Genomic DNA, 141994 nt, shown 5'->3' on the forward strand with positions numbered 1-141994 from the left:
GATTACAGTTCACTTGTGGTTCTCATTAAGTAGTCAGATATGTTAGTGGATATAATTTCAGTACAAACAAACATTTCTGAAAAAATCTAACTGCAGACTCAATGTTCTCTTTGAAAGTGAATGGACGTTTAAGATTTGATTAATAGATCTCAAAAGCCTGATGGAAAATCAGATTTCACCAGAGGAAAGAATAAAAGATTCTGATGAAGTTTTCATAGCATTTAGGGCTTCAAAGAAAGCAGTATCCTTGCATTTCATCGTTACAGGGTGGAATACATACACGCACACATGTAAACAGTCACAGACATTGCATTAACATTAAAGCATTCCTCATGTTTTCATCCTTTTTAGAGGAAAAACCCACAGACACACAAACGCCTAAAGGAACATGTGCGCATGCAGCACACGCAGTCAACACACGCACACACATTATAGCTGAGGTATAGTGTGACAACAGCAGCTCAATTTCTTGGAACCAGACTTCCCATGTTGTCTTGAACTTGTAAAGTTTCAATACAAAACACATACATACACGTATACATACGCACGCGTACACTCATACTCTTTCACAGGCTTGTAAATGTCCCGCTCTGTCTTTCTTCATGCTGGAGTGCAGCATCTACGTATAAGCTTCTCTCCTGAACAGGAGGGAGTCAGCATAGTCAGTTTTAGAGGATATTTAAGTGACTGCGTGGAGGTGGATATTATAGTATATATGGATGAGTTTGCAGCACTGGCCCAATCAGAGAGCAGCATGACCACCTCGGTCCAATCAAGCGTCTCTGTGGCAAAATGGGTGGAGTTGCCCCGAGTTTCAGGGAATCTGTTTGGAGCTTTGAGTCTGATGGACAGCAGTCTCAGAAGTGGCTGGACGTGTAATAATGCAAGGAGGTAAAAATCCAGTGCAGGAAAACGTGGCAAAGTCTTTGACTGACGTTACTCTTGACGTTATTCATTGATGTGTGGGAATTTGACTTCTCCTTTGGTGACATTTTTTTCCTGTCCTTCTGTCAGCGTTCCCCTTCTTTCAGGGGGATTGCATGCGAGTGCGTGTGACAGCATTACTTGTGCATATGTAACGCCTCCTGAAACTTGGTGCTGGTGTAGCGGATGTGGAAGCCTTTCTTGCTGATGGTGTCGTCACTGTGGAAACGAATCAATACAGCGTCGCCAGCTGAATATAGCTCCTCACGAGGCTGGAGCAAGAGAGAGAGAAAAGGTTTTACCATGCACAACAGCAGCAAAGACACATAAATGCAAAAGATAGTAAGTCTCAGGTTATTATTGTCATTTTGTTGCAATTCTTTAAAAATGCAACCACACAGTTACATAATGATTTACTTCATATTCGGTCTGTGTTTTGTACCGACAGGTACAGGCAAGTTTTCATTGGATGTGAAGTCAAGAAATTTTTCTTTACACAAAACAAGATACAACAATAACTTTTCTTCAAATGCTAATAAAATACCTTCTCTTCTAAATAAACATGTGCTTGTTAGGAGCAGAAGTGTAGAGATGTACTTTGAACACTCTGAAAACAGGACAAGCAACTACAGCAATACTGATTGAAAGTTTAACAGACGCACTTTTAACAGAATTTCTCTTTTGGTTTCATTGAGCTACAAGCAAGAACTAATTTATATATAGAAAGAAAATAGAAAATAATAAATGCTTTTGAGTACAAACTATGAGGACAATAACTTTTATTCAATGTAACAAAGAACAGATTTTCAGTGACACTACTGGTTGTTTACTGGATCACTATCATTGGTCTAAATCATTTTGTGAGAAGCACACAGTTACTTAATGTTCTTTAAGTAATGATAAAAAACACAATATGCTCAGGAAAACATGCTGTGGCATCATTTTTTATAATAACGATAACAAATAACATTGTACTGACTACTGTCAATAATGTACTCTGGCACACACACACATTCGCATGCATACTCTCACACCCACAATGCTTCAGCTCTTACCCCCGAGCCGCAGAAGCGTCCAAGTCTGTGGGCTGAAGTGTCATGGCCATCATAGAGCTCGATGTAGTCGTAGCCACAGTCGGCCTCTTCCTCTACTTCAAAGGTGGTGAAGGTCAGCTCGATGCTGTAACCAGCCTCCGCCGTGATCAGCCACTCGCAGTCCGTGTGTCCTGGGTAGTTATTGTCCCCAAACTGGGCATGAGAGTACAGGTTCTTTTGCCTGGCCTCTGCTTTCAGCCTCCCTCCACACTCTACACAGACAGAGTTTTATATTAGAACTTGTTTAAATATTTAAGCAGTTGCAGATAAACAGGTCAACTACTAATTGTCTTTCGTTATTAATGTACATTGCTGTGAAAAAGTATTTGCCCCTCACCTGATTTCTTCTATTTTTGCTAATTTTTTCACATTTAAATGTTTTAGATCATCCAAATAATTTTAATACAAGATAAAGTCAACACAAGTAAACACAAATAGCAGCTTTTAAATGATCATTCCATTTATTGAAGATAAAGATTTTTTCAAAACTTATATTACCCATGTGAAAGAGTAATTGCCCCCTAAACCTAACTTGTTGTGCCACTCTTGGCAGTAACAACTGCACATTGCAACATTTGCAATAACTTGTGATGAGTCTTTTATCGCTATGAAGGACTTTGGCTCCAAACCCTTAATTTTGTTTCTTTTGAGCCATTCAGAGGGGGACTTTCTTGTGTGCTTTAAATCATTGTCCTGCTGCATAACCCAACTGCACTTGAGCTGAAAGTCACAAACTGTCATCCAGGTTTTGCTGAAGCAAAGCAGCCGCAGACCATCACACTACCACCGCCATGTTTGACTGTTGATATGATGTTCTTCTGGTGGAATACGGTGTTAACTGTATGCCAGATGTAACAGGACCCATGCTTTCCAAAAAGCTGAACCTTTGACTCATCAGCCCACAGAATATTATTCCGAACGTTATGGGGGTCATCTAGATGCTTTTTTGGCAAATGCAACACAAGCTTTTGTGTTATTTTTGGTCAGCAGTGGTTTGCACCTTGCAGCTCTCCCATTTTTGCCCAGTGTCTTTCTTGTTGTAGAATCGTGTACAATGACCTTAACTGAGGCAAGTGAGGCCTGCAGTTCTTTAGATGTTCATCTGGGTTCTATTGTGACCTCCTGGATGAGTTGTCGATGCACTCGCGGTGAAATTTTGTTAGGTCAGCCACTCCTGGGAAGGTTCAGCACTGTTCCAAGTTGTTTCTATTTGTGGATAATAACTCTCGCTGTGGTTCGCTGGAGCCCCAGAGCCTTAGCAGTCTCTTTAGAAAGTGGCATCATATGCTGCTTTTTGAGACCTTCTAGCATGCCTCACATTGCCAGACAGGTTCTTTTTAAGTGATGTTTAGATTCAGCAGGTTTGGCAGTAATCATGCCTGGGTGTGGCAGTGAAATTGAACTCAACAGTCAATTGAATTTGGTTAACTGGTTGATTTAGTAGCTAAGGCGGCAATGTTTTCACATAGGGACAGATAGGGCTAAATAGCATTTTTCCCTCAATGAATGAAATCATCTTTTAAAAACAGCATTTTGTGTTTACTTTATTTGTCTAATATTAAAAGTAGTTTCATGATGTGAAACGTTCAAGTGTGACAAAAATGCAAAAAATAGAGAAAATTGGGAAGGGGCAAATACTTTTTCACAGCACTGTATGTAGTGACCATTATTTCCTTTAATCTGTAGGTGATTAAGACCACTCTTGGATGCTTTGCCCAGTTCTTTTACATTCATTATGTTTACTGAACCATTTTTTGTTTATTCATATCTCGTGGTTCAAAAGTAGCTTTACAACTAGTACACAGCTTCACTGTCATGCACTATTTAGCCACTAGAAGGCACTGTTACACAAGTCTGTTTTAGGCACTTTAAGGGCCAGTTAGGAACTACGGAGGACTAGGTAGTTTTTGGTCCTGGGAAAAGCTTTCAAATTACAATACACTTTACAATATTTACAGTAAACTTAGAGGTAACCATTTGCTCTGAGACTTTCAATTCACTTAGAAATATAAGTTTTCCTAAATGTATACCAAAACCCACAGACAGACTGACATACATATGCATACACACACACACCCATAGACTGACCTGTGGAGTGTGTAGCCTGGAAGCCCTTGCGCTGCACTGAGGCATCAGAGATAAAGCGAAGGTACATCTTGTTGCCAGTGGAGACGAGGGGTTCCGGGATCTTGCTGCCACAAAGGCGGCTCAGAATGGCCGCTTTATCTGAGTCACCGTCAAAGGCCTCCAGGTGATCATACGCACACTCCTGATGCTGCTCGATCTCGAATTCACTAAATGTCTGCAGAGAAAAAGAGGAATGGAAGCAGAAAGAAAGTCAGTGAACCAACTGAATTTTGCAACTGTTAAGGCTATCAGAATGGGTGCTAAACTGGGTGTCCAAATGCTGTTTTTAGAGTTTTTTCTCAATTCCTTCAGGGAGAGATGCATTTTGTCCTGTGAAAGTACAGATAACGGGCTAACTTGCAAGCACCAATGTGTTGATGTGGGCTGTTTCTTTCTGTCATGAAACTACTGCGTGAGTTTGTAAAAAACAGAAAACAGTTTTTTACACTGCCTAATGAGCTGCTTGCTCTATTGTTTTGTATATTTATCAGTTTTAATCTATCATCTTTGTTGGTGATGTAGCCTATATAGTAATGATGGAGACACGTTTTGGAAGGTTGTTTATGGACTAATAACTAATATTATAATGTTAAATAATGATTATTGAGAGTGTTTATGGCGTAATATCTCCTATTATAGTGTATAGGAATGATTATTGAAGTTGTTGCAGGATTTATCTCTCTTATTATAGTGTGTTGGATTCTTAAGGTTGTTAATGGACAAATATCTGCTATTGGTCTAATATCTCCTATTATAGTGTATAGAAGTGGTTATTTTTAGTGTATAGGAGTGTTTACTGAGATTGTGGACTACAAGTCCTTATAGTGTAAAGGAGTGTATAGGAGGGTTTACTGAGGATGTTTCTGGACTACTATCTCCTATTATAGTGTACATGAGTGTTTTTGAGTTGTTTATGGACTAAAATCTCCTGTTATAGTTAGTATTAGACTGTTTATTACAGTTGTTTACAGACTACTGTTATCTTCTATTAGAGTGTTTTGGGACGTTTGTTGTGTGATGTATCTCATTAGCAGAGGTTGTGCTGAATCTACTGTTGCCTGGAACAAGAACTGAGAGAAAACATGGATGAAATACACTGAAGGATGATAATGAAGACACACCTTCTGAACTGTTTACTTTTCTTCAACTCTTCAAGCAGTCCATCATTACCATGTTTCTGTTTGTCTCTCAGTTTAGTTCTGCTTGTGTGGCATAAAATGATGTTCCTCCATAGTCACTTGCTTTGAGCGCTTTATTTCTGTTCATGAATATTGAACGTACAAAGACGTTTTCCTAAATGTCTTATTCACATGCCTCAATAAATGTTTTCAGCTTGTCTGTTTAGCTACAAATTAAACACAAATGCAAAGCAGCTGCAAGGGGCCATGTGTTCCCCCTTAGAGACAATGTTGTAATTGGCCAAAAACTTCTAAGGCTTGAAAATGGTCATTATTCATCATTATCAAAGCAGATGTTGGGTGAATATTGGTTGTGGATCAACTGTAACATACACAGGAAACTCGGGTGCCTTTATAAGCTCAAGGAGTCTGTAAATCTGAATCCATTTTTAAACGTTTTAACCCATTTAACTACAAGGAATTGTGGGCAGTTCCAGGGTTCCATACCTCACTCTCGTAACTACATATCGCTGTTGTCAGAAGAAAACCTCGTATCTCCAAAATGGTAACTTTTCAGGAGAAAGAAAAAAACGTACTTTACTTTTAATGTAAGTCAATGGAACCAGACTTTTTCCAAGTCATTTTGGTCCAATCATCATGAAATTTACACACAGTGTAAAGGACAACAGGCATTTTCAAATTATGTCAAAAACTGAAAAACAACAAAAATGGAGATACAAGGTTTTCTTCTGTGATATGCTTCCTGAGTAATTCATGATCGTTTCTGAATAATAAGATTAATAACAGAATCATAAGCCAGGAGAGTAATAGGTTAAAGAAAGGCTACAAGGCTAATGTAGCTAATAAGTAATGGTCACTTACACCTCACTGATCAGCATAGTGCAAACTGCATGTCTAAATCATCACACACTGGCCTCAAACTGCATTGAGCTGTTAAATAGTCTCAAGTAGACTTGCTGATGTGGTTTCTGACACTGTATGGCAGACCGTTATCTATAAAAACGGACAAAACAAAACATCACATCGCTAAAAACAGTGGTATCAGCGACCTAGAAGTCTGAATCTTGTCTGCACTTTCCATTTTTTAAAGATGGTTTTCATGTGGCTCTCTGGCCTCATCTCTTAGCTTTCTCTGCCGTGTGTGCCTCTCTCACACTACTGAGCCATTAAAAGTCACTTAACACCCACACCCAGGCCTCTCAGCAGCTGTCCTGTCAGTGCGAGGTCAGCCATGCCCCTACTGTGATCCCCTGTCCCACAGGAAGTGACTAGAGCTCCTGTTCCCTTTTGATCAGGGGCAGATGGACCCAGGAGCTGTCCGCTAACATGCCATCTCTGACCCCTCTGGCCAGGAGGGACTTCCTGCATTGAACTCAGTATGACACAGTATAGAGTAAAATCATAAAATATGTCAGGGGGATTTTCTGGAAGCAGCTGTTTGTGGGAGTGGGTGATTTATGAGGTTAATACGTTCACTGCAGTGTTTATTTATTCATTTGAGTAGCAAGAGACAGGGGTGTTTTAGCTATGATCAGATGTGTTTGTATATGTAAATATACATAATAGGGGTGCAGGAAAAAAATCGATTCTTAGATGCATTGCGATGCGGACATGAACGATTCTGAATCGATTCACAAATGTCAAAAATCGATTTTCTAAATATTTAATTTGTAACGTAATGTTGACGGAACGCAAAAGGCGAAACTTGGAAGTGCGGAAGTGCAGCGCCCGGACAGTCTGTGGCGGCACATAACAAAAACACTACTGGATGAGTGAGAAATCCGACCGGCTCCCTCTGCATTAAAGCCAGGTTAGGTCAGGAGTCACAACTCAAATGTTAAGAAGAGCCATTTTGACCTTTCAACAAAAATCAAACCACCTTGGGAGCCACAACATTTAATGTCCAGTATGTCTCAGTGTGTGATAATGTCCTAGTATAGACTAAACAATATAAACGAAAACGCAGATTTACTTTGCTGTGCTTTAAGCTTCGCCTACAGCCGCTTTCCTCCCATCTCCGCCAGAAAACTTTCCTTTAGAAGTAGATCAGTTAAATGTCTCTCAACGTTCGACTGTTTTACGACGCTGAAGTCACTTCTTATTCTCTAGCTTCTTGTTCGAATATACCCGTTCCATCTTAAATTCTAACTGAGGCGCCGAATGTAAATACGGCACCATTTAAGGTGGAACGGGAGAATTCGAAAGAGAAGCGACTTCAGCTTCGCCGCTTTTTAGTGTGTGACAGTCTCTTGTTGCAGATTTAACTGCGCTGCTTATAAATGTGAATAACGCATCGTTGCTATGAGACCTGCAGTCTGCACGCTGCTTCTCAGTCGTTGCGAAACAGGGCTTTCGCGCTATGTTTCACACGACCCGTCTCGAAGACATTTTACTGCCACAGCGACCCCCCCGTCTCCAAAACGAGACCAAAACCAAAGTGATAAAATCACTAAAGAAAACAGGTAGAACAGCTGTAACATGTGCTGCGTGGTCATCCATCACCACTGGATCTTATTTCACCGTAACTGCGCATTTTATCACAGATGAGTAGCAGCAGCTTCTTGTGCTCCAAACAAGAGCAGTGAATGAGAGTCTTCTAGTTCACTTGCTACATCACTTCCATTTGTTTTATTAAAAAAGATATTGGAAGTAAATTCATTATTGATCATTACAAATACTTTGCTTTAAAAGTACCAAGTCACTTTAAATAACAACACTGAGTTACTTAGTCACTTTAAAATGTATGTTGTCTCTATATTCTGTGTATATTTTGTGTATATTTAATATATTTCAGTTGGTTTTTCTTGTATTTTTATTTTTACTTATTTACTTTCTGTAGAGTGATTAGCTGAGCCTCACCACAAGCATTTCAATGCATAAATGTCCTGACATGTTGTGCAAATGACAAATAAACTTGAAACTTGAACTTGAAACTTGAGCTCACACAGTGAGAAAATATAAATGCTATATAGAAAAAAAGATGCATCGAGATACATCGATAATCGTTTTATAATCGCATCGCAGCCCTCTGAACCGTAATTGAATCGTGAGGTGGCTAGAGATTCCCACCCCTAATACATAACATATACAGAAGTCACATAAATAAAAAGTCATAACTGAGTGGGCAAATTTGTCAGAAAAATTGACATATTAGCGACAAAAAGAAGGAAAACACATTTTTAACTTATATAACAAATTAACACATAACAAATTAACATAACAGTATATTACTCTAAGTCATTTTGGACTGTTTCTGTTGGTCCATCCGTCATGAAATTTTAACACAATGTAAACTGCACTGTAAATACTCAACTTATGTTAAAAATTGAGATACGGGGTGTTCAAAACTGAAACTATTCATTCTATAACTATATTTTCAGAGCTCATGAAGAGATGGTAAAACTCTTGCATGAGTGCAAACAGTTTCAGGAATTTGTCCAACCAAAGAAAGTCAGAAAAGTGCAGAGAGAAGACAGCAATTGATTCTATTTTTGGTCTACTTGGACGTCTTTTGTCCGTTTCACATTCATACTTCAAATGAACCGCACCTGAGTGGTCCTCTTTAGTAAGTCTTGGCCTACTTGTTTGGTGCACACTAGAGTTCGAATAGCAGCATTCTCACCAGAGCAATCGCACCAGTGTTTGTTTTTTTTTTAAATAAAGACCTGTCAATTTCCCTTAACGTGAAAAAAAATCCATAGTATTACATTGCCTTTTATGGGTTAAATATGAAAAAGATGAAAAAGTTAAGTCAGAGTGTGCATGTGTATGTGAGACAGGAGATTATACGTGTGTATACGTGAGAGAAAACCAGAACGAGTGTGCGCGCTGTCCTGTCGAGAGCATTTGCCTGCAAACGTGAGCACGCTCTGATAGGATTATGAGTGTGTGATGGCGTTGCTGATCTCGTGTGCGCAACACGCTTCCCTGTCTCTCTGTCCTTAACTCTCCAGGATAGTGAGGAACCTCAACTTTAATCCAGTTCTGTCTGCATTTAGCAGCATACCAGCATACTGCTATTCAATAAAAACGTGACAAACACGTCTAGCACAGGAGCTCTACCATGACAAAGTAGTTGTAAATCTATAACAGTGTAAAGACGTACACTGCATAGCTAAAAACACAGTAGTGACTGTCATCTCAAAGCCTTTATACATTTTAATAAATAAAAGTATACCAGACAGTGTTAGAGTATACGACTATACCATATATGTGTTTAAGATTACTTAACAACTTAAACTTGAATTGGTAGGGTATAAACTTTTTTTGCGAGCTAAAGCCTCATAGCTCCAGTGCAAGGCTAAAAAAAGAACCATAACAAATCAAGTTTTGCTGACTGACTACATTTGGGGTAAGCAGACATCCATAGTGTTCTACTGTTTGACACTGTCTGATGTATTGAGATTTTGATATATTGATTGACATAAGCATTCAAACATGTTATAAGCAGGTTATGCATGTGTGAATAATAGTTTTAATAGAGGCCTCCACATAAATGTGTGACTGTGTATTGTAGAGGCTTTTATTACTGTATTCACTCACAATTTTGACCCGGTGACCCGGCGTAGCGGTGATGTCCCACGTGCATTCCTTCCTGCTGGGGTATTTATCGGGCCAGTTGGGGCTGCTGATGGTGCCGCTGGGGCTGTGGATTGTGTGCTCACACTCAGCTTCAGGCCATGAACCAAACAGAAGGGCAGAGAGAAGGGAAGAAGGGATGATCGACAAATAGAGAAAGAAGGGAGCAAGAGGAGGAGAAGGGAAAGAGAAAGACAAAGACATGGGGGACATAAAGTAATGAAATTAAAAATTCAACTGTAAATGAGTTAAAAGCTAACATAAGTTCAATACAATAAGAGTTAGAATGAGCTTTAGTATGAGTAGAAATTTCATCTGATCTAAACGAACACTGAAAGGCTAGTGAAACTGCACAAGGCTCACAGTGACTGGTTTCACACTGCTCGTGTTAACTGAACCTTTAAAAATCTAAATTTATTGTGATTTTACTATGCATTTGATTTACATTGCATAAATAATTTAAATATAATTATTGGAGATTAATCATTGGTTGATGGATAACTCTAGAAGGCTGAAAATGCTGAATCACATATTCAATTCTGTAACAAATCTGTCCTGAAATAGCACACGCTCATATTGTGTGATGTGATGTTGTCAGCTGTTTAGTTCTTTCTGTGGGGGAGCAGAGTGATCGAGTAGAGTACAATAGCCTGCTTATAGATGTTTTAGGGCTTCAATTACAAGTACCTAATTTCAAAGCTTTTTAAAGCTTTTTTAAGTAGTTTTTAAAGAAAAAAAATCTGACTCGTATTAGTATTGGTTTGACACTGAAGGTTTTCATGTCACTTGTTTCAATAAGCTATGAGTAGGAAATAACAGCATGCATTAGGACTGCTAAGGGTTAACTGAACTTCTGTCATCCTGCATGGTAATAAGGGAAATGTAATCTAAACCTCAGAAAACTCTGTGAATGTTGTCATGCACTGACATGGCGAGCCCTGGCCTGTCATAACCAGCCTCAGACTGTATCAAACCTTAAAGGGGAGTTCCACTGATTTTTGAAAATTTTGTAATTAAATCAATAAGATGTAAACAAAGTCATTCAGAGTTGTTTGATGTGATGTTGCTCCATTCTGGAGAAACCTACTGAGAAATGTTCACAGTGGTGGTGATGGAGGAACCAGACATCTGAAGAGTTTCATGCCACTAAAAGCTACATCGCAGAAAGTTATTACACAACAAATGAATATGCTGCCTGATGATGATGTGTCATACATTGTTTTGTGAACTTTAAGAAGATTTTGGCCTATAATGTAAGGCAAAGTTATACCCGAAGAGATTTATTTTTTCATATTTAATCATTACATATATAAACTGGAAGACGTATAGGTTCAGTGATTTAGATAGTAAATAAAATGGTTATATTTGTGTTGTGGAAATCTTGACCACCGGTTCCCCTCACCACCACTGTGAAGAAATCAGAGTCAGTAAGTTTCTCTACCATGCATTTCACATCAAACCACTCTGAATGACTTTGTTTGCATCTCAACCACTGAATTATGCAGATATTTTAAAGATCAGTGGAATTAAACCCTGTGTCTTCACTGACTAGAGCTGAAATTTGCTCTTCTACTGGAGTGATCATGGTAAGAATGTACTCGGAAACTTTGGCTCAGAACCAGACTCTGTTCCAGTCTCAGGCTGCTTAGCCTTTCCTCAGGTTCCCTGAGCCAATACGGTCACCTGAGATGCACCTTTAAGAGACCAGCGTACTTCCCTTCAGAGCTTCCCTTTAAAAACACTTTAACCCTTAGAAGCCGTAATAATTGTCAGGACAGTATAATTCTATTAATACCACGTTTGTATTTTCAAATAGAAGAAAAACATGACTTAGATTTTTGCCATGTTTTTGCTATTTGTTGATATTAAAAGACTCAAACCTGTTTGCAACAAACTGTAAACGTATTTCAACCCCTTAAATGGCCAGGACCCACCGGCAGGCCCAAAGTTTTTTACACACTTCTATAACCTGAGAATAGCTCAGCAGTTTGCACTGAAGTCCCTGTAGTTACTGTAGTATGTAATAAGCATTGGATTTTAAGGGGTTAAGACAGATTCTGTTCATTCTCAACTCCAAGAGAAAAGAGTTTCTCCCTCAGGGAAAAACTGAGTCAAGCTGATGAGAAGCTCTCGGCCATATGTCTTAAAACAAAAATAGGCTGAGATCTCCACATTAAAAGAAGGCCACCCCACCCTCTAGTTTAAAAAGATATTAGTCACTAGTCAAGTCATACCTTTATGTGTGTGTGTGTGTCTGTTTGATTCATTACACTCAAGGCTACCCTGACAAGGAACCTGCTGTGACGCAAAGGAACTGGGCCAGACAAACATTTTCACTAAAACCCTGCAGACAGAAAAGAGAGAGCGTGTGTGTGTATTTATGTAAAATTTGGGCGATACAGTCTTTCACTGTTAACCTTGTCTTACCTAACATCTCATCAACAATATGTTTGGAGTAGGGATGCATGGAAACTTTGGCCACCAAATTATTGGCAAATGAATGAATAAATAAGTCTACAACTAAGTGTCAAAGCCAAATACTGAAAAAATTATTGTTCAGGATTGGGCTTTGACACTAATGAAAATGAGAAATAGTGACTAAAAACGCTGTGCGTTTGCTTTTCTGCGTCAGATAGTGCAGATGTATTTAAACAGTTTGAGCGGCAGCAGATAAACACTACAAATGTCGGCCGGGTGGAACTATTTAACAGTTTCTAGCAAGGACATTAAGCAAGATATTTGTCATCAGTGTTCATAGAAGTATCGAAAGCATGCACACTACGGACTTGAAAAAACATGACATCTGGTAACATGACATCTGGCGCAATACACAGAATACAGCAAAACAAGCAGCAACAGAAACGTCCCAGCGAGCATGCTGACAAAATCTGTTTACAATTATTTTCGAAATGATGAAAAATTCACAAGCGACATTATAACCAAAAATAAATAATGGAATCCATTGCCTTGGATGACCAACCATTCTCTGATCGTGAGGACACTGGATTACATACAGTGCAGTCATTTCAGAAACTTTGTTAACTGTATTAAATAATTTTCAGCCCAGTTTTGTCCTGTTGGTTTTTTTTTCTTCATTGCATTGAAAATTCTTAACAGTTTTCAGTCAAGAATTTGAATCCTGCTTTATTTTGCATTGTGATAGTTTGAGCACACGTTCAGAACGCAATTCAGATTACTACAGAAATGCTTTTTATTGATTCGTTTCATCAGAGTAACAATAAAAGCTAAAATAAAAGTAAAAATAAAATTTTCTGAATGGATCACAGATGACACACTTATTTCAGCTGGGTTAAAGGAAAACAGTGAAGTCAGGAAGAGTCATTTTTTGTCTCTGTATTATAGAGCTAAATGCTGTATCAACAGCTCCAATACTAATCTCTGTTTCTGCATTATAACGTTCTGCACCACACACACCCAGCGCACACACACACATAGAGAAAGACAAATGCGTAAATCTGGTTAAGCCTATTCTTCTCTCCCAAATTTAGGTCAGTGTCCATTAGAGCACAAAGGTATTTCCACCCTGAGGTCAGGACACTCAGGAAATCTATTACAGAGTCACTGCCTATGGCTCACACACTCTCACCACATTGAACGCTGAGGCTGGGGGCACCACTGCTTTGAGTGTGTGCCATGAAGGAAGTAATGCATTGAATTTACTCGATTCAAAGCTGTACATCGTTTTCACGAGGGCTGCAACAGATATTCAAGAATACATTTATAGCTCAATAAATTTGACGATTAAACTAACCCACACATCTGTGGAGAAACAAATGTTTGTTTATCAGTCTTAATGGTAGCTTGTAACAGCATGCAGTTGCCAGTCCTGCACACCAGACTCATTTGAGATTGTGATATGGCATGGTTTGCGAGACGTTTATTATTTGAGGCAACAGTACAGGTCTCAACTCCAGGTGCAGTCCAAATAAGTTTCCTACAGCTCTAGATCACTAGCTAGTCTGTTCACAGTTGCATTTAAGATGCAGGTGAGAAACACTGCTGAAAATTGACATGGCTGAGTTTAGTGTATGCGTTGGTATAAAGTAGTTTTGAGCTTAAAAACCTTGATCAGCCCACTAAAGTAAAATATGACTTGAGCATTTCTGATCCCTTTAGACCCGTTTTTCTTAATCCTGCTCCTGGAGACCCACAGCACTGCACGGTTTAGAGTGTTCCTGGCTCAGCTCACCTGATCCAGCTCTTGAAGAGCTCAATAATCAGTTGGTGAGCTGCATTTGTGTATTGAGTCAAGGAATACTTGAAACTATGCAGTACTGTGGGTCACCAGGAGTAGGATTAAGAAAGTCTGTTATAGAATATTTGAATATTCAAGATAATATTAAATAAATAAACAATAATATTGAATTTTTTTTTGCATTAAATGCAAAACATGATTACTACTACTATATTGACATTTAATCAAACATAATATTATATGACAGATATTATTTCTTGTGATAATTATTTGCAAAAATATTTAGACTGAACACGTGACTGCTCTGGCAAAATGCAAGCCCGACATAACCAACACAGTTAGCTGGTTATGTTTATATTTTCATTGCAAGTCAACATAAACCCTCTTTTTGATTGTATCCATCACTGATAAAAAGCTTCAAACAGATTTTTCCAGATAGTTTTGGTTGATTATACAGTCAGGAGAAGTTCAATACCTTCAGTATTGTGTTTTATATTTGCTTGCATTTAAACAAGTTGAACTTGTTGAAACAAGGGAGTTAAATCTTGTTGTGGGATGTGGAAGCTTTTGTGTTCAGTTGTGTGGGTTGCAAAAGGTTGGGAAGCCCTGCAACAGAATATTCAAAAAGTCAGCACATATAGATCAACTCAGTTACTGCTAAAAGTAAGTAAACTCAAAGACAAAATGCTGATTAATATTTATTCATGTGGAAATGATGTACAGATATAAATCAAATTAAGTGCATTACATACCCCTCAGAGTAAGAAGGGGTAGAATACACACAAGTCAAAAGTGCATCTACATGACGGTGAATATAGGGTGTGATCATGTGATCATGAATAAGCGATGCTCTGTGTATCAGCCCATAGGCATCTGTGTTGCTCCAGAAAGCCTCTCTCTCTCTCTGTTCTACATTTCACTTGGCTTTTCTTCTCTAAATAATCCACTTAAATCAGGCTTCCAACTAAAACCCTCATTAGAGAATATTTCTTATTTTAGACCAGGTCCGGTACGCACAATAGTGGGCTGTAGTTATAATATGCACATTTCCTTTGTTAATGGTAAATACAGTTTACTGAATAATGTGGTGTTTTGTGTTTAGCCGGGCCAAAATGATTAATGAGTGTTTAATTAGCATTACCGTACTAAAATGAGAGTTTGTCCAAGGGTGGTTTCTGACTTTGAAAGCGTACTGGTAATTTGTGAAAGAAACATTGTTTATTCACTCAAACTTTGTTCCAAAGTACACAGTGTGGACCTCAGGTGTTTGCCCTGTACCAGTCAAAAGTTTGAACAAATGTATGATTCTCAATGAATCTGAATTAATTTCCCTGATCTCCTTATTTATCTTTTTCCGGTAAAATATATTTTTTTTCTGGAAAATATGTTGTTTTTTTCCTAATAAAAAGTTATCGCCCAGTTATCGCTCAAATCTGTACATTATTATTCTTTTTTTAAAAACTTTGATTACTCAATTAACCATCAAAATATTCATTAGATTACATAATTACTCAATAATCAATAGTGACAGCCCTTATTCATAATACTTTTCCTGTTTTAAAATAATAATAAAGACGTCAAAATTATAAAGTAACACATATGATGTTGCTACACATAAATACAGGCCTTTTACAAAGCTATTTATGGCCTGTTTACACTCTGCATAAACATGCGTTTGCGGGGATCAGATCATGTTCACATTCTACCGCATGAAAAGCCAGGTGTAAACACATCTAGGAAACACTGCGAGCGGACTGCAATCGGATCACTCAAACCACGTTTGAAGGTGGTCAGAGATGGATCTCGGCCACATTTAACAAAAGTGTAAACGAATGCGTTTTTGATATCTGTATACAGTAACGTGAGCGGAAACGTGTCTGCTGAGTGCTGAGTTGCTAAACAAGGCAACAAAAGATGGAGGATACGCAAGGCTTAAGTTAAACCCAAACAAAGAGACTTCATGCACTCCAGGCCAAGCTTATCCACTCTTACAGTAAGAGGGAAAAGAGTAAACAAAAGTAAAACAAAAACGGTGCACATGTTGATGAGCTTTTCATGCAGGAAAGTAAAATCGGATCTCATGTGGTCAAACTGGGGACACACTTTAGTGAAAAGTGTACATGGAATCTGGCCAAAGTTTATACAGATACGATTCGGACAAGAAACATATGTTGATGCAAGGTGTAAACAGGCTCTTAGATCCACCTCACCTCAGAACACATCTGACTGGCTTAACAAAGACAGACAATGAACTAGTGAACTTTTAACAAGGCACACATGAGTAATTAGGATAACAGGTTAGGTTAACTGAAGGGCAGCATCTGTAATGCTTAATGACCCTTTCATGACATCTGACATAAAGCTGCATGAACTTTTATAAAGAATTAGTCCAACAAGTGTCAGTTGTCATAGAGGCTGCTTTGATCCATTTTGTTGTGATTTCAGCTAGGCCAACAATGCTTTGGATGAGCCTTTATAAATGTCTGCATTATGTCAGTTGTCATGAAAGGCTTATGTTGATGTCAGGTAATCCTGTGAATGCTGCCCTACATAAAGTGTTACAGTAAAGTGACAAGTGGTTTATCCCTCACAGGGATCAAACTGGCAGTCTCCTTGTTAAGGACCCAGAACGCTATGGGTTAAGCCACTGGCCAAGCACAAGAAGGTGGGCTCAAGTGCAGAGCAGCAGAGACTCAGAAAAGAACGTATATGCAAAGAAAATCAATAATAAGCCCTCAGGGAGAACAGAAGGCTTCAAACAAATAACTAGAAAATAAAATGAAAAGCTCAAGAATGTTATTAGTCAAAGGCAGACTCGAACCTCCGACTTGAAAGGCTGGAGCACGCCACTGAAGCGGATAACAATGACAATGAATTCAAGATGCCTCAAAATAAAAATAAAAAATTCCTTTCTTTATTTATTTTGGTTTGTTTGCCTCATTCCCCCTTTTCCTTTTGATGTCTGGGAGTAAGAAAACGCAAAAGCTTTTTTTTTTTTTAATACTTACGCTGAAGTACTTACTCGGTAAAGCCAAAGGATCACAAAACCCAAGACTCAAGAGAGGGGACCAATACCAGTACCAGCTTAGTGAGATGTGCATGTGGCAATGTGAACTCAAGACTGAGCTGAGAGCTGACTGTGAGCTCTCCTTAAATAAGGGGTTCAACAGTTGACACCGATCTGCCCTAATCAGGTTCTCTGTGACCCCCTCGTGGCTGGAGGTGGAGTGGCAGGAGGCAAGGATGTTATAGTTACTGGATAATGTAATTACTGTGTGGGTTGTGGTTTTCTTTTGTAATCACTAAATTTCATTGAAGTTCTAAATGAAAACGTTTTGTAGGGTGAGCATTTCAAAAATAGTTTTTAAACTTTATCTTGGTTTTAGAAACAAATTCACATATAGGCATCAACTTCACTATTTAAATTTGCCTTTGAAACAATTTTAACGATTATTGTTCCCCCAATACCACATCTGTGTTTGTAAGGATATTTTATGATTTGAATTTGACGAAACGCTATTGTTGTGTTTAGTCTTGCTTTGCAGAAAGAAAAAAACATCCTTTACATTTTTGCCATGTTTGTCATTTGTTGGCATTGAAACAGCCAGAAAAAAAGTCATAAGCGCAGACTCAAACCTCTCGATATAGAATGTAAATCAAAGATTAATGTAATTTATTATGTAATTAACTACAGCATTAATTATGCAATTTCTTAATTACATTTGAATAGTACAGTAAAACAAAGTAGTAACTATCAACTTTTAAGGGTTAAACCATTTAAGCAGAAGCCGTTAGATCAAGATATCCTTAAGAAATTGATAAATATACTATCAGTTGTGTGTGTGCAAACTTTTGAATGGTGTTTCAGTTTAGCAGACTAAAAAATTGCATTGTAGTCCATGTTGTTACTGAATAATAAGGCTTATTTCATGTAATAAGCATAAGATTTAAAATAGTTAACAGTAAATTTCATACAGTTATTATTCGGGTAACTTACTATCTCATGTTCAATTAAACTTTAAATTTTAAAACAGCACAGTTTGCTTAATCTTTTGTAATTATAAATGTTTTTGCAATGTATTTAGATGTGCAAAACCCACTCACACACACTCACACACACACACACACACACACACACACACACACACACACCAAGAAAAACAGAAGCAGTATAGGGTCTTTGAAGATTCATGAAAGCCCAGATGTTTAAAATCAAAGTGGGTTAACTGCCCTTGAAGAGACACTGAGGTTTTCATGTGTGTATGTCTATATATGTGTATGCAATGTGCATATGTATGGTTGTGTGTGTATGTGAGTGTGTGTGTGTGTGTGTGTGTGTGTGTGTGTGTGTGTGTGTGTGTGTGTATTCCAGGATGTAGCTGGTTTAACTTCTCGACCCTGACTCTCTGACTCTGGAGTTGAAAGCATAATATCTCTGTCCTCCTCTCCCAGGTCTGTCTGTTTTCTTTTATAAAGATACACACACACACGCTCCACATGGGAGAGAAGCTGCTTTAAATTTTCCAAACCACACTGCCACGTTAAAGACATGCATGGCAGCAAAGCTCTCACAGCATCATGAAAGGCAGCACTGCACCATCCTGCACACACATGACCTAAACACTTCAACATGCTGGAGAAAGGCCACAAAGCCTGCACTGCTGCTGCAGAATACCTTTTAATGACAACTGAAAAAACAGCATGGTGCCTAGTAGCCATGATTTGAAGCACATATTTTGTCTGTACCTTTGTGTTAGAAACCACATAATGTAGTCTTCTAATCTAATCAAGTCTTTTTGAGGTTACTGAACAACTCAACTTACGATATACATCAGCTTCCATTACTTGTTTGCTACACCGGCCTTAGAGTTCCAGTGCAAAGCTAAAAAAAGAATCTTTGACCCTGTCTAACCGAGCATCTGGCCAGCGATCCATTCTGAGAATTTAGTGATGGTCACTTAAACTCTTATAAATCTGCCACCAGAGGAATTCCAGCATGTACACGTCCACGCTTGTGAGAATGAATTGTTTCGGCATGTCGAGTTGGAGCTTTCTGTGTGCTGCTGAGTTTCTATCACTGTACAAAAGCTGGACGAGGCTTCCTTTTTTGTTTGTCAGTTTGATCTTATCAGCTCAGCAAGAGCTTATTATTGGTATGTTTCAACAGTGTAATTATAAAACATGACTGATGTTTGACTTCTATTCCTATTTATGGTTTCGTCTACAAATGGTAGTTTGTGACACAAACTAAATACAAATCGTGCAAATCATGAAAACAGAGAAGAGCAGATTAAACGGTAGAAATAGTTACAGTTCGTTTGCCTGAAAAGGTTAAACAAATTTGTCTTGCCTGATTACAATTGAATAATAAATCTTACAATTGAGGTAAGATTTAAATATTTAAATATGAGTTTTTGGCCAATCTCTCAGTTTTCTGGTCGTTCTATGACTTTGAAGGCCAATCACATCAAAGTCTTACAGCAACTTGAGGCCTTTGAGCCTTTTAATTGTGAAAAGCTGAGCTGATGTAAAGAAGGTGGTATAACAACTACGTCACCACATGGTAAGAGAAAACTGTAACAGTTAAACTGTTGTGTGTGTGTACCTTCTTTGCAGTCATGTTTGTTCTCATGCAGAACAAAGCCGTTGCGGCACTGACACACGTAGCTGCCGATGGTGTTGATGCACTCATGCTGGCATCCTCCGTTATCCTTAGAACACTCGTCCTTATCTGACACACAACAGAGAAAAAACACCACGGTCAGTCAGAGAGAGAGAGAGAAAGAGAGAGGGAGAGAGAGAAAGAGAGAGAGAGAGAGGGAGACACGTCTGAGATGACACAACCAAAAGTGGCATCTCTCAGTCAGATAGATTACTGTAAAAAACGTATTCAGTAACTGCTGTTTTAAGAATAAAGTAAACCCCAGTGTGAATATTAGTGCAGTTACTCCAAAGTCTTCTATGCTAAGCAGCTTTTTTACACTTCTTTTATTCAATTCTTGAACACAAGAATTTCATTTTGACAAAGCAAACGCAGAAAAGAAGTGTGTTTGTTATGTAAGTGATAAAAAGTCAATCCGTTTGACCTGTAACAAAATGGAAGTGAAGAAAATTGTGAGACAGTTCATCCCTCTTTGAAAGCAAGAGGACAGAACAAGAGTGCATTCCCTTATTCTAGAAGAAAGAGACATGAAAGAAAAAACAAAGTACACACCAAAAGTAATACCAGAAGGTTAATGGAAGAATGGATACATGTAATGTATGTGTAATGTATGTGGCTCTGTATACGTACTAAATGGGAATTCTGCTGAACTTTTGAAATTTCTGCTTAATTCAGTATAAAGATATAAACAGAGTCACTCAGTGTGGTTTGATATGAAATGGTTCCCTGTAGAGAATATTACCCATTCTTATTCGTTTACAGTGGAGGTTATAGTACGATAGTCACGATATAGATATAACACAACTATAGACACTTTATTTGATAACCAAAATAACCAGTGAACCCACACATGCCTCTGATTTTATATATGCAGTGTTGATGATGGAAGAATAGTGGTAAATGTGAAAAAATTTTTTTTAAAAAAGGCCAAAACCGTATCTCAAAACTATCGTTGAGCAACATCTTGGACATCAGGCAACATGTTTGTGTTAAAAAAGAGATGTAGCTTTTAGAGGCATTAAACTCTTTGGACATCTGGTTTCTATCACCACCACTGTGACCAGTTGTGACTCAGTAAGTTTCTGTAAAACGGAGCATTTCACATTCACACTCTGAATGACTTTGTTGACATCTTAACCATTAAATTATGCAGAACATTTTAAAAATGGATGGGAAGGTGCTGTCAATTCATTTCAGACATTCTCCAATACAGGTGATAGAAAAAGAGCAGCTAATCTGCCAAATAGAATCACACATTTAAACTAGATCTAGACTTGCTCTTCATTTGCTTTGCCCTGTTAATACTGTATTACCACCACAATCTGCAGTTATCAAATGACTTTTATCAGTAAACTGCTTTGATCAGGAGCTTGTAGCTTGTATTGTATTTCCCTTCAGACACAAGCCTTACTTTTTGGTCCTTGTATTTTACCATGACTAATTCAGCATTATCAAGCTATTCTGAATGCTCTGCTGGCTTCAAACTTCTGACCGCACACACACACTCACACACACACACACACACACACAGGGATTAGGAGTGTGTGGGAGGCCTGCGGGGACCTCCCCAAACCTGCTGGCACAGGGCCAACAGAGATCTAACGTGGGAGCCTCCTGACAATGACTGAGCTGCTTTTCACATTCACTCAGCTCATCCATTCAACGGGATTCTCTCTCTCTCCCACTCTCTCTCACTCTCTTTCTCTCCCTCTCTCTCCATCTTTCACATATTTTATGCCTTTGTCTCGGTAACCCCCTTCCGACTGTCTCTTTCTTTCTTTCACTCTCTAAACTGGTCCTCTGTACACCTTCATTCAGGTTTGTCTCCATCATTTTCCAGATCTTTGAATCCTTCCAGTGGCTTGTTGCAATGAAGATTTCCAATTTTTTTGTGCTGTGTGATTAAATATATCCATACATCCAAATAAATACTTCATTCAACAATCAAACTTAAACCTAAAGCTCAAAACTTATGTCACACTGGCCAAACCAAAGGCCTGTTTTCTGTTTTATACATCATTAGCCAATCTAAATCACACTACTTTTAATGTTATTTCCTTAAAAAGGAAAAAGCACATCTTAGGAGAGCCCATGATTGCCATTAGTGCTCTGGAGTCTGTTCATTCAGCAACTACATTAATAATGTTGGTTGTTTTTGAGTCATTATGAAAGATTGGCAAAATACGCTTGGTTTATGTAAATGATTCATAGTAAAGGTTCTAATGGAATTAAATATGTTTAAGAAAATTAAAAGAAAAAAACATAATCATCGACTCACACATACTGGCTGTTAGTGAGAAGAAAGCTGTGGGATGAAAGTCAAGATTCCAAAGACCACCCATTAGTCAGGAAAATAAATCCACTAGAAAAAACAATGTTTTGAGTGTTATGGGCCAACCTCAAACGAATCAATCTTTCGATTGAATCTGTCATTAGATCAACAAATGCCAAAAACACCACACATTTGTTGCCATAGAGATAGTGTCCCATTTCCAGCACTGACTATGGAAAGCCCAGAGTACACAAGGGCCAAACCGTGGCTCAGAACCAGTCAGGGAAGAGGCCATACCTGTGACCTGCCCTGAGGCGGCCTGTCGGCCAATCAAACGGACAAATGGAGGTGGAGCTACATCCTGGCAGGACAAAAAAATAAAAAGTCGCTCCATGCAGGAGGCGGGCTTATCTGTAAAAGAGAACGCCCCCCAATATCACACACTTTACATCAGTAAGCCTCAGAAGTCGCATAAGTCTGCAGAAAAACACAGCCATATTGTAATTTCATATGAATTACATCTCACTCAAAAGTGTAGATCCTAAACTTTCAATCAATACCACCTGTCAATACATAGAAAAATCTAATGTAAATGTGATTCATTATGTACTAATGTAATAAATTACTGGGCAAAGTCAGAGACCTGCCTTCATTTATTTAATTTCCAGTCAAAATGCCCATTATGTACACCTTTTTGAGGAGATATTTATTAGGAGATTAAATATAAGATAATCCACTTATATAAGGAAAATAAGTGAAAAAACAGGAGTCCAAAAAATTATTAAAAGATACATATAAAATGGAGCTCCTAACAACTGTGCAAGACCTGTTAGACCACAAAACTTTCAGATAGACAGTACTTAAAGCTCTTGCTTAAGATCTAAAACAATCCACAGGTGTTTCTGTCCATCCTTCCCCTAAAAGAAAACAATTCAATGCTATGAGCCTTAATATCACTGAATGGGTTTGGATTACTTGGTTTATGTTACCTCATAAACTTTGGTGGTATGAAAAAATATCTTTAATTTCTTTGAAAACTGAAAGTACGTCTCCCAAAAAAGAACGAAAGCAAATTAGGGCAAGCACTAAATAATGAAAAAATTATGTTTTGTTATGTTTTCTGTTTCCTCTGATACTGGAAAATGAATAACCTGGAACTAATGGCCATTTGGACTGGAAATTAAACAAATCATGTACTGTAATTATGTGCGTATTTAAATAATTATGCAAATATATACCAAAAATAATGCAATAATAACTCTGGACTTCTAGGGGCTCTTACTGAAAACAGCTTAACATCTTAAGTGCACAAACAAAGCACTATTCACTCTTTCACATGTCCATCTAAAATAGACAGGTAATGACTTATAACTAACATAAACGACTCGCAAACTTGACAGACACCCAATTTTTCAAAATATCTGAAGACAACCGGGGTGTGAGAATGTGTAAATCCAAACCCTGTTCAATAAAAATCTCTCCAGTACTGCAAGCTTCTCAGGACACAGCTCTGTGAGAAAGGACAGGGTTAGCAAAACAGCACAACTGGCGAAAATATTTGAAAAACCTTTTGAAATCCACACCAAAAAACATTTATGAAACCAATCTTGGGCAGAAATGAAAAAACACAAGATCAAAAGACTTCGGAGGTTCTATCAGGTCCCTAGTCTCCTGCTGGAAATAAAAAACCTTCTCTCATAGGCCAGGTCCTCGCCAGGGCCGGTTTGTTTTCTGCAGCTATGCTGTTTCTCAATTAGTGGTAAGAGAGGGTGTGAACCTTCACGGTGTCATGGTTTGGTCAGTTATGGATTTGTGGACACAGTTGGTCTTACCGGAAAAGAAGTGAGCTTTGAAGCCTTTCTTGGAGACGGTGTTGTCTGACTTGAACTCGATGCGCATGTTGTTGTACTGGGAAGTGATGACCTCAGGCACCTCCGTGCCACAATATTTCCCATGAAGCTTAGAGTCCGACGACAAGCCGCTCCGCACTTCCACGAAGTCGTACTTACACACCTTTAGAGACAGAACACAAACAAACAGGCTATGGAGTATAACAAACATAGTCTCATTATGTATACTGCATAATTTGTCAAAGTTTGGAATCACTGTTTTCAATACTTTAAAAGCAATTTGCTGCATAATATATACATATATATGCACATATAATTAAAATAAATTTATAAAATAGTTTATAAGGATGCGGGTACTCTTCACAGACTTCAAATAATTTATAGGAAGCTGTGAAAAATTATACAAAATAGACTATAACCGTAAAAGACCACATGATTACAAGTTTATGACAACACGTGAAAAGACAGCTAATAAATTGTAATCGGACCACTGGGGAAAAAACATCAATTGTGACTGTGCGATTTAAAAACACCCATGTTCCCACATGATTAGATGTGACTGAATAGTTGAGAAATTCCCACACGGAGATTTATACTTGATTAAAAAAGTGTCCGCCCTTAGAGATCCAAATGTAGGCAGGAATGTACACACTCACACACTTTCTAGGCAAAGATTCAAGTCATTTGACTTAATTCACTGAATTTATTATTATTTTTTAATTGTTCACTGATTAGTGTTTCACGACTGTGGAACAGCACAGAAACCACAGCAGCATCAGTGACTAAACTAGAAGGGGAAAGTCCGTGAATAATGCTTCAAGAGTTAAAGCAGCTGCACAACACTGTTGACTGTTTTGGATAACTTAAAATTGGGTTTATACAGTAATTCCAGGTAGTTGCTATGGTCTTGCTACAGTGTTGCTTTGATGATATACCAGCTTGGTGGTTGTTAGGTGGTTACTAATGGTTGCTAGGAAGTTGCTATGGTATCCCCGATGTCTGCTAAGGTGTTGCTAGGCCATGCTATGATATCCCAGATGGCTGCTAAGGTGTTGCTAGGCCATGCCATGATATCCCAGATGACTGCTAAGGTGTTGCTAGGTGACTGCTAGTTTCGTGGTTCCAGCTCAAAACCCGACCCTTAAAAATGGTACAAAAAAGCATGGAATATTAAAACTATGAACAGCTTTGTCAAGCCAAATTAAGAAACAGTTCTGCAAGCTCATGAATATGCTAGATATGAAAATTGTAACAACATCACCACTAATTAGGCTACATATAAACCTCTTGGCTTGAAGTCAGCTTAATTTAAACAAATGAATTGCCCTAGATGTGAATTCCTTCAACTCTCAACAAGATAGTAATGTTGCCCTAGTATTATAGGTCATTTTGAAGGAATCTTTAAAAAAGTTGACTCAGTTTAGTTTATTTACCCAAAAGATTTTCATATACAACAAACACACAACCTACCCAACATTCCGATTCAATCCACAGTCAAGAGATACATTATATTTGCATATTTTCAGTTCACCTTGAAAACGAGACACACAAATCTAAGAAATGTAAAACTTGTACTTAGTAACTTATACTTGTGCATAACCACACTGTCCCCACCTCGTTCCCCTCCAGCTCGAAGGCTTCAAACTGCATGGATATGCGGTACTGTGTGGGGGCAACCACCTGCCACACACAGTTCTTATTGGGAGGGTATTCTTTAGGCCAGCCTGGGGTAGTAATCGTCCCATTCAGCTTAGACAGTAAACCTCCACATGCAGCTGAGAGAAAGAAAGACAGAGAAATCATGGCATCTATCCTGCGTTACTAACATGTTCATTTAGTTAAATCTTAAGCCTCTCCACATTAAAACCGAGTTTAAAACTTCAATGGTTTCATAGTTATTCCAGTGGCACTACAGTGACTCAGACTGTAAAGTACTTATTAAAGATCCACAAAAACGTATGTGTGTGTGGTTGTGTGTGTATATACAGTGGCACCAAAAGGTTTTTGGAGACTTTATCCATTTAACCATTGGTAAACTTCAATGAAGTTCTTTAGATTACCTCATAAAATGTTTAACAACATAATATTTGTTTCAGATCAAAAATACTTTTAGCACAAACTGATGATAGACTCTTTAACTGCACTAAGGCTACTGTAAAGCACCCAGGGGCAAATGTGAAAGTCCAGGGCTGTTTTTCTTACAGTGGTGCCAGTGAACTTGGGTTCGTTGATGGGATTAGGAACTCAGAAGTGTACAGAGATATTTTGGATGCAAACCTGCATTGTTCCAAAAAATTTCCAAAATGACAGTTTTGGAATGGTCTGTTTATAAACTAAATGCCACTTGGTTTGACATTTTTTTTCCTAACACAATGAACTTAATAAATAAATTAATAAATAAATAAATAGATTTCTTATGTATGGCACAAATGTCCAATTACTTTTTGAGGTGGCTGTATCTGGAGAGTGGTAACAGTGTGTGAGGCACAGGGCTGTGTACAGCCACTTTCAAACATGAATTTAATGGTAATAAAACAGGTAGGGGTTAAGTGTAAATGCAAGCCGGAGTCAGAATCCCTTTATGCATGAAACCCAGTAAAATTCCTGTGGAATTAATTTCAGCTTCTGTGCAAAAGTTACGCAGCATAGCCTGTTTTTACAGCCGGGTTTTCGGTTTTTACAAGAGAAAAAAATCATGGGAGTGTGTAGGGGATTCAGAAATGAAAGAGCTGTTGTCAGTTCCTGATGAGAATATCATGTCCTTTTTACCAGGATTTTTGTGGCAAATGTGAACGCATTTAAGGTGTAAAGGCTGCATGTGTGAAAGAGTGTGTATATGTGTGTGTTTGGTTGTGAGTAGTTTTGGTGTGTGTGTGGTTCTGTGTGACTGTGAGTACTTTAGTGTGCACAATGTTTGTTCCTGTTGTTTTCCTGTTGACTGCGGATGTTTTCTTTGACCGTTTAGGTTGGTTGAAGCTTCCGCTGAGTGTGTTTGGACCAGACAGGCGGAAACACCTGCTCACACACACACACACACACACACAGAGTTTCTTATACCTTCACAACTTTTTTTGTCCGGGGCCAGTTCATATCCAGGATCACATGCGCACTTGAAGCTTCCCAATGTGTTCACACACCTCTGCTCACAGCCTCCATTATCTGGCTTCACACACTCATCCTCCTCTGAAAACACACAAGCACACACACACACAGCCATGGGTTAAGAAGAACACACTCTGCACAATAAACCTTATTAACTCTTTTAACATTTAACACTGGCCCACAGTTAAATTCCTCTCTCTCATAATTACACATTTTTCATAGTTTCATAGTAGTTGCTAAACAATTTAAAACAAATTAAAATAAAGGTCCTCTTAAAATAAAAGTGGCAAAATGTTTATGTTTTTGTGCCAATGCCAATTCTTTGGAAAACGATTTTTGTAAATGAGATGTATGAGTTTAAATAACCTTTTTAAAGTTTAAATATTCTCCACATAGCGTAAAGCAGTGGTTTTTCCTAACACTAATGCACCAGATTTGGACTTCTGGACAAGGACTTCTGAAGAAGATCATTATCTAGAGCAGGTGTGTCAGATTGTAGTTGACAGTATACTCCACAGGAAAGTAGACGTCCAGGACCAAGGCTGGTGTGAAGGTTTGATAGGAAGAACCCTTAAATTGGTATTGACACTCATTCTCATATCTCTTTTTCAAACATGATTCTTTATAGAACAAAAAGTGGGTGATCCCTCTGGGACACCTTTTTTCAAAAGTCTAGTTACTAAATAAGCCCTAGGATCAATAACGAAGACGTATAACCTGAAACATGATGTACTGAATTTCCTTGATTCAAATGTTTATATCATTCCCACATGAATTTTGTCTTTCAGTTTACTCATGTTTTGCAGTTACTGTGCTCATATTTCATTGATGTGGAAATAATGTACACATTTGAGCCAAGTAAATTGAAAGCATCACTTTTTTCACTGTAGAAGAAACAATAAGCACAAAGGAATTTGCTGAAAAGGCAAAAAAACAAGGAGAAATAAGAATAATAAACATAGTTAAACCACTTTAATCAGCATGACAAATTGAATTGCTTTTAAGAGTGAAATTGCATCCAGAGAAAAACCACAACACTCAAGTTCTCACGGAACTGATTTGCTGAACTTGAATTTGAAGATGTGTGTGTGTGTGCATACCTTTAAAGAAGTTGGCAGCGAAGCCGGCTTTATTGACAGTTCCATCTGAGACGAATTTCATCCAAAGTGTGTTGGAAGTGGAGCGAATGTCCTCAGGTTTGTCATAGCCGCAGAATCGACCAATCAGAGGGCTGCTCTCAGATAGGCCATCACGCACCTCCAGGTAGTCGTAAGCACAGCTGTCATGCCTCTCGATCTGCACATACGCGCGCACACACACACACACACACACACACACACACAGACAAAGAACAAGAAAAATCCACATTAATGTCAAGTTTAGTCACTTATTATAATTTTAAATTTCTATACAGTAACTAGATTACATTATAAACAAGACAAGGCTCTTTTGATGTTTTATTCAACATTTCACGTATTTTGGAAACAACAATAAGTTATGAAATGACACTGTAAGTATCCATAATAGAAAATACATTTGTTTTAAATAAGAGGCATTCAGGGTGATAATTTCATTAATTTTATATATTACAGCTGTTATAGAGCTTTCTGTCATTTTAAAATCATCTGCTCTGTTCATCATTCTGAACAAATGTTTTTTACAACATCAGAACCAGATTTTTTACAACATCACTGAATGTGTTTGATTACTTGGATCGTGAGAAACAGAAAATACAGCCAACTTTTAGAACTGAACTTTGAATGCGTGGAAAAATGTCTCTGCAGATTTCTTTGAAAAACTGAAAGCATCTCACCCGAAAAGAATGGGAGCTGTAATAAAGACAGAATGCACACGCTAAATACTGATAATCTCTTGTTAAGGCTTTTGTTTTTCACTTCTAATATTGAAAAGTTAACTTTTATTTAGTGACCATTTTAGTTGGAAGTTAAGTAAATGAGAAGGTGGTCTCTTGGAGGTGAATACTAACTGTATAGTACATGAAAACCACACAAAATCTTCCGTAATATAAGCTTAATATGTAAATACGCACACACACACACACACAGACACACACACACACAGACACACACACACACACACGCACACACACACACACACACATATATATACACCCTCAATCAGCACCCACAGAATGCATGCGCAAAAAAACAAACACATCATGTGTTCTTTGCATTATCGTGCCAATAGCACCTTAGGTGTTAGAGCCTAAGAAACATTCCAATGAAAACAGGATCTCGCATACCAGACGCGCAAGTCTACTGGTATGCCAAGGTCTCTGGGTTAGCACTGTGTCTTCCTCTTGAATTGTGTGTGTGTGTAGGAGAGTGAGTAAATGAGAGTACGAGTGTGTGTGCAGGTAAATGGAGAGAGTGAGTTTTACATCCTGTGTTTGTTTGTCTCTCTCTCTCTCTCTCTCTCACACACACACACATACTCTTCAACAGTCCTGATTGAAAGGGGAACCTTTTCCTCTTTACTTTCAAAGCAAGTCTGTGACCTTTCCATGCACTACAACCTACAAACATGAGAGAGCAAAACCTATACAATGCATACACTCCACTACACGCACCCATATATTCACACCACCGTAACTGGATGATATGGATGAAATACTATTGTGTTTATATTGATACAGACTGTATTTGCCATAGAACATTTGCAGATACATACTAAAAACACTGTTGTCGAATCTATTCTGTGATTTTGCTTAAAGATTGGCCTGCATTATTTTATTTACTTTATTTTGGGGGAGGGCGGCACGGTGGCGCAGTGGGTAGCACTGTCGCCTCACAGCAAGAACGGCCTGGGTTCGATTCCCGGCCGGGCGACCGGAGTCATTTCTGTGTGGAGCCTGTTCTCCCCGTGTCTGCGTGGGTTTCCTCCGGGTACTCCGGTTTCCTCCCACAGTCCAAAAACATGCAGTCAGGCTTATTGGACATGCTAAATTGCCCCTAGGTGTGAATGTGTCTGTCTGGCTGCCCTGCGATGGACTGGCGACCTGTCCAGGGTGTATCCTGCCTTCCGCCCAATGACAGCTGGGATAGGCTCCAGCACCCCACCACGACCCAGAAGGATAAGCGGTTTAGATGATGATGTATGTATGTATTTTGGGGGATTTTGACCAATTTTTTCCCCCAATTTCATTTCTGCCAGTTCCTTCGGTGCTAACAGACATATTTGCCTACTGCAGAACCTCATATATCCAAAATGGTAACTTTACAGGAGAAGAAAAAACATTGTTAATTTTTAATGAAAGTCAAAGCAAAAAGTTGTTTTTTCAAATGAAATTTTTGACAATTTTAATTTTTGTACATTCATCACAAATTTTCACACATTGCAAAGGGTTTAAAAACGATGAAAAAAGTTTTTTCAACTGAATATCTACTAAATTTACCTCATTTTTCAACCCTAACCTTAAGCCAAAACCTAAACCTGACCCTGGACCTAATCCTAACCCTAACTTTAACCTTAAACCAAAACCTAGCCCTCCAGTGCTCCAATGCTGATGAGAATCAGGAGTTTCATCTATTTAGTGTTGCTAATTTGAACATCTATAAATGATCTGTTGGGCGCTATCCACATAAAGTGTGACTCCACCGCTAATCAAGTCTCCCCGATATCACACAATGCTACCAAGATAGGAGAGTGAAGGCTAGCGTGTCCTAAGAGACACATGAAACAACACCACATCTTTTCAAACTGCCGCTAATGCACCATCATTGGACGGCTCAAAGTGCTTGGACAAGAATACTAACTGCTAATTCTGTTATGTCAGCTAACAGTTGCTTAGGGAGTTTGTACCTCGAAGGCCTGAAAGCTGAGGCCCACGTTGTAGCCCTCAGACACAGTGATCCTCCACACGCACTCCTTCGACGGCCTGTAGTCGTCAGGGTAGTTCGGAGACTGAATCTGGCCCGAATCCTTAGTGATGTCACCTCCACAAATTGCTATGGGAGAGAAACAGTACAGACTGTTTTAGTTTGTGGTACTTAATGCTTAGTTAATGTTGTAACTTTTGAGTTTTTGAGTAATTTGAGTTTCCTAGTGAGCACAAATAAATTAAGCTAAATCAACTAAATCGTGTTAAATCGGGTACCTTCTGAGCCACACCTAGTCAGACTATAGCATTCTGGGTCATTAACACAGCTGAATTAGTTCATCAGCATGTTAGCAAGGCCTCCATGAGCTGAATTCAGAAGAGAGAAAATGCTAATCTCTGTGGAGCTGTGACGCAAAAGGAACACCCTGGAGGAAGTTTGACACCCTTGAGCTAGAATAACTGAAATGACCAAAAGCAATCAGGTACTTTAGAAACTGTTACCTTCAACAATAACGAAGAAGTTGTAATTTTATATCATATAATCACTTGTAGTTTAGTGAACAAGCAGAGAAATTCTATTTAAAGTGCGGAAACTAAACTTTGATTCAATAGAGGTACCTTATTATGGTTTTTAAATTTGATGTTGTATGTGTAGTCTTGTTTCGCAGAAAACTCTTTACATGAACCCTAACCAAGTGAGCACCACCCTCCAATCCAGTCTTAAAATTTGGTAATAGCCCCGTAAACTTGTTGAATTCTGTTTAAGAGTTATAGTGCGTTCAAGCTGATGTTAGCACGGTGAAATATATCAGTGTACAGGATCTTTAGAGCTTTCTGTGTGCTACCATTTCCTATGACTGTATAAAATAAGCACAAGGTTTCCTTTATTTTTGGAAGCACTGTGAGGGTTTGAGCTCATTCAGAGCACAAAGTAATGATAAAACACTACTAATGTACAGCGTATGTTGCTATTTATGTGTTTTCTTGCTCAAAAGATCACTTTTTATATATATATTTGTTATAATAAATGCAATAAAAAGTTATTAAGGCAAAAGAGGAGACTACATGGCAGGAATTTTGTGTCGGCCTTAACACAAAAATCCGTCGTACTGCCACATTTTATATGTTGTTGACACTGAAACACAGAAAAATGTTTGAATGTAACAGAATTCAAACTGAATGCAGTAGCAATTCATGGCTTACCTGATTAATTCTGTAATTATTTAATTGCATTTAGGTTAAAGACTTCTGATTGTTACTATGTTCAGTCTTTCCCAGTCAGCACAAATAAGGAAAGCTAGAGCAGCTCAAGTGACCCAAGGAAATAAACTCGAATTCTCCCATTTTCCAGCGCAGCTTTGTGAAATACAGTCACATTACAAGACCAAATCCCACCTTCATAAACGGCAGCGAAGCCCTTTCCCACCCAGTTACTGCTGCTGCGGAACTCAATCCACATCCGACTCTCAGTGGAGATCAGCATTTCTGGAACCTTATCACCACAAAAACGGCCTGCACGCACACACACACATACACACACACAAATAAACATTCAGAGAAGAAAGAACATATCAGAAATAATAACATCTAAAGAACATTAACAATAACTCTTATTAAGTTCAGTTTATTCTAAGCATTTGTGTGTACCTAGCAAAGGAGCTTTCCTCCAGTATCCATCCCGCACCTCGATGTAGTCGTACCAGCACAGGCTGCTCTTGTACAGGTCCATCGTGGTGAAGTTGAGCACTATCTGAATATGGAGAAATGTGGGAAATACAAGAGTTATAAAGCATGTAAACACTTGCTTAAAAGTACTTAGAAGTCAGTGTTATCACCAGCGATAACAAAAGCTTGTTGTAGTTTTATATTGTTTCTAACTTGTATCTCATAAAAGAAGTGGAGATTCTCTGACCTTAATTCTGTTGAAAGTGCAGATTTTAAACTTTCAATCAGTTTGTGTTAGTATTTCACAAACTTTTTGATACAGAACATAATTTGAATTTAATTAAATGTAATAAATTATGTAAATATGTAATGAATTATGTGATTATATAGCCGAAACAAAGCGAAACTAGATCTAGACTACACACAAAACCAAACATCAGACAGACACGAGTGTTACCTTCTCCCCAGGTGTGACGGAGATCCTCCAGACGCAGTGTGTGTATGAAGGGTATCCGTTTGGGTAACCAGGAGATGAAAAGTTCCCCATTGAGTCCTGCAATGTCTCACCACATGCTGGGGAAACAGAGAAAAGACACATGATTAGACTCACAAGGTGGAACGATGTACACTAGCCGACAGATTTGGGGCGCAACTGATTTTAGCCTCAATTCAGTCTGTGCTGATTGGATTCAGTCTGCAGATTTTGTGTCAATAGTTGGGACAGAAGACAGAGTGGTTTTGAGAAGCACAGTCTCAGATTTTTTGACTTCAGACCAGTCAAAGTATATCAGACTCTGGCTTTAATCTTATAGTACATACTAGTCAACGACTGAATGGATTCCTCCAACAGCCAATGAAAACCGCCAAAAAATAAAACCAGCAAGTAAGTCAAGAACAGAGATTCAATGTCTAGAGGAGCTTTTTCATTACTTGGGCTTACCGCAGTGGTACAGTTTAGTGCCTCTAAAAACTCATCTCACTCGTGTTTTGTGTCTTCTTTACTTTTTTAGCGCAAATGGTGGTGACATTAACAGCAGCAGCATGTTTGTTTTACCATCTGCATCTTCTAGTAAGGGGAGAACATGTGTTTCTGTATTCAGCCAGTTCGATTCAGTTGAGCAACAACTTAAAAGTTGTGTAGTGCATGATTCACAGTTTTCCCACCATCAATTGGAAAGCAAGATTCCCAGTCTTTTTATAATGCTATAAAGCTCATGTAGTGTATAAAAAGTTTGTTTGTAAGACAAATATACAGTCATATGCAAAGTCAAATTGGATGTTTGGTTGAAGTTCATATTCTCTCCAGAGTATGCAAATATGGCATTTCTGCAAAATTTTAGTCTCTGTGTTCATTTATTTTCACTTTGAAAATCAATAAGAAAAAAAAAAAGTAATTTGATCAGGGGTGCCAAAACTTTTGAACACAACTGTAAATAGTGAGGTTAATGTTATTCTAAGACATGGGAAATCAAAAACAATAAAAAACGTAGGTGTATCCAAACCTTTGACTGGTACTGTATCACGTTAATCATTATCACAATACTTTCTGCAAAACAGCTGATATTGTTAGATTCCATTCAGAATTTCAAGCAAATGAAATCCCACAGATCACAAAGGCTTCTGCTCACTATGTGACTGAATGCTGTGTGTTCAGTTCCCTTTTGTCAGTGCACACAATCACGAGAGCGAGAAACAAAGGACTACAGTGTAATGAGACTTTAAAATCCACTCATCTCTGGGCAGGGAATCAGATAGGTCTCTAAGACAAGCCAACTTTGCTGCTAACGCCGGCCTATAAAACCCCTCCTTTCCCTCCGAGTTAATTGGACAGTCGGTACATATGGAAGCGCTTTTAGTGTCTGTTTCACGAGAAACAAAGGAGCAGTCACGGCGAGCGGTTCCGCCGCAAAACCTGATAAGATGCTACTGGTTGTTTGGTAGGAAGGATGAGTGAACTGCTGTGTTTACACTGAAGATAAACAATCTTAAATGAATAGTTTGGAAAAAAAATGCTAACTTACATAATTCTCCTCTTACCGCAAATGTAGTTTATCAGCCAGAAGGTGTGTGATGTCTTTAGTTTTGCACTGGAGCTACGAGGCTAATGTAATCTAACATGCCAAACTGTTCAGTAATCTCATAAACTTGCTTGTGTGGTTTCTGAGACTGTGACACACTGTTATCTAAAACACTGCACAGCTAAAAACAGCAGTAGAGGTTTGTCTCTACTTTTGTCCATTTTTATAGAGAAGTCATACAGTGTCAGAAACCACTTAGGCAAGTACATCTGAGGCAAGAGTGTGATGATGATGCAGTTTACATGATGCTTCTTGGCATGATATGAGCTTCCATTACATCAGCCTTGTAGCTCCAGCACAAAACTAAAGAAGCAAACTTCAGACACCAAATGTGTTGGCTGGTCTGAGGTAAGGGAAACCGTGTACATTTGATTTTTGTTGACCAAACAGCTGCTTTAATTAAATTTGAGGTTAGGTTTTGAACTGGACTGTACAGAGCACTGAGTTCTGTAAGGGTACGAGGAGTGCCAACTAGACATTCAGCTGTCATTGCACTAATCAGCAGCTTCTGATAGAGAGAGAGAGATTAGAGTCATTTGCTTTGTAAGTGAACTAGGCCATGCGTCATGCATTTAGTCTCTCTGTCTCTCGCTCTCTCTCTCTCTCTCTTTCTCTCTCTCACTCTCTCTCTCTCTCTCTCTCTCTCTCTCTCTCTCTCTCCCTCTACACAAACAAATACACAAAACCCTTTGTAGAGTAATGACTGTCACCTCAGACAATACAGTACTCATGAATGGACATGGACCGTGAACAAACACAAAACACACACACAAACACACTGTAGAAAAGTTAGGAGAGCATGTGTGTAATCTCAGAAAGTACCTTAAATAACCTGTAATATGTCCCATATTAAATGTATGTATATGTAAGGGCCGATATGTAATAATAACACACCATGTAAGTATGTATATATTATAATTGTAATTGCATGCCCCATATGTCACAGTGAAAATGCTTCTGCTTTGCATTCTCTTGTAATTTAATGCAGTTTTTAGTTACAAGTGATATTATTAGTACATTACGTTAACTGGCAAGACTCTGATCACTAAAACTGACAAAGATCAAATCTACCTGAGAGTCTTCTGAACACGAGCTTCAATGGAAGGAGTAAGACAAAAAAATCTGACCTTTCTGTACAAAGGCCTCAACATGGCTAGTGTCACAAATTTGCCTAAATTTGAATAGTAACTTACAAATAGTGCAGTATATTGTATATTCCCTCTTCCTTCTATTTATAGATAGATACTTACATAGATAATTACCTCTAAGTAATACTAACTGAAATCGAAGGTTGCCAGTTTCTTTGTTTTTGTTTTTTTTTGTCTTGAAAATGTACAAAAACAAATGCGCACAAATTGCAGTTTCATTTTTTTATCTGGAGACCTTTTTTCCTATAAAATGAGCCAAACTTTCCATCACTCACACCTTCAATCATCTGTCCTCCCAATCTTTTTTCCTCTCTCATTCACTCAGCACACTCTCTGTTTTAAAGGCGTCTTTGGCAGAAAAGAGAAACACACACCTCATCACACACCTCATTACACATCTACCGCCCCCCCTCAGCACACCCACACACACTGATATTACCTGGGCATCTGTAGAGCTTTTTGGCCTGAGAAATGTCCCCTTTACTGAGCCTTGTTCTCTGGCCAATAGCAGGCCGTACACCGTTCTCATCACGAGAGGGGAGGATAGTGTCCAAAAACATTCCCCTAACAGAGAGAGAGAGAGAGAGAGAGAGAGAGAGAGACAGAGAGAGAGAGAGAGAGAGTTTTTGCTGTGTTTACAGTAAGAATGCTGACAGTGAATTTCTCTCACTGTATGTGCGTCTCACCTGGAGAAGGTATTTCTGGCGTAATGCATGATGCTGTCAAAGTCATACGGCTCTCCAAGAGAGTTCACCTCTCCGGGCTCCATCTTGAGGAAGTTATACTCCTGACCTAAAAATGAGCACACACCATACTCAAGTCCTTTTATTCTGAGAGCCAATCACAACGTGAGGCTAGATATTGGCACTATGATCACATTTTTAAAATTAACTTTCGCTCACCATCTCGTATTACCATAGCAACACAATTTATGAATATTGACAGCAATCAGACTCCTGATTTAGACTGTTTTTGTACCATAAAATCAACTTTTTTTTATAACACGTTTTTCAATTACTTTTGATTATTTGTATGTATTTTGGTTGGAAAACTTGTCTGGTTCAAACAAAATAGAATTGTATAAAATTAATTGTGCTCACATCGATTTGCCAGACTTCTAAGCCCCTCAGTCTGTTACAGCTAACCCCACCTATGGGGTACGTTCTAGCGTTTGCACTCTCATGGCTTTCGGCTGAATTGTTCCTAAACTGTAGGTGCTGGAAACAGTTCACATTTTCATTTATAACAGAAATGTGTTGGTTGCTTGTATTAAAAAATAATTACAAATAGTTTCAAAATGATTTAGTAAAAACCAAAATGTGTTAGGTTGTGCCCCACTCTGAATTTTTCAGAACCTACTATGAAGCTAAAATGTAAGTTATGTGGTTGTATGAGTGAGGAACTGAAGTTATGATCTGCTGACAGGTTAAAGTGTAATGGGTTATAAAGTGCTTGGCTGGTTATAAGCAGGTCACTGTTGTGAATCAAGTCTTCACTGCTAAATTGTGAATGATAGTGCAACTGGCTGGACTTGTGGGTAATGTAGTACCTGGCTGGATGTTTTCTCTGTTGATGGTCACATGATCGTCCCGGTCGGGCCGTGTGTGCTCGTGCCAGAATCCAATCACATGACCCAGCTCGTGAACCACTATGCCAAACTTGTCACAGTTTTTACCGATGGAGATTGCCTGAGGCCCGTTCCCACGGCGACCCACATAGGAACAGCACCTGCGAGAGAGTTGAGAGTTGATTATAAGCTTTGAATAATTAAAGGTTAAAGTCAATCTTTAAATCCTTCTTACATGAACTTTTGTTGAACCACCAGCTCAGTGTCTTAATAACACTCTTTATCATTCAGCACAAGATGATATTCTAAAGCGTTTTCCGCACTGTCATTCAATGATGAACATAAACACTTTAAATATCACTGCCATCTTTGCAAGGATAATAAAATACAGTTTATACATTTAGACACACTGAATAAAGAGCCATCAGGTGATCTGAGGAGATTGCTGAGGTGTTCTAGATCACCAAAGAGAATGAAGGTGATTTATAAATTAATACAGACAAAAAGGGAAACGGGTAATCTGCAGTGATGAGGTGGTTTGTAGGGTGTTGTATTTTTATCTAATGTGACATTTTAAGGGTGGTTATGTGAGGTGATTTGTAGGGTGTTGTGTGGTAATATGGGTTGATATATAGTGATGTAGTGTAGTGTTTGGTGTGAAGGGGTAATTTGTAGGGTGCTGTACAGTGATATGCTGTGAATATATTTGGGGTGAGAGGGTGACTTGTAGGGTGTTATAGGGATATCTGGGCTGATAATCATCATAACAAAACAGGTCATTTTTAGTGATATAGGGTGATATAGGGTGATTTTTGGAGTGAGTAGTGTGTTGGCATATCTGGGCTGATGGGGTAGTTTATGTGATGCTGTAGGGTTATTTGGAGTGATTTTTAAGGGTAATATAAGGTTTATCTGGGCTGATGAGGTGATTTGTAGGCCAGTTTGGGGTAATCCAGGCTGGTTTGAAGGGTGTTACAGGGTAATCTGGAGTGATGTTGTATAGGGTGATCTGCTAGAAAGGATGTTATAGGGAAATTTGAGGTGATGGGGTAATTTGTAGCTATGTGGTTTGATTTTTAATCTTGGGTCATTTCAGGTGATGGGGTTCGTAGGGTGTTATAGGCATAACTGGCCTGATTTGGAGTGATTTTCTAGGGTGATGTGAGGTAATACAGGTGATTTGTTAGGTGATGTGGGATAATATAAGGTGATTTGTAGGGTGTTGTATGATTTTATGGGGTGATTTGTATGCCGATTTGGGGTAATCTAGGGTGGTATGTGGTTTGTTGTAAGGTAATCTATGGTGGTTTTTGGGGTATTGTAGGGTAATCTAGGGTGGTTTGTGGGGTGTTGTAAAGTAATCTAGGGTGGTTTGTGGGGTATTGTAAAGTAATCTAGGGTGGTTTGTGGGGTATTGTAGGGTAATCTAGGGTGGTTTGTGGTTTGTTGTAGGTAATCTATGGCGGTTTGTAGGGTGTTGTAAGGTAATCTAGGGTGGTTTGTGATTTGTTGTAGGGTAATCTATGGTGGTTTTTAGGGTATTGTAGGGTAATCTAGGGTGAAGGGTGGATTTTAGGGTGGTTTAAGATTACACAGGGTGATGTGTAGGGTGCTGCAGGGTTAGATGGTGTGATGGGGTGATTTGCAGGGTGATGTGGGGTGATCTGTGATTGCTCCTAGAAAGCCCATGAGGTGAATAGCAGCTTCACAGCGTGTGACAAGATTTAGGCTACTTATATCTGACCCCATGCCAACACAACAAATCACGAGAGAGAAAGAAAGAGAGAATTTCAGGATTTCTGTTTCAAGTATAGCTGAGTTAAGAAGATCAGACCACCTCTATTCAATAACACACACACACACACACACACACACACACACACTCAGAGGGTTTGACTTCATTGTGCTCGACAGTTGGCACAGTTACTGTCATTGCTCATGCGCTGCTTCTAAACACAGTGCTTTAGGACACCCCAAGTCAGACTGTATTACGCACAAACACCCTATATTACAGGGTGTGAACGCAACCAAGAACGTAGGTTTGCGTGTTGGCATAAATATGTGTGTACAAACACGCAGCTAATCAGTTCATAACTGTGTATTAAGTAGGTTAGAATATCTGGCACCTCACTGGTAATTTGGCCGTCTTGCCCTGTGTTGTAATTAGAGTTTGGTGGTACAAGCCTGCAAAGCTGATTATTATAATCAGCAATGTTACCGTGACTGGGCCAGAGAAGAACACACTCATAGTACACAGTGGTGCTTAGTTTTTCTTGCCCACACAGCACTGCTGAATACATAATCCAGAAAGAATGCGTGCTTTCTTTCTGAATTATTTGTATAATATTCTAAGCTCATTTCACTTGGTTACTTGGTTAGACTTTTTATTTAAAATCCTCTTTGAAATTTCTGTGCCAAAACATTTGATGTAATTACAAAAGTATGTTGTAATATTACATTAATTCATTCTCAAGTGGAGAAATTCAATGGAAAACTTCATCACATTTGTGTTTGTGCTTCATTACATTTTATGTTTTTGTGTTTTTGACATAAAAACAAATGGAAAACGTTTAAGTCAAAGGCAATGAATTACATATCTTAGTAATTAATTCTGTGTAAATATATAACTAAATAATTATGTAATGTAAATCAAAAGGTAGCAAAACAATAATATCAGCGTAATCAAGTACAAATATAAAGTTAGTTAGTGCTCAAAACAGTCACTCAAATGCACCATATATGTGTTCAACCTGTGATCTTTCTGCAGATCACTGCACATCTGACCATCTAACAACACCGGCTCACTGTTAGGTTTCTAGCACCGTGCATGGTTGTCTGGTGTCTACATTCCGCCATATTCTCCTCTGCTCATTCTGACTGCTCTCAGTGACCATAATCCCTGCCAGCAGGTAAGGTGACCCTCCTTCTAGCCATGGAGGCTGCAGGAGGGGCAGAGTTTGGACAGGGCTGGATGTGCCAACTGGCTAGAAATGTGAGTGCGTGTGTGCTTGTTTTGTACATTCAAAAATGTTCTGACTTTGTAGAAAAAGTTAAAAACACGGCAAGACCAACACACTGGCCCTGACTGTGTAAAGTGCATTTTACAAGAGCTACACTTTTCTCTTTTTTTAAAACTGAAAAAGCTAAAACATTTCTTTTTGGTTACTGAGATCAACATTAGGATTATATTCGGATTATATATTATATTAGGATTATATATGTGTATGTGTATGGGACATATTAGTAGCAGCAGCAGTTCCACTCTTAAGCTCAGCTGCTTGCGTGCTGTTGATATGAGTTTGTGACTGTAGCCCACTCATTTAAAAAACAGCTTTTATAAAAAATCATTTACAAGGAAAACACAGCCCTGATGCCAGTAATACCAGTAATATCAGTAACGTTAGCACCAGAGGCACGCAGACTGCGTAATTGATAAAAATCTTATCGATAAAAATCGATAAGTGTGTTCACCTTTTTTATGTAAACCCTGTGTTCACTTGATTTTATGTTCAGGTTCGTGCTAAATTATTGAAAATAATAAATACATTCTGATGAAGCTTGTTTTGTTCACTCATATAGCTTTAACAAAATGCACTGCTGTTTAAATCAAAACAGTCTTTCTTTAGGGCCAAATTTGAGAAAATAAGACAAATGCAATTAATCACAATTAACTACAGAATATATCCTTTTATAACATGTGGGACATGTGTGTGACCCCACAGCCTGACAATGTATAAAAACAAACCTGTGAGTGTGTGTGAGAGAGAGAGAGAAAGATTAGATCATTCTAACTTGTGCTGCGTCACATTGTATGCTGTATACTGAGTTCTTAAGTAGTCAGAAAAACAAACAAACAAATATATCAACACACACGTGCAAGAGTCACTAACCCAGATGAAGGTCAAGATAGTCGAGTCAGAGTTCGAGGGATTCGGTGCAACATTGTTGTCTGTACTTAAGCATGTCTCAGACACACAAACACACACACACACACACGGCCGTAATCTCTACCTCAGTCAGGATGTTATTTATATCTTGGATTAGGACACCTTAATCCCTTATTTCATGGCCAGTGGTAGCAGAGCACACACATATAAACACATTTACTCTCTCACACCGAGCAGTAAGCTATTAAACCGGTAAACATAAACAAAGCTAAACACAAAAAGACTTATCACAGCCATCAAGAACTACATACTGAGTATCAGATACTTACACACACACTGACACCTGAACGTACGCATACATAGGTACCACTCAGAACATGTAAAAAGACACAAACTAGCTATATTGGTGCAAACTGTGATTAATATTAAGGTGAGGGGCAACAGTAGGTGTGAGAAAATAATGACGGTCAACGACTTCATTCAAACATACACGTGGTTTAGGCCTCATGTGCCGTGCACCCATGTGCGTGTCGGCAGGTTTACGTTTGATTGACGCCTGGCGATTACAATAGTTATGGCCATGCTACCTATGGATAAGGTTATGTAACGTTATCACTCCATCTCTCCGCCTTACACTCTGCCTCTGGAGCACTGATGGTCTGTTTTATTAACCCTTACATTTTCTGAAAAAGGGTACTGTACAGAGGTCTAACTGTGTACCTGAAATATGTTTTCCCAGGGGAAAGGTGGATATTTGAACCTTTTTATACCCTAAAATAGAAAAATTGAAAAATAAAATAAAAAGCCTGAAGTCAAGACGAGGTAACTTAAAAATAGCCTAAAGGTACTGTTGCTCTGCTGTGCTTTAAACACAATACAATATTACACAATTGCATAATTATGTAATGAAACAGATTTTTACTCAGCGTAAATTCTGTATTGGCAGCTCCTAAAAATGACAATAACATGGCAAAAAGTATTTTTCTTTTCTCAAAAGAAGAGCCTACACACAATAGTAGTGTTTTTTAAATTACAGTTACTATATAGAGAGGGAGAGTGCAAGAGCACAAGAACGGGAGATAGAGAGAGAACTTGGGAAAGAGAGAGCTAGAGAGATTGCTGAAGAGAAAATGCACGAGAGCACGAAAATTTCATTCATTGGAAAACAAACCCAACTCGTTGTGCATGAAAAATCGGCCATAAGACCAACTGATTATCACCCCGATCGGCCTTGGGTCAGATAAGAGTCCTTAAAATGTTTAATTTAATAATGGCATTATTGGGAAAATATCTCTGTTTTCACTCATCTTTTCTCATTTTTTATGATTTCCCTTACATGTCAATGATCAGTGCTGCATTCCTGTAAGAATTGTTGATGTCTTGATCTGCATATTAAGTAAATAAATGTTTTGGATACCCCAAAACCTTACTACAGTGAACTGGGCTGAGCCCTGGATCTTTACACGCCCAGTCAATGCTCCTTATGCTCTTGTTATCACTCATGACATGATATGAGGTAGAAGAAAACATGTAAGAGTACCTAATCATATAAATATGGTAAGATACATCTACACCAGACTACATGTATTTGGCATAAAGAACAGATACGCGAGAAAAATGATTGCAAAAGTTTTGCTTTTACCTCTCTTATCTCATTATCTCTCTCTCTTTTTCTCTCTCTCTCTCCCCTCATTACCATGTCAGCTTGTTAGGATGCCATTCCACAGAACAATGGCCAGCCTGTGCACCATGGTAACGAGGCAGGAAGGAAAGCTAAGCTGACTGTAGTAAAGTCAGCACACACACACTTTTGTTTTAAAAACACACACATCACAGGATGTACACATAACAATGAGAGGTGAATGAGTAGGAGAGTAAATGTGTGTATGTGTGTGTTTGTGGGTGGGTTCAGACCTCTAGGACTGTTTTCAAAGAGAACCTCAATGGAGTTCCTAACTAGTGGTGTACTGCAGGGGTGAGCATTAAGCCCCCTACAATTGTCTGCAGTCGTCTCACATCCATATAAAAAGCGGTTACCAACACTGACCAACTAATCAAATCACATCAACAAGTAGCACAGAACTGTGTAATTAATATCAGTCCTAATTATTTGTAAGACTAACTTCAATTCCTCACTTTTTACAGCAGTTTCTGAACAATATGTCTTAATAACTGAATATTGGGCCTAGGGTTCAAGGGGTTGAGTAAGTGAAGACATCAGTATCCCCAAAGGAATGTGTTCCAGTTAGATGTTGCAAATGTACTCTGCTTATCTGTTTACAAAGTATTATAATGCTTTATAAAGTGGCGTTAGTTCTAATGAACCAGCTTCCATGCACAGAAACACACAAATGTGGTCTCACCCGCAGGGTCGGTAGGTGAAGACGATGTAGCTCTCTTCATCAGTTTTCTCGATGAAGGTCACACATGTCTGTTTCTCCCAGTGTCTCATAGCCTGCTTAAACATCGCCCTCTGACTGCCTGAGGAACATGCACATACAAAGATATACAGCATTAAACTTGAACAGAGTATTATAGACAGGCAAACAGTGTTACACAAACATAACACATATACATTGTCTTGCCCTTAATCCCTTTTCACAGCACCCATAAAATGCTATTTCTGCTTGTTATGGAGGTCCCTGCAGAGTTGAACTATGCATTTCCTTCTTCATTAACGATGATGGAATACATGTAGATGAAAATCTGTGATTTAGGAAACTGGAAGCGAACTGGATTTTCATCTTTGTAGTTGAGCAAGCAAGTCAGTGTTGATATAAGTGTTTTTGTTAAATGCTGTTTTTGTTGGCCATTTGTTGATCATTTTTTATCAAGAAAGCTGCAGTTGTGCCGTCAGTTTCATCTTGGTACGGACCTGTGGGGAGATGTGAATTGTTTTTACAGCAGGGGGTTCTTAGTCCCCTCTTTTACTACTCATTGCTTGCTAGCAGCTCAACAGAGCTTGAACAAACAGGTAGAATGCCTTTACATGCAAAAAGATATGGCAAGCGGTGCAATTAGGTATGCTACTTTCTATTTCGGAAAAATAAACGTACCATGTAGCGTTTCACTGCACCATTGAGGAGCTTTGGTTTCGCACACAATTTGGATGTCCATAATGTAGTTTGACAGTTTTGGAGATGCAGTACTACACGTGATGAAGCAGAAGACGAGCTAATCCTTCAGACGTTTGATAAAATGTTCTAGTTGCTGGAACAGAGCCGAACCATCATCTTAGTTGTCAAAGAGACATAAAAAGAGACCACAGTATTTGGTCGAGTGAGTGAATATCACCTTCAAAAGTTGAACAGGGGGCGAATAAAATAGTGTCATATTTTCAGACAAATTTTGTTTAGGGTCTTCAGTTATACAAGGGTTTGAAACTATTTATTGAATAAATAACTCAATAAACTGCATGAATAAGTTGAGCTCAGTATGTAAAGGTGGTTTAAAGTCACAAATGATGGTAAGAATGGAATATTTTATTATATTATACTATATTATCTTCAGTGGCTTTTCTCTTTGAAACAAACAGACAAATTCTTTTGGGCAGACTGTAAACTTTCAATCAGCACCACACTTGTGTTTGTATTTAGAAAAGAAGATATTTTATTATGATTTGAATTTGATGAACAGTTATTGTTGTGTGCACAGTTCTGTTTTGCGGAAAGAAAAAAAACATCCTTTACATTTTTGTCCATGTGTTTGTCATTGTTTGACAACCAAACAAAAGGAAAAATGTAAGCAATGCAAAGGCACAAACTAACACATACACGTACAGAGAGCACTCACCAGTGAAGTTGCCTCCTATAACGTAGGGGATGACTCCCCCAGGCCAGATTCGTTCTGCTCTGGAAGTAGCAGCCCGTGGGACTCGAGATTTACTCCCTCTAGCCCCTCTCCCTCTAACCCCAGTGCCCCCACTCCGTGGGCCAGCCTGCAAACTCTCCTCCTTACTGGAGTTCTTAGACCACGAATCTACAGAGAGAGCGAGAATGGAGTATATATAAAACAAAGAGGACAGAACACGTATACACGTTAGCAGACACCTTGAGCTCTCTTGAAATTTTCACTGTAATGTTTGATATTTTGTTGTTTACTAATACGTCAGATATATTTAGCTTCAACACTCAGCTTCACTTTAAAGGTTATCAAAGTGTCTTTCTTGGTATGAAGATCAGGTTTTTATCTAAATAATGATTTGGCAGTTCTCCTTTGCAAACTATTGTTAAAAGCACTTATGAAAACTCTTTTGACCCAAAGCTGAAAGATTTGAGTGTTGATGAATGTTGACATCATAACAAGGGGATAAAATGGATAAGCTTTGGCTTCATTCCCAAGCATTTTTGTCAGCAGTAGCTTTGTAGCCTTTGCAAATAAAATTATAAGAGCTAAACAGCTTCAGATTTAATACAAAAAAATCTCATTTATTATTTGTTAAACATTTTGAAAAGCTGGCTGTCCCCAAACTTTTGACAGTGTACCACATTGTAGCCAGGGGACATGGAGGCCTAGGCCACCACACTTTAAAGCAACCCCCACCCCCCCACCCCCCAAAAAGAGAATCTGGCTTCACCACTGGTACCAACATATTACAGCCCTTTCTACAGAAAACGCCAGACTGACCGTATCATTAGCAGCCATGCTTACCAAAGCTCTTTCTGTGTGTTATGAATGGCATCTCACCTAAATGCCAAGTCTAGTTACGAGCTTTAAAGGATCAGCAGATATTAAAGTCAAACACCCCTCACCGCACTGCAAGCGTGCTGCAAATATGCAGAAGAATTAACTCAGTAAAGGTCAAAAACACAGAGGAACCGGCAGGCACATGCCCACAGATGGAAAAGTGAACTTACCAAGCCCCAATCGCTGTATTCTGTCTAGCAGGAGGTATAATGAGCTTCGCTTTCTAGTGGCGTCATGCTCTCCTAATCCACCTGACAGAAAGAAAGAAAGAAAGAAAGAAAGAAAGAAAGAAAGAAAGAAAGAGCATGTCATTTCAAATGTAATGAGAACACTTTAGATGGCCCATATCCATTTTTGTTTTTTCCCTTGAAGTCCACTTGTGTGGATTTCTGTACCAAAAACAGTCATATTTTATTTTTGCATTACCATTTGTTTACCACCTCTTTATTTCTCAGAATTAGACTGTTTTTGTTGCTGTGCATTTAAAAGTGATATATTTAAATGAGCTTAGTTCTGATTGGCTCATTCAAAAAGCACCCCAAGCTGAAAAAACTAACTAGAATTCAAAATGGGCTGTTTGGGCAGCATGGCTGTCATTTATGGACCGTATGGACTGGACAGTGAACAGTACGTTTAAAAACTGATAATCTTTACAACAAACTCCTTTATTTCAAAGAAGCGAGAGAGATTTGGTTTTCTGTGATTTGAGCTGCTTAAAGGACTGAAACTAATATTATGATGAGTGTGCTACGACACCAGCTCTGTAATGTTGCCCTCCACAGTATAATAATGTATTACATAATACAATAGTAATTATATAATATAATAATGATTATCATTATAGCATTATGTAATGGTGTGTATTATAGAGTTTTATGAATGGTGCTCTCAGCAACCACAAACAGAAAGGTGTGACATTCCTCCATGTGTGTGTGGGCTCGGTGCCACCTCTTTCATCCTTCCATCCTTACTTCTTCCTCTCTGGTCATTCATCATTTAACCATCGCTCTGCTTCTCTTATATATGGCCTGTGATCAGTATCCACTGCCTCTGCCTCTCGCTATGTTTCTCTTCTCCTCCCTTTATTCTCTCTTAAATACACCGTTTCTCTCTCTCTCACACTCTCTGCCTCTCTGATTTTCTCATACATGTTCTCTCTCTTTCTCTCTGGAATGTCGAAGTGGACAGGAAAGTCAGGAACAAACAAAACGGCCAAGTCGAAGGCTCAGGAAGGGATACACACACACAAAACTCAGTGTGAGAACTCAAGGGCCTGACTGATATATATCATTTGTCCAAGCATTCGTCGGCTAATACTAATGTTCCACTGGTTTATCAGTACTGAAGGAAATCCCACTGATGAAGAACCAAAAATGTCTCTTTAATTGTCATAAAATAAACTGTTAAGTATATCAAACAGTGCGCGTTAAATGTGCTTGTTTTCAGACTTCAACACTGTAACATTATTTATCTCTTTTAAGCCTGTTTTAGTCTTTACATGGTGAAGCTGCAAATAGATATAAGTTGCACAAAACATAATTTCCATGTAATTTGACTGTTACATGAAGCCTTTTTAAAATAATTGGATTGCAGCACATTCAGTCACATTATTTCTCTTTGTAGCAAAGCTGTTTTTTAGCAAAAGTCATATACAAAGCAGTCAAATTCCATGATTTTCTAAGTATAAATAAGTTAACATGTCCTCCACAGCAGGTGTCTGGAATAGCACAGTTTAGTGATTTCCCAGCTCAAGCACACCAGCTAAAATAGCATAGCTGATGAGTTGAATCCGGTGTGCTTGATCAGTCTGTTGAAATGTTATCACCTGTTTCTGATTAGCTGTTTTAACTGTTTAACTTGAACTTGTAAGAAGTCTTACAGTTAATTTGCACTTTTGTTGGAAATTATCTTGTTTTTATGTACATTATTTAAAACTCTGAGTTTATTTGAGTTCAAAGTTGAACATGAATTGAAAATCATCTATGTAAAACACATTTTCCTTCTGTACTTCAACATATATGGAATGTAAACGAGGCTCTCTGAGCTAGAGCCGAGTGTTTTCTCTCAGTGATAGGTGCTGGTGGGAGGGGATGGTGAAACATTATATTACAGGTTAATATTATTTTTCCAAATGCTTTGGTGCACGGTGATGTAATCAAAGAAGACGTTTTAGAGGCACTGCATCTCTTAATGGACGACACAGACAAAAGAAGACTTTTGTCTTTTAAATCGTATTGTATGATGAATTTTGCTTAATATATGCAGAGACTTTAACTAACCTGGGTAACAAAGAGGAATTTGACAAATGAAAACTGACATTTATATTTGACAATTTACAGTTTTACATAAGGTGCTTCTTTGCTAAAACTAGACTTTTTTTTCGTGAGTCTGGTCCTGATGAACTATGCATGTCCCATATGTGAATTATCTATTTCTTATCAACATTATTTGCATATGTCCTGTCACACTCTCAAACAGTGGCTTATGGTCTTGCACAGCTTTACTAGTTTCGCATTTCTGAATAAACTGCAGTCCATCAGGAAGCTTCTGGCGGCAAAACTGCAGCATTCCAGAGAAACGTGTGAGCAGGTTAAAGGGAAGAATCAGATGAAGAGTAAATCACAGCCTCCTCCTCCTCCTCCTCCTCATGTAGAGTGCATTCCTCATCTCCCTCAGCCTCAACTCCAGCCTCAGTCCTGCTCTCTATTTTAGACTGACTGCCTTTAGCCTGACAGTAGATTATGACCTGGGCTTAACGCAGGAATGTGCATATGGGCTGGGCTCACAGCACGAACAGCACAAACTGTTTCTCTCTCAGTGACATGTACACCAGGAATGTAGAATGATATCGGAATCATATCAGCATCAGCAGGTAACTGCCTCAAAAAGCATCAGAGCATCATACATATGTTCAGATTAGATTTCAAAGCATTAGATTTGATTAGATTATACATTTAGGAATGTTCAGGTGACTCTGGGCCGCAGTACTAAAACGTCAGTGTTTTATTGAATTGACTGCATTTTACAACCCAGCGGGTCCCAAGTGTATCAGCAACGGCACTGGTATCAGCCAGAGATGGGAACTCGAGTCAATGACTAGGACTCAAGTTGCACTCACGACTGGACTCAGACCTATAACTAACTTGTAATTCGATTCAGACTCGCCCTTAACTGACTCATAACTCATTTCAAACACAATCTTAACTGACTTGTAACTCGATTCAGACTCTCCCTTAACTGACTCTTAACTCAACTCAGACTCGCCCTTAACTGACTCGTAACTTGACTCAGACACAACCTTAACTAACTTGTAACTTGATTCAGACTCGCCCTTAACTGACTCGTAACTCGACTCAGACTCTCTTTTAACTGACTTGTTACTCAATTCAGACTCGCCCTTAACTGACTCTTAACTCAACTCAGACTCACCCTCAATTGACTTATAACTCGACTCCAGTTGCACTTTCCCTTAACCGACTCACAATTTGACTTGGACTCTTGACTCGAACTCGCCTTTAACTGACTCATAACTCGTCTTAGATTGGCCCTTAACTGACTCGTGACTCAACTTGGACCTGCCTTCAAATACCTCAAGACTCAACTCAGGCATACCATAACTTCGTAACATCACGACTTTGACATAAATGACTCTCGATCTTGATTTGTTCTTAGATGGCTTGTGACTTGACTCGACAAACTGAATAAATTTAGACCACTGAGCTTCATGTGGTAAATGAATAAAAACTTCCATTTCCAGTGTATGGATTTGTGTTGCTTTTCCTACAGTGATTATTGCAGCGCTGATTCCATTCCTTTTTCATGCTGCTTCTGTGTTTCTTCACAAATAAAATGAAAAATGATTCCACCTTTTGGAATTTAAATAATTTGTGCTGCAGGATTTTGATTTGTGCTTGCAACACCTGCAACTTTATCACCAGCACTACCTGCTCAAACATTTTAAACACACCAAAGCCCAGCTAAAATATACAAGTAAAGAGACACACAAACGCATCCACACAAACTATCTCTCGCTCTCTCGTAGATATGCACACACACACACACACACGCACACATACACACACACTTTGGCACTCTTCAGTGGAGTTATGAGAAAGAGGTTCAACAGTGAGGGAGGATGTTTTCCTAGACAACGTCCGTCTGACTCCACTTAACACACACACACACACACACACACACACACACACACGCGCACACACACACACACACACACACACACTCACACAAGCTCACACATACACACAGTCATGTTTCCTCTCTTCCCACCACACTCAACCCTGCGAAACACGTGGCTGGTTTGCTGATGCTGCTGCAGAGGTGAGACAGCGGCATTTATCAAGTCTAATCGCCCAAAGCCTTAAACTCCCTCGATATCAACTCCCGACCTGTAATCAACTAAATATCATCTACCACATTACTCAAGCCCTCTAATCCCTTTATATCACCACATCTGCCTCACGACTCAATATACTGTACACACTAAACCTCGCTCATCAATCAAATCCACAAAGGCCTGAAGATCCCCGGCTCAGAGGTTCTGAGGAAACTCTTAGGAGACTCACAAATACACAAACACACCCACCGTATGCAGCATTACTCAAACTTTCCCAATAAGAGAACCAGTACTCATTACAACTCTTTGGTTAAGTAGACGGATACAGACTGTAACCGTTTATACACCACAGTCCAAACGTGTGGAATCACTATCTATCTATCTATCTATCTATCTATCTATCTATCTATCTATCTATCTAGCTCTCTATCTAGCTCTCTATCTATCCGTCTATCTATCCGTGTCTGTATAGTTATATTTCTATCTATCTATCTATCTATCTATCTATCTATCTATCTAGCTCTCTATCTAGCTCTCTATAAGAGTTAGACTGTTTAGTAAGTAATTAATACATCTTACACTGACAGGGGTGATTCTGCAATTATTCTGACTGTAAAAAACTGTAAAACTGTGAAAATATAACTGAGTAAATGATCAGTTATGCTTAACGTCACTGTTGCCTCGTTTCATCCTCCTGCATGATGAAGGCTGAGTCGGCCGTCTTACCTGACGTGTGTCCTTGCCTCATGTGTGTTTGTTGCGCGAGGTCTATCGTCCTGTCGACCTGAAACATCTTCAGATCCTCCTCGTCCAAGGCAATATCTCCCCAAAAGACCGCTGGAGAGAAAGAAAGAGAGAGAGGAGGGGTATATCATTAGAACAGGATACATGAAAACACTCTTTAGTGTATGAGCACACGCACACAGCCATATACACCAACTCACACACTCTCACACTATCTGGCATAGACATAAGATGCTGATTTAAGTGTTGGCAGATAATACCTACCCAAACACTGTCCAGAGACAGCTCAGTGTTGTTATTGGTTGATGCTAATTTGAGGTTTTGATTTAATTGACATGACTAAGCCACAAATTACAATAACAAGAGACAGCTTGAGCTATCCAAACTAACTCTTACCTCCACACACTCCCACACACACACACACAGCTCCCCTGAGACAGTGTACACAGCCTTCAGGTGCTGATTTAAAATGTGCAAGCTGGTCACTGCTGACATCACTTCTAAGCCAAGGACGAAATCATAATTAGCTTTAGCACTGAAACTATTCATAGAGGTATAAAAAAGTGGGCATTGTACGTGTGTATGTATATGTGTGTGTGTGTGTGTGTGTGTGTGTGTGTGTGTATGATTTTGTCCTATCCAAGGACACACAAAGACTCTTGCAGTTGAAACACTGGTTTTCATTTTCTACTCTAAAATAATTCCACACTGCAGATGCTTAGGGCGCTTGTTAACTTCTAAAAATACGCATCACTGCTGTATTTTGTGGATAATGTTCGTTTATGTCCTCTCTACAAAACCGGTGTTCATAGAGAGCAATGGGGTAAAATAAATTCAACAAAGTGGCTTAATATAGCCAACATCAATCCATAAAACACACTTAGGTCAGCCTGGATATGACTGGGACATGCCTATATTGGACCACTCGTGTGCACTAACCTTCTTTTTTTATGATGTGCTGTTGGGAGTGAGCTTTGCACAAACGTCGACACTATGTTATGATTAATTCCACCTTACTAGAGAAAAAATTCCATTGATATCAGCTGTTATTGTTTTTAAAACAAAGTTGTTACAACTGGATATACAGCATCTTGGAATGAAACTCTTTAATGACAGATTGTAGTCCTTCTGTTTCTCTGCATAGTTAGCCCCCCATTTACCCCATTCATCAATGATCTGGATGCCCATACAGGGTTGAACTTAAAATTCTGAGTTAAAAATGACATAATTGTACTTCTAATAAGTATTCATTCCAAAAACTAAAGCAATTTGTGGTTTCAACTGTGAAAAAAAAACTGGATCAGCATGTAAAGGGTTTGAATATCAATGTTCACTGAAAGGAACCCAAACCAGCAGGAGCTCATGAAGACATGTACGGCTGCAGACACAAACGTCAAAACTGGAGGCGAACTAATTTATTACCAAAAGGTCAGGTTTGATGTCTTTGTTGTGATGTTTTTTGTATTAGCGCAGCCTTTCATCCTAGCACATGTAACAATACTGTCGCAATTTACAGCCTTGACCACCACAGGACCACCACCCCTGAGCAGGACCACTCTCAGCACAGCAGTGACACCAACATATGAACATGACAAAATACGTCTAAATCTAAAAACCTAATAATTGGTGACCATTCATTCGTATATGTGTCTGCAATTTTGTCCTACCCAAGGACGAAGACTCCAGTTAAAGGTTAAAACGTTCTGGACATTGTGTATGAGGCCAACATCCCATGAACTTCCTATTTCACTCTTCCCAACCCCAGCCCTGTTCTGACTTTGACCTTCCTAGAATTCCGACTTCATCCTAACTCCCTTCCCACAAGACTCCCGCTATGGTACGCCCCATAGACTTCACCCAGCTTATTCCCAGCCACGCCCATTATATCATCATGTGTTCTTAATTTAGCCTGTCGCCAAGGAGATCATAGAGATGGCTATGATAGAGAACATAATGAAACTCCACAGTGTATGTGTATGTGCACGGATAACGTTTGGCAGGTATACGGCTCTTTAACCTTGATACAGAACAATAAACAATGCAGGCTACACTCAAGTCCATCTCAATTGTCTTAAGTATAAATGAAACTGTGTGTATGTGCATGGGTGTGTATCCATTCTTCATTCTCTCTGCTCACACAATACCCTGGCCCAGTCTCGAACAGCGCTCCCTATTAGATGGGTATCAGTGTTCTTCGTCTCTGGGGAGTCTTTCTGTTCTCATTAGACACTGATCAAGACACAAAGGCCATGGTAATACCCTCCATTAAGAGCTAATTATAGCTGTAATCACTCTCCGTCATACATCCTCTTCAGCTGCCATCTGTGAGAGCGCTCGCTAGCAGCAATTATGATGATTTAAGCCTTCGCGGTTATAAAAACTCTAGTTGGCAAAATTTGTATTTTGGCTTTGAGATCATGCATTTTGGCAGCTATAGACAAATTAAAAGGCTTTTGCCAATCGTGGTCTCTAAAATAATTTCCATAATTGAGCTAGGGCTTTGGCCTGTTGCGTAACCGCTGTATCATCCTAACATCACATGCTGTACTGGAGTGCCTCTGAAATCAGTAATCCTCACCGGGCTAAAATGACAGTAAGGCTGACCTATCGACGTGAAAGGTCCGGGAGAAAGATCTATAGATGAATAAAGAATGCATGAATCCATACGCCTATATAAAGAGATTCAGCGGAAGCGCTGAAGCAGCGCTAGTGAAATGCTGAGGTAACGTTTCGCCGTGGCTGGAAGAACACCGCAATCACACGACTATAAACAAACCAGTATCGATTTTAGTTTCATATAATCGAGCTATGAAAGTCACACCTGCATAAATTACACCTGCAAGTAATACACAGAGGAGCGATTTCCCATATCTTCACTGTCCGAAAAAAAAGTAGCTTAGTTTTATATATTTTTTTATTGGATATCGCAACATCATCACATCCAAAAAAGTAGTTCCTACAGCTTAGAGCAAAGCAGCCATTGTTGTTGCTTTGCAGCAGGTGTTCAGGGGATGAAACAGGTATGGTACACTATCAGATATAACAACACAGGTAGAGAACTTTTCGACAATCAGAGCTGGGCTTCCCGAAACCATCTTAACCCCTTAAAATCTCAGGCTTATTACATACTAAGACTTATTATTCAGTAACTTCAGGGACTTCGGTGTAAACTGGCTGAGCTATTCTTAGCCTATGAAAGTGTTTAATAAAATTTTGGGTCTGCCAGTTGGCCCTGGCTATTTAAGGGGTTAAAGATGATTTTTAAGCGGAAGAGCAAGCATCACACTGAACTCTCTCTGAGTTGTAATGATCTAAAAACTAAGATGCTTTTGGGAAGCTGGACCCTGAATGTTGAAACTGTTGGTATGTCATTTATTATGTTTTGGGTCACTCAGAAAATCTGACACTTGTGTAAATTAGTCAGACACTTGTGTAGGATCTAACTAAATTACAATTACACCCTAAAGTTCCTTCTATTATTTTCAGTGATTAAAAATCATTCTGAATTAGATTCCGAGTCCACCTACAATGACTTTCAATGACGACACGTCTACTTTGCCTCTGCAAAAACAATTTTCGCATTTGCATCAGTGTGACTTTGAATGACAACACACCTAGTTTGCCTGTGCAAGAACGATTTTCACATTTGCATCAGCATGTGCTCGGGGCGTGAGCTTAACATCCTGACCACAGCTGACCAAACGTGGCCAAAAAGTCAAAGCAATGATGTAATGAGAAATTTCCTCAGAACTCTCCTTCAGCCCTGAGTCCACACAAACAATGAGAAAGCATTTGTTATTCTAAAGTTGTTTGTATAAGAAGATCATGCACATATGCATACAAGAAACTCAACAGCAAAGCCCAATTTTTAACACCTACTTATTGATATTAGTTGAGGTTATAATAATAATAATAATAATAATAATAACATTATTATTATTATTAACATTTTTAGTGATTACTTTCTACTACTTACTACTTTCTATACTTTAAATGAAACTGTCAGTTTCTTTGGGCAGCTTCTGTTTATGTTCTTTATGAAAATAAGTGAACCCATCCTCTACAGGGAGAACAAACTTCTGCACATTTTCATACACAATTCCAGTTTATTTGCTGAATTTATCCCCTTAAAATCCCAGGCTGACTACGTACTAAAAAAATTATTATTCAATAACTACAGGGACTTGGCTGAGCTACTGGCTGAGCTATTCTTCGGTTTATAGAAGTGTGTAATAAAACTTTGGGCTTTAACTATTTAAGGGCTTAACATACTGGGACATAAGTGCTCAAACGTTTGTATACGACTGTATATACTGAATGTATTTGCTACATATACAGAACTAATATACACACTGAACTTCTTCAAATACATACTAAAAGTTTTCAGTATATATTGTTTTTAGTGTAATTGAAGATTTAATGCTTTAAATTGATCTCTGACCATTTTCAAATCCACTCTGACATAAAATATCTGACTCACATATTAAACTCAGTTACAGTTCATTAACAAGCCCGGTACAATGTAGCAGCCAAACTAAATCTTCAACAAAATATCATAATAGCCAGGAAAAGTAAAAACACCAATTATAAATACTGCTTTTACTCTTAATTCAGCAATGAAAATCTCAGACCACTGTGAGCTGGTGGGATTGGAGGAAAAAAAAACCCTTTCAGACTTTGTAATCTGCGCTAGAATAAAAATTGTTTGGGATTATAATCTCAGTCTCCAGGTTGGTGCATGACAGAGGGAGATGTGTTTTAATCTGAGCACCGCAATATCCGCAGACCAGATCCTGTATTAAAAACAGAGATTACTCTCCAGGTCTAACTGTCTGCTTCCAAATGAGTCCCGGAAGCCCCCAGAATCCTTCTCACAGAGACCGTTTTAGGAAATAGACATTTGATTTGATTTAATTTATGACAATTTTACATGACATTGCGTAACATTATAAATTGCTAAAATTATTTGGGATGATGTTACAGACTCATTTCCATTTAGTCCTCGGGTTTTTGTTCACAATGATAAGGTTCACGTGAAGGGGTAAATATGAAAACGAGGGGTTCATTTCAGGTTTTAACCTATGCGTGCATGTGTGCGCGTGTGTGTGTTATTTAGGGTCAGACAGCTGGTTTAATCCACGAGGGCTTCTTTAATCATATGTTTATCTGTCTCCAAATACAGAGGGGGTAATGCTACTGGTCGAAAGAAAATTACACACCTCGTCCTTCACACAGAGCCACACACAACAAACAAATCACAATATAACCCTTAGAATTCGTAGTTATCATCACCAATAACAAAAAGGAAAGTATATGAATTTTTTCTCACTCGTAGCTCATTGAAACAAGCAGAGAAACTGTGTGGGAAGCACAAGCAGGAGATGTTTGTTTTTTAGACGACAGCAGTGGCTTTTAGAGGGTAAAAGCTGAAAACGTGTTTTATTCTTTAAAAGGCCAGGGACATCAGTAGGTTTTCATGTCAAATGAGTAACGGAGGCTGCCTCTACATGACGTCTTTCCCCTTCAGTGGACGATGTGCCAACAAGTTAGTTTGTAAGAGAAATATGTCTTTACTGTTTTTAGACTGAGCTGACATCAGCTACAGCTAACCTAGCGAGAAAACCACTATGGCCACACTATCTCTGCCTTCTCATTCACGTCCTGACCACTGCATTCACTTTAACAAGCTTGTGTTTTGGAGTAGTAGAGTAGAAAGTTTTCAAAAGTGATCTATGATGTGTTTTGTCATGAAACCCTCCATAAATGCAAAACTTTATACACTTTGGTCATGTTTTACATGTTTTATTGATGTTCAGAAATTTTCCACAAATTTTCAGTGAATTATTTTTATTTATTTGCTGGGTTTAACATGCAGGAAAAAATTAAACATACAATATAAAATGTGCATAAAGTTTTACACAGGCCACATGTTATGTTTTACTGCTTTCTTCAATATGTTAAATTCAGCAAATAAACAGTAATTGTGCTTTAAAATGTGCAAATGTGTAAAAAGTTCCCTGTAGTGGATGAAACTTATTCAGGCCGATGAAGAGAAGCAGGAGCTTCAATTTCAACTCAGGATTCACTGCCTGCTGTTTTGACTGTTTAGACATTCACACCTCTCCTCCCTTTAATGATGTCAGATTAAAACCATGTGTGACTGACCAGGGTGACGCATGCCTGAAACACACGCAGACACACTCACAACACACGTCAAAGTCTCATAAATGAGTATCGAGGGAAAAGGAGGAATAATTGTGCGCTTCTGTTAGTCAGAAAAACGCGTAACTAAAGATCTAAGAAACATGAGCAATGGATGTGACGCAAAGCACTCTGGGTAGGAGCCAAGCACAGTTCCTTAGAGGTCTGTCACAGGAAGGACCAGAGAAAGACGCATAAACACACACACACACACACACACACACACACACACACACACAAAGATGAAATACATCAACACACAAAACACATATGAATCCAATCAAAATGTTTGTCAGACTTTGTCAGGACAAAAGCTATAGCACACTAATGCACTTAGTCTTCACTATCAGTACGCTAACAGTCTCTCTCTCTCTCTCTCTCTCTCTCTCCTCTTTATCTCGGTCACCATATCCTCACTAACTCTCTGTTTATGTGTTCGTGTGAGGGTGTTGTGTTGAGTTGTTGTCGGTGCTGCATCAAAGCTTGGAAACCCTTTAACACGTCGGGGTGTTCAAAGCTGTAATTGCTTAATTAGTGAAATGCATTCTGGGAGGAAGCGTGCATGGAGAGCTGACTCATGCCTTTCCGCTCCAAAACAAACAGTCGGCGAGCGGAGTGAAGCGCTGAGTCGGGAATATTTGGGAATTTTTCGGAAGCTGGCTGTCAGGCCGGAGTGCTCCTGGAAAATCCTGTTTAAACTCCACTGTCCAGCTTCCCCTTCTGCCCTGACCATGACCGCACACACATTAATGCGAGCAGACTTACAGAGATAGTTCAGACAAAAACCTACACAGCACATCAAATAGACCAGAGAATGTGGCTTCTGAGTACGACATCTAATGTTTTAGCTTGATGTCAACCCAACATTGTTTTTTTGACAGATATGTGTTGATTTCCAACCAAACTTCGACGTCTGTCCAATGTTGATGTCAAGCCAACAATGGGTTTTGACAAAAAACTCCAACGTTAGATGCTCTCTATTGTTACTGTCTGAACGAAAAACGAGGTTTCGTCTAAACAGCACGGCTATAAAAACGAACAAATTACATAATGTAGTAATACAGTAAGTCTGAAATATAGTAAGTCTGAAAGTTATACTGTCCATTTAAATAGATAACAAGTCATACAGTGTCAGAAACCATATAAGCGAGTCTATTTGAGATTACTTAAGATTTGAGATGAGATGATTGATGATTTAGACAATCTGCACAGTGCTAATCAGAGGGTATAAGCTGTCATGACATGTTGGCTACATTAACCTCGTAGCTCCAGCAAAAAAGCAAACTTCAGACTCCAAACAGGATGTGGCTGATGGACTATTTTTCGAGTGCATTTGCTTTTCTGTTGCTTTAAAGTGCATTTTATGCTTAAAGGTGGGTTTACAGGAGAGTGAAAAAACTTAACTTTTAATGGAAATTAATGTAGAAATGATTGATTCTAAATAATTTTGGCTTATTTCTGTTGGTCCATTTATCATGAAATTTTGACACGGTGTGAAGGAAAGCTTTCAAACTAAAATGACAAAAATAGAGGTACAACCCAGCAGGCACCAGACGTCAATTTGAGACAGACAGACATTGAATTTTAGTTGAAAATGACAATTGGGCTGACATTAAAACCCAACATTAGCTTAATATCAAACTCCAACATTGGAATTTCGGTTGGAAATCAAAGTCATATAATCGGATGTCTGTCAAAATACAACGTTGGGTGGACATCAAACTCCAACGTTAGATGGTAGGAGTTGGCAGCCATAGCTGCGGAACTTGATTAGCATTCGGGTGCCTTGCTCAATGGCATGTCAGCCGCAGACAGGAGGAGTCAGGGTTAAAACTGTCAACGCTATGATTAACAGACAACTCACTCTACCCATTTTCATTTTGACTTAAAATTCAACTTCTGTCCAATGTTTTGAGTCCAACGTCTTTCTGACATCAAACTGATGTATGTGTGCACATATGTGCACACACACATATCAGCGCTGTTGCCGTCACTATCTCCAAAATGGTATCTTTACCGAAGGGAATAGCATTCTTAACTTTTAATGAACGTTAACGTAACAGGATTTCTTTGTAAGTCAATTTGAACCATTTCTGTTGGTCCATTCATCATGCAATTGTAACACAATGTAAAGGCTGACTGATGTTTACAGGAGGTGCAGGTGGGGAAACCCAATATTATCACATTTTACCTCCCACTCCCAAAACTCCCATCCATCATCGAGCAAAAACACGGCTAGTTCAGCGACCAACAGCATTGTAAAATGCCATTATCTGCTGAAAGGAGCATGTCAATCAGTAGAAATAGTCAGGACAGCCCTAAAGTGTTAAACAGCAGAACTATTGCCGGTAAACATCTGAAAGTCCATGACTTAAATATTTGCTTGTGCTACAGTTACCTGCCACAAAATATGTTGCTGAGTTGCTGAAGTTAACAAACAGGCACCTTTATGTTAAAGAGCAGACACACAGGACTGCAAGACCGCATTCGGCTTTCTCTTTCACTCCGCATGTGTGTTCTGCTGTGTGTACAGTTTTATTATGAAAACAGTCTTTTGTAAGGGGCATGAATGAGCGAGTACGACAGAGAGAGAGAGAGCGAGAGAGAGAGACTCTTCTCCAGCTAAGTGGCAGGATGCAGCCTACCAGGAAGAGATAAGTGCCTGAATGAAGTGGACTCACACACGAGTCCCTCTCTCTCTCTCTCTCTCTCTCACACACACACACACAGAGGGAAATCAGTGTACAAAGAGATGGAAATGTGTTTAGTGCACTCTAATGGCATGAGATAAGCACCAAGCCAAATATTCACACTCAGTTTTCCCAAGAACAACAGAGGCAAAGACTACCAACCGTTCAGGGGTCACTTCCACCTCGCTCACACAGAGAGATGGTACGACACATGCACATACTGTATGCACACACAAGGTCACATGCTTGCACTCAAGGAAATGTCCAAGAAGCAGAAGCTGGACGGACCAAATAAGAATGCTCTAGTATCTCATTTAATCTTAAATGATCTAAATCTAACGACTTAATCTTATACTAGCATTTTCTTACATCAGATTCAGTCACTTTCATTGAAATCAGTTGTAAATGTTCCTGTCAAAATTCTGGAAAAACTTTCCTTATTTTAACCGTCTTTCACATTTTAACATAAAACTGAAGACATCAAAACTAGAGATGGCACAATAATACTCTTCTTTTATGATGCCAGTACCAACGTGCAAATCTGAGTATCGATCAACACTAGTATTAAAACCCTGGCCAACACCATTCTCATATTTCTTCCTTACAACTGCTTTGAATAAGCTAATAGGAAGCCCCAATTACTGCCACCTGTGGTGTTCCACAGGGGTCCGTACTTGGACCACTTTTATTTAATATTTATATGCTCACTCTTGGTGACACTGCTGATGATTCCAGAGATGTTATAAAGGAGAAGAGTGGTCAATGGTTGAAATATCAATGGGAAAGCTTGTAACGCTCAACATAGCATACGTCTGCAGAGAAAGTTCTGCCCTTCAAGAAAAAGAGAACTCAGCTTGCCGGTTACGCCGCAAGTGGAGAAAAAAAACCCTGGTTGTGGAGATTTGCACAAGGGCAGCAGTCAGAACAACCTGAAAAAACACATAATTTTGTATGTTACTGAGCCAAACGCCACAAACTGTTTATGAGGTTTCTGTCAGATTTTAACAGTGGTTTCAAATATGTTTTTGAAATGGTTTTTATTGTTTTCTTCTCTCCCCTTTCAAATAGAGAGGAGTCTGGTCTTGTATGGCTGGAAATAACTGCCCAGCAGCGTTACAAGGATGGTTGCCGAGTGAACAGATCTACCTGTAAGGACTTTGATAACACTTAAATTTACATCTTTACAATCTGCTTTGAACTTAACCTGCCTAATCTGCTTTAGACTTAACAATTGTTTACAGGATATTAAATCATGGATGCATATAAGTTTCTTTAAACTTAACTCTGAAAAAACTGAAAAATCTTTTATCAACTCAGCTCACTGTGTTACCCTGTCTGTTGACAATGCTAGGCTTACTCCATCTGTACTCTATATCCCATATGTGACTCATATGTTAATATAATTGGACAGGCTGCATTCTTTCATTTAGGAACAAGGCCATAATTTGTCATATCTTATATATGTAGATGCTGTAACTACGTTAATGAGAAACTGTGCACATTTGACTTTTCACCAAAAGTGTCAGTTCTACAGAGTCTTGAAGACCTAGTGAAACCTCCATGTCAGCAAATTACAGGGAAAAGCCTCTGCTGTCAACGAACCACAAAAGTAAACCCATGGAGTTCGCTGATGAGGTCATGTGATTCAGCACTAGCTTTAATCTGCGCTCTTGTTTTGTCTGCTTTACAGTTCACTTCCACTTCACTGTTTTTTTCCCGCATGACAGTGTTGTTTTGTTTTTCCATACAAACACTTCAGTGTAAACACACACATACACACTAGACCTGTGCCTCATGATGGTTAACCACATTACCACGGTAACAGCCTTTTGTGACAATAAAAACTAATTTACCACAAAACTGTCATACATTTCTTGATTTATTTCATGCAAATCACAGTAAGTTCTAAGACCACAGTGTCAAGTTTCAGACATCAGACAAAACAGCTTCGAGTCGCAGGATAGTCGCTGTCAGGTTTCAGCTCTTGTATAATTTGACAACAGGCAAAACGGCACAGACAAAAGGCATTAAGCTAAGCGGCTACAGCCTCAGGTGGTAAAGTTTGTGTGGCCTTCACAATTCTGTTCTACATTACTAGATTAATTACAATTTCATGGCCAAAAAAATACCAGTATTTGAGACATGCAGATCAACTCTGCTTTAATAAGCTTCCACCGCCACACTTTGATCATGTGATACATCTCTCCTCTGAGCAGAGCTTGTAAACAATCATAACATGCAGAGCCACAGCACGGCAGAAGGAGGAGCAGGCAAAGAACTTTTTGTCCTAAGACCAGACTTAAAACTCATGAAAAATGCTCTGACTTAGGAATACATTTGTGTTTGCATCACAAACTGCATGTGTATGAAGTAAAAGTCATAAAAGAAGACTTTTACTTTGTTTAAAAACCTGGTTTTCTTTAAAAAAGGAGTTCATCAGAATACTAATGGGCTAACAGGTACTATTCAGAGTTAGGCTTTAAGTTGAAACATTTGCTGAATGATTCACTGTAAATTTGGAACATATACAGAGTTAAAAAAACAGTTGCAAGTGTTGTTTGTCCAAAATCCACACTAATTACTGTAGTAATGAACCCAGCGTGGAATAAAAGTCTCCATCATCTTTAGCTTGAAATCTCTGGCTAGAAGAAATGAATGTTCTTGTGGGTGTTTTTGATAAACAGGAGCTACTAATAAAGTAACAGTTTCCACATCAAGCACAGTTATGCCCAGTACTGCTATATTTTATGTTGGAGTAGCTCTTGGTAAAGGTTTCAACTCTCCTATTGGTTAGGACTTCAGGAGCTGAAGAGAAGGCCTAATGCATTAGATTAGGCCCCAGCATAATTATGAAGCGACAGAGGAATCAACCAATAACATTTTGATTTACAATAGGTGGAAGTAATTCAATCTCGGCTGAGTCTTGAACTGGCACAATTTGAAGGCTGAGCTCTAACAGTCATGGTTTGCCACTGCATTAATGTGCACACACATTAAGGTGGGTGCGTCCACTAAAAAGCATTCCTACACAGGTGTAATAAACACATGCTTTAAAAGATGCAGAGTGGAGGAGATATATACAAGATAGTTTACAGATAAACAAATTAAGTCGTTACAGATAAGGAGTCAGACTGACACTGAGTCCTCCCACACGAATTGGCATGTTTCCGTGTGTGTGAGAGTGTAATAACAGTACTGACATGAGACCTACTCTTAGAGCATCTCCCTCTCATTAGTGCAGTAAAATACCCTACCATTAAGGCAGACACGCACCTCTAAAGCACATCCTAGAGTAAACGTATATAAACTAGGGTGCTGTAATCATGTGAAATCTGCTTTCTGACTACACACAGCCTAAGACGAGACTGAGAACAAGATGAGAAGATGTTTGCAGAAAGTTGATAAGTGGGGAATGAGATGGAACAGAGTACAGAGATGTGGAGGTAGAGAAGGATACAGGCAAGATGGAGAAATAAATGAACGTCCAGATAGAGAAAAAGACAGACAAACAGGCCAGGGATGACTTCACCTCTTAACATCTTTAGTTGCTTTCCTAAGGGATGTAAATCTCTGACCATAGAAATGAGAGACCATATCTTTCCAGTTCTTGCATCAACTAGTTATCAGGCTCCAAAGGTTCCTTTCTTTGTTTTTAAGATTTACTGTGGCCTGCACCCCAATATATCACTGATTGTCTTAAGCACTATTCTACTAGGAGAACATTCAGATAAATTGCTTCTGTCTATTTAAGTGAAAAGGGAGACCATGGCTTTGTCCCAAACCATGCACTTCTACGCTTGCCTACTACATTAATCAATGCACTTCTAATGGTGGTGCACTACTTTTTACACACTATTTAGTGCTGTAGCATGAGATTTGGGACGCAGCCCAAGTGTTTTTTTGTGGCTGCTCCTAAATTGTGCAATAATCTCCTGCTTTTAATTAGGTTTTCTCCCAATATCGACATTTTTAAATCCTACTTAAAGGCCCATTTGTCCTTTAGGATGTACAGCTTTGTTGTAGATTTATGGTTGTGTTTTCCTTGTGGTTCCTTTCTGTTGTTCTGTTTACTATTTGTTTTTATTCTTACAATTCTATTTTATTTTACCACTGCTGATATATTCTCTCACACTATTGTCCTATTCTTTACATTTATTGTTTAGTAATTTTATTTTATTGTATTGTATCAGACTTGACTTCAGAACAATTTAATTCAGGTGTGATTCATTAAGAAACATCATGAAATCTTGAACTCTGCCAAGATTCATTTCAATTACAAATCTTTGGGAAACAAATCAGTGCAGCATAAGATCTTAAATTCCACCATGAGTCAGTTCAGTTGCGAATCTTCAGGAAATGATTCAGTGCATCATGAAATCTCAGATTTTACTGTGATGCAATTCAGTGATGAATCTTTGAGAAACGATTCAGCAAATCATGAAATCTCAAATTTCTCCAGAATTTAGTTCATTTACAAAGAACACAATTCAATGCATTACAAAATCTCAAATTTCATCATGATTTGATTCAATTACAAATCTTCAGAAAATAATTCAGTGTATCACTAACTCTTACATTTTACCACGATTCAATTCATCTTGATTATCCTGGTACGATTGTTTTTCTACCAGTTATTGTTAAAAAAAATCATTGAATCACAATGGTGCCTGGATTATAATCAAATATAGTCAACATAGTCTAAAACTTCTGCATTCAGTACCTTCAGATTGATACAACACAGTATGAAGTACATTTCCAGCCCTATTCTTTAGGACACATCTTAGTGTAAATTTGTATAGCCTGGAGAGCTGTAATCACACACTCACACACTCACACACACACGCACACCCATTAAGCCCTACCTCAGGTGTGTTTGCGTTCCTTTACTCTCAGCTTTGACTCAAACAAGGGGGCGTGGGCATATTCGCATAATCTGAAAGGATTGGTTATTCCGTAGCACCAGGGTCGTTATGGTTACAATGTCTTAAGATAACTGTGACAGATAATGCACCTTAATGACTGTATAATGACACAAGCCCATTACTGGCCTATTGAAACTAATGTGGCTTTTTAAGTAAGCGCTTTCTGTAGATACAAACAGACGCCCCAGACAAAGCATTCTCCTTATTTATGGGCCTGGAATGGACCATTAAGCCATTGTACACACTGAGGCCTGTGTGTAAGCCTACACTTCAAGTCCTTTATCACAGCCACATAACTTACATTTGTCTCATGGTAGTTACTGAATAATTCAGAGTAGTCACCGAGCAGTAAGTCTTAAGACATATAACTGAATTTTAAGCCTAAAGTATGAACAGTGAATGCAACACTGGGGTCAGAGAAATCAGTGAAGAAAGTGCTAGAGAGACAGTGCTGAAACGCTCACTCAGCCAGGAGAGTGGCTAGTGTTAGCATTAGCAAGAAGCAGATCGAAGGGGTTCGATGGCTTGGCTGTTTTTAGGTTGTCAGCATTTAGCCCGGGCTGATTTGCAGAAGGTGGAAAAAAATCTAACTGTGTGGCATTTCAGAGACTACATAATTCCCCATAAATGTGGACGTGTATAGTGGCTAATATTTTACTTCTTTGTTATGCCGCGAAGCTAAGAGTCTAATGTAGATAAAAAGTAATAGAAGCTAATACGCCATAAATTAGCATCGTGTAAACTGCATCAAGTTATTCAGTAATTTCATAGCTCTTCGTAGCTCCAGCTGAAAATACAGAGCTCACCTCTGGTCTCAGTTGGACAAGACGTTATCAAAACAGTTTGTTCGCAGAACTTTCTGATGATAACGTAAAAAGAGCAGAAACAAAGTGGAATCTGAGAAAGCAGGTGTGAAAGATGAATATGGGTTTGATTCCTATTCAAAATACCAAAACCGTTCTTTCTCACACAAGGTCTAATTTTTCTTTCAGTTAGTCTAATAAACTTTGAAGGGACAACTTGAAGATGGTACTTTTATACTTAATGTGACTAAGAAACACAGAAATGGAAGATGGAAATGTTTAGCCATGTTTAGGAATTACAGTACTATATAAATGTCTTAAGCAGCCATGAAAACTGTTTAAACCTTGTTTATCTTTGATAGTGAGTGTGATCCTATGAGTAAAAACACATCATTACAATAGATACAAATAAACATAAATACAGTAAAAACTAACAAGAATTTCTTGTTTCAATAAAGTTCTTGTTTAGAAGAATACCAAAGGTTTGATTCTTGACTTCCCGGTGTCGCTCCAGCCATTAACCCTTTAAGGCTGATGCAAAAAAGAGGCTATTTCTGACATTTTACCTACACATTTATCTGATATGTAAAGAATGTGATCTACCAAAGCCATAAAATCAGAGATTTTTATTCAGTTTGTGTCACAAAGTACATTTTAGACCATGAATATGAGCCATAAGTTAGATTGAACTAATCAGTAATAAGCTCTTACCAATCAGAATTCTGTTCTGAAAGAGCTTGTGCACTCGCTTGGAAAAAAAATGGTTCATCCAATACTAAAGGAAGCCTCATGCATATTTTATACAGTGATAGACTAAATGGTAGCTCACAGAAAGCCCCGGTTCTGTAGGCTGAAAATGATTTGCTATCGCCAACAGCAACATACATGCAACAAAACTCCCTGGGGGCAGATTTTAACAAGCAGCTTGCTTTTTTGTTGGGGGGTGTATTTTACTACTAGGCCCATCAGGTTTATGCGGTTAAATTCCATCAACAGCACCTCTGATTTAATTGAATGAAGGATTGATTAGGTGAAGCAGGTGCTGGATGGCAACTGTAACTACTAGGTGTCCTCAAGAAGCGCTTTAAAATAATTTAAGCTTTAAAAATGCTTATAATAAACACATTGACATACATAAAATCACATTGTATCACTTATTTGTTTATTCTAGTGTTAGTGTTTTGAACAAAGGCTCTGATTAACAGATTCATTATCACTTTCTCAGATGCCTCAGACACTTTGGAAAGTACTGTACACCTTAACTGTACTGAATGAACAGTGCTGTGGGGAGCAGTTAGTGATCTGAGTATCGCCCACCCTCTCCCTGAAGTGCCATTATCAACCATGGCTGAATGGCTGATGAATTTCAAAAATATTTTCAGTTTAGGAAAAACAGGGGTCCTCCCTACGGCTGCCTAACACACTTCTACACACACACACACACACACACACACACACATACGCACGCACTCCTCCCAGGAGAGCTGCATTTTGATGCCATAAAGTAGAAAAACAGCTCAGTGGTTGCAATTTTTTCACAAACACAGCTAAATTTCAACCACAATACACACACACGCACACACATACACACACATGTACACATCATGTCTGTGAGTCTGTGTGTGAGTCTATCATTAAGATCATATGGAACAATTTGGAAACAGTGATAAAAACACATAAGAGTTAGAGACATTCTTAGATTTACACAATTACTGAATGAACAATATACAGAAGAGGGAAAGAGAGAAAAAAGACAGAGAAGAGAAAAGAAAAGAGAGGGAGAAAGGGAGGGAGAGAAAGGAGAGAGTGAGAGAGACTGAACAGAGCAAGAGAAGGAGAGAGAGGAGAAAGGAAGAAAGGGAGAGACAAAGCATTTCAGAGGAGTGTAAGTACAGACTGCATTTTAAACATCTGTTCAGTTTTGGGTGGAGTTTGGTTCACACACATGCACAAACATCAAAAAAAGAACAGAGGAAGAGAAAGACAGCACGTTACAGTCTTTCAGCTCCTCCCTGTGCACTCAGATCAGGACTTTCATTGACGTCTGTAGTACTGTAGCCAAATTAGACTAAACCTAAACCTAAACCTAACCCTAACTTTAACTCAGTAACCAAAAGACAACCTTTCTGCTCTTTTACTTTTACTAAAAAAATGTTTGAAAACAGCAGGTTTTCTTGTGAGGATCAGCAAAATGTCCTCACTTGTACAAAACTGTGATGTGTTCTCATCATCATAATAATGACAGATATAGTCCCCACAAAGTGATGAAGACAAGTACACAGAGAGACTTACATTCTCTGCAGTGCAGACTAATTAAAGGCCTGACCACACCAAGTATGATTTCTGTAGTAGTGGAACCGTCACACAAAGTCTGAGATCTCTTTAAACACTATGAGAACGCGGGAAGAAAATGGAAAATTGATTCCTTGAGTAACAGTGGCAAATTTTTTAAGCACTGGAACTAAAAATGAAAAAGGACAAATGGTTTTGTCTTTTTATGAGGTTAGGCCTTAAAACCAATACCACTCCACATCTAAAGTTGTGTTTACTTTATGACAGAGGACAGAAGGCATCAAACTCCACAACTTTCAACCAAGCCACGATGGAATCAGCAGCGCGGTCAGAGGAACATTCTGTCAAGAGTTCAGTTTTTCCAACTAGATTAAAAATATTGGGTTTTTTTTGGGAATACAAGCACTGAACATGCATATCTGACATCCAGGTTTCTATTATTTTGCGCTGAGTTTAGGTAAGGCGTGTCTGAATTTTTGTCTTGGGGCGAAGGTTTGTGATGGATCGAGAGTGAAAAGGACAAAACAATACACAAATAAACAAGTTAGGTAGGTTTTTATAAAGTATTTTTATAACCTTACACTGTGTTATGTTAGAAAAATGCTTAGAAGTGCTAAAAGCATTAGAGTTTTGGCTAAGCTAACGATAGTAACGATAATTACTGTCATACCAACCCGCATTAATATTCAATATTTCACACTCCTTTGGAATGGAACATTCAGCTGGGAAGTGTTTTCTAAATACTGACGATGTCCTTTATACGCTCAGAAAAGCATATTGTGGCATAGTTTATCACAACAACAGTAAATATCATCATATTGCCCAGCCTTACACTAAAGCACCATATATACAGGTATTCCAGTACCGCAGTGAGTCCCATATCGTTGAGGGTTTTTTCAATGGCAACATGTTAACGCAGCATAAGCCTGTGTACAGCTGTCCAGCTGTCTATCACATATAAATAATAATCTGCTTTACAGCAGCAGCATCACATTTCTGTCTCACGCTTACACACGTGTATGAACACACAGAGCCATACGGCGCTCACAGACGCACACAGGACTCTGCAGGTCAACCACACTGAGCTTCGTCACTCTTTACAGCACATTCTGTAACAGTAATAAAACAGCCCCATCCACCAGCTTCAGTGTTCAAGCAGAAAAAGCTTCAACTTCAAATCAAAAACTTCAACACAAAAGCTGCACTTGTCATGTGTCACTTTTCACGAGGTAACCAATCAAAAAAGAGGGCTGGCAAAACTGAACTGGAGAGTGAACACGGTACCAGATTCACACAGATACGCTAATCTCCGGTGACTGACGTTAGCTTCTTATTTAAATTTCTGTTCCACCCTAAAATTGCGGAGCAGTTACACGTGGTACACAAGTCTCCATGTAACTGCCACCTCATTTTAGGTGGACGAGAAATGAGAATAAGAAGCTGACTTCAGCTTCATCTGATCTCTATCTGCTGTACAAGACCTAGCAATCAGGGGGCTGTACCACTTGAAGTGGGGGCTGCTCAATTATTACAGATATACACTTGGATGTAACATTTATAGTTTCTCTGAACGTTCGTGTGCTTATGAGTTTGTACATAGGCTCACAGTAACCGGTCCAATCTCCCGATCACCCTCTCTACCTTTGCGTACCTTCCATTACATTGTTATCCGTGAGGTTTTAAAGAGGTATGATGCTGTGTTAGCTTGCTCCTTGTGGTGTTCACAACACTTGCTAACATTGCTAATGTTCACATAGGCTGATTAGCAAGAACTAAACCTGGCTGTGTCATTTATTCCTGTTTTTCTTCTCCAAAAAGGAGTACAATAAGGAGGTAGGTGGATGATATGATAAAAATATTATATCACGATACTTCAAGACGTTTTCACGATACACGATATGCATAACCATTTTGTTTTTCTGAGATTTGATGAGGTGGAACAGACAAAACGAAACCTGTAGTGCCAAACAAAAAAAATACTATAATAAACCTAAAACTATAATGATTTGTATTCATGTTTCACAAACTGCCCAGCACCAAATCCAATTAAACCGGACTAATTCTCCTCTTTTTGTAATGAAACATGCAGTTAGTCAGCGTTCTTTAAGTAATAATCTTATCTATGATATGCTCAGAAAAGCATATTGTGACTTAATTTATCACAATAGCAATAAAATATTGTCACTAAGTTATGATGAAGTCCCTGTTTGGCAGTTGTGTCAATGGAAAATGAAGGTGTGAGACCTGAGAATGTCATTTATCAAGAGCAGATACACTCAATATTATTTAATAGTATTTAATTAATATTTATAGGTCAGTGAACTTCGCTGTGATGAATTAAAGCAGTGACTCTGACTGCAGGGACAGACGTGGGCCGGTTGAGCACGTGGCCTCAGGAGCCACAGGCTGAGTGCCAAGAGGAGGGAAACCGTATTAAAGCTGAGTCTGTCAGGAGGGGGAGGAGATGGTGTGATGCATATGGTACCATTAAAGGGCCAATATCATGGAAAGAGTTGTGGTATATCAACACTGTTAAACTTCTGAAATGTACTGGTCACTCTGCAGTCCATGCAGCCTGTTTTGAATTTAGTGTTTTTATAATGTCATGGAAACAAACACACTGACAAACATCTGGTAGTTCAGCCTACAGCAGGTTTGCCCCACCCACTCACACTGAAGTTATAAGGAGTGTTTCAGCCTGAACTGCTTTTTGAATGAGGCACAATACAGGGCAGCCATTAGGATTAGAGCTTATTTACATATATGAGCTCCATTTTGAGGAAAATGGTCATTTAAATGGTCATGTAAAAATTTATTATGACTGTATTTGGTACAAAAAACAAACAAATGTCATAAAAAATGGTCTTCGAGAGAAAAAATGAAGCACAAGAAAAATGTAGGATATGGTTTCTTTCATATAAAAATTAATAAACATTAGTTAAACATTAATAATATGTAAACTGATAGATTGTTCATTATTATTAAAAGCATATTGTTGCTGTCAGAAACAAAACCTTGTATCTCTAAAAAAAAGTTCAACTTTCAATGTAAGTTAATATAACAAGATTTTATTCTAGATCATTTTTGACCAGATCTGTTGGTCTATACATCATGGACGTCATACAAAATGTAAACTGCAGGTGGAATTTTTAAATTATGAGAAAATGACAAAAATGGAGAATTTATGCTTTAAGTTATGCTGTTTCATACATTCATTTATGCGATTTTTTGACAGTTTTCACTCTTTCGTATCAAAGCAGTCTGAGCACTGATCTAAGATCAGTTTTTGTCTTGAGCCTGTTTACATTGATATGGATACACTAATCCAAGATCAGCTCTTATTTTGATGAATATGGGTCCCTGATTCGTGACTGAAGTGTCATGAAAAACAAAGAAAGAGAACTTTCATGTATCAATCGATTGTTAAAGAAATAAGTGCATCACAGGACACACATAAACCTTTTTTGTGTATCCAATACCTGGTATCGGTATTTGGCCAATAGCATTAGATACTGCAGAGAAAAGAGCAAAAGACTGAACCTCATCTGAGCCTGAAATGGCACAACTGCCTTAAACAAAGTGAAGTAGGTGCCAAGATAATAACAGTAACAACATGTGGCTTAGCTTTAACATAAGAATGAGTATCTAGCAAGCGCTGTACTTGTGTTGAAGGGAAATTCCACCAATGTTTCAAAATCTCTGCTTATTTACATCACTAAGATGCAAACAAAGTCATTCAGAGTGGTTTGATTTGACATGCGTCATTCAAAGTTACCAAATCAAATTTGTTCACAGTGGAGGTGATGGGAACCAGACGTCTGAAGAGTTTAATGCCTCTAAAAGCTCCCTCCCAGAAAGTAAGTGCTTAAGAGTACATTGCCTGATGCCTGAGACGTTTTTGTACAATAGCTTTGAGAAAGTTTTGACCTAAATGTATTTTTACAAAGCCATTCATGGTGGAGAGGCACTTTCAGGGCATGACTGAAGTTGAATTCAAAGAAAATGTTTTTCAGATATTCTAATAATGATAACTACAGCTACTTTGTTAACAACATCACATATAAAAACACAGAGGAAATGTGTTGTCTGGATATCAAATAAAACAGAAATCTCTGTACACCAGACGGCGGAACCCCTGGTTCCCATCACCACGACTGTAAAGAAGTGTGAGTCTGTAAAATTCCCTACAATCAGCCATTTCACATCAAACCACTCCGAATGACTGAACGACTGAATTATGCAGAAATGTAGAAAAATGAATGACTCTTACCAGCCTTGCAGGGATCTTTGTAGTCTATAGAGTCCGTTTTCTCCTCTTCATAATAGTCGTACGTGTCTTCGTAGTCTAAGCAGCTGTTCACGGACACTCTGCCCCAGAAAGTGACGCCGGCCAGCAGCAGAGTGACCCAATGCATTTTAGTGCTCAGGGCTGAGCGCACACAGTCCATCTGAAGCTCAGAGCACGGGGGGACTGCAGCCGGGCCGGATCATCGGGCCGGTTCAGATGGGGCTACAGCTCACACACACTCTCACTAATGCGCTCTGAGGGGGGCAGAAGAGGTCCTCGATCTGTCCAGGACACGCAGGTCTGAGACACGTGCAGAGGGAGGGGGGGGATTCAGTTAGTTTAATATGTTTCATGTACAGCCTTAACAGTTCATTTTACAGACTCAGCAATGTTCAGTATGTTATTTTAGTATAACATAATTAATCACATTACCTGTCATGCCAATAAATCAGATTCATTTGTTAACTTCATCCAGAAGAGGATCTGAAACAAAACTGAACTGAACTCAGCTAAACTAGGCTGAAAGTAACTGAACTGAATGTTATTCTATTCAGTTCAATTCATGCAAACTGAACTGAAAAGAACAGATCTGAACTAACCTGAATTTAATTTAATTCACTTTGATTCAGTTCAGTTCAATTCATGTAAACTGAACCAAATAGAACTGAACTAATTTTAAACTACACTGAACTGAACTGAACTCACTTTGTTTCAGTTTCGTTCAAAATGTCAAACTGTACTGAACCGAAGTGAACTGAACTGAGCTTCACTGAGCTGATACGGATTGCACTGAATTTAATTCAAATTGATTCAGTTCAGTCCAATACAACTGAAACTGAACTGAGGCTATATGGAGGAGGTTCTACAGTCATGTGCACCTTTTTGAGCTGAACAGTCTGTGAGAAACACCTAGAAACACACGCGCGCGCGCACACGCAGTGAGACGCTCGTGCCTGGTGAAGGTGAGGCGGCAGCACCTCCGCCGCTCTTTTGTCCTCAGACGGAGGAGCCGGTGGCTGTAAAAGTAACACCGACACCTAAAAGCCCTAAAAGCCCTAAAAGCCCTCAAATATCTAAAAGCTCTAAAACTCTCGCCCTGAGCGGGTGGAAGTGGCTCCTTCTTCACGTGTAGGTGAGAGCGGTTATAGAGACACTAACAGGGGTGTGATATTTACCACAGAGAGAGAGAGAGACAGAGAGAGAGAGAGAGAGAGAGAGAGAGAAAGACAGACGAGTGTCAAACTAATAGGTAATCCAGCTCTGCTGAAATGAGCTGAAATGAACCGAATGTGTGTGTGTGAGAGTGTGTATGTGGGTGTGTGTGTGAGTGTGTGTGTATGTGTGTGTGTGTGAGAGAGTGTGTGTATGTGTGTGTGTGTGTATGTGTGTGTGTGTGAGAGAGTGTGTGTATGTGTGTGTGTGTGAGAGAGTGTGTGTATGTGTGTGTGTGTGTATGTGTGTGTGTGTGAGAGAGTGTGTGTATGTGTGTGTGTGTGAGAGAGTGTGTGTATGTGTGTGTGTATGTGTATGTGTGTGAGAGAGTGTGTGTATGTGTGTGTGTGTGTATGTGTGTGTGTGTGAGAGAGTGTGTGTATGTGTGTGTGTGAGAGAGTGTGTGTATGTGTGTGTGTGCGTATGTGTGTGTGTGTGAGAGAGTGTGTGTATGTGTGTGTGTGTGCATGTGTGTGTGTGTGAGAGAGTGTGTGTATGTGTGTGTATGTGTGTGTGTGTGTGTGAGAGAGAGTGTGTGTGTGAGTGAGTGACTGAGCTGTGCTGAGCGCTGCTGTCAGTGCCGGAGCTCCGCTTCACTCAGTGTTGAGGCTAAAAGGCGAATGAAGGAAATAAAGAGAACTGAAACTTTTCACTCACGACTTTTCAGCTTTTCTCCAGAACGCTTCTCCTTTCTTCTGTCCTCTTCACCTCTGTTCTTTACTTCTTTTCTTCTTCTTCTCTTCCTCAGCTCTCCTTTCCCCCTCAGCTTCTCTTCTTCTCCTCAGCTCTCCTTTTCTGTTTAGCTCTTCTTTTCCCCTCTGCTTTTCTTCTCTTTTCTCCTGCGGTTCTTCTCTCCTCTTCTCTCCGGGTTTTCTCTCCTTCTCTGTGTCACTTTGTCACTCCATTAGAGTCCGTAATCTCCGGAATAGCCTCTCTCCGTTAAACCGAGCGGCGCTCAGTGTGAGAAACACTTCACCTCAGTTTTAGCACCTCGCAGCCTCCGCGCGCCGTCCACAAAGCTGAGCTTTCTCTCTCTCTCACTCTCTCTCTCTCTCTCTGTATCTCCCTCTCCCTCTCTCTCTCTCTCTCACCGTACAGCTCTACCTTTCTTCATTAAAATCACACTAAACGCACTTCAGACTCGCGAAAAGCCGAGTTTAAAAGCCTCGCGCGCGCGCTGAGCTGTTTGACTGTGCGCGCGCGTGTGTGTATGTTTGTCTTGCTATCCTTGCGAGGACCACATGTCCTCACAACGTCAGGCCAACATGACAATCGTGCACAAGTATGGACGTTTTGCATTTTTTCCAGCACGAATTCAATTTTTTGGGGAAAAACTAAGAGAGCAGAAAAACTGCCTTTCAAATATTGAGCTTAAGTTTAGGTTTAGGTGTAGTATTACTTGGCTGCAGTCATACAAAAATCAATAGAAATCAATGCACGTCCTCACAAGTTGTGTAAAACAAACGCGTGTGTGTGTGTGCTCTCTGTGCTGAAGGTGAAGCGGCCTTACCTCAGTCAGAGAGAGAGCGGGGGAAACGCTGCCCTCAGGGTCCAAACAGCTTTAGGCTCATCCTCAGCACTGTTCTCTCCTCTCTCTCCTTCTCTTTCTCTCTCTCTTTCTGCCTCTCTCACTCCCTCTCACCTCCTCTTTCGTCTTCTTTTTTTTTTCTTTCTCCTAAAGTCGCTGACCGGTACCGCTCATTACTCTGAACGTGCCCGTTTCCCTGGAGATTAGCGCGTCTCTCTCTCTCTCTCTCTCTCTCTCTCTCTCTCTCTCTCTCTCTCTCTCTCTCGCTCTTCTCTCTCTCTCTCTCTCTCTCTCTCTCTCTCTAATCCCCCCTCTCTCACTCCCTCCCTCCGGCAAGGTAACTGCTGCGTGCTGACGTCACGACATCAATCCGCCCGAGCCAGCCCCACTGTGTGTGTGTGTGTGTGTGTGTGTGCGGTGACACTCCGGCACATGCGCCGTGTGCAGGAGTGTTCAGTGTGGTTTCTAAAGAGTGTCCGATGAGTCAGGTCTTAGGCAAATCAGGAATGACTGGAACTTACACGAATCTGTTCATTTGAGTCTTCATCCAGAGGAGGAGGGGGGGGGGTTCGTGGTGGGGGTGGGGGTGATGACAGGAAGGGAATCTCCTCTGAGTGGGTGGAACAGGGAAATATCCTCAGCATGTGTGTGTGATCATGTGATTGCATGATCTCTGGACTGGTTTGAGCAGCAGCCTGAATCAGAAATCTAAAATGTGTAGATTTGAAATCTGATGTGTCCTAAACCTCCACCTTTCCCTTCAACCTGTTAACCTGCAAGATTATGATTCAGCCATAGGAGAGTGAGGAGGTGTGTGGGCCCACATCATCCCCGTTGCTCTGTAAGGGGTGGGATTCCCAGTTTACAACACAACATCTTTAGGATGTTCTCAGGATGGCATTAAAAGCTGTTTTTTTAGGACGTCCCACAGGTGAAATTTCTGGCATCCTCACAATGTTCTGAGAACATCCCCCATGCTATTACAGTCAGGGTGCGAAATACCCCTTGGTATTCGGGGGGTCCCATGTTGGCTGCCTACTCCGGCATTGACTAGCTGCAAACTCACTCGGCATAGTGGCACTGATGTTAGCTTTAATGGCAAGAAAAGGTTTGGTTTAACAGTTTATCTGCTGGAAATGCTCATTTCTAGTTACGTAATGCAGCTTTCCACACTGAGATCTTCTGTCTTCGCTTCGATAAATGAGTAACAATTTACTCTTTCCACCAAATTCTTGGAAAGTTTTATGTTACGGCATGTTGTAAAGTGTTTTAGAGCTATCCAGGGCATAGTTGCGGTTGCTAAGCCATGAAGGACCAACTGGGTGAACAAATTTGCTACAGCACTACTCTGAGGCAGAGCAGTGCTGTAGCTCTAGTTAGTTACGGATGCCAAAGACAGAAGCTCGAGTGGGTAAAGCAGGCTGAACATGCTTAAATTATAGCTTAATGTCATAAGTTAATTTTCAGGGATCCCCAGAATTTTTTATTCTGAGACATTCAAGGGGCCCAATAGGTTAATTAGGAAGTCCTGGACAACCCCGGGATCCCCTGTATTTCACACTTTCATCAAAGTAAACCTTTACAGAACAGGTATTATTTGAGTGGTGGATTATTCTCAGCACTGCAGTGATACTGACGTGGTGGTGGTGTGTTAGTGTGTGTTGAGCTGGTACGAGTGGATCAGACACAGCAGTGTCGCTGGAGTTTTTAAACATTGCATCCACTCACTGTCCACTCTATTAGACACTCGTATCTTGTTGTTTCCAGCTTGTAGATGTAAAGTCAGAAACAGTACCTCATCTTCTGCTGCACAGTTTGTGTTGGTCATCCTCTAGTCCTTCATCAGTGGTCACAGGACACTGTTGGCTGGATATTTTTGGTTGGTGGACTATTCTCAGTCCAGCAGTGACACTGAGGTGTTTAAAAGCTCCAGCAGCACTGCTGTGTCTGATCCACTCAGTCCAGCGCAACACACACTAACACACCACCACCACATCAGTGTTACTGCAGTGCTGAGAATGATCCACCACCCAAATAGTACCTGCTCTGTGGTGGTCCTGCAGGTGTCTTGACCATTGAAGAACAGGGTGAAAGGGGGCTAACAAAGTGTGCAGAGAAACAGATGGACTACAGTCTGTAATTGTAGAACTGCAAAGTGGTCAATAAGTGTAGAAACAAGGAGGTGGTTTTAAAGTGGCCAGTCGGGGTATTTCACTTTAAAAAAAAACAAGCTAACAGCAGGTTTTGGCCCACTATGTAACCATTAATAATGATCATGTAGCCAATGGTATGGCATAGTATATTCATATCATATTCATTATTCATTTGCTTTCAAGCTTTTTCTGTTGCTAAATTTTGATTTAGTATGCCTAAAAATGTCACATAGTAACATGGCTGTCACATGGTGTAACTTTTACTTCAGATATTTATATCAAATGTTGAAAACATTTGTGTTTGGAATATGTACAAATGATGTAAGTACATTAGAGAAGAGCTAGAAGTTTTGTTCCATATGAAGTTCCATATTCATCTTCTTGGGAATTTTGTATTTCTAAGTGAAAATACTCACCAAAAAACGCTTACTCCACATGATATTACTCTTAACTGCTGTGTTGGGCTTCAGTTGTTCATTATTAAATTAATTGCTCCCTATTGTTTGTGCAGAGCACAACCTCACAGGTAGACATTTCATGCACAATAATTAAGTGAAACAACAAATTTATAAAGCGAATCCTTTACTGACAAAAACGCCACTGATTGGATTTCCAAAAACAACACTTAAATCTGACAGAAACAGTTTAAAACTGTTTGCGTTAGACTCACAAAAATTATTTCATTTTACAGGCTACAGTCTATTATCAGTATTAAATGTAGTGACTCTAGAGTAGTGAAACTGTGAAGGGTTACTGTAATTAATTTATCTAAACACCTACAACATAGCGCCACCTACTGGCAAAACCGTACAATGTACTACTGTACAATGGCTATGCAAACCACCTAACTTTGAAGATTATTACACAACCTTGAACATTTTTACTTTAAATAAAAAATCTGTAAAATACTGTGGCATTAATATATGCCTGGGTTCTAAGTGGTTGAAAATAGCCAGCTTTTTATAAAGTTTGTGCATGTTAATACTAGGTTATTTTGCGAGTTAGGAATTGTTATATGCTGCTTTCTTGTGGGGACTTATATTCTGGAGGACTAGGTAGGGTCAATGTTTTGTTTTGGTAGAAGCCAGAACAGACTGCAAGGGTATGCTAGTCGAGCTGGGTTGTATTCTGGGTTGGAACTGAGCATAGAGCTGCTGTTTTCTTCTGTGTAAACTGCTTTCTTTGAGTAAGTTTTCAGTAAAGCTTCAGTTATGGACCAGACCCCTGACTCCATCTAGTTTCTTGGAGAGAACCCGCACGTTACATTGGTGTCAGAAGTGGGATCATTTGGACCCTTTTTTATTCCTTGTTCGATTTTATTGACAAGGCTCTGAATGGCACCAAACTGAACATTATGGATTTTGCATTCAAACAACTATTCAGCTGGATAATGTGAATACCTATTGTTTGGAGGACATGTTCAAATGCATCTCATGCTTTTTCTTATTGCTATGTAGACCTCTATACGAGAAATTCTCTTGGAGCATATTCAGCCCCTAGGTTTTATTTCTAATCATAAAATAACATGCCTGTATGCACTTCTGCATAGACTCTTTTATCCAGTCAACATTTTTTTGTGTACTTAAATACTAGGTAGACATCAGTGGTAAGCAGTAGGGGCTGGACAGACTCGTCGACTAGTCGACATTACTTGCTGGCCATGACACTTTAAACTTGCTGTCGACTAGTCGCCGGTCACTTGATTATGACACTGAGAACATGAATGCCTCAGAGAGGACAACAAGTGAGGAGCCTGGTGATTTCAGGGTCCGTATCTCTGGTTTCCTGAAGGCTAGTGATGTGATCAAGGGCTCGCTGGAAAGGACACATCTCTCTACTGACCTGTGGAGCTGGGCTTTCCCTGCTGATCTACAGTGCTTCAAAGTTCAGATACTGAACAGCGTTATCTCTGGTTTCCTGAAGACTACAATGTCATGTGTCGTTGGAGAGGGGGCATAACATCTTATAATCCTGTAACAACTTGCAACTGGTGGCACTGTAAATTTCCCTGGCACCCCAGACCTCTGCCAAGGGCAAGGATGTCAGATGCCAATCTGCAAGCTTCTGGGGCCCATCTCTGTGGAGTTAAGTTTCGTCTTGATTTTAAAACTCAGAGATTTTTAAGTTGCTTGTTGCAAAGCATTCCCTTCTCCTGTGGTTTTATTCATTAAGCCATTAACAATTAGTCGACGTTGACTCGACTTTCATCACTTAACAGTTGACTTAAAAGAAAGTGAAGTTGTGCAGGCCCTGGTGAGCAGTTGTTTGTTCTGCACACTGTGATGACAATGAGCCTTTCTGAGTAAGATACAGTCACTGGATTGAAAAAAAGGTGTTGAAGTTTATGGCATACTCTCAGTATTTCCTGGTGGCTGCACTGAATAGCACTTTCATGGGGGTCTGTTTTTGTTGTAGCACTGTTTTGCCAATCACCTGCCCTTACATGGCTAAAAACAACATCTGTGATTAGTCTTTTTTCATGTCAGTCAAATGGCCTCTTCCTGTCAGTAGTGGCCCTCAGGCTGAGCAATGAAACCCACCAGATTCTTGGGCTGTCCCAGAGTCCACACTTGGTTTTGCTTAAATGTAGACTAACTTGACGTATCATCTGAACTGATCCAAAGTGTGCAAGCACTCATTAAGACCACATGGATGCAGATATGTACCGTATCTTCATGACGTTAACATTCTACCATGATACTTCTGAAAATGTGGGATATAAACATAGTCCAATACCGCTTTGATGAATCAGGAAAGTGTGCATTTAGTATAGTCTTGCACACTGTGCTTTTGGTATATTTGAGAATTGTACACTTAGACATGTACCCTTAACTCTGAGACAGGCCTTCTGGCTTACAATACTAGGACTGGAACTAAAACCTGTTTAGAGGATCTTCAGGAGGTCCTGTGCTTTAGATAAATAGCCCCCCTGAGAGTTTGTAAGTCCTGTGTGGTAGGAAGATGAAGATTTTACTTCTCCCTCAGTGAATCTATACAGGATGTCAAAGACATACATTAATGAATGAACGTGACATTCTTCCATTGTCCAGGCATTCATTAAAACAGGTAAAGGAGGGTGAAGTCCCCCTTGAGAAACAAGTATGCTGTCTGTCTCACTGGTGGCTATATTGATTAATGCATGTTGCACTAACTGGGCTCTATTTTTAAATGCTATTGATCTGCAATACAAAGAAAAGTTTGAAAAGTCCAACGCCAGCAGTCCTGTTTTAGACCTCCAGTCTGGACCATCGATTCTAAATGCACACACACACACACACACTCACACACACTGCTTAACTCAGTTTCCAGACTCCGATATTCAGCTGTTTCAAAGGTGTATGAAGATGTCTGTACATCATCAATTGAGTTATATATTCTTTTGTAGCAACTAGAGCAGGTTGTAGTTAGTCATAGTCAGTCACAGTTTTAGTCATTTTGAGAAAATGTCCTTTAAAATGAAGTCTATTGTTAGTAATAAAATATTGATTAGTTTTACTCCACTTGACTCAATTGTCAATCAGCTTTAGACGACAAAAATAATACCAACAATATTGTGTATATTTTTCTAACTGTAACAGAAAAAGCTATTTCAACACAATTTCTAATTTTCCCTAATGTAACTCTCATGTATATACAGTACTGTCCAATAGTCAGAAACCACCTTTTCCTTTACTTTATTACCAGTCAAAACAGTCATTAAGTACAAATTACACATTTTCAGAATCAGGAAAAAAAAAGCAATTACACAGAAGCTTTGACAGCTTCTGTTCTTTCCATTAGACTTGCTTTCAGTTTTTCAGAAAACTCTGCAAGGATATTTTCCACACCTCCAAAGTTCAGTCACTCAAATTCTGCATGTTGCAAACAACAGTACTTTTGACTGGTTGTTGAAAGTAAATCTCAGTCTCCTTTCAGCCTAGGCCTTTTATTTGCAACTTAAACCTATTTAACATTATTCTTCTTAAATACAGATACATTTCTATGGCGAGCAAGAACATTTACTATGAACAGCCTGGAAAATGAAACAAAATTGGACTCTTTTGAATGTTTAAAACATCATTTGTTTTTGTTTTTGAATTTGTTCATAAGCTAAGAGGAGTAGACATCCAGGGTTGTGCAGAATACTTATAGTGATGGCTGAATACTGAATACACTGTACTAAATGTATTCAGTAATGTATTCCATTACAGAACATTCACAATACATTTAGAATAAATGTACAATTGATAAAGTACATGGGAAATGCTCTGCTGTAATTTTTAATTCATGCTGTTCCTCGCTGTTACTGGTTGACAGTTTTATTTATGTATTTATTTGGATAATATGTTCCATGAAAAATTCAATTATTCAAATGAATACAAAATTCTCAGCTTTATTTTGGCTCTCATCAACTACCCTGGTTCACTGATGCTCCCATAATTTCTGACCATAAGTCCTTTCATGATCTAAGCCAACAATTTGCCACCTCCCAATAATCTTGCTAATTTGACTATAAAATGATTAGCTGTGTGATTTTCAGTTAATGACATATATGTAACATGTCCACTACTCAGTTCAGTCATCCCTTCAAAGAGTTTACATGCATTTTTTGTGTCCAAGTCAATTATTTTCACAAAAAATAATCAAATATATCAATGGCTGCACAACCAAAAACAAAGAACTTTTATTTTGGCACACTTTTACAAAAGAGGGGCCAGAGTATTGCATTATAAAGAAGACCCCAAGTGACCTTAATGGTGCAATGCTAAGGTCACAAAAGTTGGAAAAAATGTCATTTTTGAGTTGTGGTTAGAATAGTTCAGTTTACCATGTCAGGTGGTGTGACCTCCGGAAAGCCATGAAAATGTGAAAATATTATAATTAGGTTCATTTCAGTTCAAGGACAAAGGTTTCTGTGGTTGTTTATGTAGATGCCTGTTTAATTTAAAATTAGTCTGAAAAGTCAGGTGGCACAACCAGTAAATGTCAAATGGTGCAACCAGACCGGTACAGTTTTAATAACTTAAATAGGTAATTAAAAGCTTCAATAACACTAAGTACATTGAAGATATAAAATGCACATAGCTACACATGCAAAAATGTATGCAGATGTAACAATGCACAAGCTCTTTTTATTAAGATTTCTAAAAATCATTTTGAAAACCTTATTTGTCATTGACTCATGTATTTTTTAATTTTTTTGGAAAGTATTCTTAATCTCCTAAAAATCTAAAAGGTAACTGTATTCTGAATACTGGTTTTACGCAAAGTAATATGGACTGAACACAGATACTTAATTTCTGTATTATGAATACATGTTCCCAATACTTGTATTCTGATAAATCCCAACCTTGTAGACATCTAAAAATTAAACTAACAACGCCATAGAAAAACATCTCCCAAAATTTAATGCAACTTTCATTGAATCTAATGTTAACTAGCGACATAACATGCAGGAATCCAAACAACCTTACCAACAAGGAAGAGTTTACAAAGCAAAACACTCATTATTGCAACAGAAATATTAAACCACCTCTTTCATTATGTGATCTACACTGTCAAAAATGTTGTTTCCATGTCCAATTACTTTTGCATTACATACGTTTTTATTTAGATAACTAGCTTGCAATGAATGCCTGACATTATCAGGCCAGCTATCCGGGTGTCAGTCACTTTCTTACGCTCGAGTTGCATTAACATATTTTAAACTGACCCCTACTGACTGAAAGTTTCAGCAATAAACACACACATCATCAAATCATATTAATGACATTGAGTAGACTACATATGCAAACGAATGCTATCCAGGTTTTATTGCCGATTGTGGAGTTTCTTTGCTGTTCCAAACACATGGCATCCTAACATCTGTTACCATGGAGACCAGGTGGGTGGATCCTGCTGCAGCACCGTGACTCTCCATTGGCTGAACAGGCTGTGGGTTGAACTTTAACAGAAACTGTACACAGTTTACCTATAAAAACAGTCTGGAGCAGAACAGCGTCCTGTTTCTCCCCCTGCTTGCACCACACCTCAGATGTCCAGTTTTGGTGTTCTAGTGCACATTTTCTTCTTTTTTGTCTATTTCCTTTTCTTAGTAATGGCTTCTTGACAGCTACACGTCCTTTCAGACTTATTGTGTTGAGTTGTCTTGTCAGTTAAAGGGGAACTCAACAGATTTTTGCAGAATTAAATGGTTAAGATGTAAACAAAGTCATTCAGAGTGGTTTGGTGAAATGCTCTGTTCTAGATAAACATACAGAGTCAAGACTGTTCACAATGATGGTCATAGGAATCAGGCCTCCACCTCTAAAAGCCCCTCACAGAAAGTTATTACATGAAATAGTTATGAATACACTGCCTGATGTTTTACGGTAGTTTTGTGATGAAGTTTTGAAGGGTACATGCAGGGTGTGCTGATGCGAAATAGTCCCCAGAGAAAACTTATTTTTTTCATATTTTATTTTTTTACCATCATGATGGTAAAAAAGATGGCTATATTTGAGTTGTAGACATGGCGACTCCTGGTTCTTATCACCACCACTGTAAAGAAATCAGTCTGTACGATGAACTACTTCACGTCAAAACACTCTGAATGATTCTGTTTATATCTCAACAACTGAATTATACAGCCATTCTGAAAAATGGGTGGAATTTCCCTTTATAAATGGTGGTGGTTCAGTGGTATTTAGGTTCAGACCAAAATTTCAGGCCCTAGTTGTCAGAGCATGGATGTGTCAACTGTGTTCCATTCCACCTACCAGTAATCAAAGTATGGAGAGATCAGAAGTGCTTAAAATGCTATGTTGGTGGTCAACGTGTGTGTCTGTGTGTGTCTGTAAGTGTGGCCCCTGCAAGCAGTAGCTGAAGTACAGTACACACTGTACGTGTGTGCAAGGATTGAGGGGTCATAACCTTTGACCACAGCGTATGACCTCGAATCTGGAGCTCAGCAGAGTCCTCCTTAGAGCACGCACACACACACATCAGCTAGCGGGGAGAGAGGATTTCCTCTGTTTAAACACTCTGAGAGAGCGTATGTGAGAGAGAAACCGTGAAAACAAAACTAAAACACTTGAAAGGAATTTCGGTTTGACCCCCAAACGCAGAAGAAAATCTCGCTCATACATAAACAGTGAAAGAAAAGAGAGACGGGATTCTAAAGGGGAAGTGTAATAAAGCTGGAGAAAGAAAAACAGGGAAAGATACGTACCTAGAAATGTGACTGAAAAAAAACTGCAAGAAAGAAACGGTGACTATCCTGTACAGTAGAGATAAAACAAATCCTCAGTGTGTGTGTGTGTGTGTGTGTGTGTGTGTGTGTGTGTGTGTGTGTGTGAGTACTTAAAGATAAAGGCTTTGTTAGCGTAGAATTAGGCTAACAAAGTGTTGGGAACAAAAAGGAGGGTAATTAGTGGATTACAAACAAAAAGAGGCCAGCTGCTCACAGAGAACGAGGGAGAAGGAAGAGGAAAAGAGGGAGAGAGTGGTGCACTTGAGTAAAAGTAGAAATACACTTAGTAAAATATAAATAAATAAAGTATATGTGCTCTATCTATATTTTTACTTGAATTCAAGTACAAAAGTACTAGAAAAAAAAACACAAATATGTGATGCCCGTGCACTGCTTTAAAAGTCAGATTTGGCAGGGGTTTTTCGGACCACGCAAGTCTTTCCGTATTAGCGGCACACGCAGAGGCTCAAAAAAGAAGGTTTGTCTCTTTGTTTAGGTCTCAAATGCAAAATCAACATTATACTCTTGAAGATATGATGAGAACCGTAGATCCTCAGAAAGCATCCTTCACCAAGTTTTGACTGAGCAGTCTGTGAAATATTGAGTACAAATCAGTTTTTGATATTTTTAAAATGTAGCTCTACTTTGTCAGATGTCATATAAAATATGTACTGGGACACGTCATGTATGGTGAAAACATCTTGAAATATAATGATATTACTTTTTGCCATATTGCCCAGCTCTAGATATCCGGTATCAGATTTTAAAATCCCTGACAACATTACAGCTTTTTCTTTAATACTGAAAACCTGTAAGAGTGAACTATGATTGGTTTGATTTATTTGCGAAAGTGCATCATATTCATTTGTGTATTATGGAAAACTTTGTTTTACCTTCACAGTATCTTGCAGATAAAGTAGTTTACTGTGCAATGTAGTGAAGTAAAACTAAAAGTATCAAAAATGGAAATACTTTAAGTAAATATAGATTGTTGAAATAAAAGTAGTCAAGTACTCAAGTACACGTATTTCATTACTGTCCACCACTGGAGAAATTTACTTGCAAGGGAATTTAATTTGTTATCTGATTTAAACCACACAGTCAGCTAATATCAGAGGAGAGCAGAGTGTTCAACACTCAGAGTCACCACTCCTTCAGTGTGTGTGTGTGTGAGAGTGTGTGTGTGTCAGGAACTGGTGTCTCTTTAAGTCTGTGTCTCTGGCCTTGTGAGATATGTTTCCTCTCTAGGGCAGAGTGGAAGTGCATTATGGCTTGTGTGCGTGTGTGTGTGTGTGTGTGTGTGTGCGTGTGCGTGCGTGTGTGTGTGTGTGTTCGTTCATACAAATTCTCTGAATGAAATATTCAACATTTACCCCACATCACAAGTGTTTTAACAATACACGCACAAATAAATCTTATTTATTAAATATTTCATTGTTAATACTGCAAAATAAAAGGTTGAGACTGTCTAGTATTTTTGTAATTGTGATTGCAGTTTGGGAGTAGAACAGAGATAGCAGATTCATCCATGCTTAACAGGTGACAAGGTGTTCTTTTCATCAATGCTGCTCCTTTTCCTCTAAACATGCCTTTGGTGATTGTGGGCAAACAGTCTTGCTCCGTCTTCCTCAAGCTGTGCACCTCGAAGAGAGAGACTGAGAGGAGTACCGCTGCTGCTGCTGTCGGCCCCTGTGGCACCGGATTTGACACTGTGAGCTGCGTGGAGTTCTTCTGTGCCCAGGAGGAGGATGAAGAACTCTCTTGGGCAGGCAGTGGAGCAGAAACCAGTTTGGACAAATGTGACACTACACCGGCCCACTGCTAGCACTTCACACCAGCTGGGGCAGCCTCTGGATGACAAGGTGCTGTATCGCGTGCGGGAGAAGCTAGAAGTGCATGTGGCAGTTGCTGGTAACCCTGCAGCCTGAGGAAGATGGTGCTGAGAGAGTGCATGGAGTGACTGGTGTGGGGCACTTCAGCACAGGCAAGATGCTGAAGCGGTTATAGCAGGGGTTCTACTGGCTGGGTTGATGCACGGATGTGGAGCTATACGTGCATTGTTGCGACCTGCACACGGCAAAGAAGCAACTTCCACTGCAGTCGCACACTCTGCTTCAGACTCTCCGCTTCAGCGCACGTGGTCGTGGTTGTCCTGGGCCCCTTCCCTGCCACCGACACCGCAAACCGCTATGCCCTTGTGGCTGTGGATTATTTCATAAAATGGCCCAAAGCACATCATGCAGTCCCAGACCAGAGTGTGGCCAAGATGGCGGAGCTGAAAAAGACGTCATCTAGATGGCAGCATATGTTGCGCATGTACCCCTCAGCATTAATGTTGCCTTCACAGATGTACAAGTTACCTACTAACACACCCCAAAACTTTGCATTGCCAACAGTCATGATGGTCCTTTTCCTCTTTGTCCAAGAGAACATGGCGTCCAATGTTTCCAAAAACAATTTGAAAGTTGGATTCGTCAGAGAACAGCACACGTTTCCACTTTTACGTCAGTCCATCTCAGATAAGCTTTAGCTCAGAGAAGTCAGTGACATTTCTGAATGTTATTCATCTTAACTAGCATTTTTAGATGTAGCAACAAATTGTTTACTGACAAGGTTTTTTTGATGTTTTCATTAATTCAGAAGCATGGCAGTTTTTAACATCGTTTTTTTGTGTCATCTGAGGGGTCAAAGGATTTCTCTGAGTTCTCTGAATGTTTTAATAATGTTATGGACTGTAGATGATGAAATTCCTACATTCCTTGCAATCATGTGTTGAGAAACATTCTCGAACTGTAGGAGGATGTGCTTACACAGTTTCTCATGAGCCTCATCCCACCCTGTGTGTAAATGACTGAGCCTTTTGTGAATGCTACTTTTATACCCAAACATGATAGACTCACCTGTTATCTATTTACCAGTTTACCTGTAGAAACGTTCCAAAATAGGAGTTTTTCATCATTTCATCAAATCTCCACATGAAATGTGTGTGTGTGTGTGTGTGTGTGTGTGTGATGTTTAAACTTCCCACCAACTTCTCTCTCTATCACCCATGGTGAAGGTGTGGACTACTCCAGATAAGATAAGGTGTGAGTAGATCGACCCGCTGTAGCTTTAAGTATTTGACAGCGAAGGTGTCCAATCCCAGCCAAAAGGAAGTGGCCCCTCCGAAACAGGAAAAGGAAATCAAGAGTGTTTGTGAACGGATGTAGGAAGGATTGTGACATCTCTGATAGAGCTGCTGTGTATGTGTGAGTGTGTGTGCATTTAGTTCTTCGTGGGGACCAAATGTCCCCAAATTGATGGAAAACATAAAAATATGTTATTTTATGGGGACATTTGGCTTTTTGGGATGGATTCTGTTGGTTTTTTTGTTCATGCTTTTTTTCAAAATGAAAAGTACAGGTTTTATTTGAAAACTAAAGAGCTAAAATAGTTCCTTTTACATCCTGACCTAACAGTTGAGTTAGGTGTAGCTCCAGCAGGATTCTGCACAGTAATACAGAAGTCAATGGAAAAACCACACAAGGAATTCTGTGTTTAAGTTTCTGGTGCAGTAACTGAATATTTTGTATGCCACCGTTGTAAACATTTGGTCAGATTTTACAATAATTCTAATAATACAATATTATACAATATTGCTTTTTAATATAAGTTTTATATTATACATTATACAATATTAAACAAAGTACAAAAAATTTGATTATAAATCCATTTTTTACTTTAACCAAGACAAAATCTTTATCTGATGTAAACATCATTAAACATTGCAGCATTCAGCTGAAATACTGGGAAACCACCTTCTAATAATCTGTTTTGCAATTATACAACTTTCATAACTCTTTTTCAGTCATCAGTACAGTAGAGAGCATTGATTACTCAAGTATTTACATAACAGAAAGCTAAACGTCTACTAAGGCCGCTTTGTCACATCACTGGAAATGAGTTACTGCATTAAATTTGATAAAGAAAATATGCCCTCCTGCAAGCTAAAAGCTATTAAATTTAAAGGGTTGCATTGAAAGGGTGCATTTCACACCCTGCACTCAATTTACAACCTCTTAAACAGCACACAATCAGCATACTGCACATTTACTATTGGTCTTTTTAAACAATGTTTAGGACAACGTTTATGTAGTGTAGTGTAGAGCTTTTAGCGTTACTGGTGGCTATCCAATAAGCTATGTGTTGTTAGACCTTTTTGATATTACATCATTATACGTTTTAGAAAGCTGACACATAATATAAACTGAAGTAATTCAACATGTACAAGCTTCTGGAAGGCAGTTTATGTGCAGAACTTTCATTTGAACACAAGTTCTGTAGATGTGGTCAGAAATGTGTGCTAGTACTAGTGGTGCCAGGCAATCATTCAGTAGAAGACTACCCTCAAAAAATGTCAGAGTATAAGCTGCATTTTTGACTCCTTGGATCCTTTTGATAGGCCCTTTTCACAAGAAACAGAAGTATGTAAACGGCAGGTGATACAAATTCCGCTATCGCCTTACGGATTATTAACCTCAGAAATACTGCCGTTCATATCACTTCACCTCACCATAGAATGGTATTTCACTTATCTTTGTCACACCAAACACGCAACTACACAAAAGTCCAAGCTGAATAAAGGACATATAAGCGAAAAGCTAGATTAGCCATGTTAGCTGCAGATGGTGAAACAAACAAACTACTTGGCAGAAAACCAAACACACACACATACCAGAAGGGAGATGTGCTGTGTTGTCATAATCTTTATTGTCATTGTAGACATTTTCTGCTACCACCGGGACCAGGGAACAAACATCTGCTCACCGAACTTGCTCTCTCAGATATCGACAGTTTTAAGGTGGAACGTGAAAACATTTCCACTGAAACTGGCTTAGAACAGCACAAACTTTAAAGTGTGAACTGCCTTTGGTGTAACATTAGCCAGCAGCGGTGAAATGTTGAAAAAAAGGTACTTCCCTTCATATGACGAAGTTTATTCCTTCGTCCCTACTAATTGCACAAGCCCATTTTTCCTCGCATTGCCCATCGCCAAAGACGTGTGTAGTGTATGTGTATGTAATACTTACCTGAATATCTACCTGTAATACTCACCTGTTGTCTGTTCCCTAGCAGAGACAGCAAAAAGAAGGCAGAGCACACTGAGCTCACTCATGAGTGTGCCGGAGGGCCCACGGCTAGCTCATGGGAGGGATGATGTCTCCAACCTAGGTCCCAGAAAAGAAAGTGAGACAGGTTAACAAATGTGTGCACTGTATTAAACATCTTTTACCGGTAATATATTAAGGCCTTATGAGATTGACTGTGGTTTTATTTACCCTTGTTTTAACCTACTCTTAGAGGACAGCAACACCCCTGTGGAGCGGAATGGATTAGCTCAGGTGATGCAGGGGTGGGGCTAAGCCTATAAGAGGTATGGGAGAGGTTTAGTAAGGGAGACTAGCTCGATAGTACTCACCTCAGACTGAGAGGCAGCTGAGGGAACTGTGAGTAGAGCAAGTTAGGACTAGGACTAAATATACTTACCTGTACGGCTACCGAGTCGGGTTAACATTTTAACTACCGTTTATTTTGGTTTGCACAGTTTTTCTTTGGTATGTTTTCACGTTTGTAAATAAATCACTCACCGTTTGAAAAGAACCACTCAGAGTCGTCATATCTTCACCCTGCAACTTCATCCCACATACCGTTCAGTCACAACCTACCCGGTGACTTCGTGTCTCCTCACAGGAGCCACACACTTGTAAATATACCGAATTTTTCTGCCACATATCAACATTCTTTCCTGTAGCTGCTAACAGTAAAGCTAACGCTAATCTTTTTCAGCTAAAACTATGCAGATTTAACTCAGTTACTACCATATTTCACTCAGCCACTGCAGATTTAACTCAGTTACTATCATATCTCACTCAGCCACTGCAGATTTAACTCAGTTACTATCATATCTCACTCAGCCACTGCAGATTTAACTCAGTTACTATCATATCTCACTCAGCCACTGCAGATTTAACTCAGTTGCTGCTGAATTTCACTTATCCACTGCATATTTAACTGTAGGCAGCCCACTGTAGGCAGCCTTGTAGCAAAAAAAAGTAGGTAGGAATGATTTATTCAACTATTCTGAATGAGCCTAGACTGATTAGCACTGCCACAGTGGGGTTTCACCCATAATACCCTCCGTCATGACATCACATTCCCAAGCCCTTTAGTAGGAAAAAGCTAATGGATGACAAATTCAACAATAATACAACAGCCTAAATCCTTTCAAAATACTGAATGCTAGTTTTATGCTGGAATGCTCCTTATGCTTTAGCATAGCTGCCTTAGCACACCCCAGAGAGCATGTGTGAAATAAAAACTAAGCCTCATCCAAAATAAATGCACATAGCTGCCAAAGACGTAGACCTGGGATGCTTGGCCAGAATAGCAGGCATTGTGCTGGGATAGCTGGAGGTGGGCAAGCTAGCATCATTCTGAATTAGCATCTCACTGACCATGCCCTGAATCGGATCGTTTTTCGTGCTGTGAAATGCAAACATGCTCTGTTAAATGTTTGTTCACGATCATTTGAGAGAACCAAATTCCACATGTGAAAATACTTTGAGTTCTACGTGGGCCTCCTTAATTTACAGGTTTAACTTAATTTATTGTTCAGCACCCACCCTATTGGCCAGTAGCAGTATGAGGTAGTCAGAGAAGGACACAAAAGGCTCAGACATGCCTCTGAGCACTTTCACCACACACACACACACACACACAACACACACACACACCACACACTTTCACTGTCGTTTTGCATTCTTTCAAGTACTGTATCTTCCTTTCCCTCTCCCTATGCCTCTCTCCCGCTTTCTCACTGTCCTTCACTCGTCCCTGTCACTTCTGTTTCTCCACAGGCGATCTATCCATTGATTTACACCGCGGAGGGGAATGGAGAGATTGACGGAGGACAAGAAAGGGGGGGACGCAGCTCCCTGTATCTGGAGAGGAGAGGAAGAGTTGAATCAATATAGAGAGATAGAGGAAGAGAAGTTTAATATCCCTACATTGTCTCCTCTATTCATTTCTATACCATCACTTACTCACTAATGGAAAACAATGGAAAATAACTGCAAATGTATAAGGAATACTCCAAAAGAATTCACGTCAAATGTGTTGTGTATATAGTATGTATTATACATTTTTGCTTTAAGCATAACGTATATAGAATATCATAAATATCTTCACTTCCATTGTATTGTTTAGAGTATATTGTGTACTACACACACTTAACTGTGTGTAGTACATTATGCAATACTGAGCAGTGTTTACAAATTGTTTACAAATATTTATCTCAGCATTAAGTGTGTTTTTGCTTGTAAAAGCACAATGTCTACAGCTACCATCCAACACCTGCTTTAATGAATTAATCCTTCATTAAATTAAATCAGGTGACCTGCTGATGGAAATGAACTAATCCAAGCAATGACTGAATGCATTGAGATGTCTGGGGCCTAATTGTATTCTTCTAAGTATTGTATTGTTTTATATTGTATTGTATTTATTTGAATGGGTTTTCTTGAGGAAAGCTTTGTAAAAACATAAGAAATCACCATTTATTCAGTTTTTTTAACACATACATGCTTACTGCCCAGATAAACAGCTTTATATCTCATTATATCAGACTTAACAGGACTCTATATTCATTTTAATTGCACTGAATGTACTGTTCATTTGCTTAAGTTAACACATGTAAGATAACAAAAATGTGTGTGTGTGTGTGTGGACCTCAGGCGCTGACCTCTCGTGCTCAGATTGGCTGTGGCAGAGCACTGCCAGGGTGTGTGTGTGTTAGAGTGTGGAGGTGACTGCTTGTCTCTGTGATGCTGTCTGCCCTGCAGCAGCTGCTGCACTGGATAAACCTCAAACTTCTCTGAGCTGACTCACACACTGCAGGATACAGGGAATCACCACCCACCCACACACACACACACACACACAGATTGTTTTTATACAATGTCAGGACTTGAGGTCACACACATCCCATCGATATTATATACTATATAATATCTACTATATAAGTACCTCAAAGTAATAATAATGTCCAATTTGTATTATATGTAAGTACCAATATGTAACAATAATGTCCCTTATACAGCGCCGTCCACAAATATCAGCACCCCTGTTGAACATGAGCAAAATGGGATGTAAAAACATTCTTAATTACTTATCCTTTTGATTTTTACATCAAAATGCTAGCAAAAATCTAACCTTTATTTATTGTATAATGATTAAAAGAAAAAACTAAATCTTGCCATAAAATAAATAGACTCACATCTAACAGAAGTATGTTTCCAAGTTCACCTGAGCGGTTAGGAACTCTTAAATGGTCAGCCGGACGATGGTGACTTCCTGTTTCACTGGGGAATATATATGAGATGAACCACAAGCCAAATGCCCTCAGTCATCCACCACTACGAGAGAGACCGGAGAATACAGCAAAAGACAGGTGACAAAATGTTGTTGAGCTGCACAAAATAGGAATAAGAAAATATCTATGCAGTTGAAAATGTCCATCATCAGGGGAATGATTAAGAAACTTAAAACAACTGAAGATGTTAGGAATCTGCTGGGAAGAGGACGTTCATCTACACTGACCCCACATACAGTGAGGAGGATGATTCAAGTGGACAAAAATTCTCCAAGGATCAGAGATGGGGAATTGCAGAAATTAGTGAAGTCTTAGGGTCAGAACGTCTCCCAAACCACAATCAAACACCAGCTATATAACCAAACACCACCTATATAACTGGAAGAAAGCCTCTGCTGTCAAGGACCAACAAACTCAAGGCCCTACAGTTTCCCAAACTTTACTGGAACTTTCAGTGGGACTGTGTTCGATGGTCAGATGAGACCAAAATACAGGTTTCTGGCAACAAACACCAGTTTGGCTTGGACACAAAGATAGCCATGCAGAAAAGTACATTTTGGGGCTGTTTTTTTTCCAAAGGCCATGAACAATTTATTCAGATTCATGGTATCACAGACTCCATCAAATATCAGCAGAAATTAAATCAAAAGCTGGCTGCCTCAGCCAGGAAGCTTAAACTGGGCCATACTTTGGACCTTTCAGCAGGACAATGATCCAAAGGACACCTCAAAATCAACACAAAAAAGGTTCTTTGACAGAAGAATCAAGGTTTTCCCATGGCCATCCCAGTCCACTGACCTAAAGCCCATAGAAAACCTTTGGGAGAAATGCGTTATTAGAATTGAGTATTATTTAACACATCTCTCTCTCTGATTGCTCTTCCATGCTGTGCCCCCTACTGTAGCCCACCATAACTCATGATTAATAGATTAATTTGAAAGGTGTTCAGTGTATAATTGTTGAAATGCAGTTCAGTCTCTCTGATGCACTGACACACTACAAACATGTGCAAATGCTTGTATGCACACACACCGCAGAGGATAATGTTATAATTTATCAAATATTATACCTCCAAAACAGTATGATCTACGGAGAATGGAGAAAACAGTAATTATTATATCTGTAATTACAGCAAATAGTATTAGTGACCTCTTTAATTCTCTTTGTCTCACACACATACACACAGTTTTGTTTTTATACAATGTCAGGATGTGGGCTCATACATACATTACTTCTTACATGTCGTAATATATTCCATATGTATCATATTTATGTAAGTAACTATATGCAAGGATCAGAGGGGAGCCCTCAGGGCCTATGCTAAAAAATACATGTCTGTTCAGGTTCATTAAATAAATATTATTCAAATAACATACAATAGAATCAAGCTTGTTTTTAAACTCTGCACCTATTACACCACTGCTTGTTTAAGTTTTGGATGGAAACAAAAAAGGGAAATTATTAAAATGCCAAGCAGAAAACAGGCCAATGAGGAATCCACAGTATCTAGGTAGATATAGCTTAGTGAGCTCTCCTATTGGCTAGGACTTCAGGAGCCGAAGAGAAGGCCTAATGCATTAGATTAATCATCAGCATAATAACGAAGTGACAGAGGAATCAACCAATCATGTTATACTTTCCAAACGGTGAGACCAATTTTGTGAGAAGGCCTAGCTCTAATAGCCATGGCTCATCACTGGTAATAATTATACATTCCATATGTATTATATACAGACCTGTGCAAAAGTCAGAGACCACCCTTCATTTATTTAAGTTGAAACTAGCTGAGTTATTCGTTTTTCAGGCGACATTTCTGATGAGATTAGATATAAGATAATACACTTGCATTCGAAAAGGGAAAGTCAAAGGAAAATAAGTGAAAAAAAACTGACCTCTAAATGATTAAAAGATATTTCAAAGTTATTAAAAGATATGTAAAAAATGGCACTAGACCTGGTAGCCCTCAGATAAACAGCACTCAGAATTTTCATCTGTGAGAGAGAGGAGAAAATTAAGCTCCACTCTTGCTTCAGATGTGAAAAAAATCCACAGATATTCCTGTCCATCCTTCCAGCTCAACACTATGAAACAGACAAAAAGTAGAGAGGCTGTTGGTGTTCTCAGAACAATGGATTGACCACCCAAGAGTCCAGACCTCATCACTGAATGTGTGAACGACTGAACTTTGGAGATGTGGAAAAATATTCCTGCAGATGTCTCTGAAAAACTGAAGTTAACCAGAATGTAAGCTGTAATTGTGAAAAAAAAAGTGGACACACTAAATACTGAAAAAATTATATTATGTTGAGTTATTGAAGTGTTTTTTCCTGACACTGAAACATGAAAAGCTTGTACTTGGTGGCCGCTTTCGCTTTAAATTAAATAACTGAATGGTGGTCTCTGACTTGCACAGCACTGTATATACAAGTATCTATATATAGTAACAATAATATATCCCATACTGATTAGATATATGTCAGTACTTGTGTATTAAGAATTTTGTAGTGTAATCCAAAATCTATCTACAAAGAAAATGGTTTCCCTTTTTCAGTCTCAAACAAAAAAATATGCAGCTTTTGTTCACAAAATCAGGCCCATGTTTGTTGGTCCTCACAGTGTAGGTTACTGCTGACAGTTTTGTCCTGACAGTGAAACACACACCCACACACACACGTGATTACACTAATAAGCTCTAGTGAAATCAACTGTTGCCCCACATCAAAAGAAATAGCCACAGCATGGAACGATAAGGAAGCCCAAGGCACTAGCACACACACACACACAGCACTAAAATGGAGTTGGATGGAGGGATGTGAAAGGCGAGGCGAAAGAAGAGAAGGTTAGGCCACCCCGAAGAACAAAAGAGGAACAGAGGAAGAAGAAAAGAAAAAGGAGGAGAGAAAGGGGGGATTTGAAACAGGCCTCCAGTCAAAGCTTTCTCCCACACACACACACACACACACACACACACACACCTAAATGAAAATGTTGAACCAATGAAAACGATGAAAATATTCCATAGAGATACTTACATATTTATAATATGGGTCATATTATTGTTACCTATGGATACTTACATATCACTGCTGTTGCGCAAAAATCTCAAATCTCCATTTTGTAGTTTTGTTTTACTTTTTTGCATAATTTGAAAAAAACTCTATGATGGACGGACCAAAATCTTGTTACATTAACTTCCATTACAAGCTAAAAATGTTTTTTCCCTCTTCTGTAAAATTAGCATTTTGGAGATACAAAGATTTGAAGATATATATATATATATATATATATATATATATATATATATATATATTTATTATTACACTTACAGTCCTTGCAAAAGTCTTAGGTACCTGAGCAGGTTGTTTAAAACCATTTATCTCAGCAGTGAGTGTATTTTTACTTGTTAAAACACAATGTATCATTAGAATAAATGCTAATATTAAAAGTACTTTGAAAAAAGCAGTTGCTATCTTGTGAGCTAGTTTGAAGAGCAAAGTTTGGTTCTAGATTTCTCCTGGACGCCCCCAGCCACCACATGGATTTATTAAATTCAATCATCAATAAACAATAAACATTTATCTCCTTTTTTTTTCATTTTTCACTACACTGTTTAAACAAACAGCAACATCACTACTATTGGTGTTTTTTCTGAACAAAGAAATGTTTACTGCTCATATAAATAGCTTTTTAATGCCTTCCTTAAGAACAATGTCCATTTACTGCAAAGCAAAACCAGAACTGTGCCTGTATCAAGAAGCTCCCCTCATGAACACCACATCAATTTGTCATCCAATTTTTGCAGAATCATGTATGTTAAATAATTTCTAGCATTTGCATTTCTTCCAAAATTGTGTTATTAAGTACAGCACTATGGGTTGGTTTCCAGGACAGGGATTAGGCCTAGTCCTAGACTACATTTTCCTTTGAATAGAGAACAACCAATCAGCATGCTGTGTAGTCCAGGACTAGGCTTAATCTCTGCCTGGAAAACTGACCCTAAAATTTTATATTTTATTTTATTTTATAAACAAAATTGAGGCTTCCATAAATTTATGTCATAATAATTCCACTTGATTTTATTAAGCTATGACTGAAAATCAATGGGCGTAAAATCAAAACAATTGAGATGTAAGTTTTAATCATAAATTAATTAGTTATTATTATTATTATTGGTGTTGTTGTTGTTGTTCTTACAGCAATAATAACAGTTAAAGTAATGAAATTCAACACTGTATGTATTTAACATGTAACTGGTAACAGCTATAGATTTTTAGCCATTCAGGTGTGGATGTAACTCTCCTGAGCTGCAAAACTCACACAAACACCAGCACAACAGCTAAAAATGAGCCTAATTCTAGCTGTTGATTACTATAACTAACATGTAATGCTAAAGCTAGCTAAGCAGTAACACTCCAGTGAACAGCGTGGTGTCTTTATGGTGAAACTCCACATGAATAATATTTTTGGGGCAGCATGCTTAAGGTAGGCTTCTGCCCCACTTCTGGGGGGATTTTTTGCCCCAAATGTCTAACTTTTCACTTTAAAAGAAACAAGTATATATGCTGTCCTCTTAAAACCAAATGTATTGCTGTCTGCACAACCCCCTCACCCCAAAATCATATTTAACTCATTTTCTTTTACAGATAGTTTACACGCATAGATCACCATGACAAAAAAATAAAACAACTGACCCCATAAAGTTCCCAAAAATGAGGTCATTATAATGAAATTCAGAATTAATTAGACCACAGCCATTCAGTAAATGTGTCACGATTAGATTTGATCAGGAGACCACGTCCCACCACTGTATAAAAACAACTGAGTGTGTGTTTGTGTGTGTGTGTGTGTGTGTGTGTGTGTGCTTAACTGATCCACCTGGCACATATTCTTCCCACAGCAAAAGGATACATTGGAATGCTTTTGTCAACACTTTGGAAAAGTGAGATTAATCATATGCAGACTGTATGAACATTATCATTCTTTCAGGCAAGACTTTAATCTATAACAATACACAACCTTCAAACCAGAGGCGTCAGGCTCAAGACCTTGGCTTTAGCAGATGATTCAAATCAGGTGTGTTATGTCAGAGAAAACACTAACTGTCCACTAGGCCCCAAGACAGAATACAAGCTGGCTAACAAGTGCCCTCAATTATAGTGCCCTCTATTGTCTGTTTCAGAGAAATGGCCTTAAAACGAATAAAGTTGATAGATTTGTACATCTTTAAGTATTTTTAAAATATACTTTTGCTTATGTTCAAGTATGTTTTTGAGGAACGTAATCTACTTTTATTCTGTTTGGCTTTAGCCATTCACACTTCTACAGCTACTCATTTCCTTTGTTTCCTTCATTTCATTCTGTTCTGCTGGTTCAGCACCTTCTCTGCTTGGCTCTTGCTCACATGCTTTGCTCTTGCTCATCATTTTACTTTAGCCCAAAAGGACCCCGATACAAGAAAAACAAACTTATGCTGATAGATGCTGAATGAATTTTAGGGCCTACTAAGCCTTCGAAGAAGATCTAATGATTTCTGTAAAGTAAAATATTTTCAGTTAATTTCCATTTAATACAGTTGAATGCAAAGGTTTGAACAACCCTAGTCAAATTGCATGTTTTGTTGAATTTCTTAGTGAAAATAACACTTCTTCTGCAGAGAACACTATATATGTTATATATTATATATGCACAGCCCACATTTTTTTTTCCCCCAATACGTTAAATTCAGCAAATAAACAGTAACTGTGGATTGAGACTGTTCTGTGTTGAGGATGTGTACTTATTTTCACAATTCAACAAAACGTAATTTAACCAGGGGCGTCCAAACTTTTGCATACAAATGTATTAATATCAAGCTTTTAAACCCTGCAAGTATTGTAGTAGTACTCATGTCATTTTAAAATTTTGGTTGAAAACAAAAGGGTTGAATTCCTGAAACACCCCAAGGAAATTTTTTCAGGTTATTTATTGTTCTCTGTGGTATTTAGATAGATAAGCAAAGCAGACTCTCCCTTTGATTAGGCCTCCAGGAGCTGAACTGAAGATTTACTCTCTTTATAAGACTGTCATTGTCTACACAAAATCTGCAGAAAAGGGAGGAAATAAGAAAATGTATCATTCACACTAGAAACATTTCATGTGATCGCAAACCTGTGTAATATTAACACAATGAAGTACGTAACAACAGATATAGGAACATGCGCACCTGCAAGAAAGCAGTAAATTACAACAAGTGATTACAATTAATTAATCTACACTGGCCACTTTTTAGAAATACCCCCATATGTATATACCCACTGTCCACTTTATTAGAAACACCTACCTTGTACTTCCCCTCACTGTCCACTTTATTAGAAACATGTACTTCCACCCACTGTCCACTTTATTAGAAACACCTACCTTGTACTTCCCCTCACTGGCCACTTTATTAGAAACATGTACCTTGTACTTCCCCTCACTGTCCACTTTATTAGAAACACCTACCTTGTACTTGCTCTCACTGGCCACTTTATTAGAAACACCTACCTTGTACTTCCACTCACTGTCCACTTTATTAGAAACACCTACCTTGAACGTTCCCTCACTGGCCACTTTATTAGAAACACCTACCTTGTACTTCCACTCACTGTCTACACACTGTAGCCCATCTGCCGATGCCCAATTTACCAGCCATCCTCCACTCCATTCATCATTGGATGGCTAACATAAGTTTTTCATTAACAGATGAGCTACAGTCTCTTAACTGTACATCAGCAAGGTGGAGCTACAAAATAAGAAACAAACATGAGTGAGAGCATAAAAATAATAGAGAGAGAACATCAAGCAAGCTCAAACAATAACAAGTACAAAAGAAGCCACTGTAGTCCAAAAATAATTGCCCAGTGAAAACTTTGTACTGTTGTTTAATTCATTTCATTAGATATGGGGGTCATCACTCGAGGGAGACCGTGGCCTGTGTTTATTTTTATCTTTAATTAAATACATATCAATGCTATTCTTACCATGCTGTGCTTACAGTAATGAGGCAGGCACACCTTGGAGGGACGGTATTGCTGCTTAAGGCATTCTGAAGTCCCGCTAGGCCAACTGTCGAGCTGCACCAGAGCGCTGGCTCCATCTCGATCGATACTATTGATCCGAGCTCCGCTGATAGGCACGGGAAGAATAATGAGAGAGGCTGCTCAGATCTGCTACCCAAGCACCCAGCGACAACGGAACCTGACTAACTTTACTTAAGCAAAATGCAGCAGTAGAATATGACTGAAAACTTTAGGACCAACTTCGCCTAGAATTATGGCTTTGGAAATGTCATCACTGTCCTATCAAAACTCTGTAAACAATTCGTGATGAATGGACCAACAGAAATGATCCAAAATCTTACTTACTGAAGTTTTCATTTTGGAGATGAGATTTTGTTACCACAGAGAGGAAGTTATGAGTTTTCCATGTTTTATTTGTTTGTTTATTTTTGGTGAGTTTTAATATTATAATTCTACTAACTGGTTATGGGGAAATGTTTGGAAAGAGGTGAAAACTTCTGCTTGCAATACGTAAAGCATGTTTAAACAAAAAAGTGCACAATCCCAACACTAACAGTAGAGGCCTGTTATTGTTTGGGGACGCAATGAACATAAGAAATTTAAATTGTATTGGTATTCGGTTAATTTCTGGCTAATTCCAGGTTGTTTAGATGTTCTTCTGTCACAGCTGCCGACTGAAAAGCTTGCTCAGTGGTAATGACAGTTTCGGAATTTAGTGTAAAGAGCTGGAGAACGAACTGCTGGCTGTCCTCTGACATAGCAACGAGCTGCTTGTTAAGGAACTATAATTTGGGGGAAGGAATTGCTAACATCAAAACATTAAATGCCACGTTCACAGCCTAATTTATTTATTTCCTACTTCATTAATTTTACTGTTGTATGAAAGCAATATAACATTTGAGGTCGTGTGTTATCATGAAGTCATGGATAATTATGTTACAGTGGGGCAATACATTAAGTCACATGAACAGAACATAATGACATTTACCCTTTGTACTGTAATATATTTCCAAGTGAGATTTTTAGGGAGGCTAGCAATTTTGCTGATTTTCTAAGTGAAAATGAGTCCTCCACAGAGAACACACTTACATTTTAAATTTACAATTTTAGTGTACAATTAGGGTAAAGAAATTAGGGAAAAATTTAGGGAAAAAATAAAACACAAAATGTGCCATAACTTTTGCACAGCCTACATTTTAAGTTTTACTTTTTCCCCTAGTACGTTAAATGCATCAAATAAACAGTAGTATATTAAAGAGTGCAGACGTGTTCTCTGTGGAGGATGTGTTATCTATTTTTTACTTCAAAAACCAACAAAACATGAAATTTGACCAGGGCGCCCAAACTTTTGCATACATCTGTAAGTGGGGCAATGGGGAGGTGGGTTGGGGTGTTTGGTTACTCTATTACCCACAGTGATGCACAAAAAATAGTGTAAAACTTTATTTGAAGGCTACCTACATAGTGACTTCATAACACGTGCATAAGCATTAATTAACATATATTTAAAAAAAAAACAATACTTGAGCATTTGACTCCTGAACAGCTTATGTCAGAATTCACAGGATGATACAAGATGTTTTATGACATAAATGATATTGCACTGTTGTAAGCGGCTTTTAATTATGGACATTTGTAGCATTTATAACACTGTTATGAAGCATTATTCTCAAGTAATAGAACCTATATGGTAGTTCTATATACATATTTTACTATGTGTAAACACAAGTGGTGGACAAAATCTTGGACTGGGAGGAAAGTAGAGGAGATAAACTATTAGAGGAAGCTAATATCAACAAGCTAATAGCTAATAGAAAATCAACAAAACGTATCATTTGACCAGGGGTGCCCAAACTTTTGCATACAACTGTTCATAAACAAATATAGGACTTTTATTATATTGAAATTTTGTACTTTAGCTCAAGCAGAAATACATGCAGCATTCTTGCTATATGCCTCCCATTACTTGGGAATAATGCTTCATAACAGTGTTAAACATTTAACAAATGTCAGTCACTATAGTTTCAGGCCCCGTATGTCAACACAATGTCAATACAATGAAAATAAGTTAATACATTCTCCACAGAAAACACTCATATATGACATTTTCTGCACATTTATTAAAAGCCTTTCTCTAGTTTCTGACCACTGAGTAGTTTTGGTTGGCAGACTAGTTTGATGTACAAGCTGTTCTGTAGGAATCATCTTGGAATTTGATTAGGGATGCCCAATTCACCCCCCATCTGAGTCCTTTGATATAGATTTTCAGCTGATGCTGAGTCTTTTCCAGTCTTTGTGTCCTTTGTCTAAAAGTCATTTTTAGTATGTGCATAACGTCGATTTAAAACCAGATGTGGCAGGCCGCATCCAGTAAAACATTTCTGTGATACTTTCGTTTTCAACTGGTCGCGGCTTGCAAGAGAAAAACGTGGTGGGAGTATATTTTTTTCGTGCTTGTGGCAGAATGTCACTTGTGAAAAGCGGCAAAAAACATGCTAGAACAGCTGCTCACATCTTACATGCCCATGTTTAGACGCACATGCAGTGCAGATATTACACACATTCATTTTCCACATCACAGCAGCTCCAGACTATAGATATTTAAACCACTTCACTGCTGCAGGTTGTAAATAATGCAGTGGTGAACCATGACTATTACACTGTAAAAAGTGGCTCATCAGATCTACTTAAAAAACATTACTTAATGTGGTAACAGGCAAATGAACTAGTTTATTCAACTCAAAACATTACTTTGATTGAAAGAATCATTGATTCAAATTATTTATTTAGGTTGAATAAAACTAGTTAATTTTCTTGTTACCACATGAAGTTATTTTTTTAAGTAGATCTGATGAGCCACTTTCTACAGTGTAGAGGTGGGCCTTCAGTTTGGGCCATAAATGTCAAAACCTGGTCAAAAACAAGAAAAACACACCCCTGTTATAACACTAATTTTTACTAGCGCTATCAGTGGGATTCTACATGATTGAACATAGACATTTGAAGTTTCTGAAACATTCCATGCTTCATTTGAAGCTTCAACAGACATTAACATTTTACCTTGTAGTAGTTTTACAGTGGCTTTCAGTCCTGACACAGATCTGCCTCTGTTTTACATTTCTGACATATGACTGAAGCGCACTGGTCAGGCTACCACGTTTACTCACTGTCAGTGATGTATCTAGCTCTTCCAGAAGGCCTAGAGTGACGTCTTTCTCACAAAACATGTTAGGCTTCCTATTCAGCTCCTGAAGTCCTAACCAATGGGAGAGCTCACTTGACCGGATCTACCTAGATATCACAGTGGAAAAGAAATCCTGACTGAATAATTTTCAAGAATTTAATCCTTTTGTTTCTAACCAAACTTAACAGTAAACTAAGGCTGTTACTACAATACCTGCAGAGTTTAAGCACAATATGATTCTATTAAATGGCTGATTTATAATAGATTATAATGATTTATTTTGCAGAAATCAAAGGTGTAGAAGACCCGACTGGGAAAATATCAGTTGATGCTGTTTCTACGACAGTGGAATAAACAGAGCAAAAACAAAACAAAGGATTTGAACTAGACTGAGCTTATTTTAACTAGTACCCTATCTAAAAATAAGCCTGGACATCCCTAAATTTAATACTCTAATAGTAAAAAGTACTCTCAAAGGCTTTTTAAGGATCCACATGACACAGATAAACAGAGCAAAGGCAGAAAAGCAAATAAAAGACAGAAAGACAGCAGACTGACAACAGAAAGGGAAGTTTAATTTGTGAATTGAATTCAGTTAAAATCATCGTTACATTCATATACAAGACGTACCACTTAAATTTGGGAGGAGAAATAGAAGCATGGGTTTTAAATCATCTTTAGCGTTATGGCTTTGGGTTTAACTCTGATATGACTGAAACTCTTCATAAAGCTCTGAACGGGAGACAGATATTGAAGCGTTAGAGGTTTAGACAGTTTTTATGACGTCATTAATACTTCAGTAGGTTTGTGTGCATTCGTGTGTAGTGCTGCTGAAGAGCAAAATCCTAAGCGTTAAATGAACACCTGCACAGGAGAGCTTACACTGTTGCTGTAGGTGTTGTTTTAACACAGGGGATTTTGCAGTGCAAGTTTAAATATACCTTCTTATCTTAATGATACATATAGTGGGATGGTAAACAGACATTTACAGTTGCAGGATTTGTATATTACAGAGTGTTCGTTAAATAAAGACCGTCGATTGTTCTCGTTATCACACAGCTGTGCATTTTGGTATAGTTTATAAAAGCCTACGCGCCTTTCTATATCTCTATCTTTACAGAAATAACTCACGTTTGTGCCGCTTTAAATTCAAAGTGTAACTTTAAGAACATACATAATACAAGCTTATAACTATAATAGAATTACTTAGGTTCCTATAGAGTTCTAATATTAAAGGAGTTCACTGATAACATTCTTCAGCATTCAGAATCAGTTTAAATATTCAATAATATCATTAAAACGACATATGAGGTGAGTTATCGATGCAACTCCCTTTTAAAATAGCAAAAAAGAAAAACAAAAACGTTAAAATCCACAGGACAGTGTTTCAACAGAGATGGAGATGCAAAGCATAAATCTTCTACATTGGCTTCAGTCATAACTGGTCACAATCGTAATCTATAGTGATTGATATGAGTAATTTCAACACGTACATTCGTTCACGACACAGTGCTTTCTGATTGGTTGGTGGAAGTGGTGACCGCGGCTACGGAACAACAACAACGTCAGCACATGGTTCAAAAAGGAAAGATAAATTGATCAATAAAACCACACCATCTGCGTTATTCACTACCTGAATGTGTGTGTGTGTGTGTGTTGGTAAATGTGTGTCTATGTGGACACATACGCAGATAGTGGACAATTGATGTTTTGTAGCAACAACACCCATAAGCTAGATGTTTTACCAATATTTGCCAAAAAAGAACCCATCAATAAGACAAACAGTGATTCTTTACCGAAGAGCACGACATTAGGACCCTTTATAACGTGAAACTACAGTCTACGATTGTGCAGACTTCCACAGGTCTTCTTTCTGGCTGAGAAGAGCCCAACTTAACCTGCTTCTGTCTTAATGCAGCACTTATAGTACTGTATATACAAGATATGATTAATATATGATAGAGTCCACATGTAGTGCCCCTCAAAAAAAAACAAAAAAAACAAAAAAAAAAAAGAAAAAGCTACCATAATGTGGGCGAGCACACGTACAACAATGATTAGATATTTTACACCCAGGATGCTCTTGATACCCTCAGTCGATCAGAACCTGACAGTGACTGGTTTGGCCAGTTAGAAGTTGAGTGTCTCTGACATCATCTTCCACCAATCCATGAGCTCCTCCTTCTCTTCCTCCTTCCTTTCCTCCAATGACTCCAACTCAAAGTCAAGCTAAGAGGAAAGAGTATGAAAAAGATTTTTTTTCCATACACAAATTAACAAATACACATTTACTGAAAGAGCTCCTTATAGTGATGCACATTTGTTGTGATAGTAGCCAGTACAACATTTCACACACAACACTAAGAGTGAGAATCATTACATTTTAAGTATTTCTACAGGCTAGATGTTCAAGACAGAGTGATTTTTTTAGCTGTGCATCAAGGCTGGGTAGTAACAGAATACATGTATTGTAATCAAGATACAAAAAAAGGTAACTGAAATCCGTTACAGTTACAGAAAAAACACAGTAATCAAAGTACAGGTACATTATAAAAACAACAAAGCAGGAATACATTCAAACCACATAAAATCTAGGGAAGTTTTAGTTCTGCCTATTTTTAATGGCAGAGCTACGATCTGCAGCATTTTTCTGAAGATCCTTCGCGTTTCACCTGGTTTCCCATCTTGCCTGATTCTTCAGTAGTAAACTCATTTGATGGTAAACTCTTCTATTCTTCTTTCTTGCTCCATAAATTACACACTTTGTCTGACTATGAATCGAACTTTTGCTGGATTTTAATGCTGAAGTGAGCAAACATTAACAAAGAGCTCCCAAATGTGAAAGAAAGCACTGTCACATGACTGGTAGAGTTAGTTTCATTTTCACATATATGATTTCTTTCTTCAAAATGTTTTGAATGATGGGAGCAAAATATTAATATGTGTAAATTATTATTTGTTACTAAAAGAATAAGCTCTGACTTGAGTTTTCATGTGAAATTACACCTTTTTAAACTAGTATAAACTAGTACTATACATTGACTTCTGTGGGCTGAGGGAGTGACTACATATTACATTGCAAATGTGATCATCCCAAGCAGCACACAAAGCCTTATAAACAAATACAGGCCTTTTAGCAGATAAAACACAAATGATGGCCAGTCAGAGTTACTAGCATGGTCTCTGTTTATAATTACTGTTGATGAACTTCATACTATTTTTACTGCTCACAAGTACATTTAAACTCACATTTATACTGTACGAATTTGTTATCTTTGTGTAAGAGATATAATCCACTCAGATTTGGCCACTTTGCTCAATGTGAGATCAGTGACCTGGTTTGAGGCACAAAATGAGCTGCTTCATAATTTTTTAACAGCCAATTCTCGAATGAAAGTACAAACAGCAGCAGATGATTGAGTCACCTCTAATCTATCATTTTATTTAATAAAACAGGGCAGTTTTTCTGTTTGCCTTGTGTTAAATTCTTGTTGAAAAAGACTTCCTGAAATGTTTTTTCTTCTGTCTTTATGTAAATATATGACTTTAAAAAGTCACATAGTCCAAAAGTAATGGAAAGTCATCAGATTACTTAATCAGATCAGTTTACAGATTTCAACAGCTAATCAGTATTCTACTAGCTATTCTGCTGAATGGTAAAGTTATTTTCTCTCCATGAGGGAGTGCACAGTTCAAGCCCAGCACAGGAAGTACCTTCTAACACTCTTTTCCTGACAATGTAATTGCGTCACTCTGGCACTGTGCATGTAAATTGATCCGTTCTCTCATCACGTCCCTTAATGGTGTGTTTATCGCAGAAACTCATATCTTCATGCTGATAAAAATATGATTTATCATGCGGCCCTAATTCAAGTGTATTTTTACAAATGGATCGTACCGAAATAATCACATCAAAGTGAATCATGATGAAATTTCAGCCTTCATGAATCATCAAAGTGCTTCATAAAGAATGGTAATGAAATTGAGTGTTGTGAGGTCAGTAAAGGTGTTTACCCGGGTAGCGGCACTGTTGGGGACGGCCACTTTCTTGATTACAGTGAGGTACCCAGGAGCTGACGCAGAAACTTTATAATTACCAGGAGTCAATAAACGCCAGTAATCACCATCCTTAGCTAGAGAGACAAAGAGAGAGACAAAGAGAGAGGGAGAGAAGTGTGTTACCTATAAAATACGAGAATACTGTGTAGAACAAAATACATTTAAATACATTTTTTGATTTAGTGTATTTGCTTAGTTAAAAAGGTCTCCTACCTTTTTTTCAAAATTTACGTCATTTAGAGTGGTTTAATGTGAAATGGTGCATTGTAGAGAAACTTTACACTGGTGATGACCGGAACCAGAGGTTACGATGTACACAGTACGAATATAGCAATTTTATTTACTATCCAAAAACACCAGTGAACCTATACAAGTTTTTTAATATGTAACACATGTAATGTAATATGCAAAATATGATAATTTTGAAAAATACGTTCCTTTTAGGTGCTACTTTGCCTTATCCATTTTAGGCCAAAACCCTATCTAAAATGTTTGTAACCATATCATGTACTAGCTTTTTGTGAGACACCTTTTAGAGGCATTAAATGTTTCAGATGTCTGGTTCCTATCACCACCAATGTGACTCAGCAAGTCTCTCCTGAACAGAGGATTTTACATCAAATTTCTCTGAATAACTTTGTTTTCATCTGAACTATTGAATTATGCAAAAATTTCGGTGGAATTCCCCTTTAACAAAAACACGGCTGCTTTATGATGTGCCAGATTTAGCCAAATTGCTTTCATCTGCTGTCCCTGTGCAGACTGATTTTTACAAATATGAACAATACTTCATATCAAATGGGGAGACTGATCGAACAGTTATCTTGTTGCTGATGTGCTGCTGTAATACTTTAAGCAGCCACCAGGTGGCAGCCTATTCCATCATATTTACTCTAAAGTCTAAGCAGGTTAATTCTCTGCCATGTTCTCCCCATCTAATACCTTGTCACATTTTTTTTAATTAAATGTTTATTTAACATATATACTGAAATGTCATACTCTTGCATTTGTTTACCACCATCATAATGTACATTATGAGAATATTTTCTCCCTTTATGGGAGAACGGAAAAAAGTTCTTAACATCATTTATATGCGTATGTACCTTTTCTACTGGTCCATTAATCAGAAAATGTTCACACAATGCAAAGTGCAGCATGTTTTAAATTGGTTTGATATAATAACAACAATATACAGTACTGTGCAAAAGTCCTAGCAAATGGTAATATATATAAATTACTTTATTGAAAACAATAAGAATTCTTGTTCTGTTCACAGTATTCATGTTTGTCATTTTTTTCTAATGTTATATAGTGATTTTATCACTGAGTTAAATAGTTTTAAACAGTTTTCATGGCTGTCTAAGACATTTGCACAGCATTGTATGGGTGTGTTTGTGTGTGCACCTGTGGTGATGTCGTGGTCGATGCCCTCCACAGAAATAGAGGCATTGGAGATGGGATTGCCCTGAAGATCACGCACAAAGCCTGCTACTCCACGATGAACCTGCCGGAAGACAAGAGGGGTCAAATATACACAAACACTTATATCCTACAACCACAAGTTTTACAAACAGGCCTGTGACCCATGGATGGTTGACTGAGGTACCGCAGTAACAGCGCCCAGTAATGAAAAAAACAAAAAAAAACAAAAAAACATTTATTACCTGTTCATTTATTGATTCTTTCAGGCAAACCACAGCAAGTATTCCTACACATAAACATAACTAAAATTTTAAAGTAGGCTGGGATCTTGCATTAATACCAAATTCATTATACCTAGAATGCATGATTAAGTTGCGCTGATTGAACACACATGGTGCTGCAGGCAGATCTCATGCCTACAAAAACTGCCTACATGGTACAGTGTACATTTTATCATATCCTCAGACAGGGTTGCTGCATAATTTAAAAATTCAGTGCTTTTAAATACCTTTTAATACCCAACTTTTTTTCTGCTGTCCTCTAGTTCTTCATCATTCAGTTTTGACCACATGACTGCTGTTGGCTAGATATTTTGTTTAAGTGTTCTGGATTAGTTTAATATATAAAATAATCCAGTTTTCAACACTGTCTTTAGGCATCATCTTACAGTGTAATTAGGGCCTTCCAGTTCGTTTTCTGACCCCTGATCTGATCAGTTTCCATTAATATTGAGTATCACCCAATAACTGGCCCGATTCACTTTTTGTGTTTTCATAGATAAGAAAGCTGCACAATTTAGTTAAGATTATGTTACTCTGCCAATTAACACCACAACACTACAGGGTGGTTATCTTCTGAAAACGATCCTCACTGCTGCATGTTGTGGAATAATGTCTGTTTAAGACACCTCAATAATGTGAAGTTAACTGCGCAAAAAACAACTGGATTGGGCTTATTTTAGCCGATACCTGATCCTGAACGTGCCCGGACGTCCCTAAATTTACCACATCTAATGGCAAAAAATTAAGACATTTACAGACATTGTATGACCTTAAATTTTCACTATCAGCTTTAAGATTTGGTAAGACTACTCAAGGATCTGTGGGGAGCCTGTCGGACCACAGCGTCAGGTTTCACTGAAAGAAATGTCTCACAGCTTTTGGAAAAACAGTCATGTTTCTGTTCTTCATTACTACATTAATTACACTTTCATGACCAAAATATAAAATGACAACATACTACAACCATAATATTTACTGACCTGTCCTATTATTGTGTTCTTTTATTGGACAACTATTAATTCAACTCACATGCTTCATCTTCAGAGTCACCAGAAGAAAATGATTGTTTATTTTTAGTCATAGTGTCTTTATAAGTACATCATCTAATATGTCTGGACACAGCACTTTTTCTTATGGTGATTTTCAGATGTTCCCTAATTCTGAAGCAGACAAAGTGATAGCGTGTCAGCTGGAGCGCCAATGTTGTCAAATAGGTAAAGCGAAAGAAAAATACCATAGTTTTTCTATACGGTTATTTGAATATGTGCCTGCTACCTGAACTGGCCTACCTACCAACACATCCAATGCACAAATGCTGGTTATCTGAAATCATAGTTTTTGAATAGGAAACTAGAAATGCAAATATGCATCACTATAGACACACACACACTCACCTGCTCTATGTAGTTGATGAGGGAGTTGCGGTTCTGGTCCCAGTACATTTTGAGGGTGTTCTCTGGAGGAAACTTATCACAGCTCAACTCCAGCGTGATCTCAAAACAGTTACTGCTCAGATAGTTAAAGTCTTGCATGCCTGAGAGACAGATAAGAGAACAAAGAAAGAAACTTATTTATACAGTGCATGTGATTTGGTACAGTTATGTAGCAGCAGATATGATCTGATAGTCCTTTGGGGATGAGCAAGTGATTTATACAGTCAAGTAGGGCTACATGTATTAGCTGGACAGTTGTGTGTGATATTTAATAGTCGTATGATGATAGGGTGAGGAGCCCAATATGAAGCACCACCCTCCTGTTTAACTACATTATATAACAGCAATACAGGCTTAACTGGTGAACACAAAACACCAAATTCATAAAAAAACAGATACATGTAAAATCTAGATCCAATCTTTAGAATAAAATGTTATAACACAAAAGAAATACAATATATATATATATATATTATTTAAGACTACGAAAACAACCAATAAGCAAATGCTGCTTATCTGAAAACAAACTTTTGAATAGGGTACTAGAAATGCAAATATGCATCCCTTCACACACACACACACACACACACACACACACACCTGCTCTACGAAGTTTACTGGTGAACTCAACACAAAACTCATCATGAGTCTTGCTATTTCTTTGAGTTTAAGAAATGTGTCAATTGAAAACAGTCATACTTCACAACTCAGAGTGGACAAATGACAATCACATGTCAATAAAGCACACTTAGCTGAAACTACTGGAAAGTAACATTATAGTCTAAATCTATATAAATATTAACATTACATTGGCTGATATTATTGTTTATCAGAATTATTAGCCCCTTCAAATTGGTATTGATCATAAACTTTTCATATCGGGTGGGCCCTAATATTGACACAGACATTCATTAGCTATCAAGAATACCTGGTATTTCAAAAGTGCTGGTCAATGTCGTAGCAAATAACTTGACACAATTGTTTGTGAATAATTAATGTATTATAATCAGTGTTTTAAATTCTGTTAACTGATAATTTGAAGTTTAATGAACTTGAAGTTTTAAGGCAGCAAAGTTACTTACATTTTTAAATTAAAAAATATAATTATTAATTAAGTATTGCTGGTCCTAAAATATTTTAAATATTTTACATATTCAAAACATCTATAAACACGTTTCCTACGTTTCTAAATCAACATTGTACAAGTTACTATTGCACTTAAATGTCAAAAAATACTAACGTAACAAATGATTCCAAATTTTATTTGAACATGTTGACAGATAGAGCATGTAGGGCTGTACCTCCAGGCACGCTGTACCAGGCCCCTCCATTGGTGATGCCCTCTTTGAAACTGGAGTCGTCATCATTCTTACGGCATGGCGGCCGCTTAGGGTCCGACATGACGGAGTTGTAGCTGGAGTACGCCTTGGCCAGGTTCTTAAACACCAAGTCATCAGGGCTTGCGCTGTACTCGTGAGTAGAGCCTACAAAGAAAAAGAAGAGGAAAGAGAGACATAAAGGGTGATAAAGAGTCATTATGCATTGCAAACTGTCCTGTTTAGTGTCCATAATTAGTGACATCAAGCTTTTTTTTTAACTTTTGGTAATGAGCAGGTAGGATAAAGTCGATATCAGTGCCAAAAGCTTGAACGTTAAACAGTAGCCTTTTATCCACTAAACAAGGAGGGAGAACATGTCTACACATTTAGTCACAACAGCACAAGCCAGTGAAGAAGTTAGCAGATTTGGCTTGCAAGCTATTTTCAGTGTTGAAATTATATAGTGTATAAAAGGCTATGAGTTAGATGGAAATGTTTTGGAACAACAAGAGATTGTCACAAAAAAGGCACATTTTTTTTATCCATATTTGTACTGATAGTTTAGACAGTTTTAAAGGTGTTGCAGGTTGAACTGCAAAGCCCACAATTTCAAATATATTTTAACAAAATGTGCTTTTTGTTATCTTAAAAGACCAAAATAATATCCAGACTAAACATTTTAGGTTAGGAACATATATTTGTCAGTACGGAATAACATGGAAACATAACGTGATAAACCTCTTCCATGTCGTACATCTATAATTGCACACTTACACACATAAACTCCACCTGCTGTAACATCTGCTACTCATTTCAAACCTTCAATTAAACTGTTCTTTCCTTTTTTCCCCAGTCCTCTGCTGCTCTTAAACCCTCCCTCATGTTTTTTACTGAGGCTTATAAATGTGGCTGTTAAACAGGTGTGGTTCTGTGAAACTAGGACCACAGGTATTTTAACATTTATGTGTTTTCCTACAGGCTTTGTTCAGACAGACAGATAGAAATAAAAAACTTCATTATAATCCCCATAGGGGAAAGTCAAATGCCACCATCCACAGGACATAAAATACAAAACAATACAGACAATTTAAAAACAGACAGATCCATACATTTTCTCAAAAGCTCAATAAAAAAGTTTGACAAAAGACCTGTTCAGTCGTTCAGCCAAACTTTTTGGCAGCAACAATAACTTACTCAGTGAACTCTGAAGACCACTAAAACCACTGTGTGGTGGAATGAGTTTCTAGCCCCAAGACAGTCTGCAGTTTTGCCCTTGTTCTCTTCTGTAATATGACCTCTAAAGAATCAGAGGTTAGACCACTTGTATTACCTGCTCTTTTGATCAACTTATTGATTCTGTTCCCCCAGCAAAGCACAGCATTAAATGAGGACACCTGCTACAACACCCTGAAAAAAAAATCCTACTCATGTCAAACTACCTCATAAAGAATTATCTGCACTGGGCTTTCCTAAATACAAAATCAGAGTTGTATTTCCAGTTCAATTTGCTATTCAAGTGGACACTAAGATACTTAAGTCTAAAAAATGTTAAAATCAATAATTATTTCTTTGAGTCCAACAAGGGCAGAATCATCTGAAAATATCTATAGAAAGCAGTTCTTGGCTATGTCTACAATCACCTGCCTACAGGGTAAAAAGGTAATCCTGTTCTCCTTTGAACTTTGTCAGACAACTTCTTTCAATTTCTAACAAACAGAATAATATGAAGAACCACCACTGTGAAAGCTCCTGTTTTGGGTCAAAATGTATGTGTGGACCTCCCCACAAACCAATAAACCCTCAGCATGTCTGCTTGTGCTGTGCCTGCTCATGCTGTGGGTAAAGTGAGAGGGTGCGTGGGTTCTCACCGCTGCGAGTTTCGTCATATGGGTAGTTGGCCACCACGTCTCCTCCATGAAGGTTGGCCGACAGCACAAACGGAATGTCCATGATCCAGTGAATCACTGCCTTTGTCTCAGGAGCGAGCTGCACATACACAAACGCAGAGATGACACTTCTTTTTTACTGGTAACAGCACACACTTGTCACAGGAAGTCTGAAGCACTATTCAGACCATATTGGTTTTACATGAGGAGGGAGGAAATCCAATTTTACCACAATACGTCTATGTTTTTGACCAATTCTCATGGGACAAAAAATCTTGCAGTGAATTACAGAGATGGGAGTAGCTACTCAAAAACTACCCACTTCTGTCACATCAAAAACGTTCTATGTGCAATATGCTATAAGTATATCCAAACATTTAATCATAGTTTTGTTTAATTTAACCATCTAGCTGTGTTAAGCAAATGCAGTGTCATTAACGCCTGTCTTACACATACTACCTCCGTGTGACATGAGCGACATGGCAGCATGACTTCTAAGGCTCGCATGCACTGGACATTCCCATACAGCAGCGGTAGCGCTGCCAAGTGGTGCAGCAAGACAGTTCTACATACATCCTTTCTCCAAACCGATACATAGCCAAATCAGCCACTCTGCTCAATATACATATACTTTGTAAAAGAGCTCAGTAAATTTGTTTACCCTTTCAGCATTCTGACAAGTGATTGTGTAATCGTTCCAAGCCTGGCAGACCAACTAAGAAATCTGTATGCAGCACAGAAAGTTTAACTAATACTTTGTTTGATAACGGTCATGAATTAAAAAATTTAATTAAATTAAAGTTAACAAGTTGTTATTTGGTTTACTGTTCAATTTTCATTGATTTTAAACTTTTTTCCATGGATGTTCTTTTTGCCTGGTGTGTGCTGGCTTAGGGATTTACATTCATATCTCAACATTGCAGCATGAATTCAAACTTTTTTTTACATGAAAACTACTTTTCCACAGGATACGATGAAATATTCAACAACATTATAATTTGCACATTATTATTATGACCTGGGGTTTGGTTTATAATAGGCAAAAGGTGCTGAAATCTTTAATGATGTAGGACAGCACAGTCTGTGAAAATTACTGACATGGCAGATTCTGACTAGAGTAAAATCTAAATCTAAAACTAAAGATTAGTAAGCGCTGTGTATTTGAAAGAACCTGGCGATACGATACATATCACGACCCACGGGTTACGATAAAATTTATTGCGATGATGTGCGATACTGTGATACTGTAAGCAAGCTGATATACTGCAATTTTTCAAATCTAATTTTAGTATAAAAAACACACCACTATATGCATAAAATCTGAGTAACAGAAAAAGTTCACTAAAAGAAATAAAACAAAAGTTTGTTTTTACCTTCTTGTACATTTTGGGCACAGTGATGTCAGCGATGTGTTGTCGGGAGGGTAAGTTATGTATGTAACGAGACTCTGTTGTATTCATCATATTACTGAAGCCTTGTTCTGACTCATTGTGCTGTTATAGGCAGCTCCCTACACAAAACCATACGTAGGGCATTCTGACAGCCTAAATCACACAAAGCTGAAGTCCGTTCCACCTTAAACAGCGCTGTAGTTACATTCTGGTGCCCAAGACCTTGTAATAATAACTGCTGCACAATTTCTGACTTAAGCCTCGTCTAAATCTCCTTATCAAAAAATGTTACCAGCATTTAAGTAGGATATTTTACGTAAATCAGCTTATCAGGGGTAAGTTAGTAATATTAAGCTGGGCAATACAACAGACTGTACAGTACACTCTAAGTAAGGCTGAGTTAACATTAAAAACACAAGCTGCTATGCAATAGTAATGAGCTTGTTCGATTGGTAGGACATATTGTTAGAACACCGGTCTAAGTCTTTCAGATTCAGCCATCGGTGGTAACATTACTAGTCAGCTAGGTTTGCTAACGCTAACGTTAGTGGTGTTTACATTAGAGTGGAAGAGTCTAATGTCTGAATATAGACATTACATCTCTGCATGGGAATCTTTGCATGTAAAATATAAATTGATACTGTGTTTTTGAGAATTGATACAGTATCACAAAACATAATATTGCGATACTCAAGTGTATTAATATTGTCTTACACCCCAAACAGTTATACTACCCCACCTCACCATGAACAACTAATGCCATTCAAAAACTACTATCATGATGCAGTTCTTTAGAAAAAGAAGAACTCTCTGACGTCATGATTCAATTGCAATCATGATTCTTTAGGAAGTGACTCAATGCATCATGAAATCTCATGTTTTACCATGTTTCACGTTGATTAGATTCAATCTGATTTTATTTATGTAATTCAGAATTATTCCACTGAATAAACAAATGGGACTGGAGGAACCATTTCCACAGTCGTAGAACATATAAAACACAAGACACCAAGTCTTTTTTGCAGGAATTGTTATTTAAAAATTCCGTCCAAAAATAAGGGCATATTGAATATTGCTATTATTGATTTTAACATTACAAGACCACTAAACATGATTTTCCTCCTTCAGATCACAGCATCATGATGCATCAATTCATTTTTACAACCCTATTTTTTAATTCTGTATTATCCTTTATTGCAAAAAATACAGTATTGTGCAGAAGACACAAGTTCAAAACAATTTCTACTGGCAGTAAGTGTGTTTGCCTGTACATTATTATGCTATTTAGTTTAGTTTAATGCATTTATCTGTACTTATTCTAATATTAGTGTTGACCAAATAAATGGTTACAAGAGATTTACACATAGTAAGATGTAAGATGGCCATTTCCATAATAATGTGGATGAGGTTTTCATCTCTGAGTCTATTACTTTTTAGTAGTCTAAATCTCTCACCTTGGTATTTTCATCTACAGCTTTCTTCATGTTCTTCAGCAGATGGTTGTTAGCTCCTCCCTCTCTCTCGTTCATGTAGACGATGCGGTCAAGGTCCGGAAAGTTCCGGTTCAGATCGATACCCTGAGCGTTGGTGCGGCCCACGAACCAGTCCTTCATCTCACCAGACTACACGCATACAGACACAGATTCCAGCCTTCAGAACTGTATGTCTATAGCTACTTATTGGTGGTAACTGATCCCATTATACGTAAACTACTTTGAGTGTCTTGAAAATGGGTAAGTCAATGAAATTACATTCAATCATTAACATGCACAATCAAACATACAGACCAGTAACAAAAAACAACATCAAGTATCTTACTAAGGTGTTTGGCCACCACAAGCCCAAAAAGCAGCCTCTGTGCTTCCCTGGTATAGATTCTACACATTTCTTAAACTATACTGCAGGGATAAAACACCATTCTTCCGAACAACATTCCTTCTGTTATTGTTTTGACGTGGTGGTGGTTAGCACTTTCAAAACACGTCAGTCCAAAATCTCCCATATGTGTTCAACTGGGTTGAGATTTGGAGACTGTGAAGGGCATAACATGTTTTAACACAGGATAAATAGGAAACATTTCATCATAGAATAAAGGTGATCAGTTAGAATAACTTGGTATTCATTTGCAGTGACTCTTTACTCTATGGGGGCAAGTGGATCCAAACCATGCCACTAGCCACATATGGCATAACAGAGCCTTCTCACTGTATGGGCCAAGAATTCAGGCTTGTACTGTTTTCTTGGTGTACGCCACATATGCCCTTAGATTATGGTGATGGATGACTCATCTCACCATACCTTTTTTTCTACATCTCTGTAGCCCAGTGCCTTTTTACACCAGTCTGTGTAATAAGGGGTTTACACACTGCACCCTTATTATGAATCCCTAGTTGTAGTAGTTGTAAAACTACTTCTCCTAGTCACCCAAGTAAAGGTTGCTCTTCTGCTTTTCCTTACATGTAACTCTACACTGACCACAATCTCCATCCCTATTTACTGATGTATTCCCAGAGATCTAAATACAGATGTCACTGTAGTCATTGTAGTCACTGTTTCTATAAGAAGGTTTTTCCTTTAATTTGTCACTCGTCTGTATATTATGCCAGATATACATATAAGTTATAGCAAATTAAGGTAATTATTCACAGCAAGCATTTGCATCAAATGCACATGTGAGCTTGTGTTCAGTACATTACTGGTTATTACCTGTGAGGCTGCTTTCTCAAAGCCATCGGGGTTCATGGAGGGCATGATGTGGATGCGCGTGGAGTGGATCAGGTTGATAATGGTGTCATTGCCCTGCTGGTACTCGTTACAGAGATACTGGGCCAGGTAGATCAGCAGCTCCCTGCCCACAGCTTCATTGCCATGCATGTTTCCAATGTACTTAAACTCCGGCTCACCTACAACACACACAAAACGTACACAGAGTTAATACGGGTTTACTAGTTTGAACCATGCCTTCAAATTATCACACAAGAGACTGAATGACTGTATGAGGGAAGAGAACTTCTGCTGGCTGCTGAAGGCCATACCCCTCATGGATGAACAGAGGCAAGACTGAGGAGCAGGGAGGAAATGGGGTGGTGGTGCGGTGTGAAAACATCATAACAAGAAACAGAAGGCAGATAAGATATTAGACTAGAAGGTATAGGATATTAGACTGGAAAGACGTTGCTATGCATTAGTGTAAAATTTTTCCCTTTCTAAAATCTGTGTGCAGTAAACGCACTCTGTTTAAAAGTCACACAGACACACACGTGCGCACACACTGTCACTAACTGCCATGTTAGAAGCAGATTATCTTATAGGTCAGACACAGGAACAAGTCTGAACAACACTGCTAAGTCATCTGTGTGCATGTCTATGACTAACATCAAGCCTGCCTGCTTACAGCTATAAATGCCAGGCGTGTCTCCTTATAGCACAAACAACATTTTTCTTTCTTAATTCACCAATTTTTCTAGCAAAATTACAGCTTAATCCATTTGTGGCTGAGTCTGGCACAGACATTCTGCCAACTAGCAAAAGAGGTTTCTGTAGTCAAAGAAGGCTTACATAGCTAAATAAGGGTTGTTCTTTTAAATTAAAATAAATAAATTAACTTAGTTGTTCTTGGCTACTCTGACCCTGAGAACCACCCTTAATAAATTCAGACGGCTTGTCAAAACTCTAAATGCCTGAGACAAGTCATTTCATAAACACTCCACAATTCAAACATATGAAACACTTTGGGGCAGTTTCCTGGATATGGATTAAGTCTAGTTTTGGACTACACTGAAATTCATTTTAGTCTAAGATTTGGCTTAATGTGGGTCTGGGAAACAGGCCATTTAATTTTAAAATATTTAATAAATTCAGGATGTTAAAAAATCATATATATATCTTGGTAACATACATTTATTACTTTGTTTGACTAAATGACCTCACTATAGTTATATCTAGATTGTGTCAGGTGCACCTAGATGACGGATTAACCTAACCTGTAAATCTTGTCCCGTATGTCAACAACTCACCATATGTCAAGTTCACACACACATCAGCACTGAAGTATAATACAGTGGTATGTTAAAGACTAAACTGTTCACTAGAAGTTAATGAAAACAAATCTTAATGAAGATAAGTCTTTACTGCTTATGGCTACTGTGAAATGCTAAAAGAATGTCTATGTTAAAACAACGTCTTGCAAACATGACAAAGTGTGTTTTGATTGGTCTGTTTTGTTCTGTTTTTCTCCCTCAAAACACCAAAGAGAACCCTACACTATATGTATAACTAGTCTCACTTTATTTGAATAGCCCCTATTTAGATTATCTAAATATGATTATATGATGAATGATGATATGATGAATATTATGAATATAACTGTTGAAAGTTGAATATCAACAGTGTTAGTGTTAGGGTTAGGATAGGACCAGGGTTTGGCTTAGGACCATGGTGAGGGTTAGGTTTGCATTTTGAGTTGAGGTTAAGGTTTGGGTTAATTAGGGAAAATAAAGGATAATTAATAGCAGAATGTAAGTTAAATGCAAGATAAGCATCTACGAAGCATCTACAGTAGGCTACCCAAATATAGTGCTACCATACGACTTCCTCTTTACACTACTGTACGTTCAAAAGTTTGAGTAAACACTTGCCTGTCCAGTGTTTTTTTCTGATATCAAGGGTACTGATGAGGAGTTTGTCCCTCTTTGCTGCAGTAAGAGCCTCTACTCTTCTGGGGAGGATTTACACTAGATGCTGGAGCATTGCTGTGAGGATTTGATTGCATGGAGCCGCAAAAGCAGTGATGTAACTGTATACTGACCTTGGTCTGGGCTGTTTCCATATACTGACTTCTAAAGATGTGCTTTTGCATGTGTTTTCTTATTCCAAGACGCATCACAAGTCAGAAGCAGAATAACATCACAGACGAGCTTCACAGAGCACAGTGTCATTGGTCAGTTCCATGATTAATAAACAATTTTCTTTGGTTCATTTTCATCTGCTTCTACGAATACCACCACAAAACACCACCGTGTTAGAGTCTCCTGCAGTCAGTCAAAGACATGCTGATATGATCTGAGGTAAAAATAGACATATTGTGATTTAAAACTCCTGTAAATGTGGATTCTGATAAATATTAGGGTGAAGTGCTGGTCTAGCATACTAGCAGAACAACATGTTAACTAATCTTGGGTAAGGTTTGCCAACATCAGCTTCTTGAAACTGCACCAGCGCATTAGTGAGGTCATTTACTGATGTTAGATAATGAGCTCTGGATCGCCAAAACGCCACTTCAATTCATCCCAACGGCATTACATGGTGCTCCATCACTCCAAACAACAGAGCATACTATTCTATTGGCAATGCTTTTCTATGGAGATTATTCAAGCCATGTACATACAACTGAACGCCAGTGTGTCAGCACTGGGTGAATTCACTAATTAAAAGGGCTCTTTTGGATATAAATGTTTTTATGCTTTTGAAGTTTTTATGTATTCTGAACTGCACTTTCAAAACAGTCTGAAACACCCAACAAATCACATCTATAAGTATCACTAAAACAAAGTCAATATCGTTATGTAACACAATTGCAAATGATAAATGAACTCCCAGCTTTAGCTTTAGTTTTACTATTAGAGTACTTTTACTATTTGCTATTTACTATTAGAGTAAAAAAGGTAATCACTGGTAATTGCACATTTAAATACTCAACTGTAACTATACTTAACTGCAGTAAATCTAATTAAATAGGACTGTGCTCTCTTTGTAAAGGCATATGCATTTTGTCTGTGTTCTTCAAGTAACGATATCCACAAAATGCTCAGAAAAGCGTATCGTGATTTAGTATTATGATGTGATAAAATATTGTCTTATTGCCCACCTGTATTGTGCAGTTTCTCAAGTATGGGGAAATGAATTACACTGGAAAAATTTTTTATTAAATTTTCTTGGCTCAAACGTGTCTCTTCCACATGAGTAAAACACATCACATTCATTTTATCTCTACCTACTTTTGACTGGTTTGATGTAATGTATTGTACTCATGTGAAAACAGCCACATTTTCAATAAGAGATAATTACAGTGCTTTTTAATGCTTAGCGATAAGGTAGTGATAATGTGGTGTATCATTGTGCATGCCTGTGTAAAATGTTCCAGAAGGTATCGTGCTTGTTCCGGATCACCTGACCCAGTTTTACGCTGCTGGCTAATTGCATGGGCTAACTCTCCCTCTCTCCCTCTCTCCCTCTCTCTCTCTCTCTCTTTCTCTTTCTCTCTCTCCCTCTCTCTCTCTCTCTCTCTCTCTCACACACACAAACACAGATGCACACACACTCAGACACACAGACTGTCCCTGTCCATCACACACACGTACACAGCAGGTGGAAAACAAACACTTAGTACTCACGCAGCAAACAGGAAGACAGCAATCAACATACACAACACAAGCATGCACATAAAGTATGCCTGCTATTCCAGTCCAGTAATGAGCCCACAAACCAAATAATGAGCTGCCTTAAGAGTCACATCAGAGGGCAGAAAATGTGATCCAGTTCTGTACCTGAGAAAATATCATTTCAAGAGATTTAACTAGCCCAAAACTAAAAATCAGTCCAGAATGATTATCCCATTATATATAAAATCCCATTATATATATAAAAAGTCAGACTCATGCCTAAAAAAAATCTGAGCGGGAGGTTGGTATAAAAAAAGGTACATACTTAGATTTCAAACCACTCTAACTAGACAGTAGTCTCAAAACATCATCACATTTTACTGTAGTGCGATAAAATAAAGTTTTCCTTCTTAATGTAGCAAAAAAAACAGTGATTTCATACATTTGTATGCTCGCTTTTATATAATTTCCTGAATCATGTTATTAATTATGTAATGTGATTATATTTAGGATCTTTGACAACTTTATTGATCTTTTGGAATGCATTATTTTGTTTTGTTTTTATGACCATGTGATGCATCTTTGAGGGTAAGGAAATGTCCCAGTTTCCCCTTTCAGAATTCTATGTGTCTGTCTACCTATATAGCTAGCTACATTCCTACAAATGTGCAAGTTGGCTAGCTATAAGTTATATCCATCATAAGCAAATGCACTGTTTTGCCATTATTTTCTACCACCTATTATCACAAATATGTCATAGGAATTATAACAAATCAGAAAGATTTGGTTTAATTTTATACAAATAAGGTTGCAAGAACAGCTAATAGCACTAATCTTAACCACTCTTTACATACAATGTTTTACATCCACATGTGATCATTCACGATTGACAGTAAATATAGATACAGTTAGCAAATCTGTTGTGGTCAGTGCTAAACTAATGAATAAGAAGATGGATAAGAGTCATTAAATGTGGCTCAAGACAGTGCTGAGTAATTCCAATGAGAAAAATAGCACTGTGCAATTATATTGCAAGATACTGCAATTGCAATAAACCTCGCAATATATTAAAACAAAAAATAAGGTTAATGTTTGGCTTGGTTCCCCAAGACAGTCTAGATTTTTGCTTTTTTGCTAGGTTGGCCGGATTGTTACACACCAAGTATGATTTTGTTAGACAAAAATAATGGATGTGATTTCAAGGACCAAGTCCAAAGCACATTTCTGTCTAAACACTCTGAAAACGGTTTTTCTTTTAAGCACTGCAACTAAACAGTGCATACACTTGGTACAGCCCACATACGGAGTCCCACCACCTCTTACAAGAGCGAGCTAAAGCTGCATAACAAGCGATTCTGCAGGTATTTCCTCAGGTCAGAAGTGGAATTCAAGGCTCTGCTTCTGCTTTTTGCACCTCTCATGAAAAAGGAGCGAATGAACTACGGTTAAACACACTCACTGCCATTCATAGCCTTTAAGCTCTCGTCCGCCACATATTGTCTTTAACCCTCGCTCTTTTTTAGCCAGCGTTTGCTTGTCATATAAGCCTTTCTGCTCCGCTACAACAGTTCTGCCACCATCTTAATGCACATTTGTTTGTGCTGCAACCACGACAATGGAGTTCTAATTGGTCAGCCTGATTTTATACATAATAATAATACTACAGCAGACTCTGATTAAAAATATTACGCAGTGTTGCAGTCTGTCAGTTTTAGTCTTGGTGTGAAGGATGACATTAACATATGTCTGTTCATTTTAAAAACTTGACGTGTGTTTCTTTCACCCATGAAAATCAGACTGGGAATAGGCCTTTAATCCCTCAGTCAAAAGTCAAAATGTTTATATATTTAAATCTAGCGTCTGAACAAGGAACTGCAGGGTCCTGTGACCAAGGGGCCTCGCTCAGGGCTGCAGCAATCCTTAGTTATGCCTCATAGCTCTTAGGATCGGCCAAGTTAGAGAAATCTGCCAATCGCCGATCACATATTTGGGCTTAAAATCGGCCGTTACCGATACACAGCTGATCGACTGCTTCATCTCTAATTGGAAGTACAGCTGATGATATATTACATGCAATTTACTAAAGTTAGCTGCAGCCTTAGAAAATTGTGTGTCACATCAAGGCACATTTTGCACTGTGACTGCACTTTGCGGGTAGTTCAAATAACAGAGAGCTTGCTTTCTGTTGTGTGTTGTTTCAAGTGTTAAAAAAAGAGAAAAGGTTAAAAAAAAACATACACACACACACAATAAAAACACACACATGTGTACATGCACACAGATTGGAACCAGATGGACAAAAAGCTGTGTAATTCAGCAGCAGTTGGGGGGGGGGTCCTCGAAAACTTTTTATAGCCATCTTTCTCTTTGCCTGCCTTTAATATTTCCATAACCTACATCTAGCACTAAAAAAACCACAAGCAACACATACAATTACTGCGAGTGTGTGTATGGGAGGGGGTTTGCATGCACATGTCTGTGTGTTCATCTATCACACACAAAACTGCCTCTGAACGCTGAATTTCTTACATAAATAAATAAATAACTTTACAAACAACCACTTTAGCAGATGTTTAAAGTCAAAGTAAAGTATTCCCAGGTTGGTCCACAGGAAATGTTTCTGTGTGTGTGTGTGTGTGTGTGTGTGTGTGTGTGTGTGGTAACAGAGAAAGCAGGAGAGGCTGTTGTGTGATGTGTGTATTTTTACATGTAGTAGGTGGACAGTCTGGTGTTACATGTGTATCAGATAAAATGCAACAGCAGAGTTTATCTTCCATTTCAATAACTGTACTACTAAACGACATTCCCCATGATGCTTTGCACAGAACACTACAGATTCAACACTACAGAAATTGAACAGAGGTCTAGTTCCTTTGTTTCGACCAGCTCGAACGAAGCAATTTATACGTATGATGTCTGCATGGAAAAGTACGAATGATCTTGAAGGTGATTGCTTGGAGGCTGTGGAGGCTAATCATCTCAAAAATAGCCAACAAGCTGAATGACCAATACATCTCCCTATGCACAGCCACACAAGCAAATGATGCTAGTTTAATACACATGCATAATTCATATGAAGTGCTTTAGGTTCTGTGTTGAGAACTGGAATATAATCTGGACACAATTAGAGATTAGACAGTGGGAGAGAGACAGAGAGAGAGAGAGAGAGAAATAAAAGAGTATGTGTGTGGGGTGGGTGTGTAATGATACAGATGGTCATTAGAAGTGCTCATTAACAGAAAATCACAAAACCACATAAAACTATGTGAAGACAACATTCCCTCTCTCTCTGTCTCTCTCTCACTCTCACAGAGAGACAGCAGATGAGGCGAGGATACTCTCAGACGTTCTCTTAGTCTCTCTCTCAGAGAAAATAAACCTCTGAAGAGTCAGCTGGACTGATACACAACATCTGCTGACCTCATTAACGAAGCTCTAAAACTTTTCTCTTCAATCACACACACACCCACACACCTTTACAGCCATAAGCTGCAAATCCTCTCATATTTCCTTATAGCATAGATGGAACTCATAATATTATGAATAATGTTGTGTTCAGTGTACCGTATTAATTACACGATCATTACTGCACATACATTGATTTCTCCTACAGCAGTAACATCTTCTCTAGTTCTGCAGTTCACCCGAATAAAGTTGCCATTTCAATCCTGCAATGTAAAGCTGTGGTCACACAGGACTGCTGCCTACCCCAGAGTGCAGCACAAATCGTGAGTTCGATCCTGATGTGAGGTAGATGGAACATCATTTAAAGAACAGCTAAAGTTAACAGGTTTGTTTTTGCAACTATAAGCGACAAGCGACATTATATTGACTGAAGAACAGTTTCTGCATTTAGTTTTTTTTTCAGAAAGAAGACACCAGACTTTGCTCTATTGGGTCACATGTCCAAGGTCTGCAAATCTGGAGGTTTAAAGTCACCTATAAGAGCGAAATTAACCTCTACCGAAGCAGATCCCTTTATCGCATTCCTGTGTCCTTTCCCACTTAAGTAAACTGGCTTTTGCACCCGGCAAATTTTACGCGCGTTCAGTGTGGGTGCGGCTTCAATTAAGACTATATTAAAGCGGTAGTTCACTGAAAACCCCCTTCCTTACCCCAAAAGGAGCTCATCACCCAATTAGTTCTTAAGTATTAACTTTTATAATAAAGCTGTGAGGCTAATATATCATTTAGCATCATGCATGCCCATCTCAAATAGATCTGTCTGTGTGGTTTTGGACACTATATTGCATACTGATACCTATAAAAATGGACAAAAATACTAGTGCTACTGCCTAAGCAGGGATCTGAACCCCAGTCTTCAGTGTACAGATCTGTAATGTTACCTGCATTGCTAATTAATTTGAAGCAGTGAAATATGACTCTATTTAAGTGCTTTACAGAACCTCCACAGAACAGTTTTTACAACAACAAAAACCTGGTTTAGTGAGTTATTAATTACATTATGCTTGGTCGTACGAAATAACCACAGTATGGTTTTCTTAAGAAAGGTGATTAGCATTTTATGGGCAGGATTTCCGGCGCTGTTATCTAGTTGCAACTTTATTTAACCCCTTAAATGGCCAGAGCCCTGCCAGCAGGCCCAAAGTTTTACTACACACTTCTGTAACCTAAAAATAGTTAGCAATGAAGTCCTTTTAGTTGCTGAAAAATAAGCCTTATTATGTTATGATACTGGGATTTTAAGGGGTTAAGAGCTTCACAGAGCCCTGCATAAATATCTGTTTGTTTACAAAAACAAAAACTTAGTTCAGTAATTTCTTAGCACCTATTCCTGCTGTTTGTTCAAAACAGGGTCAGAAACAGGGCTGAGACAATTAATCAACACTATCAATAATACTGACTATACAAATATGTCCACAAATATTTCTGCTGTTTATTTTTCATCGACATTTTGAAGTAACGTCCGACCTAGAGTGAGCTAACCTGAAGCAGGCAGCAGTTCACTTAAAGTGTCGTACCTATGTGAAAAGAAAACAGGTACATAGCTTTCCCTCTATGTCAGTGTTCTGACCAACTGTACTACACCCTGAGGATGTGCACTTCACACTGTAAGTGATCTGTCTGAGACATCAGTAAAGCTTACAGTGTCACACAACTAATGTTAGTCACTGGACTACATGAGTGTCTGTTAATTACAAGTATTTAGCAGTTAATTCATAAAACTACTTAACATTCTGCAGCTCAGTGTTACATACCACACTCTCATCATCTAAGCCGCTTATTCTTCTGGGGTGCGGGGGCGGGGGCTGGAGCCTATCCCAGTTTTCACTGGGTGGAAGGCAGGAAACACCCTGGACAGGTCGCTAGTGCATCACAGGGCAGACACACAGACACAATACATACTTTAGCTAGCTAACTAGCTAAAACCGGTTGACTCGCTTAAAATACTCATTTTATAGACATACTTTTCATGTGAAAAAAAAAAATCCTGGAAACCTACTGCCACACAGCTGGTCTTGTGAATTAGCACATTAAAATGTTAAACTGCTTAATGATGCTGCAGCCTGAAAAGCTATAATGTTAACCTGTATATCTGGCACTTATATGACTTATTTTGAGGTCCTGCTTAGTACTTAATGTAGTTCTGTCACTTATTTAGCTCTTGGTAACAGTTTATTGTTGCCACTCTTCATATTTACAGGCCACTTTTAAGCTAATTAACCTCTTATTCACCAGGGTATATTTTGGTTTTTTCCATCTGAATTTACATGACCAAATTGTAAGGCAAATTATTCAGTAACTGCATGAAATAAATGTAAATTTTTATTTTTTTTTGTAAAAGCTCTCCACGAATTAACAGAAAATGTTTTTTATTATCATACCCATATTCCTATATGCTTACAATTGACTGCTGAAAGCAAAAAATCTTAGATGCTCTTTGTATTATTTTATTAAAATAATTTTTACAGAGCAGATCACTGAAGAGACGCCATCTGTTTATAGTTTATAGCCCAGACTTGTGGAAAAATGGGTCGACTTTCAGTAGACAAAAAAAATTGTGAGTTCAGCTTCTTTTATTATAAGGGTTTAAAATTACATTACCCATCTATTTGACTGGAAAGAAGACAGTTACAGCTCTCATACGACACCCCACCTTTTGAATGTAGCTTATGAAATATTAAGGTTATGAAGAATATGACGAAGTGCATTTTGGAACCACCGGTGGTCTCAAGGAGTTGAAAAGGTTAAGTGATTATTATTTAGATGAATAATCGACTATCAAAATACGCTTTTTGCAGCCCTAGTCAGAAACCAACCAAGTGATGATTTACGCTCACAGTTTGTTTGCCCAATGCTAACTGGTGCACATTAGCTTCCACCGTTTACAATATACCTTTACCTCCAGCGTAAAACTAAAGAAACAAACTCTGAACACCAAACCTGTCACACCTGTCTTGGCTAATCGTTTACTTCTGAACTGTGTAAATTTGATTTTCTGGCGAGCAATCGCTTTAATTACTTTTTATTATCTCTTTCTATCTTTAGAGTGCACTTTTGAGTCTGAACCATCTGAGCTCTCCTTTATTTTCTCTCTATCCGCTGTATCTAACGATGAAAACTTGATTGAAAACAGATCACACTCACATACTCACAACCAGGCACACTTACACACCCACCCAAACACACACAATGCACACATGCTGTGAAACCATGGATGAAATATGGACAAAATGCTGCCTCGTCTTAAACAAACAGAGACTGAAAAGAAAGCTAGAGAGAGAGAAAGAAAGAGAGAGAGAAAGAGAGAGAGATTACTCTGTCCTTATAATGAAAATGGGAAAAAAGATAGATCGTGTTATATAACAGTGAAAAACAATGTCTCTTTCTCTGCAACACCCCCCCCCCACTCCCCAACCTCGCTCTCTCAAGCTCAAATGCTTCCTTCCTCGCACTCGTCCAATGATCTGTCATTTGGACCCTGCTTCGCTGCAGTTTTGATTGATTTTGAGCTTTGGAAGACTGACAAAAAACACACAGAGAAGGGAATCAATCCCAGAAATGAAACAGCTACCACGCTTTTAGGCCATCTGTCTTTCCATCCTTCCATCCATCCATCAATCCATCCAGGCTTTCATTCATTAAATGGACAGTCTGGTGTGACCTCTGACGCACTGCCTAAGCAAACAAGAATCATTAAATACACACTCACACACATGCACACACAGACACGTCAGTGATGACCTGGTTACTATGGCGACCATGACAAAAGGTGGTCCTTAACGCAAGATAAGTGATTTTATCATGTGCGCAAAGGACACTCACTAAATAGCCTCAATCAGTATGTCCTTTCTTGGACACGTCATTGGCAGCATTTAATGGATCTTCAGAATATAAAGCAAATAACACTGTTTGCATTTGCATTGTGAATTCTGAATTAGAACAGCTGCACAGAGACCTGCACAATATAGCATTTATTCAGCATTATCACAATCCTGACCTTTGCAATACAGCTACTACAGAAAACTGCAATATGCAAATCAGTCTAACAATTTATTGGGTAATGTTAGTGTCACAGCTCTAAATGAGTGTTTCTGTAGGTGTTTTGATGAATCAGGGTATTCACATTATTTATATATTTATATAAGTGTACATCATTTGGTAAAAATCATGCAGGTCGTCTTTAAACACACTGATGATTAAATGTGTTTTCAATATATTGCAAGGTAGCTGCAATATATAAGGAATTAATTACAATTTTTTTTTTTACTGTGCAGCCCTAGTATATAACGTTTACAGTAGGAAATTATTTTGAATCTTCAAGAAAATCTAGATTGGTAATGTGATTCTTGGTCAATTAAATCTATCCACTACTGAGAAAGCTGCCCAGAACAGCTTTACCGTCTGAAAATAACATAATATTAAACAACAGCTAGCTAATTTTTAAGCCAAAATGAACTTCTGAGGCTATTTTCAAACATAAACATCAAGGTACACATTTGTGTGTGCAGTATATTTTCTAAAAACTACCTATATGTAGTAATATTGTACTATTATTATATATCCAGTATTTAATGAAAATGTCCCATAGGCACTGTATTGTATAGTTATATATAGATATGTATATACATATATATATATGTATGTATACACACACACACACACATTCCAGTGCATCTGTAGTTTCTCTCCCTCATGCATATGTATTTGAGCAAGAACTGCACAACTGTATTATGTATACGTGAGTGTCTACATATAATAAGAGTTTTCTAGACCTGACACTAACCTTAACCTCAATAACAAGGCTGCTGTATAAGGTCAGGTCCGTTATGTTATAGGCCAGAGACCTGTTTCTTGTGATTTTCCTACAAATTCAGAACAGTTCTGTCGTGACAATGTACAAAAAGACACATACAAGCACATCAACATAAGCCGGTTTTAGTGAGGGAGCAGGCAGATGTGAGATCTCGCTTTGATTTATTATTGATGAGCTGAAGCTCACAGGAAGGCATCCCACCCGCTCCCTCTTCCTCCCCCTCTCTCCCTCACACACAAACAGAAAGAAAGTTCACCAATTCGTCTTTTTAATTTGCCTCAAAAGAAACTGCGGTTTTCTGAGCTACTCTCTAAATACAGACGTACCGAAAGCTGTTCCAGAAAGAGCAAAATGATGCTCAGAAACTGCTGCTAAGTGTTTTAAAAAGCCTCTCAGATTATTATTACTGCCTCCTTAAAACTAGAGTCAGTTGCACATCTGATTATAAACTCAAGACAGTAACATTTTATTTATCAAATGAGAATTAGTGGCCAACTCTATTGCAGCAAGCAGCAGCTCATGGCAAATTAGTAAGCAAGCCAGTGACTGGCTGGGGCATCCATCATGATATGTTCACTCAGTGAGGTTTGTTATGAGGTTTTCTTATCACAAAGACTATATACTAGCCTACATCTAGTTTTTGTTTAAAACACAGAGATCATACTTGGGAAAAATTTGAATTCAAAAAGCAAAACTGCTGCAAATTGACTCAACTCCACATGTAAGAAATTACTAGAGATCAGAAGTGACCTGATTCCGTTAAAAAGGTGATTCACCGAAATATTGGGATGCCCAACCCTTCTGTAAAACTTGCAATATCACATGTAAACGAAAAATGTGATTAACTTAGTGTAGTGGGATGATGAATATTACCTGAGTAGGCAAATGTTCAGAAAACAGCTCACAGTATTTAGCACAGTATTTTATAAAAGCAAAATTAGTTTACCTCTTTAACTCCTTGGGACCACCGGTGGCTCCAAAACGCACTTCGTCATATTCTTTACATACAAACTTTCATATTTTATAAGATTCATTCAAAAGGTGGGTGTCATATGAGAACTGTAACTGTCTTCTTTCCAGTCAAATAGTTGGGTAATGTCATTTTAAAACTTTATAATAAACAAATTGAAAAAAATGAACAAACATTTTTTTCTACTGAAAGTTGACCCATTTTTCCACAAATCTGAGCTATAAACTGGATCCCAGATGGTGTCTCTTTAGCGATATACTCCGTAAAAATTATTTTTATAAAAAAAAACAAAGAGCAAGACTTTTGGCTTTCAGCAGTCAATTGTAAGCATATAGCAATATGTTTATGATTACAGAACACATTTTACAAAAAAACTCCTAAAACTTTACAGATTTTTCATGCAGTTACTGAATAATTTGCTTTACGATTTGGGAATGTAAATTTAGATGGAAAAACCGAAATATACCTACGAGCATAAGTACTAGATTAAGAATTACTAGGGATGCAAGGTTTGGCAAATTCTTTTAACCGATAACCAACCGCTATTAGTTGGCAAGTAATCTGTAACTGGCAAGCCTAAAATCAAGGACACGACCCATCAAAATATCAATTATAAAAGAGTTCTAGTTCTAATATCTATTGGCTAAGCTATGTTTGAAGCCACTATAAAACATTTATTATACACAAACTAATGATCATATGAATTCTGTATTAATCCACCAAGATACTGAAAAGCGTTTTTTGCTTGGACCATAGAACCCAGCATACGTGCGTATATGAAGTAAACGACCCGAAACCTGACACTTATATGAGTAACATTCACCTATGAGAGGGAGAAAAACTCAGACTGAAGCAGAACCTTAAAACATGGTCACTCTGTAAAGACATTAAATAAGACGCATAAAAAACAATATATTAACTATCAAATCAGTTTATAGCTGCACAACTTGCACGTTTAGTTTTAAACTAATGCAGTGCTTTAGGGGAACAATGACAACAGCAGCATGTAAGAGACAGCAGGAGAGGGCTGGAGAGTAATGTGTATGTCTGTCTGTCTGCCCTGCGATGGACTGGCGACCTGTCCAGGGTGTATCCTGCCTTCCGCCCAATGACAGCTGGGATAGGCTCCAGCACCCCACCGCGACCCAGAAGGATAAGCGGTTTAGATGATGGATGGATGGATGGATGGATGATTTGATGTACAGTGCATTCTAGGATATGAAGGTCTTTATAGGATGTTATTAGGGGACGAATGTTTGAGTGCCTTGGCCAGTTAATTTACTACATAAAGAACAAGACATAGATTTAGACACCCCCCCCAGTCCCCTTTATAGCCTAATCATTCCCTAGACAGTAATTCCCTACACATGGAACTAGCAGCTGATTTGAGACACACCCTTAATGGCTTGCTATGCTTCGTTGGGCTGTAAGTACACACTCTTCCTCTCAGCCAGGCCGCTGTAGAGCACCAGATGGCACTGCTCATGAACGCGCCCTGCACACGCTAAATCTTCCTCATCCTCATCCTCTCTCTCTCTCTATCTCTCTCTCTGTCTGGGCCGAGCAGCAGCACGCAGCTCATCGCACTAAGCCGATCTATCGCCACGGCAACGGCTATTTCTGCCTCGCCTTAACGTAAGACAGAGAGAGAGCGACAGACTGAGAGAGATGGAGTGAGACAGAGAAAAAGGGAGAGATTGACAGAGAGAGAAAGACACTGAAAGTGAAAGAGAGAAAAGAAAACAGGCCAAGGATTGCGAAAAAAGAAAGATAGGTAGAGATGTAGCAAGAAAGAGAGATTAAGCGACAAAAAGAGAGAAAAAGGAGAGAGAGGTAGACAGGAAAAAAGGAAAAGGAGGAGAGAGGCAGGTGCAGAGAGAGAGAAATGGATAGAGAGGGATAAAAAGTACAAGAAAGAAAAGAAAAGAAGGCCAGAGAGAGAGAAATGGAGGAGAGATAGAGAAAAGATAAAAATGGACAGAGGGATGAGAAAATGAGAGACAGACAGATGGAGCAAGTGAAAGAAGGAAATAGAGAGAGGGAGAGAGAGAGAGAGAGAGAGAGAAAGATGGGGAGATTGAGAGACAGGGAGAGAGTTAAAAAAGGAGAAACCGAAGAAACAAGAGAGAGATATAGATGGAGAGAGAGAGAGAAGACAGAACGAGAGCGCAAGAGAGAGACAGAGTGAAAGAGAAAGATGGAGATAGAAAGAGATAAAAGGGACAGAGAGAAAAAAGGAGAGAGATGGAGAGGATAGAAGGAAAAAGAGAGAGAGAGAGAGAGAGAGAGAGAGAGAGAAAGAGAGAGAGAGGGAGAGAGAGAGGTAGGTTCGAGTGGGATTCGTGGGGAGACGCTGGTTGCCCATGGTAACGGGGCGGGGGCGGTAGTGGAAACTCATCTGGCAGCAATAAAAGACTCAAGTGAGTGACTCATATCTTACGTACAGCGCGCGCACACACGCACACACACACACACACACACACACACACACACACACACACACACACACAGGAGCAAGGAGAATTAATGATCGCACTATTTGGGGAACAGGCACGCTTTAAGATTTAAAGTCTCTCCCTCACAACACGATTAGCTACAGAGGCGCTCTGTACACAGATTTCCTCAGGTCAGACTGAAACCCCACTAAAGGGTTAACACAGAAACACGGGGGTGGAGTAAACAGATACACACCTAAGAACTGCTGTCAAAGTCTTTCAGATACAAAACGGGCTGTAAATAACTTTATGTGTAGATGATTTGTTATCGAAATACCAACGACCCACAAACAGACGTAAACGATTTACTCTAAAATTAAAGTATCCTGCAGTGGTAATTATACACCATAATCCAAAAGGAAATCACAGTACAGTCATTCCCTTTAACTGCCTTTAATGGTGCACTACATAAACCATGAAATACAAGGCAAATACAGTCAGTTTGTGCATCTCTATTGATTTTTCAAGATATCTGAGTTAACTGGTCCTTAGGTTAAGATGTGAACAAAGTCATTTAGGGTGGTTAGATGTGAAATATACCATTCTAGAGGAACCGACTGTGTGCAACAGTAGTGATAAGAACTAGGAGTCTGAAGAGTTTAATGCCTTTAAAAGCTACATCACAGAAAGTTACTACATGAAATAGTTATGATTATGCTGCCTGATGCCCGAAACATTGTTTTACGCTAGATTTGAGATCTGATTTTGGCTTAAGACATATTCTGTAAAATCCATTCATGGTGGAGAGATACACAGAGGGTGTTGTAAGGCAAAACAGTGCCTAAAAATGATTTTTTAGATTCCCTCTATTTTACCATTATCAGCATTGCCTATAAAACTCTTTGCAGTGTTGTAGGTGCACTGGTGGTTTTGGATAGTAAATAAAATGGCTGTATTTGTGCTGAAGACATCAGGACCCCTGGTTCCTATCACTGTAAAGAAGTATAAGTCAGTTTCTCTACAATGAATCATTTCACACCGAACCATTCTCAGTAGTTATGTTTACATCTCAACTATTAGGCCTAAATGATGTGATAATTCTGAAAATTAGGTGGAATTCCACTTAATAGTCTTTAATGTTACACTACATCAAACCATACAGAAAAAGAAAGATGTACGTCTCAATCGCCTCCTTGTGTCTACACATTGTCCATTTTATCAGCTCCGTTTACCATATAGGACCATTTTGTAGTTTTACAATTACAGACTGTAGTCCATCTGTTTCTCTGCGTACTTTGTTGGCCCCCTTTTACCCTGTTCTTCAATGGTCATGACCCCCACAGGACCACCAGAGAGCAGCTACTATTTGGGTGGTGGATCATTCTCAGCACTGCAGTGACATTGATGTGGTGGTGGTGTGTTAGTGTGTGTTGTGCTGGTACGAGTGGATCAGACACAGCAGTGCTGCTGGAGTTTTTAAACACTGTGTCCACTCACTGTCCACTCTATTAGACACTCGTATCTTGTCAGTCCACCTTGTAGATGTAAAGTCAGAGACAGTAGCTCATCTCCTGCTGCACAGTTTGTGTTGGTCATCCTCTAGTCCTTCATCAGTGGTCACAGGACGCTGCCCACAGGACGCTGTTGGCTGGATATTTTTGGTTCTCAGTCCAGCAGTGACACTGAGGGGTTTAACAACTCCAGCAGAACTGCTGTCTGTTCCACTCAGACCAGCATAACACACACTAACACACCACCACCACATCAGTGTTACTGCAGTGCTGAGAATGATCCACCTCCCAAATAGTACCTGCTCTGTGAGGGTCCATGGGGGTCCTGACCATTGAAAAACAGGGTGAAAGGGGGCTAACAAAGTATGCAGAGAAACAGATGGACTACAGTCTGTAACTGTAGAACTACAAAGTGCACCTATATAGTAAGTGGAGCTGATAAAATGGACAATGAGCGTAGAAACAAGCAGGTGTTTTTAATGCTACGGCTAATCGGTGCATGTCAGTCATAACACGGACACAGTATGTGTCTCATACTTCATAAATATTGCAATAGATATCATCCCCATCAACGATAATCCAACCCAACCCCAGTGTAGGTAAAGCAACACATCCAGTCAGTTTGCTGAAATAGCTTCTGTAACGTTAGTCAGTTAAATGAGACACTGTTATATGTATTTCTTCAGCATTTGGCTTGTATTTGACTCATTTTTCACTAATAACGGCTTCAGCATCCTGATAGTCTTCTTAATGTTCTGCTATTAAGATTACTTATCCCCTTAAAAGACATTTTCTGAGTTAAAATGTCTTTAAATTTGTATTTAACATGAGCCTTGGTTTAAACAGTCATTCTCCTCACACCTCGCAAAATGGCGCCCTCGACCAAACGGCATATCTCGTTAACGCTCACACACACACTGCAGCGGGTATTTCTGTCTTTGTGGGGCATTTCTTTGCCTTGCATTGGAAATTCTGTTGTACCTAGAATTTCAACCTAAAATACACAGTTTTGTCTGTTTTATGTTTGCAAAGGTTGAATTTGTGGTAAAAAGATAAAAAACATCGGTCTCCAAAATGCCAAATGTCCCCACAACGTCGCCCGTTTCACTGTTTGCATCAATCTCCACAACGGGACACCTGCGCGTCACACATTACTCACTTCCACACCATGTAGTTTAGTGTTGTCACTTAACATTTATTATTTTCATTTCATTTTAATTTAATATTTATTTACAGTCCGTACGTACGATGCTTTCTTATTCGCCAGCTTCGTGTTTGAGCTTTCCCGTTCCACCTTAAATGGTGCAGCAGTTACATTCTAGCGCCTGAGGCAAAACATGAATAGTAATAACTGCTGCACCTTTTAAGGTGGAACGGGAAAATTGGAACAAGATGCTGGTAAATAGGAAACCAACTCCAGCCTCGCTCCGTACGTTCAGTATGTGTGTGCACGTCACTGTGATGACAACCGAACCGGACAGACCCTCATAGTTTAAAGGTAAAACCGAACCAGACCGGTTAAAATTCGTTTTAATTCGTGTTTTCGGCTAAAATAACACCTCTAGAATGTATAACAGTTTATATCTGACACATCTGAACCATATGTAGCGACACAAACCTAGTTATTTAAGAATAACGGACTAGCATGTCGCTCCGTAACGGCTGTATTTTTTTAAAATATTCGAACGTTACTTTAACGGTTCTCGGCAGACCGGCCGCTGAGGGGGCTCTTACCGGGCTCGTGGATCCCCGGGTTGTCGCTCAGCTCCAGCACCAAAAGCTCTCGGCCCTCGTAGCTCTCCCCCACCGTGTAGATGCGGCTGATGGAGGGGCACTGCAGCCATACGGCCACCAGCGCTTTGCGCATCTCCTCATAGCGGTGATACTCGAAAGAGATGCCGCCGCCGCCGCCTCGCTCCGCCGAAGACGCTGCGTGTCCACCCGGAGCCGCCAGCAGCAGCAGCGCCGTCGCGCAGCTCAATACCACCGCCACCGCCGACATTACTGACCGCAGTTCGCCCGTGTTTCTGTCTGTGCTTTATCTCTCCTCCTCGGTCGCTAAAGGCTCCGTGACTATGGTACCGTTTCACAGTCTTGCTTTCTCTTTTCTCTCTCTCTCCCCCTCTCCCTCCTTCCTCTCAGCCCTGTCCCCGTATGCAAATTGCAGAGGAATCGTTCTTTTGAATCGATTCTTTCTTGTCACTCGCTTCACTGAATCGAATCCACTTATCAGTGTTTGCGTCAATGAAGCTGTACATTTCGAATCAGGGGCCGATTTAGTGATTCAGTGGACCGCGGAAAAAGACAGGAATCGGCTCCCAGATACACATATTTTTAAGATTAATGGATGTCGGAGTAAGAAACTGCAGATAAAATGCTATCTTGGCAAGTGAACTCGTTTTAAATCCAGCTGACATGTCTGACATTTCAAAATTGTTGTAAAACTATTTAAAGGGCCCATATCCTATGTTTTTCAATGTTTCTATACACCGTATGAGGTTTGTGTAAGTTCATATAATTCATTTCTACGTGGCCATTTTCCAACCTCTCTTTATCCCTTAAAGAGGTTGTTTTTGTTACTGTGTAAATGAGCTCTGTGTTCTGATTGGCTGCCTTGTTTTGGGCCTCATTCAAAAACAGTCTGTGCTGAAACACTCCTTATAACTTCAGCGCGAGTGGGCGGAGCTAAACTGCTATAGACTGAATGGGTGGGTGTATGTAATTGCAAAGTTTTGGTTTTTAATGATATAAGAGAAACAATTCCAAATGGGCTGTTGTTGCAGTTTACTCTGGACTGTATAGACGGTAGACTGGGGAGTGAACAGTATATTATGAAACTTTAACAATGTTTACATGCTATATTAGTCGTTTTTGTTAAAAAGGCAAGGAAAAGTTTTTCCATTATATGGACACTTTAGCTTATTTCTAGGCATTTTTTGTTATATATGTAAATGAGCTCTGATCTGATGGACTGCCCTGTATCTTGCCTCATTCAAAACTCAGTTAAGGCTGAAACACTCCTTATAACTTAAGTGTGAATGTGCAGAGCAGATATATCAATTCTCGGGACATCACTGTTTTTGCAGATTAGTTTACATATATAGACCGTATGGACTGTAGAGTGAAGTGTATGTTTAAATACTTTAACAGTGTTCACGTATTACGTCAAACCCTTTTATTTAAAAAAAAGCGAGGAAAAATAGTTTTCCATGAAACGGGCTCTTTAACTTGTCCGTGTTGGTGAGAAAATGAATCGTTCATTACGAAGTTCCATTTATTGAATCGGGCAGAATCGGTTCCGTGAAGTGAATCGAACTTCCCATCACGACAGCGGGGGATACCTGTTGTTTTCTCTCCACCCGTATTCAGTCAAGCCCCGCCTCCTGCGCTAGAATCTGCAGACCGACTGTGAGAATGAACTGCTAACCAATCCCAGCGCAGGAGGGCGGGGCTTTTTTGAATACGGGTGGGGAAAAATATTACCTGTTATTTTCCGCAGAGGTGTGGATAGAGAGATGGGAGAACCCTTAAAGAACCATTTTTAAAGAGTGTAGAACCAGTTCATGCTTAAATGGTTATTTGCATGGTGAAAAGGTTCTTGATTGATTGAGAATGTTCTATATAGAATCTATTTGAAAATGGTTCTTACCAAAAAGATTATTTCTACTTCTTTCTAAGATTCTTTCTTACAAACTTAGTATTGTAACAATAGGAGAACCCTTTTGGTGCTATAGAGAACCATTTTCAAAAAGGTTCTATATAGAATCATATAGACTACAACACATTCTCCATCAATCCAAAGAACCATTTCACCATGCAAAGAACCATTAAGCATGAACTGGTTCTACTCTTGTAAAAAATACACTATTTAAGAAAAAAGTGCTTTGAGGGTTCTTTAGTAAAGAAAAGTAAAGAACCCTTTGCATGATTAAAGGGTCTTTGCGTCATGAAAGTGTTCTTTGGATGGATGGAAAATGTGCATGATTCTGTTTTATATGGTTCTATATAGAACATTTTTGAAAAGGGTTCTATATAGCACCCAAAAAGGTTCTTCTCTTGTTACAAACTTGACACCGTAATAATAAGAAGAACCACTTTTGGGTGCTATATAGAGTCATTTTCAAAAAGGTTCTTTATAGATCTTTAATCATGCAAAGTGTTCTTTGAGTGTTCATGGTTCTATACAGAACCATTTTCTTTACTAAAGAACGCTTGAAGCCCCATCTTTTTTTGCAAGTTTAGTTTTTCAAGGGTTCTTTAGTAAAGGGAATGGTTCAGCACAGAACAATTTCATGCTTAAATTTTTCCATCAATCTGAAGAACCACCTCACCATGAAAAGAACCATTAAGCATACAAATTGTTCTGAGTGTTCATGGTTCTATATAGAACCATTGTCTTTACTAAAGAACCCTTGAAGAGGCATCTTTTAAAGTGTGTAGGTTTTAATCCACATATTTTATGCATACTTTGACATATTGAATATTGAATAACGAATGGTAAATATCTAATAAAAGGGATGAAAATGCTTTTTTCTGAATAAATAATCTAAATGCAGAGAGTATAAAGTGATGTGACTGATCAGGTATTTTTGCGTTCAGCTGTATCTACAAAAACATGACCGAAGGCAGCAGGTAGCAGGTTTACTAAAGCGGAAATTAAACTGTACCTTTATCTTATCAGAGGCAAAAACACAACACCAATATTAGGCAGTAAACAGACATAATATCCTGTCCTGTTACGTTTGACAGTGTGTTCTGTCTCCATGCTTATGTCAAATAAAATACAGCCATAAAATTAATCAAAACAGCTACGAGAAGCTGATTTGTATAGAAGCCTGTTTCCACCTCTTAAAAACATAAAACCATTTAGTAAGTCATAATGAGAAAGTTTCCTATAATTATGACTCAGTGTCTCATAAATATGACTTGCTGTCTTATAAAATGAGCTTATATCTGCTAATTATGACTTCCTGTCTAATAATAATGAGCTAAAATGTCATAATTATAATTATTTCATCATAATAATGAGATCCTCTCTCATAATTATAATTTATAATCAAATAATTATGATTATCTCGTAAGACTTAGTATGCTAATTATGACTTATAATTAAGAACTATGACTTAGTATCTCAAAATAAAGACTTAGCATCTCATAATAGTGACGTAGTATGTCAATTATGACTTAGTATCTCATAATGACTTGGCATCTAATAATTGACTTGGTGTCTCATAACTATTATTTAGTATCTCATAATAATGACGTCATAATTATGAGATAATTGTCTCATTATTATGAGATAGTAAGTCATTATTATGAGCTATTAAGTCATGAGTATGAGAAACTTTCTGATTATTATGAGACAGCAAGTCCGTATGACATATTAAGGCCTTTTTTTAGTGGTGAAAATGGGCTTCCATAGATTAGTCTGTGGACTCACTCCATATTTCCCTGAAATGTTTTAACGAATGTGGCGTAGGGTTTTGTTCTCTTGAACAGGGTTAATAGAAACTCAGCCTGGTTTGCTGAGTGTATGTTTATTTAATGCTAAACATACACCGGAGGCAGCAGGTGGTGAATTAAGCACTATAGAATGGAATCTGTAGCAGCTGTGCTAACAGACTAAAGTCCAGTTGCTCAAACAGGAGTAATTTGCATTTTAAAACATTTTACTATTATTCAAAAATAAGCTGAGTTTGTAACATTTTCTCTGCTGACGTACATCTGAGAATTGAGAAAATATGAATATAAGCCAGTTTAAAGCAAAACAAAATGTGTAAACCATGTTAACAGTAATGAAACCAGGAAAATCTTTTATCTGGACGTTAGTGTGCTGGATGAGGGGCTTTGAGTGATGAAGACTGCTTCTTAACGTGAGCTAATGCCAGGGATGTTTTACTGACCAGGCCGCTGGGGCCAGTGCCCAGGGGCCTCTGACTGCCAGGGGCCTCAGGGGGCCTTACAATACAAAGCCTGAGATGGTTGAAAGACTGGGGACAGTCCACTGCAGGTGCAAACATTAGATGAACCCATAGCCTAAGTACTAAAATAAAGGCCCCTCAGCCCATACCCACCATATTTAAAATAATTAAAAGCCACAAATGTCCAGAAATATAACTGGGAAGGAATGATACGCTCAATTTTTTCCGTTATTTCTGGTGTAGTTAGACTGGGGGTGTGAGGGGGGCTTCCAAAGACTGTGCTGCCCAGGGTGCTCATTTGACCATGATCCATCCCTGGATAATGCTAAAGCTAACACCAGAGCCCTTCAGCGCAGCCTGACAGGCATTTTATAGACAAGCTCTTTTATCAAACTTCAGTGATATCAGTGTAAAGGATGGCAGTGTAAAGGAGGTATAAATACATTAGTATCTTTGCACGTTTCAAATTTATTAAATCCTAAGTTATTAAAGGCTAGTGTAGTTAGCTCGCTAATGATCTTGTCGTTGTTCTTTAAAATCAGTTGTGTTATGTTGGGGTAATTTAAGCTGTCAGCAGCCAGGCTAAGAAAAGCTAACGTAGCTAACTGATCTTAACACTGTTCTGTAATCATCAGATTCAAATACAGTAAACTAGAATAGGTTCAGTTTACCTTAGAGCTGCCTGTTCCAGCCATGTTTAGCTGTGAGTGGTTTTCCACACAGTTTAATCAAAACTTTTTCATGTTTAGGAATGAAATACTAACAGTTGATCCAGATGACCACAGTAGCGTGTTTCAAATAAATGGCCCCCAGTAACACGCTTTCACCATTTCTTAGTCTGAAGGCCTTTAAGGCCGTCACACACTAAATGCGAGCCATTTATTCAGATGACAGTAAATTACTTTGGCAATACAATTTGCGCCACATCCGGTGTTTATAGTTTAGATGTGAAAACATTGTCTGAATGTTTCTCATTTTTGTGTGGTTTTTTCTTGTTGCATTCGGTGTGTACCGGCCTTAATAATTCTGACTAATTTACTAATTTATTTACTATGTTGCGAACAGTCAATTGGCCTAACGTCATTAAGCAGCTTAAAAAGAGGAGGGTCTAAGGTGGGCAACTGTCCAATCAGAGTCCTCAAATGTACTATCTGGAATTAAATTACACTACTGACGCGCATTGCTGAGGCGAATAACACTTTTTTAAATCTTTGTGGCCATAAAACCGTTCGCAAACGTTTTACAGACAAATACCATGATATGACATTAGAGCGAAGAACAGCACACCAAGGAATGTTACTAACGTTAGCAGGGTTGTGAGTTAGCAAACTGTCAGTACAATTGCTGCTATAAAGCTAATCAGTTGCTATCACAAACGTTAGCAAACAGGACCAAACAATACTGACCTATTGGTTCTGTGAAACAGCAAAAATAAGTTAAGGTTTCTTACTTATTAAGCGAGAACAACCTCCTCATCCCTTTCCATGCATTTCAACTCTAAATGAAGCTTAAGTCAGCTTAGTTTTCGCCAGCTTCTTGTTTGAATTTTGCCGTTCCCCCTTAAGTGGTGCACACACACAGCATTGCTGTGTCGTTACATAGAAAATAGTTGTTTGCTGCTATATTCATGTTAAAAATGTTGTATATATAACCTTTAGGCTGCTTAAATGGTTGAGCCGCCCCGATATACATATCATTACCATCAGTACAAAACCTTCAGTCTCCATTTTTGTTCTTTTTTCCATAATTTGAAATCGCCAGAGCTTTACATTATATGAACATTTCATCATGAATAGTCCAACAGAAATGGTCCAAAATTACTTGAAATAAATAATTTCTCTATTAAC

General features: G+C 38.6%; 2 protein-coding genes across 4 annotated transcripts; both read right to left on the reverse strand.

The window, feature by feature from the left end:
- Nucleotides 1-692: 692 nt before the first annotated feature.
- tll1 (tolloid-like 1) lies at nt 693-75123 on the reverse strand. 3 transcript variants are annotated; one of them, XM_036582941.1, is made up of 22 exons: nt 74850-75123; nt 72110-72427; nt 50914-51024; nt 46007-46087; nt 44943-45128; nt 43514-43631; nt 37246-37424; nt 36383-36488; nt 36136-36260; nt 32928-33043; nt 32453-32555; nt 32201-32317; nt 30787-30932; nt 28065-28260; nt 26920-27045; nt 25477-25637; nt 23845-24025; nt 19684-19809; nt 9827-9954; nt 4107-4320; nt 1980-2230; nt 693-1196 (listed from the first exon to the last, which is right to left on the reverse strand). In XM_036582941.1, the coding sequence occupies exons 2-22, from the start codon at nt 72285-72287 to the stop codon at nt 1062-1064; spliced, it is 3084 nt and encodes a 1027-aa protein (XP_036438834.1). In that variant the 5' UTR covers nt 72288-72427; nt 74850-75123; the 3' UTR covers nt 693-1061. The 3 variants fall into 3 exon arrangements, with proteins under 3 accessions (XP_036438834.1, XP_036438835.1, XP_036438836.1); XM_036582942.1 differs by lacking the exon at nt 74850-75123 and adding an exon at nt 73997-74630; XM_036582943.1 differs by lacking the exons at nt 72110-72427; nt 74850-75123 and adding an exon at nt 52599-52795.
- A 28292-nt stretch (nt 75124-103415) lies between these two features.
- On the reverse strand, nt 103416-136381 carry cpe (carboxypeptidase E). The gene is made up of 9 exons (XM_036582944.1): nt 135961-136381; nt 117359-117555; nt 116107-116274; nt 113244-113361; nt 111358-111540; nt 110018-110157; nt 108325-108424; nt 106876-106994; nt 103416-105090 (listed from the first exon to the last, which is right to left on the reverse strand). The coding sequence occupies exons 1-9, from the start codon at nt 136226-136228 to the stop codon at nt 104992-104994; spliced, it is 1392 nt and encodes a 463-aa protein (XP_036438837.1). The 5' UTR covers nt 136229-136381; the 3' UTR covers nt 103416-104991.
- Nucleotides 136382-141994: the final 5613 nt, after the last annotated feature.

This window comes from Colossoma macropomum, unplaced genomic scaffold (genome assembly GCF_904425465.1).
Source record: "Colossoma macropomum unplaced genomic scaffold, Colossoma_macropomum, whole genome shotgun sequence".
Lineage (NCBI taxonomy): Eukaryota > Metazoa > Chordata > Actinopteri > Characiformes > Serrasalmidae > Colossoma > Colossoma macropomum.

Bases quoted from the DNA above. Each gene is read 5' to 3' on its own strand.
- tll1 (XM_036582941.1), bottom strand. From the start codon at position 72,287: ATGGACTGTGTGCGCTCAGCCCTGAGCACTAAAATGCATTGGGTCACT. The intron at 27,046-28,064 runs GTATGCACACAC...GTGTGTTTTCAG, and splicing joins CGCTGCCAACTTCTTTAAAG to AGGAGGATGAGTGTGTGAAG. The intron at 1,197-1,979 runs GTAAGAGCTGAA...CTCTTGCTCCAG, and splicing joins GACGCTTCTGCGGCTCGGGG to CCTCGTGAGGAGCTATATTC.
- cpe (XM_036582944.1), bottom strand. From the start codon at position 136,228: ATGTCGGCGGTGGCGGTGGTATTGAGCTGCGCGACGGCGCTGCTGCTG. The intron at 116,275-117,358 runs GTAATAACCAGT...GTATGCGTGTAG, and splicing joins TTGAGAAAGCAGCCTCACAG to TCTGGTGAGATGAAGGACTG. The intron at 111,541-113,243 runs GTGAGAACCCAC...TTTTCTTTGTAG, and splicing joins ATATGACGAAACTCGCAGCG to GCTCTACTCACGAGTACAGC.